This window comes from Xiphophorus maculatus, chromosome 21 (assembly GCF_002775205.1).
Source record: "Xiphophorus maculatus strain JP 163 A chromosome 21, X_maculatus-5.0-male, whole genome shotgun sequence".
Lineage (NCBI taxonomy): Eukaryota > Metazoa > Chordata > Actinopteri > Cyprinodontiformes > Poeciliidae > Xiphophorus > Xiphophorus maculatus.
Window position 1 is genome coordinate 9,798 of NC_036463.1, and position 144,179 is coordinate 153,976.

The following is a 144,179-nucleotide window of genomic DNA, read 5'->3' on the forward strand; positions in this document are numbered from 1 at the left end:
GGTTTTCATCCTATATCCTAACCCAAACCCAAAATTCTTGTAACCCAAACCCAAGTTTCTTCACTTACCTTAACCTCACCCAAGGTTCTTCACTTACCCTAACCAAACCCAAGATTCTTCACTTAACCTAACCTCACCCAAGGTTCTTCCCTTAACCTAACCTCACCAAAGGTTCTTCCCTTAACCTAACCAAGCCCAAAATTCTTCCCTTAACCTAACCAAACCCAAGATTCTTCACTTAACCTAACCTCACAGGGGTCAGAACGTCGCCCAAAATCCTCTCCCAGGACCACTCTCCAGGCACTCAGGACACTCCAAAACGCACTCTGGTAAGGTTCCCACAAGTACCCAAAAACACAACACTTAGAGCAATTTTTACCCTTTTTGCAAACTCCACCAACCGTGGCAAATGACATGTCTGCGGACTCAGGGGGATCGGCTGAGCACGGAAAACACAATCCCAGCTCGATCCGACGCTCCTAGCAAAAATTCAAAATCAATGGGAGTCTATGGCAGCTATGTCATAGGAAGGGGCCACAGCCACCAAACTCGGTGGAGACCTGGAGGGGGTCGACACATGTATACACACCACGTTTGGTCACATGTCATCCTATGGTTCGGAAGTTATGGAGCTTGATCACTTTTTTTTTTGTATGGGTGTCTATGGCAGCTATGTCAACGGAAGGACCCACAACCACCAAACTTACAGGCTACGTGGACATGTTCCCGAGGACTCTGGAGGCCAAGTATGGGCCCACTACCTCAAATACTTTTGGAGTTATTGAGCTTGATCACACTCATTTTCTGGTTTTCATCCTATATCCTAACCCTAACCCTAACCCTAACCCTAACCCTAACCCTAACCCTTACCCTAACCCTAACCCCTAACCCTAACCCTTACCCTAACCCTAACCCTACCCTAACCCTAACCCTTACCCTAACCCTAACCCTAACCCTAACCCTTACCCTAACCCTAACCCTTACCCTAACCCTAACCCTAACCCTCTAACCCTAACCCTAACCCTAACCCTAACCCTAACCCTTACCCTTACCCTAACCCTAACCCTTACCCTTACCCTAACCCCTAACCCTAACCCTAACCCTAACCCTACCCTAACCCTACCCTTACCCTACCCAAGTATGGGCCCACTACCTCAAATACTTTTGGAGTTATTGAGCTTGATCACACTCATTTTCTGGTTTTCATCCTATATCCTATCACAACTTGAAAATCAATGGGACTCTATGGCAGCTATGTCAACGGAAGGAGCCACGGCAACCAAACTTGCAGGGAAGGTAGGTGACCTCGAGGACTGTATACACCCCCAGTTTGGGAAGGATGGCACTTACGGCTCGGGAGCTAATGACGATGAGACGGTTCGTCAATTGAATGGGAGTCAATGGCAGCTATGTCAAGGGAATCACCCACACCCACCAAACTTTAACAGAATGTGGGCACCCTCCATAGGACTCTCGAGGCCAAGTATGGGCCCCATAAGTCTTTCACTTTTTACGCTATATACGATGAGACGACCACTTTTCTGGCTATCATCCTATATCCTAGTCTAGCCGATTTTCAAACGTTCACCAGGCATGGCATATCGTATGTTTTCTGACTCAGGGGAACGAGCTGAGCACGGGAAACCCACTCCCAGCTCGATCGGACGCTCCTATCAAAACTTGAAAAATGAATGGGAGTCTATGGCAGCTACAGGAAGAGGAGGGGCGAGGGACACCAAACTTGCAGGGAAGGTAGGTGGGGGCAAGGGCTGTATACACAACGAGTTTCAGCCCGAGAACCCTTACCGTCTGGGACTTACAGAGAGTGAACCGTTTTTTCAAATGTATGGGTGTCAATGGCAGCTATGCTTTAGGAATGAGCTACAGCGACCAAACTCACAGGGTACCTGGGGACCCTCCATGAGTGCCTGGAGGCCAACTTTGGGACCCATAAGTCTTTTACTTTTTCACTTACAGAGAGTGTACCACTGACTTTTCTGGTTTTCATCCTATATCCTAGTGTAACCCTAGCCCATTTTGCAAACTCCAACAAGCATGACATATCATAGCTTTTCTGACTCGGGGGGACCGGCTGAGCACGGGAAACACACTCCCAGCTCGATACCACCTTCCTGGCCAAACCTCAAAATGAATGGGAGTCTATGGCAGCTATAGGAAGGGAAGGGCCCAGGGACACCAAACTCGGTGGAGACCTGGACGGGGTCGTGACATGTTTACACACCAACTTTGGTTAGCTTGGGACTTACACTTTGGAAGTTATGGAGCTCGGGTCGTTTTTCTTTTGAATGGGTGTCAATGGCAGCTATGTGAAGGGAAGGGGCTACGGCCACCAAACTTTAATAGAATGTGGGTCCCTCCCATGGGTACCTGTGGGCCCAATATGGTCCCCCTCACTCTTATACTTTTTCACTTACAGAGCTCGGGTCGTCCACTTTTCTGGTTTTCATCCTATATCCTAACCCAAACCCAAAATTCTTGTAACCCAAACCCAAGTTTCTTCACTTACCTTAACCTCACCCAAGGTTCTTCACTTACCCTAACCAAACCCAAGATTCTTCACTTAACCTAACCTCACCCAAGGTTCTTCCCTTAACCTAACCTCACCAAAGGTTCTTCCCTTAACCTAACCAAGCCCAAAATTCTTCCCTTAACCTAACCAAACCCAAGATTCTTCACTTAACCTAACCTCACAGGGGTCAGAACGTCGCCCAAAATCCTCTCCCAGGACCACTCTCCAGGCACTCAGGACACTCCAAAACGCACTCTGGTAAGGTTCCCACAAGTACCCAAAAACACAACACTTAGAGCAATTTTTACCCTTTTTGCAAACTCCACCAACCGTGGCAAATGACATGTCTGCGGACTCAGGGGGATCGGCTGAGCACGGAAAACACAATCCCAGCTCGATCCGACGCTCCTAGCAAAAATTCAAAATCAATGGGAGTCTATGGCAGCTATGTCATAGGAAGGGGCCACAGCCACCAAACTCGGTGGAGACCTGGAGGGGGTCGACACATGTATACACACCACGTTTGGTCACATGTCATCCTATGGTTCGGAAGTTATGGAGCTTGATCACTTTTTTTTTTGTATGGGTGTCTATGGCAGCTATGTCAACGGAAGGACCCACAACCACCAAACTTACAGGCTACGTGGACATGTTCCCGAGGACTCTGGAGGCCAAGTATGGGCCCACTACCTCAAATACTTTTGGAGTTATTGAGCTTGATCACACTCATTTTCTGGTTTTCATCCTATATCCTAACCCTAACCCTAACCCCTAACCCTAACCCTTACCCTAACCCTAACCCTAACCCTAACCCTAACCCTACCCTTACCCTTACCCTTACCCTAACCCTTACCCTAACCCTAACCCTAACCCTTACCCTTACCCTAACCCTAACCCTAACCCTAACCCTTACCCTAACCCTACCCTAACCCTAACCCTAACCCTAACCCTAACCCTAACCCTACCCTAACCCTAACCCTACCCTAACCCTAACCCTAACCCTAACCCTTACCCTAACCCTTACCCTTACCCTAACCCTAACCCTAACCCTAACCCTACCCTAACCCTACCCTTACCCTACCCAAGTATGGGCCCACTACCTCAAATACTTTTGGAGTTATTGAGCTTGATCACACTCATTTTCTGGTTTTCATCCTATATCCTATCACAACTTGAAAATCAATGGGACTCTATGGCAGCTATGTCAACGGAAGGAGCCACGGCAACCAAACTTGCAGGGAAGGTAGGTGACCTCGAGGACTGTATACACCCCCAGTTTGGGAAGGATGGCACTTACGGCTCGGGAGCTAATGACGATGAGACGGTTCGTCAATTGAATGGGAGTCAATGGCAGCTATGTCAAGGGAATCACCCACACCCACCAAACTTTAACAGAATGTGGGCACCCTCCATAGGACTCTCGAGGCCAAGTATGGGCCCCATAAGTCTTTCACTTTTTACGCTATATACGATGAGACGACCACTTTTCTGGCTATCATCCTATATCCTAGTCTAGCCGATTTTCAAACGTTCACCAGGCATGGCATATCGTATGTTTTCTGACTCAGGGGAACGAGCTGAGCACGGGAAACCCACTCCCAGCTCGATCGGACGCTCCTATCAAAACTTGAAAAATGAATGGGAGTCTATGGCAGCTACAGGAAGAGGAGGGGCGAGGGACACCAAACTTGCAGGGAAGGTAGGTGGGGGCAAGGGCTGTATACACAACGAGTTTCAGCCCGAGAACCCTTACCGTCTGGGACTTACAGAGAGTGAACCGTTTTTTCAAATGTATGGGTGTCAATGGCAGCTATGCTTTAGGAATGAGCTACAGCGACCAAACTCACAGGGTACCTGGGGACCCTCCATGAGTGCCTGGAGGCCAACTTTGGGACCCATAAGTCTTTTACTTTTTCACTTACAGAGAGTGTACCACTGACTTTTCTGGTTTTCATCCTATATCCTAGTGTAACCCTAGCCCATTTTGCAAACTCCAACAAGCATGACATATCATAGCTTTTCTGACTCGGGGGGACCGGCTGAGCACGGGAAACACACTCCCAGCTCGATACCACCTTCCTGGCCAAACCTCAAAATGAATGGGAGTCTATGGCAGCTATAGGAAGGGAAGGGCCCAGGGACACCAAACTCGGTGGAGACCTGGACGGGGTCGTGACATGTTTACACACCAACTTTGGTTAGCTTGGGACTTACACTTTGGAAGTTATGGAGCTCGGGTCGTTTTTCTTTTGAATGGGTGTCAATGGCAGCTATGTGAAGGGAAGGGGCTACGGCCACCAAACTTTAATAGAATGTGGGTCCCTCCCATGGGTACCTGTGGGCCCAATATGGTCCCCCTCACTCTTATACTTTTTCACTTACAGAGCTCGGGTCGTCCACTTTTCTGGTTTTCATCCTATATCCTAACCCAAACCCAAAATTCTTGTAACCCAAACCCAAGTTTCTTCACTTACCTTAACCTCACCCAAGGTTCTTCACTTACCCTAACCAAACCCAAGATTCTTCACTTAACCTAACCTCACCCAAGGTTCTTCCCTTAACCTAACCTCACCAAAGGTTCTTCCCTTAACCTAACCAAGCCCAAAATTCTTCCCTTAACCTAACCAAACCCAAGATTCTTCACTTAACCTAACCTCACAGGGGTCAGAACGTCGCCCAAAATCCTCTCCCAGGACCACTCTCCAGGCACTCAGGACACTCCAAAACGCACTCTGGTAAGGTTCCCACAAGTACCCAAAAACACAACACTTAGAGCAATTTTTACCCTTTTTGCAAACTCCACCAACCGTGGCAAATGACATGTCTGCGGACTCAGGGGGATCGGCTGAGCACGGAAAACACAATCCCAGCTCGATCCGACGCTCCTAGCAAAAATTCAAAATCAATGGGAGTCTATGGCAGCTATGTCATAGGAAGGGGCCACAGCCACCAAACTCGGTGGAGACCTGGAGGGGGTCGACACATGTATACACACCACGTTTGGTCACATGTCATCCTATGGTTCGGAAGTTATGGAGCTTGATCACTTTTTTTTTTGTATGGGTGTCTATGGCAGCTATGTCAACGGAAGGACCCACAACCACCAAACTTACAGGCTACGTGGACATGTTCCCGAGGACTCTGGAGGCCAAGTATGGGCCCACTACCTCAAATACTTTTGGAGTTATTGAGCTTGATCACACTCATTTTCTGGTTTTCATCCTATATCCTAACCCTAACCCTACCCTAACCCCTAACCCTAACCCTAACCCTAACCCTAACCCTAACCCTAACCCCTAACCCTAACCCTAACCCTAACCCTTACCCTAACCCTTACCCTAACCCTTACCCTAACCCTAACCCCTAACCCTAACCCTAACCCTTACCCTAACCCTAACCCTAACCCTACCCTAACCCTAACCCTACCCTAACCCTTACCCTAACCCCTAACCCTAACCCTTACCCTAACCCTAACCCTAACCCTAACCCTAACCCTTACCCTTACCCTAACCCTAACCCTAACCCTTTTCTGGTTTTCATCCTATATCCTAACCCTAACCCTAACCCTCCTCTGCATGTGCCTCTTCTAGTGGTTTTCCAACTAGAATCAAGTCTAAATGTTGTTTCATGAGACTTGCAACTGAGAGGGCCAAAACGGCTTTATCGCAGCGAAAGATGCAAAGAATGGAGAACATTAAGTTTTGCAGCTCTGCATTCTAGTTTCAAACCACTAAAACTGTTCATCTTCATTATTCTCATGTGTTTAGAGAGTAAATAAGGTTGAACATAGAATACAGAGTAAAGAACCCTAAAATTCGCTCTTTTGCACGTATTTCACTGTCATTTTGGGCCTCTTGAATTTCCCACCACTGCACTTCCAGTGATAGTGAACGCTGCTGCATTGTTGCAAATGCTGCTCCCCGACTTGTTTTTAAGGTCTGTTAGTCATTTTATTGTTTTTGCAGACTTTGCCTTTATCTATGTACTGATTGTTAATTCAGTCCTCTTATTCAGTAAACTATATCCGTCCTTTGCTTTGTTTTAGTGAAGACCAGTGGGCTACCTGTTGCCTTGTATCCGGCAACTATTTGGAGCTGCTATGCACGGCTCATACTAACCTGGATTGTGCTGTTTTTGGTCCATCACCCAACGACATCACTGCTCCAGTACTCTGCCATGGAGCTTTTTAAGATCTGCTTACATATGCATGGGTCACCACCATCAGCTCAGCTTCTACATCACAATATTTTCCACCTGCACTTTCCAAAATACACCCATCAAGTCTCTCGCCAGATCTTTTGCTATGACAGACCTACCTCCATTAAATTTATCTGGTCTACTGAGGAACACCGCATTGAGCACAGTGTGTTTGCCCTCCTGGCTCGGTCAGCTAACTCAGTTGTCAATCACAATAAAACCATCAACTTTGGTCTCTTCAATATTTGCTCATTCACGAGTAAGGGCTATCTTGTGCAGGACATAATTTCTGACCGAACGTTAGATTTTCTATGCTTCATCTAACAGTTGGCAATGTATCGCGATAATCTACCCATGAGAAGTGGAGGGTGGCACCTGTAACTTTTCCTGTCTTTCATTTGTTTGAAGCAATTGTATGTCAGCTCTCTGGACCAACTACCACAAATATTGCCACCTTGCACCACCCCAGAAGTATAATAAGGATTTTATTATTGAGCTTGTATTGTTTGGTTATATTTATGCATATCAGAGTGCACTGTGTAAAATATAAAGTGAAATAAAAATAGAATAGATGGTTTACTTTCAGTGATGTGGAGAGGTCAAGGGTCAGACTGCTGGAATGTGTTGCTGGTGTTTTGGGTTATGCTGGACATTTGACCTTAGAATTAAATATTCTAATCTTCCTTGGGAAAGATTTGAATATTAGCACATCTGGAGAGAACATTCAAATACAAAACAACACATACAGTCCACAGAAGGTTTAAAGCAAGTAAAAAAAGATACACTAGATACATTAGCAAAGAGAAAACACAAGGAATTTTATTCCCCAACTAATTTCCCTCCTTTTTTTAAAGCAGACATACTAAGCATGAATATGAAATTTTACCACACAATGAAAAGTCTGAAATTTTTGTTAAATTATAAAATAAAAGCACAAAACAGTGGAAATAAATAACAGTTTTGTTGCCAGGCAACATTTTCACAGAGGCAGTTTAGCCAGGAGACCCACAATAAGTTGCAGCAGTACAATAGAATTAATACCAGTCAGTTTTTGTCTTAAGGAGCAGAAGTACATTAGGCAAGAATTGACTCTCACTGTTTATCTGAAGGGTAATGAGGAGACCTTCTCATGTCTGATTCTTATCCAACCAATAAAGTGCTTTCAAAAGATAGTCTTCCCTTTATTATAGTCCACCTTATCTATTTGTGGGCATAGAAGCCCACAAATCCCTCCAGGAAAGGTTATACATAGGAAAAAAAAGAATTATTAAAAAGGTTCTATGGAGGCATGAGCTCTTTCTCCATAACGTTGCTTCTCCTTTCTGGTTTGATTTTTATTTCTTGAAAGGCGTCAGTCTCCCAATGTTATGCCAGAAGGTGGTTTTGCGCTTGGGCTCGGCCATCATGAAGAGCTGCTGCTGGGGCAGAGCAGTGGGTAAGGATGGATGTTTCTGATGAAGGAGGAAGTCGCAGTATGGCCTGGTCACTGCTGACAAGGAAATCAACACATAACAATGTGTGGCTCTTATGTGGGACAAAAATGCTACTGATACTGACAGTAAACGTCAACTATAACTATATATATATATATATATATATATATATATATATATATATATATATATATATATATATATATAATATACCAAATAATAGATAAACAGTGAGTTTCACCTTCTCAAAGAACTTTAGATAAAAAACACTTCAAGTGTTATCCAATTTGCAATGACTTAGAGAAAGCAGACTCCCCCATTGACAACTGGATGTTAAGCTCTTGGGTTGTTTTGGTGTTTTGATTACTTGGTTCTAATTCCGTTAATATTATGTTCATTAGTTATAATTATTATTATTATTTTGGCTATATCAGTCTTGTTTTTTCTTCAATCCTTTCTTATTGTGTCTAGTTATCCTTAGTTATTCTAGTTTAATTACGTTTCCTATGTTAAGTTTTGGTTTACTGTTACATTCATTTCCTAGTTCCCTGGGTGAGCTCTCCTTGCCACTTTCTCTCTCTATCCTTCTCATCATTGTGTCTTCTGCTCTTTCCCCTCATGTCTGCAATCATTTTGCTAATCACCCCAGGTCATTTGTCCCAGGACATTCACACTATTTAAACCCTTCTCCTGATCATACTACTTGCTGGTTCCTCCTATTAAATCTTGTCTAATCCTGCTTTGTCCCCGTTTGCTTTTCGTTCCTTCTTCCTGTTTTTGTTTGCCTCTGGCTCCCTGCATTCCCAGTGACTTTTGTAAGCTATTAGTTTTATTCCTAAAACATTCAACATAATCCATGCTTCCAGCTCCTGTCTGCATTTTGGTCCATTCACAATCTCACCAGTGATGAGCCCTCAAGTGCCTGCTGATTCCAACATATGTTCCCTCGTACTGAGAAATTCTCTGATAGCAGATGGCGTGTCCGCCATCCACAGCTGAAGTTTTCAGTGATGTAAATCACAAGCAGATGAATGTCAATAAGATGTTCAGGAGGACTGTCCACATAGCTAAAATGATTCAAGGGGAGGAGTGCATGGACAACATCACATTCCTGGGCATTCACATCACGCCGGACCTGACCAGGTTGCTGAACACCTCTTTTCTGATGAGAAAGGCCCAAAAAAGACTATTCTTCCTCAGGAAAATGAAAAGAGATGGACTCCCTGCTCAGTTGCACAAGAATTTCTATTGAGAGCTCCCTTCGCCTCAGTATGATTGTGTGGTAAGGCAACTGGACAGTACAGGATAATAAAACTGAAGGAAGTGTTAGAGAACATTTAAACATAAGGAGCATTTTAAGATAGGGATAGGGTTAAGATAGAGCAGATCTGCACTTAAGACACACTTTACTAAGAGCCATTAAGACCAACCTAAACTGTTTTTGTATTATAAGATAATATGTATGTGGCAAAATTGCCCAGTTGTAACAGCATGCCATGATTTTGTCTTAATTCTTATACTCTGCCACTGTTGGGAGAAAAGCAGTTCAGTCTGTTTTAAAAGCTATGGTGCTATTGTACAAACAAGCATTTAAAATCTTGAAGTGGCACCACTGCAAAATACTGGAGAAAATGTATATATTTTTTTCTTTTTTAAAATTAACCAGCTTTGGTGGTTAATTTCTGAAAAGTTGTAGGAAGTTGGTGTTGGTGACTATAATGATTTAAAAAGCCATCTTTTTTATAAATGTCCAACACAAGGACTGGATTTGCAAATTAGCCTGTGGTTAGAAAACCTATCAACCAAACAACAGTTGTTTTGTATTTCACAAGTAGCACTATTTAATTTTCTGTTCTTGAGTAAATAAATTTGAACTGAACTAAACTGAATCAATGCTTGAGTCTCTCCTTTGTCATCTGGCCACCTACCTGTGCTTTATATGAAGCTTTTCCTTTTTTTCCTTTTTCAGAACTCTAGTTTTGGTTCTTTAGTGGCCCTCCAACCCAGCCAAAGTTTTGCTTCCTGAGTGACTGGCAGCAGCATGTGAGGCTTTGAAGCATATTCTCTTGCACAAGAACTATCAGCACTGGGCAGGTAACTTTCATCGGTCTAATGCTGAACAAAGATCAATTTGCATGCAGAAAGGAAGTGAATTGGCTGGTGGATCTACAATTTCACTACTGTGAACAGAATCTCCTTAGAACCTAATCACTTGAGACTGTAGAGATGACAGTGGAATTCTAAAAGATTCCCTCACATTCCCTCCCCTCATCATCCCCAAAACTGTCTACTGGGGATACAGTAGTTACAAGGAAACACCGTTTCTCAGGATCTGAGGCGGTACTCATCAAAGACACTGTTCAGAAGACAGCCCATTAGAGACTGTCCTTGCTTGGAAACTAATAAGTTTGTAATTATTACAACCTTCCATAGGAGCTGCTGGTCATCTTCTACATGGCCATTGTTCAGTCTGTCCCATGTTTGTCCATCACTGTGTGCTTTGTATAATCTACAAAACAGGACAGGGCCAAACTGCAATGAACAATGTATAATGGTGCAGTTTGTTTTAGTGTATGTATGTACAGTATGTGGATAAGCTACGTTGTATTGGGGAAGTAGTTTGAACGACTTAGCTTTCCTGATCCCTCTGTGTGTCGGGATCTGTTCCTTATCTGTGTTTATTTTGAGTTTCTGTCTCTCTGAGTCTCCGTGTTGTCCTGTCTCTCCTTGATTGTTTCCAGGTGTTTCTTGTCTCCTTGATTGCCCTCTGTGTATTTAACCCCACCAGTGTTCTTTGTTCCTTGCCGGGTCCTCGTCGTGTCTGTCTAGTTTCCAGTTGTCACCTGTTGTGATCATTGCTCTCTGCTTCTCTGTGTTCTGGACTTTTGGATTTTGGATTTGCATCTTATTAAATCATCTACTTTATCGCTACCTGGGTTTGCTGCCTCACCACCACTCACACCGCAAAACCTGACAGTAGGACCCGACCAAGAGTACTACGGTGAGGCATGCTGTTGATGGAGGCTTTTATCTCCAACATGTACCCAGCTCAATGGGATGATTTGTTATTTAACATCAGAGACTTTGTAGAGATTGTTGCAGAGCCATATTTTGACCCCAGACGCCTTGGGGTAGCCATCAGGCTACTCCTGGAACTGGAAGGATGGTCAGACCAACTCCAGTCCCTGGGGTTGATAAGGCTACAGCAGGAGGCAGAGTGGGAACGCCAGGCAGCTCTAGCCTTCATGGCTGGCGAACCCTCTGCCTCCAGAGCCGGACTTCCGCTCCACCAGCCCAGCCCCAGCGTCTCCAGGACCAGCACCACCTCCAGTTACAGTCTCCGCCGCAGAAGAATATCTGTCCCTCGCCGCTGTCTCTGCGCCTCCAGCAGCTCCAGAGTCCACTCCAGCCGCTGCTCCGGCCTCCGGCCTGGCAACCGTCCCCATGGTGATGGGGTTTCAGGCGGCCCGCCTGGCACCTGGCCGACAAGCAGCGCGGCTGGTGGCTTGGCCGGCCCCAGTTAGTGGGTTCTCGGCCCCGCCTAGTAGTGCTCCTTTTGAGTCCCCGCCTTGTAGTGTTCCCTCCTCAGAGGTGTCTAGTGTTCCCTCCTCAGAGCCTTCTAGTGTTCCTTCCGAGTCCCCGCCTCCTGTGGCTCGGCCCCTGCGCCGCCGTCGCCCGCCGGACCCGCCTCCTGTGGCTCGGTCCCTGCGCCGATGTTGCCCGACGGACCCTCCCCTTGGGTCCCGCCTTCTGCGCCGACGACATCCGACGGACCCTCCCCTTGGGTCCCGCCTCCTGCGCCGATGTCGCTCGACGGACCCTCCCCTTGGGTCCCGCCTCCTGCGCCGAGGACGTCCGCCGGACCTCCCCCTTGGCTTCCTCCTTCGGCGTCACAGACGCCCTCTGGACCTCCCACGACGGTCTGCCTCCTTTGCCTTCGCCCATTATGGATGGGTTGTTTTTTGTTTGTGTTGGACTGTTAGCCCTTCCTGTGCCTCCGCCCACTCTGTTGGGTTTTTTTTTTTTTTTTTTTCGGACTCTAGCCCCCCGTCCAGCGCCCCTCCGCCCGCCCTGGTGGTGTTTTTTGGACTTGGTTTTTCTTGTTTTTGTTTTTTTTTTAGGGCGTCTGGTAGCCGCCCTTGAGGGGGGGGAATGTTGGGATCTGTTCCTTATCTGTGTTTATTTTGAGTTTCTGTCTCTCTGAGTCTCCGTGTTGTCCTGTCTCCCCTTGATTGTTTCCAGGTGTTTCTTGTCTCCTTGATTGCCCTCTGTGTATTTAACCCCACCTGTGTTCTTTGTTCCTAAGGTCCTCGTCGTGTCTGTCTAGTTTCCCGTTGTCACCTGTTGTGATCATTGCTCTCTGCTTCTCTGTGTTCTGGACTTTTGGATTTTGGATTTGCATCTTATTAAATCATCTACTTTATCGCTACCTGGGTTTGCTGCCTCACCACCACTCACACCGCAAAACCTGACACTGTGACTGCTATTGAACTGTCATTTTGGGGTGCTGGGTGGCGGCTGGGGGGGAAGTGGACTTGGGTGGCCATGGTGTCAGCATAATGCATGGGAGTGTGAATGTCTATATGAGTATTGGTAAGTAGTTGGATGTGAATGTCTCTGGAAGTGAATTTTCAACTATTAAATTTAGTATTGGAACAATACTAGATTATTTTTGGTACTAACCAAAATCATAGTATATATATATGTTTATATGTACATATATATAAAAACACACATATATATATTTGCTTGTTGTATTTGGGAAGGGGTAAGATTAAATAAGTTGTTACTTCTTCCTACTCGTTTTCAGAAATGTTAAATGGGACTTTTGTGTTATCTGTTGTGACGGCCCTGCTGTGCGGTCCTGTGTTTGAGCTGTGTGGCAGGTAAACTGTTTGTCAATTAGGTCCTTGATTGTGGGAGGTGCTTCTAATTACATGGCCACCTGGACAGTATATAAGGAGCGCCGTTCCATTCATGAGTGTGGCTGGCTGACGCAAGAACCAGGCGCAGACGAGATCCGGACTCTGAGGCGGCGCCAACAGAGCTGAGACCTATGGGGCCAAACCGGATCCATGACTGGGGAAGGACCAGGCTGAGGGAGCGCTGAACTGTCACGTCTTGGGCTTCCGCCCATTGCACCGCTAGACAATTATTTTTTTTTAAATAAATGCCTCTGAAGGGCTTAAAAATGTTGCTGGTTGCCGTGTCCTCCCTATTTTTTGTTGCGGCCGTTCGAGCCGGGCCGTAACATCTATATTGTTGTGTGTATATACTTATTTTATAAATTTATTCTTGGGGGCATTCCATTAAAAAAGATGCACTGATTGGTATAAATTCTGTTACAAGAGTTCTGTTTATATATGTTCAATTGTGTGAGTATGCATATGTTTTTGTGTGTATGTATGTTTACATGTATGTATGCATAGATTCATCCAAGTGTTGATGTGTATTTGATCGACAATAGACAAAAATAGTTTTCAATAAAGATCATTTTTCCAAAATCAATTAAATTATTTTATTGATTTATTTCAGACATGAAATAAATCAATAAATAATATTGAAATAAATTACTTATTTCAATCAAATCAACAATCAGGTATACAAATGGATTATCAATGCTGACCCTCAGGACTTAGGATCAGGAAATTAGCAGTTTAAATCTCTGCTGACTGCACACATTCTGGACACAAACCTTGCAGACTTTAACACAAGTCAGTGGTCTAAAGCAGTATTTAGAAAAACCATCCGCTACAAAGGTACTTTCTTCCTCCAGCTTATCTTTCTGATATAAGTATTTACTGGTCCTCTGTCCTCTTTGCCACCTTCTCTCTCCCTCTCCTCAGTCTGCCTCCTGCTTCTTCCACTTGCACCTGCATTCAGTTTGCTCATGAGCCCAGTTTTGTTCAGCATTCAATCTCCTGAAGTTGAAAGCTTCACATTTTCAGTGACTACTCGTTGGATCCTTCATCTATTCTCATCACTTTGTCGTTCTGCCCCATGATCTCCTTGCGTCCCCCCTCGCTGTTTTTCTTTCCATGGATTTTTGGTTTTTGTTGTGGCTCCCTTTGATTTTTGTTTCTCCGTATTCTTTTATTAAATCTTCAAATTCACTGGCAACCTCTCTCTCATGCATTTAGGTCCTACAACAACCATCTACACATCATGGCAACTGAATTGTACATGAGAAATGTGGAGCAACTTATACCTGCTACAGCTGTGCTACAGATTGGTAACAGGGCTGGTCTGATCATAACTGTTTAGCTCAAGAAAGGGGAGTAGAAACATAAGTTAGCACCCCAAGTTTTAATAATGAGGGAGCAGCTGCTCCACGTGCTCTATTGTTCCTGTACTTGTATGAACACTCCACATGTTAGAATGTGTCAGAGTAGCAAAGCTTTTTCTCTTCACTCTCGGCTTTTTACTCAGTGCTACGGAAAAGGCAGCACTGTGTTACTACCAACACAATCGATCCAGTTGTAGTTTGAACATTCATACCCTCTGGGGGGGCCACCTAAACAGTGAAATGAAATGAAAACTAATAGTGTTAAAGCTCCTAAATACATACCTTTAGATTTCCCAGCTGGGTGGCTTTTGAATGCATTCAGCATAGCTTGTTTCTTCTGGATTTCAGTAAGAGAGAAGCCTTAAAAGAAAAAAAAGGTTCCTGTAAGAAAAAAAATGTCCACGCTGAAGAACATATTTCTCACAGCCGTCTACATCCTAATTATCCATGAAAAATAGTTTCACACATTGTTTTATTGTGTTGTTTTTAATCATATTAGATCAATCTGACAGAATCGCATCAGACAACTGGTCATCACTTTTTACAGCAGAAACTTAAAACAAGGATAAAAAGTGCCTAATTATTCTATAATAAATGCATTTAATTCAATAGCGACAATAATAAGAATAGTGAAGTAGAAGGAAAATGATGCCTGGTTTAAAAAACTTTGTCTCAGTATAAATGCACCTGCTCTGTTTCTCAGAGGTCTGTTACACAACATCCAGCATGAATAAACTCTGCAGAATTTTCAACCAGAAGATTCTGCAGAAGTTTAAAGCAGGGTTAAGTGCTACAACAATATTCCAAAGTGTGAACATCTGACAGAGCTGTGTTTTTTCTGTTTTCCTTCAACTTCACAATTCCACATTACTTTGTGTTGTTTTTTTACATGAACCTACAATTTGAAATTTCTTAGACAACATAAGCATTGACATAAACTATCAAACCTGTTTCACAGTCATTTTGGACCTGCTTCCTCTCATCAGCAAAAGCTCGAAGCCAACGTTGTTTCTGTTCTGGTTTTTTGGTACACAGGAGATGGACTTCATTACCACTTCTTGCGCAAAGCTTTAGTGCATTCTTTACGGTAATATTAAAATCTTTTTCCTTGCCATCTTCCAAATCTGTCACCTCCATTAAATCCATATTCATGCGCCCCTTGTAGTACAGTATGTCCCTGCGAAGAATATCCTAAAATGACAACAAAATGTTTAGCAAGCAATTGTTAGAAATGGGAATGTTATACAGCTCTGGAAAAAATTAAGAGATGACTTAAAATGATCAGTTTTTCTGATACTACTTTTCATAGATACATGTTTGAGTAAAATGAACAGTGTTCTTTTATTCTATGAACTACTGATATGTCTCCGAAATTCCAGGTAAAAATTTTATATTTATTTGCAGAAAATAAGAGACGGTCAAAATAATAAAAAAGATGCAGTGCTTTCAGACCCCAAATAATGCAAAGAAAACAATTTCATATTCATTTAGAAACAATAATGAAAGACTCCGCGTTAGTATAGTGGTGAGTATCCCCGCCTGTCACACGGGAGACCGGGGTTCGATTCCCTGACGGGGAGTGAAGTTTGTTTCAGGTCCCTCTTGAAAATGAGATCTAGATCTCAACGGGGTTTACCTGATTAAATAAAGGAATAAATTAAAAATAATTTAATAATACAAATGTTTTAAGAGTTCAGAAATCAATATTTGGTGGAATAACCATGAGATTTTCAATGGGGTTCAGTGCAGTGGTCTCTTCATTTCTTCCAGGGCTATATGTTTTTTCTCTTCATCAAAGCCACACAACTAGTTTGGCCTTCTGTTTAGCTGCGACACCTTCAAGGAGGGGGGGTATTGGAATTAGAAAGAGAACATGTAACTTCATATTCTCTTTCTATATACTTGGCCAGACTTTCAGTATTTAACTCTGTCTCCGTAGTAGACAAAGTAATTGAATGAAATATTGCTGTAAATAGGGTGGTAGATAACTGCTGTCTAACACCCTATTGACTTGAAAACTGCCTCAGAGCCTATCTGTTTAGCTATACTTGTCTCCTAAATAAACCACTAAAGAAGTTGCTCAAACCCCAGTTGGTTGTGGCACATGGTCACTCACACATAAATGAAACATAATTATAACAGAATATGTTGATTTGCAAATACCTTTCAACTTATATTCAATTGAATAAACTAGAAAGACAAGATATGTAATTATTATTGTAAAGATATGTTCAAATAGATAAACTTTATTGTTTTTTTTTTTGCAAATACTCTCGTATTTGGACTTAGATGCCTGCAGCACATACCAGAGAAGTTGGGACAGGGACTTGCTTATCATTGCTTAACACCATTTTCCTGGTGTTAAACAAGGAAAAACAACACTCAATAAGTGTTTGCGAAATGAGGACCCAAAGCTCTGTAGGTAGAATTCTTTCCCATTCTTACTTGATGTAAAACTTGAATTGCTCAACAGTCCAGGGTTTCTATTGTCATAATTTGCACTTCATAATGCACCACACAATTTCAATGAAAGACAGGCCTGGACTTTCATGAAGGCATTCTAGTATCTACACTCTTTCACTGTGAAACCAGGATGTTGTACTAGGGTACAATTAACCTATCCACCTGTGAAATATTCCAAACAAATATAATTATTTTTTAGGATTCTTAAAAAAATTTTGTTGCCCTGTTTTAACTTTTAGTTTACGTGTTTAAGGCATAGGCATTCACAAATGAGTGAATATTTGCAAAAGATAAAAAAAGAACTTTATCCACTTGAACATAAAATACTTTGTCTTTGTAGTAAATTTCAATTAAAATATAGGTTGAAAAGCATTGGCAAATCATCACATTTATGTTTTCCGCAATGTCTCAACTTCATTGGAATTGGAGTTGTAGTTACTCAGGCATGACAATTGATTAAATAAAGCTGTCTAATTTTAAGGCCACATGAAATTTGAAGGTTGCTACTGACTCTGCAGAAGGTTGGTGACCTCTGTGCATCGTTAACTTCTTACCCTACTTTGTGATTTAACGTGCCAGTAATGTAATGCAATGAGTGTTGTCCTACCTGGTTGCTTCTACTTTATTGTGATACCATACTTTTGACTCTAATAGTTGACTTCTCAAAAGTCATTGAGGACATTTTGCAACTGGTGGCATGGTACCATAGGAAAATAAATGTTGTTGAGCTCCTGGGAGCGAAAATTATATTTAGATGCTTTGATACTGGATTTTATACATACGAGGCCAAGAAAGCGATGTACCTAATTTATTAATCATATATTAAGAAAAAGTAAATTACAAAAGTACCTTCTTGCAATAAACCATCTGATGGTCGAAGAGAAAAAACATTCTCTGCTGGCTCTTAGTTTGTGGCTGGGATAGTTTAGTTATCTCCCCAGAAAAGATAAGTTCAGAGCTTCTGACCAGAACATCTTCACCCTGCATGGATCAGAACAGACTTACACTGCTGCTACTTGCTTCTCATACCTGTCAGAGGTACACTTTACAGTATCATACAACAGATTTCAGAACAATCCATCACTTCAAACCTCCCAGTCTTCTATGGAACTCTGCCACTGTGCAATTTTGTCAATGTTCTCAAGGCGCCGTTTCCTCTCATTGATCATGCTGGCGACATTTTTCATGGCATTTAAGGCTGCCTCCACATCCTTGTAGTCCCTAAAATTCCAAGAGGAAATGTGAGGTTCATGAAAAGTATGTTTAATATCTACTTAAAGGTCATTATTTTTGAAGACTCATCAGAAAAATATTGAATAATGAACATAGAGGATTTCCTCCAGAAAACTTGGTAAAACCATTGGTAGAGATGCGTAGACAGTCCACCATATACATTGAAAGCCGTGAATAGTTTAACAGTTCATTTTAAAATTTCAATAAGTTGGCAAGTTTACTTTGTGGGAGTGCAAACATAAGTCTTCATAGTTTGATTATTCATTCCTATGAGTTTAATCTTTGTGTTTGAGCTTGGTTTGTTCACAAATATGTCAGTAAAAGTAACAAATAATTATCAGTCATGTTGTACATTTGTTGAATGGACCCAATCACTGTATGCCAAGTTTGCATCACTGCTACAAGTTTGGCAGGGCAAGTACTGTAAAGCCAGGTGGCTCGCTATGGTTATTATACACTGTGGCAGTGGTCTCAAAGTGCAATCCTTGAGAACCAGTGTCCTTCAGCTTTTAGATGTGTCCCTTTACCTACACACTTGAATTATATGGTGAAATTGCCTCACTAGCATGCAGCCAAGCTCTACGGGGCTCTGCAAATGAGCTAAAATTGGAACCAGCTGTGTTGAAGCACAGAGACATCTAAAAGTTGCAGGAGATTGGTTCGTGAGGACAAAAGTTTGAAACCACTGCACTGGGGAGAAACCTTGCAGACTATATTTCATATTAACCCACTTCAATTTTATAGTTCCCCAGAAAGTGTCAGTATAATTATTCAGTTATTCTGGTTTTCAAAGAAAAATCAAAGTCAACTAAAATCTATGTTGGTAGGTGAGAGCTGTACAAAAGGCATATCAAATATCAGCCCAATATAGTGTGTCCCTAATAAATATCTCCCTCAAGCACAAACAAATATTCTTCCATCGTACTCAGGTCATTTGGAGCAAGGACATGTTTCCAAAGGCATCTATGAAGTACTGTGGAACAGGTCATGTAAATAATTACTGTAAATATCAAGTGTAGCTATAGTGTATTTTAGTACAACATTAAGAAAAAAACTCCAATCTAAACTTAACTACAGGGTTTTTAGATTTTTCTGTTGACACACATGAAAATTAATGTTGTGATGTAGAATATTGGCTCATTGTAAACAGCAATTAAAGCCAGTCACCTGTGCTGAGGATTGGTGTATTTGAGGAGCTCAGCCAGCTGTAATGGATACTTGCAGATCTTCTGCACTGGAGTGAGTAGGAAGCCGTCTAAAGAAATATCAATCATCTTCTGGAGCAATCGACAGGCCTCAAAGAAATACACATACTTGTTGACTTTCATCAGCTTGGAGAGTTGGTTGCAGGCGTTGGGGTGATGATTACAATACTCTGAATAAATCTGGAACTCTGTTTGCTGGACATCAGGACATAAAGACAAATGGTTCAAAGTGAGATAATCTTAAGTACATAAGATTGTGAAGTCAAAAGAAATTTCAACCTGCTTTAAAAGTAAATTAGAACATCTATCTTACATGTTCAAGAAAACAGCAGCCTATCTCACTAAGATGGGGCTGCTCCTTGTTGAATTCTTTCTCCAGGCTCTTCAGGAACTTTCTCTGAAATCTGTATATCTCTTCAATGTTTCCATAGATGGTTCTAATCTGCTCTTCAGTAAACATGTCTGTCCTCTTACGGCACTGTTTGATGTAACCCTGAGAAAAACAGAATAAGGATCAAAGATGGCTGGACTGGATTGAGCTTTTCTCTCCAAAAATACAAAGTAAAAATCATAATCTGAGAACAGGAAGAAATAATTATACTGCCTGCCATGACAGTGCTCTAAATTTAAAGCCTATTTGCTCTATTGCCAAAACATACACTTGGCTTGGACTCTACTGCTATGACCCAGGAAGTTATGTCTATCCAAAGGAAGTACCATTTTAAAAGCATTGGGTTTTATTTTATTCAGATTTTAACTTGTTAAATTATCTCTTTTCACTAATGACAGAGCTTTGTACTATAAAAATAAACTAAACAAAGCTCAGAAATAATGTATGTGGAACACATTTATATTACTTAATATGATTAATTCTCTTTTAAACCACGTAGAAAAAAATATTTGAAATCAATAAGCAACAATGTAATTTGCATAAATGTAGAATTGAGTTATTATATAAAAAATGCAACTAAATGAAATGAGTGCAAATCCAAAAGTAATTAAAATAGGTCTAGTTTCAGACCTCACAGATGTCTTTCAGGTGCTTGATGTAGTCTCGCTCTGTGATCATGATCTCATTGATGACGTTGGCTCTCATCTGTTCTTTGCAGGGTAACCCGGGGCCTAATAACAAACTCAAATCTGCTCCATCCTCATCTCCACATTGGGATTCCTCCAGATGGGTTGAAAGTTGCTCCATAGGTTCATCCTGGTTCACACGTAGCTTAAGAGAACACAGTTAAAATCCTTAGTGGGCAAAATATATAATTTACCTTATATGTTTTTACTTGTATCAAACATGTTGAAAAAACAATTGATATGTTGGTAATAAGAGACACCATATATGTTGGTATTAGCAATCACAATGAGATGGTACTGGGAGCAGAGATCCCCTCACCCGTACAAAGCTAGCAGGAAACCAGCCCTCACTGTCGATGATGCGGCCCCACCACCACTCCTTGTTTGTGGCATCAATCACTTCGATGGTATCACCAGCCTTGAAGCCAAGTTCTTGGACGTCCATGGTAACATGGTCCCAAAGACCTTCAGCATACACTACACTGCCATCACTGATCAGCTGCGGATTCACAGCAGAAACACTGTGATTATGTAGGAACTCATTCAATGAGACAAAACCACATGAAAACTGCTTGGTTCAATCAGACCAAGGATTAGGCCTAAAGCAAAACAGTCCTGCAGGATCTCTCTTCTGACCAGTGACTCTGAAACCAGCTAGCTGACAAAGTTAAGGGGTACTCCCCAGCTGTGAAATTATACCTTTGTGGAAACTTTCCTTGTCTTAGATATTACAGAATTATCATAACTATGAGGAATTTATACTTTAGATTCAATTAAAAGTATTAAGCATGGTACATTATGCGAGCAGGATATAAAGTTACACACTGTGTAACGTTTATAAAGAGAAAAAATTACATGTATTTGTTAAAACTGTCACTATGTTGTGACATAGTGGCAGGGATTGTTTGCATCCCTAGTAGCACACTAGGGATGCAAACAATTAAACAATTTACAATTAATTGTTGAATAATAGTTTGGTAGATTTAAACTAATTTCAATAGATTAATAACATGTCTTAGATCTTCTTTCAGTACTGTAGTTTTAATATCATCCAGAAGAGAGTTCTGCTGTTCATCTTTAAGTGGAGCCAGTAGTAAGAGAAACAGATAGTGAAGGATGCATCTCTCAACAGGAAAGAGAAACGTGTCAAATTCCAGTGTGGTATGCCAAATGCTTTTTATTAGGTTTTGTTAAGATATATACTTTATATATATATACAATACAGACCAAAAGTTTGGACACACTTTCTCATTGAATTCAATGAGAAAGTGTGTCTCCAGGAGTGGAGCCTGCGGCTTAATTTGACTCAACACGGGAAACTTTATCTCAATGAGAAATTGTGTCCAAACTTTTGGTCTGTACTGTATATCAGGACCAGAGGTCACACTACACTTTTTTTTGACTGACAGCATTAAAAAAAACCCATCACTTACCATTTTTACCTGTCAAACTGTAATCATATTAACATAGGCTATTCAGCTGCATTTTTTGTGCAGTTTAGTGAATATTCGCCTCGCTGAACTGTGAATTCAGATCCCATCACGCATAGGGCAGATGAACGAATCCAACTTTTTCTCCATACAAAAACCATTAACTGTGGCCCCAATAACTTAAATGAAATTAAGAGACTCCACGTAAATTACAAGCACTTCACCTGCTAGGGTCTGAATGCACAGTGCCTCAAAAATTCCTCTGAGATTTATACCTTGTGCGCGATCCGGATGTTGGCTTTTACGAGGATTGTTTTGTATGGTTTCGCTTCCCCGAAACAGACAGATGTTACATCTACTGAGTTCCTCCTGAGCGCCGCTCTCCTTCGGGGCACAGGAGGGTAATGTCTTACAGCTCCATTTGTTGAAACCACAGGGTGAGTTAAGTTTAATTTTTCGCAGCGATGGAACTGCATCCGCATTAGTTGTGCAGCGCACTGTGCATGTTACAGGCTAATTAACTTCTGAACCTTTATTTATTTTCTCAAGATAAACTGCCGGCTCCTAATTTATGTTTAGACTATAAATTGATTAACACAACATTGCATCCTCTTTAAATTTTTAAGTTCTGTATGTAATTTAAGGCGCCATTTCAACCAAAGATTTGGAATGTGTTTCTGAACCAGACACTCCAAACCGCCGCTGGACACGACTGACAGAACCCCGATTCGCACTTTTGGATCGAGGTTGGTGACTGTATGTTTCAGCGGACGTCAGTTTCAGTGGGACTTTGCAATAGCTTCTGTGTCTTTACCTATTTTGGATGCAGATTTTTTGTGTGCTTTTAGGTTATTGGTGCATGTTGCTAATAGCTGCTTAATAGATGCTGTGTTATTTGATACATATCCCATTGACCCCTCGCCAACATGCTTGCCACAGGTGATGAGTATCAGGGTCTGTTAGCAGAGTTCCATCTTTAATGGTACTCAAATTTTCTGCTACTGTGGCAAAGCATGTGGTTGAACATTGTATACCTACGGTCAGTCCAACGGTTTTTGCGTGAGCGCACCGCCTAGACACAGCAAAGTTAGCAATAGCAAAAGAAGAGTTTGCAAACATGGAGCAGATGCTCCATGTTTGCCCCTTCTCTACAATACCAGTCTTGGTATTGTAGAGAAGGTGAGGTGAGAAGACACAAACGGTTGTACTACATTCTATTTTTGGTTTTGATTGGAAGACATTGAGAATAAAACAAGACTCAAATTATTTTTACGTCTTTTTCTTCTGACTCCTGTCTCCTCTTTCTGCAGTTAAGTTGCACACAAAGCTGCTGTGTTTACAAATAAATAAACCCTCTATACATATTTCCCACAAGTTTGAACCAGAATGATTGTGTCATCTTACTATGGTAAGTCTGCCTTCTGTTCCCTCTACTCACACCTGGTAAGGATGCACGCTATGCATACACCCATGCGCAATGCATAGTGGACCCAGTAATATTAACTAAGCTTGTTTTGCTAGTTTGCAACTAAGAACTACAGTAAATATCATTGATATTTGTCACAGGTGTGTAGGGTACTCAAGCAGTTGTAATGCACTTATATTGTTTATATTAGGTTAAATAGGAACAAGGTGAGCTCTGGCTTGTCTATTGCCGTCATATAAACGAGCCTGTCAAGACGGCCGTGAACTTTGTCAGTTACAAAGTTCGGAAGTGTGACGTCACATGAGAACTCTGCATTGGATAAAATTCATATCAAATTAGAATTTGTTTGTCCAATTCTTTTTTTTATTTTATTTCATTGCAGTTTTAGAGAACTATTTAAATCCCATGCTTGGATAAGTGAATGTAAATCTCTGACCAGAATTGTGTACCTTACAATTGCATGTGCTGTGTCAGATCTTTAAAACCTAGATTTGATCTCATTATGGTGACAATACATGATGAAAAATCAATGGGTAATGGAAACAAAACTTTAGACAGGATAATATTGATGGGAGGAAGAAGTATGAATTAAAAATTAAGTAAATGGAAAAAGAAGATGATGTTGATGATGAAAGTCCTGCAGTCGCCAAATCTCAAATTGTCTATGCACACTTAACAGATTCATTGCAGGCTTAACAAACTGCTCTGTAATGCTGGCCAACCTTTCTTCCTGCAAATACACAGTTCCTAATGATGGTGCAGATCAGCTCTTTCAGGGCTGAAAAGACACCCTGTAAATGTCTCTCACACTACCAGACTTATTATTTTCCGTATGATCTAATTTTCAGCTACACTGGTGTAATCATTCATGCCAATGAGAAAAACAGGCCATGTGGCTGTTGCTAAGCAACATATAGCACTCTTTTCCCTCCTGCCCTCTGGGAGGCGTTACAGAAGCCTACGGACCAGAACCACCAGGCACCGGAACAGCTTCTTCCCCACAGCTGTCACGCTTTTGAACGCCTCCTGACATAAAACATAAACTATAAGGACTGTACTCCCCTATCCTCTCATACCACAATAACACATGGACTATCCTCACACACACACATCACGGACTGTTTTCTTCACACACACATACAACCTGTAAATTTTATCTGCCATTATTTATCTTGTATTATATTATATACATATATAATCCATTCCCTAACATTCTTGTATATTCTGTACAATCTGTGCATACAGCTCCCATATTTATATTTATACACAATATCTATATCTCTTTGCTATAACCCCTTATAGTCCATACATACATAGTCTTGTACATCTGTAAATAAATATTTATATCTCATAGAGCACTTCTGGATAGATGCTAACTACATCTCGTTGCTTGTACTTGTGACAGTGCAATGACAATAAAGTTGAATTCTTGTCAGGATCTGTGTTTTTCTGTGTTTATTTTGAGTTTTCTGTGTCCTTAAGTTTCTTCGTTGTCCTGTCCTCCCCTTGATTGTTCTCAGGTGTGTCTCGTCTCTGTGATTACCCTCCCGTGTATTTAACTCCACCTGTGTTCCTTGTTCCTCGTCGGGTCCTCGTCAATGTCTAGTCTAGTTGTCGTCAGTGTTTCCATGTGCCTGCTGTTCGTTGTTTGGACTGAGTTTTCTTCATTAAATGTCACTTTTCATCATACCTGGGTCCGCTGCGTCTGCCTCACCATCCCTCACCACACCGTTTCATGACAATTCTATTCTATTCTATTCTATTCTATTCTATTCTATTCTATTCTATTCTATTCTATTCTATACACACCATCTAGCCACTGAAGCCTTGTCAAAAAATTTCCTGTATCATTACATCACACCACAGTCTCTGTGGTAGACATTATGCTGCTATGCTAAACAGCTGCACACGGCTTGTGCAAAGAAAACACATTATGTCAGTGTTTATTGCATTAAAATACACACACACACACACACAACTGCTGCCCAGTCACCTACCCCCATTATCTGACATATGGAGCCAACAGAAGCAGCAATGGGTCTTTTCTAGCACACATAATTTGTGGCACACATAATTATAAAATATTCATTTCATTGAAAAAATAACAACAAAAACAAAAAAAAGCAAGAATCAAGATATTTTTGCAGCCTGATGCTCAGACATCCGTCTTTAGTTTATTCTGTATTATTTTCATAAGACGGTTATTGTATTCAATTATAGATGAACATTTGGAAAAGATAAATATTTGAAATATTTTATACTATTTTGCACATTCTGCTGTTCAGTATTTACTTGACTTGCACCTACTAGATGAGGGTCTCACACTCCAACTCCATGTTGAGAGACATTTCATGGACACAACATGGAGGGATGAGGCATAAGATGAACAACATTTGTTTAGGAAATGCATCCCTAAAAACTTCAGCTCTTTTAAACAGAGCAGTTAATGGACAGTGTGAAGCAACTGAGTTAGGGTTCAAGACTTCATACAAGAATAATTTCATGTTATGTACATTTAAGATATTTCTTAAATCAAATCTTCATATTTGAGCTATATATAACGTGTAATTTTGCCTTATTAATCAATATTGATGCACATTATGTAAAATGTATGTGTTTGTGCTTTAAATGTAAGCAAAGTTGTGCACTGTTATCAACAGTTGCTCAGACTTTTGTTGCTAAGCAATGTCCAGGTCTTATAAAGAAAAAAGCAGTTCATAAACATAAATTTAAAAATAGTCTGTACTTACATATCAATCTATTAAGTCATGGCTTTCTTTCAGTTTATTCACATTAAACTAACTTAGTTGGATCAAATCAGTTCATTAGGTGTTGTGTTGATCTGACCTTAACTGAGTTGACTGAATTCACTTTGTGAGGCCATTTAAAGTTAGCAGCAGTAAAATGCAAATAAAATGAAATCTCTGAACAACATGTATTCATCTTTTTATTTGGTGAAAGTCCTGGTGAGAAAATGGCAGAAGAGCTTGAAAAAGATCTCACTAAATACGTTAAAATTCACAAGCAATATAAACAGAGAATAAAATGATTTACCAGCCTGGAAAATAGAAACTGTATTGTTATAAATTTGCAAAAGTCCAATGAGAACAAAATTATTCATCTGTTCGGGCTGATTAAAGTAATTGTGTTTTATTACCTTAACTAGCCCTTTCAACATAACTGTAAATTTAGATACAATAACCTTGCTTGACTATGACTTCACCAAACCCAATTCGATGGACATCCGCTTATTCCATGACTCATCTGTTCACAGAAATTTCACTGGAAAGAAACTCCAGATTGTTCACGGAAAATCAGCATATGCGCAGATTTTTCTAAAGAAAATTCAGCTGGGGAAGGTGAAATACTTAGATGCAGAGCTACTTGACATGCTATAAGACTGGCATTTGCAAACCAGTTAATCCTGGAACAGCATTCCTTTTCCATGACACTGATTGACTGTACCCCCAATAGTGGAGGCAAGGAAGACTGTGAATGTTAGCTTTTGCAACAGTGCTATGACAGCTTCCACTGTGCAGTTGAATACATATGAAGGTATATTTAGAATTTTAACAATTAATATAGGCAGTTCTAAAGGGGGTCTCAAGTATTCATAGCTCTCATCTATTTGCAGGCAGCTGTGGTCTCTAACCCTCTCAGGTACTGGGTGTCCACTATATGGTGATTTTTTTCAAACCTGAACAAAGTCATGCAGTATGTAGCAATTGCAGTTTAAATTAAGTTAACATCATTCCCTCTTTGGTTCAGCTATTTTTACCAAAATACTTTTCAATACCATTTTTATTCAATCAAGCTCGAGTTTAAAAAAATATCTCCTGTTAAAATGTCAAAACATTGAGACATGACAGAGAGAGAAGCAGGAAAAAAACACAATCATAAGAGGCATTAAGAAGTAGGGCAGTTATTTCCACAAATAAGTCTCTTTAAAAGATAAGAAGCAAACAGTAGTATTTCCCTAAGAGCCAATGACCAGCAATAACTGATTCAACGGCACTCTGGTTCAACATATTTGAATGTAAAATATAAAATATGGAAGAAAACAGGGTGAAATTTCAATTTTCTTTCAAATTGTTAAACAAGCACAGGTTCAGATTTTTTCACAAAGGTTTCCTTCAGATTATTTTTGAGTTCCATGATCTACTGTACACATGTTCTTTACACCCTATCAGCTGAATAGTGGGTGAAGTCACTTCACCAGATCTGGTCTGGAAAATATAGGTGCTTTTCCAATGGCAAGTCAGACACTAACCGGTAAGTGTGTGCTTCGGTTCTACCCCAGAACCATTATAAGGTCTATTCCTCACTATTGTGGATGGACCATGAGCAGGCAACAGCTGTGCTCAAATCTCTGCTGATGTTAGCAATGGAGAACCTCGAGGTTGTGGTTCTGATGACCTGAAATAAACCCAGATTTCATTTTGTGTTATAGAAATACATTGTTGACCCAAACATAATGATGAAGACTCAGATCAGCTGATTATTTTGCAAAGCATAGAATTATAATTGTATTCTCGCATTTTATTTTTGTGCAACCTTCTGGATTTAGGTAATGAACTTAAAAGATGTAAACCAGTAGCTACACAGGAAATGTATTATTTTTTTTAATCCAGAGGGAAAGTAAAATTCACATCTCAAGGTAATATTATATAGTTCTGGTGTTTCACACTGTCAGAGCAAACCTGCAGCTCTGACAGAAAATGACCACAGCTGCATCATTTGTCTTTTTTAGTTTTTGCCCATTCTTCAGAGAAACAAGCAGCTTGCTGCGCTGCTAAACCACGGTCCTTCTGCTGCAAAATTTAACACGTTCCTGGTGCTGCTCATGATAATACTCCTAATTACACTCCTCCGTACTGAGCAGACAGTCTGTGTTCCACAGCTATACTATAATGTTGTTTAGAGTTTGCCATGAGGTAATCATGAGTCAATCCACGAATGCCGTCAGCTGTCAATCAAATCGCTTTGGTATCGCTTGGCATGGTTCTGCTACTACTATCTCTGAAGTAGGTACAAAAATCTGAGAACAGCCAGGCAGAACTGCGCTAGATCTGCTAATGGAAACGAATCTGATCAGGGCAGACCAGGACCATGTAAGTTAGAGGCGGTCTAGTGGAAAAGTGCCTTCAGTTGCTCAGCAACTAAGGTCTGAGCAACTGTTGATAACAGTGCACAACTTTGCTTATATTGTTTTTTTTTGGGGGGGGGGGCTACCAGTTATTTGTTATTTCTTATTTGTGTGTGAATTGTGAGACAGTTATTTTTTGTTTTTTGAGCATATGCACTGACTGATGGCACTTTTTAAATTTCGTTGTTCTTGTGACAATGACAATAAAGATTTATCTTATCTTATCTCTCTTATCTATCTTATTTAAAGCATAGCAATAAGGACAGGGAGCTCACAGTTCAGATAAATGCAAGTCAGGCCCCTTTGGTTCATCAACCAAAGCTGCATGATCTGAAAGCACAGCAATTGATCTCAGTGGATCCATGTATGTGATTTAAAAAGTATGCAGTAAAGTTGTATGCTTTTACAGCATTTAATGAGGAGCTATATTGTTGAATATCTATTTTCTGAAATGGTCTTTTGACCAGAAAAAAAATCCTGCTGATCTTCTATACAACAGTTCTTCAAAGCAAGATGAAATGACTTAATACTAACTATTGTTTTGAGAATTTCATTTCATTCATAAACTGAATATCTGCATTTAAACCAAATTTTGTAGAAACCTTAACTACATGCAAAATGTATGTTTTATAGATGATTGGTTCAGCATCTCAACCTCATCATATGGAGGTGTACGTTTTTGTACTGTTTTCAAGGGAGCTGTAAGACAGAATATAAAAATACAATAAGCTAATACAAAAACAGCTCAGCTGAGATGAAAACACACTGCATCATCATCACCATCATCATAATCACTGAGGATTTGAGACAGTACAATTCTGAGCAGCCAACCAACAGGCTGAGGTTTTTACCAGAATCTAGTTATTTTGGATAATACATATGAAGAAATATCATGCATTCTTACTCTACATGATCTTCCATTCCTCCAGTTGCACCTGTGTTTTGCTGGCATGGTGAACACCACAGGACACCCACATCGATCCAAGCAGTGTTCTCATAATACGGTGGTTCTTCTTGTGTCTCAGTTTATCTGCTCGCCTCCTCACCCATCTAGGTGTAACAGTCTATGTGTCTCTGTCTGAGCATGTGTTTCAGAGAGAGAAAGTGGATAGGTGTGTGTGTGTGCAGTCTACTGGAAGGCGAGTAGGAACATGAGCACTACATTAATGATAATAAGCAACATCATGATGACAAACACAACCACCTTTTGGGTATCTGGGGGTAGGTTACAGCGCAGAAGGGTGTTAAAGAATCCCATCTTCTGCCTGTTCCACCGCCCAGAGCCATTGCCGCGAGCCATCAGTCCCCTGGTTTCCTCCTCTTCCTCCTCCTCAGCACCTGTTCCCTGTCGCCTTTCTCTGAGCACTGAGCCTCCACACCACACCGCGTCAGCTTGTCCCACTCCTTGACTACCTCTGTCGTCTTCTAAAACAGATAGCCACCTCCGCTCGGCTCCGACAGTCACCTCCCCTGCTTCTCCTGCCACTTTGCCGATGCTCAGTGTTGCCCCGGCCTGCCGGTGGAGGCTATGTGCCTATCTATATCTGTGTGTGAATCCGCAAAGCTATTTATGTGTGTTCAGCACCATTCGTTCCTTTAATGATTCTTTCTTCTTTTAGGGCTCAGGAAACTCCCCTCTGTTTTCTTCGCTCTGCAGCCAGTTTAGGATTTCTTGTCCTTTGAGCTCCTCGTCTCAGTCTCCCTTTGGTCAGGATGTGAGGATGAAAACTGGGGGATGGGATACTCCTTCTCCTCGATACATGATCATGTCCCCTGGTTTCTGTTCTCTTCTTTTTCTTAGTCAGTGTCAGTCCGATGTTTTTCTAGCACATTCTTCTTTCACCATGTCCTACTAAAGCTCTAGACTGGCTGAACATTTTTTCTCTCTGAAGCTTTTTCCTATCTCTCAATCTTGGTACCTTCTATCTCTGTTATGAGCTCACTCTAAAATGGAGCTCAGTGCTGCGTGAATCTGTGCTACCTCAACCATCCATCTAACAACCAGAATCGGGAGTCTTTTTTTCCTCCTTTTTAACTGTGCCCACCCCTGCATCACTGGCAGCCAATCAGAATGTGCAGTGTGTCAGCACATCCTGGATACCGGACTGGTTGAGACAAGGGCATAACAACCCATGGGAGGGATTCAAGTAGTGTGGGGGTAGGGTAAGGAGCTGACAGGAAGAGGGGCAGGGTGTAGAGGAGGCCATGCAGGATAAAAAACTGATCTAAAACAAAAGTGTGTGCTGTTTTGTAACTGCATAGTTGCTGGGAATATAATATTCAGTGTTAGTAATTATCTGCTGTATAACATAATGAAAAGGTTAAGCTGTTAACGCATAAGTTCTTAGGTCTAAACCACATTTTTAAAATGGACTTGCCCATTTGAGGTGTGAATCTAAGTGTAAGGAAAAAACATAGCCTTCTTTTTGTAAGAAGAATTGAACTATCTGTGAAGTGACAGTAGTGACATTACACAATTTAGATAATGTGTGTGAGGGGGTGCATGTGCATGTGTGTATAGATGGATTTGAATGAGCGGTTAGTGGTATTAATCAGGGAGTTGTGATGTTGCAACCACAGCTATTAATGGAAATTCTGCACAAACCTGCAAGTTTCACCAGTAATCAAAAGTTTTCTGCAAATCGGACCAATTATATTAATGTTTTCTGTATTTTCTCCAGTTTTGGCTGAACATTCTTTGCAACTCAGCAATCACAGCAACTGAGCAGAATTTTGATCATCCTCTTAGGCCTCTTCTAATTTAACATCTTGTTTCACATCTCTTGAAAGCCAAGCCCACAAGATGAGGCATGAGTGACGCTAAACTTTAATACTTGCCATTTTTTCTGTTATGCTGTTATGGATTCTGAGTTTTCCTCTATCTCTTTTCTCCTCTTCTATCCCCTTACAAGCATACGCTGCAGCTTACAAAACCATATTTACATGTGACTGCCGCCAGTCATATGTAAACAGACTGAAACCGATTAGACTACTGTTGAAGGGTACAGATTGCAGAGAAGAATAAAAAGTCCTTGTCTCACTTGGTGTCACCCCTAAGGTGAGCCGAGTGTGGCCCAGCGCTGGATGGTGAATGTAACTCTGTATCTGTTCCATTTCTATGACATGTATGTGTCATGTTCCGTGTTTTTCTGTGTGTTTATTTTGAGTTTCCTGTGTCTCTGAGTCTCCCTGTTGTCCTGTCTCCCTTTGATTACTCCCAGGTGTTTCTCGTTCCCTAATTACCTCCTGTGTATTTAGTCTCACCTGCGTCTCTGTGTTTTGTCGGGTCCTCGTCGCGTCGTGTTTGTCGAGTCTGCCTGTGTCTCCAGTTGTGAGCATCTGCCCTGCGCTCTTTTGTGCTGCCTGGTCTTTTGGACTTTTATTTTCATTAAAAACTATCAATTCATCTCGTCCTGGGTCTGTTGCCTCTGCCTCACCACCTCACCTCATGACAGTATGACTTGTCACATTTGATCATTTTTCGGCATTAAAGCCTGTTTTTATATAACTAAATCTCATTATTTCTCAAGCTAATTTACACTGAGGGGTTCTGGTCGGGTCCTGAAACTGGTTAACGAATGTGTGTGGTCCACAGAGACAAAAATGAATGAACTTCAGCAGTGCTGTAGAATTTGTCATGGGTGTCACTAACACAAGTAATGGCTTGGGACATCTTCTGTGTAAAGCTGGGCTATATTATATCATTCAGCATAATATCGATAAAAAGAAAATTGCCTGGGAATGTTCTTTTTTATTGTCAGATGCTAATTTTATGGTGCAAATATGTCACCCCATCATTCTCAATACATGAGAATCCGTTCAAAATCATTATTAGACCAAGGGAAGGAAGATTAATTTATTTTACCAAACAGTTTTTTTTGGCTAAGAACTGCTGTTGAGGGCCACAAACATACGGAGCCCTACAGGAGACATGGGGAATTTTTTTTCTTTTGTGTTCCGTTGCAATAATGTACTAATCTGTTCATGAAGCATAACTGAACACTGTAAGCCTTTCTTACAGTGGCCACCATACTTTCTGCTTTAATACAAGGTTATATAAGGTCTTTCCATGAATGTTAATATCTCTTTGTGAAATATCTGAAATTTTATATCTTTTTCTTTAGTATAGAATGGCAAAAAACCCTGTGATATAAACAGAAACTTTCCGTAAGTAGGCCCGAAATAAAAATGCATCCTAATTAATAATAATTAAGTAATAATTAAGTTGCTACTCAGTGGTGGTTGTTGTGTGTCTTGTCTCTATGCTGCTGTAACTGCGAAATAATTTCCCTGCTGGGATGAATAAAGTAATTCTATTCTATAATAAGTCATCTGACAGTTTGATTGTGTCTCTGTTATGCTGGTTGTCTGAATGGTTAAAGGGCCGTTTTCATGTTCAGTTCCTGTCAGGATCTGTGTTTTTCTATGTATTTATTTTGAGTTTCCATGTTGTCCTGCCTTCACCTTGATTGTTCCCAGGTGTGTCTCGTTCCCTTATTACCTCCTGTGTATTTAATGTCACCTGTGTCTCTGCGTCTCTGTCGGGTCCTTGTCGTTTGTAGTATCAGTCTGTCTTTCTGTTCCTTCGGTTATCCTGTCGCTACCGACGTTGAGCCCAGGTTTCCGCTCAGTCGTGCTGCCAGGTTTTGTGGACTTTGTATTACTATGTTCATCATTAAAACCATCATTTTCACCTCAACCTGGGTCCACCGTGTCTGCCTCTCCACTCAACCACCGCTATTCTTGACAGTTCCATCTCAACCTTAGCAGACATAAACATGCAGTGAATAAATCGGCTTTCAATCAGTGTTTTCCACCAAAGACTTAATAATAATAGACACGTTTTATTATTATAAAACACGGCAAACTAACACGGTAACATTTTTTTCTGAATAAATACATTAAAGAGTAAATGTATCAAACTGTTTTGTAGAACAGTTGCTGTTTTTTCATTGTTAAAATTATTCCAAATTTTGACTGTTTAAAACTGATTTTGGGAAGCATCATGCTGGTTTTAGGTGTGGTTGAAATTAGTAAATAAAAAGGGGGCGTGTTGTGACGGTGCGGTGAGAGGTTGGAGAAGGAGTTAGCAATGGTGGTTAGCCACTCTAACCCAGAACAGCAGGACGCACTGTTGAAGTTTTCCACACTGTCGCTTTATTTTCACTTCGTCCATGTAAAGCCAGGTCTCCACGGTACTAACATTACAGTCTCATACATGAGAAAAGAAATGATAATTCACCGCTCTGCACCTCATCATCACCGATGATCTCCTCTACACCACATGGAAGACGAGTTCTTACTCTGTACAATAGTACAACAAAAGAAAAAGGGAATAGGCACCCCCTTGTGGTGATACCTACTCATGTCTAGGAACCAAGCAGTATAATGACTGTTACATATGCCCCCCTGGTAAACAAAGGCTGTCCTCAGCCGCACACGACTATAGACACCAGTACAGAATTTAACAAAGCAACACATAGCCGTAAAACCGCAGTTACACCCGGGGCAGGTATTAAATCACCCCTGTATACATATCCGTGGATAACTATAACACAAAGCCAGCTTAGGTTCCAAAAAGCAAACATAAAATCAGTGTGGAACTCTTCTTTGTTTTCTGAACACAAACCCTCTAAAGAACAGTTAAGGGACAATAAAATTCTTCCTATGTAACAATGGTTGACAACAAAACCAACATCATCCCAAATCATCAGAATTTCTTTTCTTATTATCTTTTGGTTTGTAACCACAAAAATTCCAACATAACACATCTAACTGAAAATTAGATGCATTCATTAACCTGAACAAATATAACCTTACACCCTGTCAAGCCTGTCAGTATGGTAGATATTTGTCCATTTATGATCTGACCAACCAGTCGTAATCCTGGGATGGCGTCGGGCTCTCAGATTGTAATGTCCATCACCTCCTGAAACTTGGCCAGACTCAGTCTCATCTGCGTGGGTCTCACTGACCCCGTGAGGCGTCCGTGAGTTGCAAATATCATTCGGCACATCACAAAACACATCACCTGGAGGGAGGTCAAGGACGGCGTCAGTCTGAGGGGAACCGTCTTCAAGGTCATCGTCCATGTGATCCACCTGTGCAGCTGCACCGGCAGTCTTTTTGCAGCTGGCAGAGTCCCAAGTATGGAAAGGTTGCATGTTCACAACATGGAAAACTCCAGCATCGGCTCCAGTTTCAACATCAATCAGTCTGTAGTTCACATCGCTGAGTTTCTGACTGACACGGAAGGGGCCTTTGAACAAAGGTGCCAGTTTAGCTGTAAAATTAGCCAAAGCATCCGATCTTGGGTGAGACTTCACTCGAACAAGATCACCAATCCCAAAAGCAGAATGGCGGCATTTCAAGTCATAGTAGTGTTTCTGTCTTTTGTGGCTGAGATCTAGCGCAGCCCTGGCGTGATGATGAGCATCCCTGAGGGTGGCTCTCAGAGTCTCTGGATATTGCACATCTGGGTCATCCAGTCCATCACAGCTTGGTTGAACGATTAGATCGAGAGGCGTGTCCAGCTCACAACCATACAACATCATGGATGGGCTAAGACCTGTGCTGTCATGCGGGGCTGTGCGAAGTGCAAAACATATTTGCGGTAGAAACCTGTCCCAAGCAGTGTGTTTGTCACTCACATAGGCACGGATAGCTGTTTTAAGCGTCCTGTTCACACGCTCTGTCGCATTTGTTTGTGGGTGATAGGCTGTAGTAAGCCTGTGTGTTGAGCCTAGAGCTGACACAGTGTGTTCAAACAGCTCACTAACAAAAGGAGAGCCTCTGTCTGAAATGAGGTAGTTGGGGCTACCATGCCTAGCAAATATTTCACTCAAGAACTTGCTAGCTGCGACCCGAGCTGTGGCCTCTCTAACTGCACATACCTCAATCCACTTCGAAAAATAGTCCACAGAGACCAGCAAATAAGCATTTCCTGATTAAGTACGGGGCAAGGGACCCACAAAGTCCACTCCTGTGTATTCCCAGGGTTTTTTGGGCACAATAGGGACCATGAGACCAGCTTGTTTCTGTTGACTTGGTTTTGTGAGTTGGCAGACCGAGCAAGAAGTGACATAACGTTTGACATCACCTGCCATGCCAGGCCAAAAGAACCTGTGTCGTAGTCTCATTAGTGTTTTGGAAACACCGAGATGGCCAGCAGTGGGGTGGTCATGGTAATAGCTCAGCAGGGTGCCACGAAGAGATGTTGGGGAAAAAAGTTTAAGTCCTTTTAATGGGTGTAAACCGCATACAGGCTTTCGGTCCCTGTAATACAGCAAACTATCATAGACAGTATATTGTTCTTGGCATTCACTGTCCATTTGAACCGATGAGTCTGATTCAATGTCTCTGAGGAGTTGACCCGTCACAGGGTCGTCCATTTGTAGCTGCCTCATGTGTGAACGATCCGACAATAACACTGGGGGCAGGGAACGGAGGTCCAAACTGCCTATAACAGCATGTTCTGGCAAGATATCAGTGGGCGTGTCACTTCGATTCGGCAGGGGATTCCTGGAAAGAGCATCAGGAACTGCATTGTGTTGTCCTGGCTTGTGGACAATTGAAAAGTCAAAGTCTTGCAGTCTCAAACAACTCAATAAAAGCATCAAAGATAAAAGGGGCATGGGTTCAAGCTCCCTCGGCTCACCCCTTCTGCCCTCCTCTGCACATGCCTGGCTGGGCATGTGCAGAGGAGGGACTCCAGGTAGATTCCAGCACAGAGATTGTATCATATTGTATCACATTGCGTCGCATCAGCTACGTCTTCATGCAGGGCCAGCCCAAGGTAACATGTGGCCTTAGGTAGAATTTAGATTTAGCTCTCCCTTTTAGGAAGAACCTCAGCATCACTAACGGTGTTTAAATATGGATTTAGTGAAGTCAGTGAGAGGGGGCCCAGGTTAATAGGCCAAGCTTAAAATCAATCACTGATTATTGGTTATTATTTACTCTAAATAATAGCTTGCTAAGCCTGGTGCTTCCCACCAGGCTTAGCAAGTTTTCTGGGGGAAACCTTGACCATATGGTAGCCATGGTAACACAACAATCAAACTATCAAGATGATTCTTTGCACTTTTAAAGTAAACTTCCTAATTAAGTCTTAAATTTACAATTAAGTTTTTTACTTTATTTTTGCTGAATGCATTAAATCAAATGTAATAGCTTTGTCATTGTCAATAAATGAATGCTACAGTTTTTGATCTATGGTCTGTGTTACAATTCAGTCATTTATAGGGGCCCTGGATGTCTGGAGGGCCCGACCAACGGCTACTAAGTTTTTTTTACTTAGATATTTCACAACCTTATAATTCTAGATCTCAGAGGTGTCAACATCAAAAAAATTGCTTTTCTGATCTCCAAAGCAGTTTACAGCCAAGTTGCTTTGGAGGTTAAACAGTCAGATTTAATTAGGGTTTACTTTGTAAAATAGCAACAAATTTGCTTACTTTATAACAAACTTCATAACCAGCGACCGTCTCTCCTATGGTCTGTTTAACAACTTCCGTCTCAGATCAACCACGAGAATCAACTTGTTTAAAGTTAAAATTCAGTTTCACACAAATACAAAGGTGCTAGCATAAATGTTTGGCTGTTGAACCGGACCGTTCACGGACGCTATCACGATAGGTTTCTCACAAATATCAGTTTAAAATTTAAAATACATACACAGTTAAAGAGCCTCAGTGAGAACATGTTTATATATTCTTATCTCCTTGGTGCAAAAAAATTGATTGAAAATCATTTAATTCACTGCATGTTTATGTCTGTTTGTGTCAAGTAAAGATGGACCTACACATGAAAACGGGTCTATATTAACCATTCAGAATACCAACATAAAAAAGTCACAATCAAAACTGTCAGATGACTTTATTACTTCTTGAAAATAACTCGGAAATCCAAATAGTTTGGATGTATTTTTTCTTTCTTTCATTCTTATGGGAAGTTTCTGTTTCTGAATGGTGGCAGCAATAACACCAGCCGCAGGTGGCGCGCCAAGGACACAGTCACAAAGAAGCATTGCCTCTGCGCTCATTTGGACGAAGGACAGAGGTCTCAGCAGCGGCGGCCTGGCTCTCCGGTTGAGGATGGTGTTGGAAGGTATATTAGTGATTAGTTTGACCTGATTAATATTAGATTCAATTATTTTCATTATCTGCATTACTTAGTTTGATTTAAAATGTGCAAAAGATGCAATTGAATCCTTTGTCTGTAAGACAGGTGAGTTAGTGCCATAACCAAAAGAGTCCACTAGGGGGACTAGTGCGCTCTTCTCCACACAATACAAGTGTACTGTAAGTGAAAGAGCAGTGATCTCATCTCGTGATCATTTTTTCTCTTACAATAGTCTCTTTTACAAGGACTACCACAGGCAGGAAGGAGCATCAGGGCGGGGCCCCCCTCTGAGCACCAGCACTGTTTGGAAGAGAGGGACGGCTCCCAGCTTCATAGGGAGTCACCCTGGTCCTGCCAACCTTTAAACACACAGGAACCTTTTAAATGTCCCACCTTTCTTTTTTTTAGTCTAATTTAACGGGAAAAATTTTATTTTATTCTGAAAGTTGGTGCTGTAAACCACTGTTTGAGTATTAATAAACATTTCCGAAGGAAAAAAAGTGCAACAACCACACCATATGTCAGGTAGAGACAGAGAGTGGAAGAGGGAGAGCAACGTCTCCACACTTTTTTCGTCTTTTCATGCTTAATTCCCTCCTTCGGTGGTTCAGCTGAATGGAGTTATCTCTGCTCACGGCAGAACTTTGTTTTAATTCACATGGCAGCTTTGTAGCTAATTACTTGTGAGGATATGAGATCATACTATTATGTGAAAACTGAGAGGAAGACAGACACAAGTCAGTTGAGTGTATTTCCTCAGTAAACAGATAGTGGTGAAGACGAGAGTGTGGTGCAAAACCCATAAATATAAACTGACACCTGTAAAAGAGAAGCAGCATCTGGGTGAAGATTAAAGATATTATAATAATAAGACATTATTATTATGAGTTTGTTTTGTGGATTTGCTTGAAGATGCAGTATATGAATTAACATGCCAAATAAATTAATCATTTGTTTTTGTTATAAATAAGTTTGATTAAAATATTATGCAAAAGTAAGAGTGTCTGCTTTCATAACAGAACAATACATAAAATTAAGGAAGTATAAGGCTTCTCATATAGGGGACATTGAAAACAAAAAGATGTATCATATAAAATGTTCCTATTTGAAAGTTATGTTAATATATGGAGCTAAGGGGATTATGGAATAATAAATTATGAGCCGTTTGGGAGCCAAGACACAAAAGCTTGGCTTTTTTCAATTCCTCAAAGAGCCATAAAGACACACTGTACAGCAGGGTCACCCACGGTTTTCAGATAGTTACTTATAAATGTTCAAGTCACAATGGTCTACAGTTCAATAGTGTCTAAAAACTCTGTTACAGAATAAAATTTGTGGGTAAGAGTTAGCATAACTCTCTAGCAATACTCTAAGTAGGAGATGCACATACATATCTTAAATTAGGCGTCTCTCGGAGGTGACTTCTCGGGGGGATTTTCACAGAGTAAGATGCAGAAGGGACTTAACTCAGCATAATGGCTATCTGACTTTCTGAAACCAAAAACTTGGGATATGCACATAGTTACCCAATAACTTACTCAAGACCAAGAATAGACCCTTGTGGAACTTATCATTTTTAAATTGGAGGAATTTTCCTGGCAACATGTTCTTTATTATGGAGATAAGATGTTAATGGCTATTGTGAGTTGCAGAGGGTTGGTCCCGATACTGGTGAAAACCCATAATTTACCAGTTAAGGAATTATCTCCAAAATAAGTACCTCATTAATGGCCAGCTGCTCTCCTCCACCTCCTCCGGGGTGTCCAAATCGATGTCCAGAAGAACAAAACTCTTTGTACAAGAAATCCTCCTCACTGCCGAATTCGTCTCCATGCCCGACCTTTTCAAATGGCCCATCAGGAACAACCAACCCTGTTCAGGGAAGGAAAGGAGTGATAAGTCAAATAAAAAAACAAAACAGGGAAAGTAAAAGTAGCGGTTTCAACATTAAAATGTTGAAACCGCTAAACAAGCCCAAACATAGTAGATCAACTTACAGTCACGAGCAAGACTATTGTTTTTTTAATGTAGAAATGTTCACCCACAAGCCTTTGTTGCCTCACACATCAAAGTATCCAAATAACTTTAGATAATTTATTTGAATAAATTATCCCAGTAACTACTAACATCATTGGAAATTATCCAAAGAAATTTCAGAATTTATAAATAAATGTGAAAATTATATAGATAAAAAAGTATTGAGCTTGTTGTTTTTACAATGCAAGTTATACTCTCATGTAAATTAATATAAATATAATTATCTCTATTTCAGGGTCCACACACATTTCTTGACAGAATTCCATACTATTCAAGGCTTTAAATAAATATTACTTTACATATATATTTGACCATTTTAGGTATCAAAATGTCCCAATACCAGCATTTAAAACAAATACATTTACATACATTTATCAAACTTATTTCAGCTTCTGGTAAAAAAAAAAAAAAAAAAAAAAAGACAAATGTACATGGTTCTTGTTTTATAAGCCACTTTATATTATAAAGAATCACCTTTATGAAAACAGTTGTGTCAAACAACCATTGATTTCACTTTCAATCAAACAAACAAAGGGAAAAGCTTTTGATTGTGTTATGAGTTTCTGTTGTATTATTAGGGAATGTGAGCGAACGGGCGACCAACTGAGGGTGTGGCTGTTTACCTGCTCCCAGTGGAGAAGGGAACCATGTTGTTTTTACTCCATTTTTCCATTATATGGGGTTCTGAGCCCACAGAAGCCCAGAGCAGGAAACCCTATTGTTTTTGGTCTTTATTATTATTATTAATTATTATTATTATTATTATTATTATTATTATTATTATTATTATCCACTGAAAAAAACTACTGCAGCCTACCAACTGTAACTCATTACAACTTTTATTTGGTATCCAGCTTCAATAATGACAGAATATTTATACTGCTGCTTAAGTATAAATATTCAGGTACATACACAAGTAGGTGGCACTGTGGTAGATAATATGTGCTCTTAATGTTTAATGCTGTTTTCTACATGTATACTTCAATAGAACAGCATAAAAAAATCCATTATAAAGGAGAAGCAAGTTTGGTTATTTGGTTTTATTTTGAGAATTTTAGCACAAACTGGGTTAGGGTTAGGGTTGACTTAAGAGAACCTTAAATTTTAGGCATCTTTTCTATTTTTGTACATGTAGAAAAAAACAGGAGAAACTAGAACTGCAATCAGTCATAATGGGCTCTTTGCCCCATTGCACCTTCCCCCCCCGTCAAATCTCACCACTCCTGCTCTTGCCTTGACCTTTGCTTCACCGGAGAACTATGCACATTGACTGAGTAGGCAATTCTTCAGGAATTTCTTCTGCTCCAAGAGCTTTCAAATGCAGGACAGTCCTGCACCAATGTATATTTGCATAGTGGGTGCAAATGCACCCAATGTGAACAAGGATCCAAATAGCTAAACTATGTCTTGCACCACTTTCTTCCGCTGCTGCAACTGAAGAGGATTTACTGCAAAAAAGTGTGAAAGTCAAACGACACAAAACATAAATAATATAATCAAATCATATTATGGAATACAAAGCAGTATAGAAATCATACTATGACCAAAAAACATTATTTTATATAGCTACAATTGATTACAAGGTTCATTAGGGTTCCGAGCCTGCGGGAGCGAGCAGACGGCCAATGAAAGGCATGGTCATTCTACTGCTACCAGCAAAACAGGGAACCCTATTGTTTTCTGTATATGTTTCCATTATTGTTATCATCAAGGTTCTGAGACAGCAGAAACATGAAAAATGAGCAACCCCCCCCCTCCTTTCTGTCTCTACTGTCTCACTCTCTGCTTCCTCTTCTGAGAGGGGAGATGTGCTACCAGCTCTCCATCTAACGGGTTAATTGAGTTTCCTAAATCTGCCGGGATTTACCCTGTCCAGAACTGAAGTAAACTCTGTTTAAGCTGGTTTCGAGAAACGATTCACCTGATTTTTAACGGCCTACATCCAGGTGTCTCACCCTTCTTCCCTCTGTGAATTAGCCAGACTGAGCAGCCTACAGCCAACTAGTTTCACAGAGCACACCTGTTAACGGTCGCTCGTTCTCTTATTTTACAACTTGCATTTGTTATTGAACCAGGTAGGTTTTAGTGACTCGGGCGAGTCCCAAGGATGACGTTTTAAATTTGGGCTACCAGCAACTTAAAAACATTTTAAACTTTTTCCTCTCCAGAATCAAACATCACAGCTATTTTACAACCATCAAAGAACTTTAAGGTGACTCATTAACTGAATGTCCACAACATCTTTTAGATTTTCTTTATGCTAAATATTTTATTAGTAAGGCATTTTTGCAAGGGTCAGTACAGCTTAATTCAGTAGCAGAAATAATCAAATAAGTAAAATCAATCATCTAGTCTATCTTTCCCTACTGCTGACACTGAAAACTAAAAAAGGAACCTTTGAGAGAGACGGACGGAGCCTGGCGCCTCGAACCCCAGACCTGGCACGACGACGAAGAAGGTGCTGCAGCAGGAGGAAGACGCCGATCGATGAAGGCCAGGATCTCCGCAGGTCTGATGATGAAGAAGGTGTTGCAGCAGGAGGAAGACGCCGATCGATGAAGGCCAGGATCTCCGCAGGTCTGATGATGAAGAAGGTGTTGCAGCAGGAGGAAGATGTTGATCAGCGAAGGCAGGAATCTCTGTAGGTCTGATGAGCCTCCTCTCCGCATGGATGGTGAGGTCACACAGGACTTGGTGCTGGCAGGAAGGAAGGCACCAGTTCTTCTTCTTTGTCTTTGCCTTTGTCTTCATCTTTGTCTTTGGGGTCTGAACCCAGCCGATGAGAGAAGTGCGATTTGAAGCCACAGGTTGTAGGGCTGACGGGTTGGTCCCCATGGCCGGACAGTCTTCGGCTCCGTGGCCCCGGCTCTTCTTCAGCTGCAGAGTTCTTTGTCCATCTCGATCTTGGCTCGAAGCTGCCCGGAGGATCCAACGAACGGTTCCTCTTTTGCACTCACCTTTTATAGGGTTTCTTTGGCTAGCACTGTTGCTGGGCTTGTTTCATTGGCTGACTGCTGATCTCATATCCATCACTGTCTTACAGACATTATGTCCTGATGTCTGTGCTAATGTCTCAGGGTTGCTCAACCTCCTATGTCCATTGCCTGCACAACCTTTTACCTAAATAAGGCGTTGATCATCTCTGCTCTCCTGTTAGTTCCCCTTTTTCCCTTCCTTTCACCTTTCACCTACCATCTACCTCCAACATATCAGTGATGTTTAATTGCAGTTACACCATTTCAAGTTCAATGTCAAAATCACATTTATATCACTTTTATTTTCTTTAGCTTCTCTGATTTTAGCATTCATTTATAATTTTATAACCATAACTTATATCACATTTATTTTCTTCAGCTTCCCTGATTTATCATTCATTTATGATTTTATAACCATAACTTATTAATTATACTTATTATAATCTTAATGTGAGTTATTACAGATGTTTTTCTGAAAAGAAACCAAAAGAATAATACATGATTCTAATTATTTACTACAATATTAATATAAGTATTTTACTTTGAATCTTATCAAATTACCAAAATGTTTAGATTTAATTCTTTAAACTTTCATGCTTTAAAATAAGAAATAGTCTCATCTATTTTTATGAATCTGCAGGCTGGAAACTTCCTCTTTTTCCAGGAAACCTGCTTTTCCTGTTTCATGACTCTCTCTGTCTGACTATGATTTCTTATGATTAAATAGAGAAAAGTAGAATTAAAGCAAAGTTTGCATGAGACAAAAACAACACACACAACCAGATTTATTTTATTGACACTTAAGTCTACTGTTGGGCCTAGATATCACTTGAGTGATTCATTTTAAAGATAACTTTATTTATTATTACTGTTAAACTAACTTTATTGACACTTAAGTCTACTGTTGGGCCTTGATGTCACTTGAGTGATTCATTTTAAAGATAACTTTATTTATTATTACTGTTAAACTAAAATCTCCAGCATGGGGAAGTGGGATGAGCTCGGATTTTCTTGACACCCCCTCCACGAGGTCAGACCTTTCACATGCTGGGAGTCCATCACCCTCCTGCAGTTCGCCGTCCTCATCCCCTGGAAAGAGAAGAGGTTCGTCTGGGATGTGAAGATGCAGATTCTTCATCCTCAGTTGTCACAGAGGGCTCAGTGTAGTCATCAAAACTCCACTTCTCTTGACAGTTATTATTAAGGAAGAATAATTTAAAATTAACTTTGGACAAAACGTTTAGCTCTCTCTTCCTTACTTCCGGGTCCTCTCAGCGGGCGGCGTGCAGCGAGCAGGGAAACAACAACAATGCGCGTTGACGTCACAAAATCACAGAGTTTAATCCCATACAAAGCTACAGAGAAACAGAGATATTCATTCATTACCTTGAGACAGGAAAAATAGAGAAAGAAAAAAACAAAGAAAAGGCAAAGGCGCGTCTTTGGGTTAGGGTTAGCTGATGCAAAAAAGCAAAATAGTGGCAGCTTTCTGAATTTTTACTCCTGACACTAAGTCTTATACTAAAGGTGTGTCTTGTCTTTTTAATATATGCAGTTAAGGCGTTCCTCTAGTTGACCAACTGGAAACTCCCTTAGGCACTCAGAGAAACTTAGGAACTCCCCCTAATTTACGGCAAAGATCAAAGGGCCATCTGGTCTCTGGTAAAACAAAAGAGCCCTGCGCCCTGACCCCCTGTGATTCTACGGTCATTCGAGCAAAGAAAAAAAACATGAGATAAGACTTCACACCATCCCAGATGCTGGCCTCCGGCAGGCCTCCGATCTGCTGTGAACAGAACAGGCCTCTCTCCCCCAAGCTCAATTTATTGCCCTGCAGGAAATGCTAAATTTATGGCCTCCTGTGCTCTGGGTGCTTGCCCATCTGGCTTAATTTGAAATCCTTAACACAAACCTGTTCAAAATAAAGAAATTTGTTCAAAATAAGAGTGTTGAGTATACCTTTTACACATGCCGTAAGATTAACTGTATTAAGCACTAAAAATAATAATTTTTCCTCAACATTACCCTTGACAACAACACTGCTCCTGCTTCTTTGTATGTGGTTCAAGTGATGTCAACAAAGGAGTTCCATATCCTCGAAAAAACCAAAGTCCTGGAAATATTTCCCCGTTGTAATCCAAAGTCCTGATCCAAAATGAAAATCCCAAACGTCAAAACCCCCCAAAAAAGGTAAGAAAAAAGAGTGGTACCACCAAAAATCCCCAAAAAGAAAAGTAATGTCCAGATCTCACCGAGAGAGTCTTTCTTTCCCCTCGGTGGCGTCTTCTCGCACTGGCGGCATCCTCTTGCACCGGGCGGCCTTTCCTGGGTGCAAACTCCGATCCAGTTCCTATTATACGATCTGCGCCACTGGGGCAAACTTTGATCGCTGTTTTATGTAGTTTCTTTGATTTTTACTAGTTTTAAACGATCAATAAAGACAAAATCCCGCTGTACAGATCTAGCGGTGAGCGTCTTCCTCTCTAGTTGAGCAGTGTCAGAAGTGATGTTATTCATCCTGACGATATGTGGTCTGTTGGTAAGGTAGCTGGAAATGCAGGTGACCAGGCAAGAGTCCACCCACCATTCTATTAAAACAGAAAGTAAAAAAATAAATGCATGCAAACCAGCCCCGTGCCACGGCAGGCCTCTGTAGACAGAAGTGTCAAAAGACCTTTTGCGTCTCTATGGGAATGCAGAAACATGGGGAAAGCGGACCACTTTCTAGAAGTTCTCCTGTGAAGACGTCAAAGCTTTTGAAACAAATGTTCTTCCTGGCCAGCAGGTTAAGAGAAATAAGTTTAGAGTTATTGTGTTTCTGTTGGAGGTTTACTCCCAAGACAGGGCTTTGGGATTCAGGTCTTGCTTTTGTAGTGGCGATTAATTCTAATCTATGCAGGGTGGGAACTTGGCAGTATTGTCTCCAACAGTGGTGTTTCCAGCACAAGGAATGCTTGAAGATGCACTTAGTAGTGTATAAATAGTCCTTGAACCAAAATGGAATCCAACACAAAGAATCCCTGCCTACAGAGAGAGAACATTCAAACTCCACTCAAAAAAAGACCCAAGGACAGGATTTTCAACCCAAAACCTTCTTGCTGGAAGGCAACAGTGCTACTGTGGCAAGAATGGTCTCAAACCCAGTTCTAGATACAAGGGGAAGCAAACAACTCAAATACCCAAGGAAATACCAAGCTAAAAATAGTTTTTAACTTGGTGTTTAACCTTCACCTTTATGATGAACTCAGTTTTTCCTTTCTTCAGATACTGGATTAGAATCCAGAATCTAACAATTGACTTTAAAGTCCCCAGTTGAGTGGCCACTTTTAGTAACAAGAGCCACAGATTGGGTCCCACTTGCTGTGCTGCGTCGCGTCTGGTGGAGGTGAACTATCTGCAGTGTACTCCTCTTTGCCAGCATACAGCTGACTCTAGAAAAGCTCCAGCACTGCTTCGCTCCTCTAGCATGCCATGCCCTTTTCAGCCCGATCCAGCTAGAAAAGACAGAGCGCTACTCACAGGCGCAGGCAGAGGTTTCCCTCTGCGCTAATCTTCTGTGCTGGGCTTTCTGTCCACCTTCCGGGACTCTACACCAGGCGTTCGTTCCTCACTCTGGAGCACATATGTCTCAGTAGCCCATCAAATCAGTACACCTCTTCCACCCCAGCTCCTTTTATTTGGCCTCAATCTGTCTCTGCCGACACCTATATTGGCAGTCAATTACTGAGCTCCGCCTCCTTTGACAACCACCATCAGTTCAGTGTGTTCGAGTTGTTAAAGGGGAAAATAAACAAAACCCATCACAATGTTTTGGGACTTCACAAAAAAGTCTCAACAAACAGACAGTTGTGAATTGGCGCTACATAAATAAACTGAACTGAATTGAAATACAGCTTACAGGCAGGACTTTTGGTGATAATAAAGAACCACTGTAGCTCCATGCATTAAATACAGTAAATTAAATGACAAGTGATATTAAAACAAATAGCACTAAGATGAGAGCCAATGCTTCCAGTACCTCTTTGATTTCTTAATTATGCGAGGGTTTCATTTTTTTTAAAGTTCGGTCTTCATTAGCAGAGTAACAGCTTACTCTGCAGTCAGTCACCATGACCCCAACTGCAGCTCTGGTAACGCCTTGCTTACCCATCAGGGGATCATAGTCCAATTTTAGGGCCATTATTGACCACATTTTACATGATCTAACAATGTTATTATTGACTCAAATATGAACACACCACACTCTTGCTGTTATTACCACTATTCCACATGTAGACAAATCTAACAGAATATGAAATATATTGCAGCAATGCCGTTTCTGGAAATATGGCCATCGATTCCAGAGATTTGAGGCATTTTCTTTCAAAACACACAAAAAAAATTATGTTGACACTACCAGCTACTCCCACAAAACCCATGCTTTAGGTTTCTTGTAATCTCAGAACAATCCTTTAATGTGTTTGCATCTACCTGCCTGATCAGCTAAAAATACTCCTGCTGCCAGACTTCAGAGGCATCACTGTCATCTGCCTTTCTCAACGGCTTTTTCCAAAAAGCAAGAACCTTTAGTGGTAAAGAGCACAGATGAACAAGACAAGACTTGAACTTAGTTCTACCTCTCTAAGAATGGACAGCATTAGGGTCCATTCCCTAATGGGGGAATGGCACAATAATATGCCGTATTGTAAATTGACACATTACAATAGAAGTGAATAGATAAATACAACACCACCTAATAATTTACAGTAATTCCACAATCACAGACATCATCAGGGCTAGAGATGTTACAGGAACTGCCCTCATGAGGGCAATATAACACCCTGAATGATGATTTGTGCTGATCTTCGAAGAGGGAGGAGTTTCATCCATGTGCATCTTCCAGCCCAGCTTACAACACAAATCACAGACTAAAAGAGAAAAACACTGCTGTTCACTGCTAACCCAGGGCTTCTGAGGACATCAAACACTGTTGCGGTGGGGTGGGAGGATGTGGGAATGTTTCATTATTTCTGTTACTTGCCATGAATGTGGGGCGCACATGTTCAATTGACATGATGACACCTGGATATCAATCCAGTGAGTTTGTCAGAAACTGACCAATTGGTGCTTGCAATTTGAACTGAAGTGAATGTGATGTGTGTGTTTCTTATGGCTTCTTTTAGTGTGGAAATAAATCCTAAGGAGCTACTCAGGCTGTGGCATCAGTTGTCTTTAGTTATGCATCTGCATTTTCACACAATGAGCACAGAGCTCAGTCTCTGGCAGGAAAAACAAGTACTTCTTCTTGTCAGTGATCCTCATGGCTTTTTAGGATTACAACTAAAATAGTAATAACCACAATAAAACAAAAGAAATCCACTATGTGATTACAGTGATCATGTAGTGATCATATATGCCCTGCCAGACTGTCTGTGAGTTATTTTGAGACAGTGGGTCCTTCATTTTTTATGTGAATTTCGCTTTTGCAGGCTTTCCTTAGATCCCTTCGTGCCCTGATGTAATTGGCTCTGTGTCCAGAATCTGAAGGCTGCATTTCTGGCTTTCAACAGATGTTTTACTTTCTTGGTCATCCATGGTTTACAGTTTGGGTAGATTTTGTTTTTGTATGCTGTCAGTGCAAGTTTTGATATAACACAGTATGGCATCTGTGTATTTTTCCAGGGACCAAGGTGCAAATGCGCATGCGAAATAGTTCTCCAGCTCAACCAGAGCCCCTTGTGGCCATGTTTGAATAGTTTTGGTACTGGCCCTGAATTTTTTCTGACAGGGGTGTATGCAGGGAAGAGAAACAGTGAAATGAGATCTGATTGGCCCTGGTCTGGAAAGGGAACTCCTCTGTATGCTTGCTTAATGTTGTAATAGACATGGTGTAATGTGTTGCTGCCTCTGGTGGCACAATGTACATACTGCACAAATTTTGGCAGCAGAGTTTTTAAGCAAGTGTAACAGACCAGGTTAAAGAACCGTAGGAACTTGAGGTTTGACAGAAGACAAGTTGGCTATGGTTTCTTCTAGGAATGCCAACTTCCTAGAAGAAGTTGGCATTCCTTCTAGGAAGGAATGCCTAGAAGGCATTCTATCATTTCAAATTTCTAGAAATGATAGAAATTTGGCCTGTGATAGAGATCTGGGGCCTCATGTATCAACCGTGCGTACACACAAAAAATGTGCAGCGATATATTTTACGCACAAGTCGACGTATAAAGAGGAACTTTGCGTCAAAGTTTGCGTAAATATACGCACACACTTTTTCCCTGGCGTGAAAATGTGCGGGAGTCACTCAAACATTTTCTGTGGACAATATCAAACTACAAATCATCAAAACTCACCTAAATACACTGAAATCTGACTACATTCAATTATTTAGACCAAGAAGCATCAAACCTGATGTTTTTTTCATGATTTTAATATTTTATTGTATAAACGTAAACTAGGAAAGTGAACTGCATTTATCCTCAGACAATAACCAAACACGCACACAAAATAAAGAAAATAAAAATAAAGGGATGTGAAAACTTCACTCTAATGTAAATAGTACTTTTCCTCAGTTTTTGTCTCATAAAGATGTAACACATTGGTCCGTGTGCCGAAGCGCATGAAATGCATCTCTATGCGGGATAATTTCATTCTCACTAAAAGAAGAAAACAGGGTTGGATCTGCAGATTAATTCAAACCTGCTGATTAAAAATAATCAACAGGTTTGATCAGGATGTGTAGACAATCACACGTATTCAAGTAGCTGCGCAACATCACCAATGGAAGGATTCAGAGGCAGCGATTGATCAGAGATCATATTGATCTACTGGGAAATGTTAATGATGGCTTATTAGCGTTTAGATTAATCCAGACTGATCATCCTGGAGCTCTGAGCAAAACTTAAAGAAGGAGCCGTGCGGTACTGTGCCGGTATCGGTACAGTACCAGGTCCGTTTTGTGAATGTGCCTTAATGGACAGAAAGGATCTTTATTCTGTAAATGTATAAGTCATGCACATGATTCCACTATTTAGAATAAATGTCCAAATTCCCAAAGGACTTTCTGACTCTCTGTCTGTCTATAAATCCAGGCTGAACGCGCTGCTGTTCAAACAGGCATTTGCAGGAACTCTTTATTTTTTACTTTTTTAATTTGGATTTTTTTTTTCTTTAAAATGTATTATTTTCATTTTTGTGAGCTGATACTATGCATCTTCAAAGCGCCTTTTAAATAAATATATATAATTATTATTATTATTATAAATACTTATACTGCTTCAAACAAGGACGTTGCCATGGTTACTGCTTAACCAGCCAGTTGTTCTCTGTGTGTCAATCCAGTCTTCAAGAAGGTTTTCAAGTTCGGGACATCTTTATATGATGACCTCTGAAAGCTTTGGTCATCTTTTTGCATTGACTCAGTTCATCACGCTGGCCTCTTCACCGTCTCACCATCAATTCATTTATGTCAAGATGACATGCAGTAGCTCGATTTTCTTCTTCAACTGCTATATTGATCACCTTTCCATTAAAAGCTCCATCATATGTTTTCAAGTGTTTTCCATGATGAGTGTGAATACAAATGATGGATTTACAATACCGGTCATTGAAATGTGAAAGTGTTCTTGATTCATTGCATAGTTTTATCGGACCTCTGTGAACTACTCATCAATTTGATTAGTCTCCTGTTGATGTTTTTGGGAACATGAAAAAAAGCATGCCGCCATGCCATAGCATAGGCTGCAGAGTTCAAAATGTGGGGAAAAATGCAGCAGGTTACAGTATATACATTCCACTCAGTGATCTTTATTTTTTATTGTAAGTTTTACACAAATCATATTGTTACTGCCACCCATCACAATATACAATATATTGTCATATGAATTTATGCCATAGTGCACATTCTTGTTTTCTTTATTTTTCTCTTTCTTCTGGTTTTATATGCACTTCTGGCAATGGCAATGTGTACCATGAGTGTTATTTTCACATTTCTTATTCAATAAATACATACACAAACATATACATGAAAACACAAATAAAAGTACAATAAGTTTTTAAATGACTGTATTGATCCCTGAAGGGGAGATTTGTTTAAAGGGACTTTGTGGACCACAAAAATCCTGACGCTCACTCAAGTGTGGACATGATTTGGGACTGTAGTCATGAATCGCCCAGTAAGTGAAAAAGACATGCCATCACAGAGATTTGTGTGTGTCTGGCCAATTCAAGCGTAATGGTTGCATTTTCTTTAGTGTAACATATCTGCTAGCAATGAGAAAGTGCTCTGAACCACTGAGCCTCCTCACCAGTATGAAAGAAAAGCCTTGTTTGTAGGTGTGTAATTTCGGTCAAAACCTTGTAGTAAAATTATGGAAACAAATGAACTAGTGGAATCTGCTGAAATCAGGATTTCCTGCATATCTCCCAATCAACAGTAGATGCAGCAGGTTCCTCAGAGCTGAAAGATGCCAACCCTTGAAGATAAGTAAGAGTTAAAAGTACTGATATGAATTGTCTGCACATTAACACAAAGGTATGCTTTAATGTGCAAAACCTGAAACAGACTCACATTTCAACACTGAGTTCTCGCCCACAGCAATACTCTAATATCAAGAGGATCTAAGATACACTTATAAACATCCTTTGCACCTCAGAGTGACAGATTCTTCATATTCCACAGTGATTCAACAGTGACAGTGAACTGATAAAATGAAAGTAAAAGGTAAAATCCATCCCTGGAATCCTTATGTTGTCACTTTTAGTCCTCTGTGCAACCCAGGATCTGCCGTCATTGTCATGGCAACCCAGACTTAAGGAAAATGGAACCCTCTTCAAGTTTATTTACAACAAACATAAAATACACATATTTGGATTTTCAATATATTGGGGTGAAAGAGATCCATATGAAATGCTAATACAAAAAGAAGTCAAAGTATTTTTAATGTACATAAATATAACAAATATAACCAGGTAACAAATTCTGTAAAACTATTGAGATTTTTTTTTACATCTCAGTCATATACAAAGGCTGTTAGGTGAGGCAATATCAGACAAGTCCCAGATCACACAAAGAAAAATCCATGGGATCATCAGGACAAACACCAATTTCTCTGTGAATATTGCAATATTCTGTTCTATATAATAGTAAGGTTATGGTTTAAGCTTCACTGGCTGTTTAACCAGAAGTTAAACTCTGTCACTTTAGACGGTGGTCCACTTGATGCCACCACCCAGTGTTGTAGGGAGCAGAGTTCCTATCCACTTTATATCTAGCCCCAAGGAAGCTTTGCATGAATTTTGGGTGTAACTTGGGTAAAAGACTTCCTCACAAACTAACCCCCGTGCAGCAAACTGGGACGCTAATTGTTTACATGCTAGCAATGCACTAACCAGCTTTCGTCAGAGGTTTTAGGCTATAAACTATGTGGAAACACAAGCTATCACAGCTTAAATGTGGCAATATTGTTTTACCACTACTTGCAGCTGTTGAGGATGACTTGAAGAAATGGTCATAAATCACTTGCATATTTAGCTACTTCATTGACTCAATTGCTTCGGATGCCAATGCAGGTTTTCATCTGTTGGCTTTTTGTCCGTAAAATGAAACAAGTACACATAAAGCATTTTGTGTTCTCTTTTCAAGTTTAGATTTTTTTCAGCCAAACCTTTTTTGTTTTTTCATCTATTGGAAGGTGATAAAAAGTGTACCGCTTATCACAGGAATACCCCCTTTTGTTTTGAAGAGCACATTCAAAACACACTTATTGCAGCCACAAATTCAACTTGGTCTGATTGTTAGAGTACAGCCATGAATTATGAGGGGACATTTAGGACAAAAACTATGTTTTGTCTCACACACACTACTAAAGATTCATACACACACAAAATATTAAAATTGCACACATATACACTATTAAAATGTCACACACATACAATTTTTCTTTCTCACACACACAAAAGACTAAGATTGCACATATACACTAATAAAATATCACACACATACACACAAAGCATACAGACATACTGTTCTGAACGATAGGTCGAAAATGTATGTGTGTGTGTGAATGTGTGTGTGTGTGTGTGTGTGGGTGTGTGTGTGTGTGTGTGAACCAACACTAGGCTTCACTAGGCTGAATGAATGAATGAATGGGGATGAGACTTGTATTTGTCTGTGTGAGAGTTGTCACGGAAAAGGCATGGCATAATTTGGAGATCAGATCACGCATGCTTTGATACCGCAGTGAAGTTATTTTCAAGTTGGATATTACACATTGGTGCTCCGCGGAGTAAGCAGCATTTAGCTCAAGGTTGATCCAATTTATGAACGCTAATTTTGGCCAGCCGTTCTCTACCGCTCCCTCCTCAAGTGCTCGGAGGTTCACTTAGGAAACAAGACTTGGAAAATTTTACCTAGTCCATAAATTATCTAAATGAGTTGCTGATCACTAATTTGCAGAAGTGGCCATAAATCACTTTCATTTGCAGGTGCTCCAACCCCAAACCAGATGCAGAGCTCAGATTGTGCCTCTGTGACAACTCAGTGATGCAAAATGAGGCCTGAGCGTAAATTCAAACTGGAAGACACTATTCATCTCACCTACTCAGCCAAACACGTCATCGTGCACCTCGATTGCAGCCTATCGGTGCCGGTTTTCTCCTCATCTCCTCCAATCATCAAGCACCGCTTTCTTGATTAAGGTCCAGTTTTCTGTCTTCACCCACTCCTCGGCCCTGAGCTTCAAGCAAGCTGCAGCTCAACCTCATTACTACCTTACGATTTGGTGTGTCCTTGCTCCTTTTCATGCAAATGCTTTTTCCTCCTTTTTATCTATGCTCAAAAAAGCTCCTGTTGTGCTGTTAGCATCGGTCCAGCATCTCCTCTATCTCTGCCATGAGAATCTCACCCAGCTAAATTTATTTATCCCAAATTGCAGTCGTTGCCCCTTTGAATCACAGAATCTCCTACAGCTGTCTTCAGCAGCATGCAGTTCACTTTTTTAGTCTGCATTAGAAATCAAATTTGCATTCACACTCCCAAAACGAATCGGACTTTCTAGATTAGCGTTTCTCAACGGGCGCGGTACTGCCCCCTAGGGGCCGTTCAGAGGATGGCAGGGGGCGCTGGCAGACATTTTTACAAAAGGGGGTGCTGATATTCCTTTGGGGGTGTTTGTTCGAAGGTAAACTTTACACCTTAAATGCACAAAATTACCAGTTTAGACTTTGAGCAACTTGCTAAAACTGTATTGTGTAACATTAAAACATGCTTAGCTGCAACTGTATCGATGGCAGCTCTTCTTCTCTTCAGTGTTTGTTAGCTTCTCCTGCTTCTGGTTTTTAAAAAATATACTGTGTATTTATGCTTTAACATGAGGTACAATGTAAAGGCAATGCAATAGTTATATAGTTAGCAGAGTACTTTTAACATACAAACATAATTGGGCTGGAACAAACCCAATTATACCCACATATATACACCTACACAAAATACATAAAATGGATCAAGTCAGAGTAAACATACTATGTTAGCAGACAGGAACAGATACATCAAAAGGTAAATAAATAAAACAAAAAGGATCACAGTACTAAATATATGTAAATCTCTTTTCCTCAACCCATACAAACACACAGTCAAAAACAAGGGAGAAAAAAAAAAGAATAAATCAGGTGCCAGGGGATATTTCTGTCAATATATCAGTCAAACTTAACTCAAGAAAGAAGGTGAAAGAAAAAGAGATATTGATAAGAAAAATAAACATCAGCTACATACATACCACCTTATCAGTCTGGAATATTAGGGAAATTAATGTTTCTAAGGGCTCTTAACTCAAACTCAAACTCAAAAATCTCGTAGAAGAGCCTCTTAAAGTAAAACGGATTTTCTCAAGTTTAATGAAATACAGTGTATCTCGAAGCCAATGAATATATGATGGAGGTTAAGGTGACTTCCATTTTATTCACTCTCCGTGCCAAAAAAGTCAAGAAAGCCAAGGAGGACAAGGTGGACTGTGGAGGTGCAACTCCAAACAAAGCAGTCAAGGGGTCAAGCTCCAATCTCTTGTCAAAAATGTCTGACAAAATAGCAAAACATTTGGACCAATTGTTAGAAAGCTGAGGACAAAACCAGATAGTGTGGATCAAATTTCCTGGAGAATGCTGGCATCTATCACAGGCAGGAGAAACGTTGGTGTAAAACTTGGTCAGACGTGCTTTAGTATAATAAGTGTGATACACAAGTTTGCATTGAATTAGATTATGTCTGGCACAAATAGAGGACTTATGCACCAATGACAAAATTAGTGTCCAAGATCCTCTGGAATGGCCTGTCCAAGGTCTTCCTCCCAAAGTTATCTAAAGGAATTCAGGGTTTGTGGGCGTAGAAGCATGATTTGATTGTAAATAAAAGATATGGCCCCTTTCATTATGACAGTAGGTTTTAGAAAAATGTCTAAAGGTAAACCCCTGGGAAAGTTGGGAAAATTTGAATAAGTAGAGTGGACAAAGCTGCGCACTTGCAAGTATCTAAAAAATTGATGGCGTGGGATATCAAACTTTTCAGAGATTTGTTGGAATGAGGCAAAAGTATTATGAATTGAGTATTATGAAAAGTATTATAATATATTGAAATTTCTATTGTCCACCATGACAGGAAGATACCATCAGTGAGAGACGGCGAAAAGGTATGATTTGAAGCTAAAGGAGCATAGACAGAAAGAGATTGCAAGCCAAGATGCTGTCTAAATTGCATCCACAACAACAAAGGATACATCAACTATTTTATTAGAAGTATAAGGTTTAGTTGAGGACTGTAATGGTGAATGTAGTAAGGCTGCCAAAGACACAGGTTTTACAGAGTTGGCCTCCATAACAAGCCAAGCGGGAGAAGAAGGGCTATCTGACTGGAGCCAATATCTAAAAAGTCTAATATTTGAAGCCCAATAATAATATCTAAAATTTGGCAAGGCCACCCCCCCACGCCTTTTAGGTCTTTGTAAGAATTGAGTGTGCATACGAGGGGCCTTCCCGTTCCAGAGAAATTTGGTAATTATACTATAGAGTTTGCTAAAAAAGGACCGTGAAAGAAAAATAGGGATGCACTGAAATGAGTAGGAAAAACGTGGAAGGATGTTCATTTTGATCGAGTTAACCCGAGCAACCAACGAGAGGCCAAGTATCAACCAATGATCAAAGTCCTCCTTAACATGCAATAATAAAGGGGAAAAGTTAGCTTTAAAAAGATCCTCGTATTTAGATGTAATCTCAGTTCCTAAATAGGTAAAGCTCTGGTCTATGACCTTAAATGGTAATGTATGCAGAGGGTAACTCTGTCTATGCTTAGAACAGGTAAATGTGTGGATGTGCCAAAACTTTCTCCATCTGAACAGAAACAAAACTGAAGTTATCATCTTTGGACCTAAAGAGGAACGATCTAGAGTCAATGCACAGCTTCAGTTATTACAACTAAAAACCAGCGATCAGCCCGAAACCTGGGAGTAGTTATGGACTCTAACCGGAACCTTCAGAGCCACATAAAGACAGTTACAGAGTCGGCCTTCTATCACCTGAAGAACATTTCCAGGATTAAAGGACTAATGTCTCAGCCAGATCTAGAGAAACTCATCCATGCGTTTATCTTCAGTCGCACTGATTATTGCAACAGCGTCTTCACAGGTCTGTCCAACAAATCAATTAAACAGCTGCAGCTGATCCAGAATGCTGCTGCTCGCGTTCTCACTAAAACCAGGAAGATAGAGCACATAACACCAGTTTTAAAGTCCCTCCATTGGCTCCCTGTAGCTCAAAGAATAGACTTTAAAATACTGTTGTTAGTTTATAAATCACTGAACGGCTTAGCACCACAATACATTCAAGATCTGCTGTTGTTGTATCAACCTTCCAGACCTCTCAGGTTCTGGTTCTGGTCTGCATCCCCAGAACCAGAACCAAATGAGGAGAAGCAGCTTTCAGCATCTATGCACCACACATTTGGAACAAACTTCCAGAAAACTGTACAACAGCTGAAACACTGACTTCTTTTAAATCTCAACTGAAAACCCACCTGTTTAGAATTGGATTTGAAATGTAATCAATTACAAATTTATTGATGGAACTTGACTTAATGATTGATTCTATATTGTATTGTGATTCTGTGTTTGTAATGATGTAAAGCACTTTGAAATGCCTTGCTGCTGAAATGTGCTATACAAATAAAATTTGATTGATTGATTGATTGAACTCTTAGCTAAAGCATTAACTGGGAATAACTCACCTTTGCTGAGGTTTAATTTATAGCCTGACAGCTGCCCAAATTTACCAAGTGTGGCAAGTACAGCAGGAATAGAAATATTCAAATTAGAAATGTACAAAAGAAGATCATCAGCATATAAAGAGACCTTTGTTTCCATATCACTCCTCTTAATACCTATAATACTTGTATTACATCTAAGCGCAATTGCGAGGGCTTCAACTGTCAAAGCAAATAATAAGGGACTCGGTGGACAGCCTTGGCGCATAGAGCGACTGAGGCGGAAATAGCCAGATTGAGTATTATTTGTCCTAATCGATGCATATGGGTCAGAATAAAGTAACTTAATCCAAGACAGAAAATTTTCCCCAAAGCCAAATTTTGTAATCAAGTAGAATAAATATGGCCATTCGACTCTGTCAAAGGCCTTTTCGACATCCAAAGATATCACAACTTCTTAAGTACTGACAGAGGGTGGGCTGTATATTACATTAAAGAGTCTTCTTATGTTGGAAAAGGAGTTCCTATTTTGTACAAAGCTGGTCTGACCTATCCCAACCACAGTGGGAAGCACTGTTTCCAGTCTTAGTGCTATTGTTTTTGCTAGCAATTTACAGTCTGATAGGTATTTTTCCTTTCGAACCTATATAAAATAAAGAACCACAGACAACGTATTATGAATTTTATAGCCAAGCTTTTGCAAAAGGAGAAAACACAGAGAACTGCTCCTCTGACCAGTTCACCATGTGTTCTGAAACTCTGCAGTAGAGCTTGTCTTTTTATTAACACAAAACAAAAGCAAAGGGGGCTGGTGCTGATAAGATTAGGAGCCCCCGAAACGAACACAATCAAACACAGTTTTACGACTAAGGAATTTCTACCTAGGGGACAGTCAGGAAAAACAACAAAGGTCGTAAAACTTCTGATACAATCAACTAGCAACCCAGTTCCTAGGTGTGATAACTAATCAAAGGTCTGAGAAACACATTGTTAACTGTTTCACATGAAGATAAACAGACAGTAGTGGCTTCCAGGTCAGTTCATACACACATAAGGAAGAGAATCACTTTAAAAGAAAATCACAATGTTCTTTAGACTGAATGTAATCTAAAGGAATAATAACATGATAATACCAAAAAATCTCTAACACAGTCAACATTAAGTAAACTTATCGGGCGATAGGAAGAACAGAGTTGAGGGTCTTTGCCTTTTTTAGCAAGTAAAGTAATAAGTGCCTGATTAAGGGTCTGAAGTAGACACCCAGAGGTCAAAGATTCATTGTATACCTCTAAAGGTAGTGGAGAAAGCTTGTCCCAAAATATTGTAGAAAACTCACAAGGGTACCCGTCAGGGCCTGGGCATTTACCCCCCTGCAGGTTTCTCCTGCTTCTGGTAGCTTCACCGCATCAGGCTGAAGTACTGCATCAGCGGTGGTAGCTTCACCGCTACTAAGTGAATCACAAGTGCTGTGATTCACTTGTCTGGTGCCTGATTTTAAAATATTTTATGTTTTATTGAGGATGTTTGTACATATGTTTTGGGAGTGCTGTGAGCACGTCAAAGCAGAAAAAAGTGTTTTATTGCTGCCCGCTTCCATGGAAGGACAACAGAATATCGCTCTTATAAACATGTGATTACTAAAATCACGATACACTCACGGTGTATCCCTCAGATAAATGAACTAAGTTAAATAAAGAAATTTGATTGAAATTAAAATTTTGATCAATAAATGTAAAAAATTTATACATTATAAATTTACAGTTGAATTACAATAAAGTCTATCTATCTCCATATCTTATTGCTGAGTTTATGCAGATATACCAGTGACAATTATCATTGCAATATCAATGAGTGCACTATTGCAACTGTAAATGACTGTTTGATTGCAATATTTGGCAGGCTATAACATTTCCAACACTATACTGAAACTGCCAATAATATATCGGATGGACTACCACTATCTACACCTGATGATGATGATAATTACATCATAATGATAGAAAGAGATGTTATGGAGGAAAATTTGAATTAATCACACACATATCATCGCACTACTAAAGCCTAAACCTACTAGTCTAATAACATCAAGCATAACATCTTAGAAGAATTTGAATTGATATTAGTTACAACAACATTTAATTTTGCATCAGGATTATTTTTTAATTAAATTGAACAGCTGTGCATTACTGTTATAAATGAAGTATTATTTATCTTTGAAACTGAGCTGATTAAAATTTATGTCAGTTTTTCTCCAATTTTAATTTAATTTTTTTAAAGTTATTTCCCAGCTCTAGTCACCTATATTTCACAGTCTCCAGGCAGGGGAGTGGGTTATGAGAGAGGAGGAAGACATGGGGCAAAGGTCATCGTGCTAGGACTCCCCCGTAACGGCTGCATGGAGAACTAAGGCCTCTGTAAATCATACCTCTCAAGCTTTGTATTTAAAAGTAAGTGAAATTTATTTTTAGATGTTAGATGGGTGGGAAAATGGGAGTGCGAGGGAGTGGAGTGGCGGGGGAGAGGGGGAGAAGTTGTGGAAGACTACTGACTCGAAGATATGGGTTGTTATTGTTATAATATGAGACATTTATGGAAAAATACTAATATGGGAGCACGGCGGCAAAGAGGGGTAAAATGTGGTCGTTTCTTTGCCAAACAAGAGATGTGACAGGTACAATGTACTGTATGTGTTAAATGCTTTACAGCTGCACCACCACAACATCCCACTTTTCCAAAATATTATCTAACATTTATGTAGAAGAATTCAATTGTTGTCTGCATATTTATGTTTTTATTAAATACAGTCTGATGGAACTTAGTGTAGCTTATGTATTTGTGGTCTGAGCTTCAACTCCAACTTAAGTAGGAAAACAGACGCCTCAGGCTTGGCATGCCATATAAAGGCGACCCATTTTCTGCAGAGCCCAGTGTGTAGTTTTTTTTTATGATAGATGCTTTTAGACACTTTTCCCTCTTCCCATCACTGCTTCCTGCCTCAGAGATGAGGACAGTTGGCTGTGTGCGAGGGTGTGTTTATACTCATTTATCTGTCCTATTTAGGACCTTTTCCTGCATTTCACTAGCATTTTGAAGCTTAATGAGCCTTATGGACATCGAAGGCCTGATGCATGGAAAATTAAGCTTTTGTTAAGGTTAGGTTAACCCTCCTGTTATGTTTGTTTGTGAGGTACAGCAATAATGTTTCTGGGTCAATTTGACCCGTGGAGTGTTTCATCATGCAATAGTGTCAGAAACCAAAAAATTCCTTACAAATATTTTTGTATCTGATTAACTCCAATGCTAACCATTTCAATAAATATTTGTGCAATGATGTTTTTTTTATTTCTGACAAATAAAGGATCAATGACGACAATGTATTTACTCATTTGGACATAGAAAATGGAATTTACATTTTTTATCTCCACTGAAAATAACCTACAAACAAAATAATTTCCTTGAAATTGATTTTTAGTCAATTCTTTTTATATTACATTTATTTTTTTTCCAATGGGTGATCTTTATAATTGAACTTGAGACACGTATACTGTTCAGTGTCAAATTGACACCCTGATTAAAATCAAGACTAATGAGTCATGCAGAGAGTATTTATGTTTTAAGTTCAACATATCTTTTGAACAGTTCAGGACACTGATTCAGAGCATATTTTACATCAACCTCTTTGATTTGTTGAATTAGGTTGTTCTGTTCATAGGTGGCCTGTTTTTTTATTTTGGCTGAATAGGCAATAATCTGCCCTCTGATGTAGGCCTTAAAGGCATCCCATACCACAAGGCTGGAGGTCTCTTGGAAAGAGTTAAAAAAGAAATGTATCTCATCTTAAATAAACTTTACAAAGTTTTCATTAGACAGCAGGGTTGAATTGAAACACCATGGTCCAGTTCGTAGGGGAGGTGAGGAAGGAACAGGGACAGAGTGAGTGGGGCGAGGTCTGAAATAACGATGCTTTGATAGTCACAGGAACGGATCTGCTGCAGCCATTTAGTATCTGTAATAAAATAATCAATTCTTGAATAAGTTTTGTGTACATGTGAGAAGTATGAGTACTCCCTCTTGTCAGGATTTAAAGTACGCCACACATCACACAGCCCGTACTCAGATAGAAAGGTTTGGATGACAGATGCAGACTTGGTTATGGCATAACTTTTAAGGGTTGAGCAGTCCAAAGCTGGGTCCAGGCAACAGTTGAAATCGCCCCCTAGGACCAGTGAGTATTTATTGAGGTCAAGTAGGGAAGAAAATAGTTGTTTAAAAAAATTCTCATCATCTGTATTAGGAGCATAAACATTGACCAGGGCGACCAGAGTGCCGTGCAGTTTCCCACTTACTATAATAAATCTGCCATGTTTATCAGCCACCACATTATCTGCCTCAAACGGATAATTGGCTGATCAGTATGGAGACCCCTTGTGCCTTAACCTGAAAATGGGAGTGAAAACATTGTAACCCCAACATGCCAGGAGACAACCCCCATCTGAACTCCTGATGCGAGTCTCCTGCAGAAACGCCACATCTGTATTAAATCGTTTAATATGGAAAAAACCTTTCTTCTCTTCACTCGGTGGTTTAAACCTTTGACAATCCAACTTAAAAAATTTAAATGCTGACATATGATTTCAGAGTTTGTGTGTTACCTTACTTTGATGGTGCGGTAGCAGTATAGCAGGCAGAGATTGAAACAAAAGAGGTGAAGAAAAATTACAGTACCCTGCGAGACCCCTGGCTGTGACCTTAGCCCCCCCAAACATAAACAGCTGCCAGACAAAAATCAACAATGTGGCAGCAAGCTCTTCAAAATTAACATTCTCAGAGATCCAATCTTCCAGTAACTAACAACCTCGGAATCAGAAAAACAGAACTACCTATAGCAAACTAACTACTGCTCCTAGTGGGCACAATGATATAGATTTTTGAGACACACTTTACTGGCCTCCATGAACACTATAGAAAAGTAGTAATGTAATAAAATTTAAAGCAACCACAAGAAATGGCATGGTAAGAGGCCCCAGACACTGTTGGGACAGAACAAACAGGTATTAATGGAGCTACCCTTCCATTCATAAAGTCCAATACCAACCAAAAGGATGGACAGAATAAGTCCATTGGAAATAAGGTAATATGACAATAGGCTATATTTACAGTACTTGCTGCGTCCTGAAAAAAAGCAGCCCTCCTGTGTTTCTGGAGTCAGCCCTCGGTAGAACGTTGCTCCTTTATTCCTGTGGTTTTGGAAGCCTCTTGATGAACTGCTGTTCCTCCTCTGCCGAACCGAGAAATTTTTTGGCACCCATGTATTGTGTAATGCGGAGATGGTATGGGAAGAGAAGAGCCGGCTTCCAGCCCCACTTGTAGAGCTCCGCCATGATCTCCTTATACTCTGCACATTGGGCCAGGACGTCTGGGCTGTAGTCCTCCACAATACGAAGAGACGCACCTCTGTAGTCGAGCTTCCCTCTCCTCCTGGCTTCCCGAGTGATGAGGTCTTTGGTCAGGTATCGATGCAGGATCACCGGACGAGGTGGACGTCCCGCGGGCCGTTTAGCTGCCAGAGAGCGGTGCGCCCTAGAGACGGGAGCTCATCTTTCTCAAATAGCTCACAGAGAAGGTTGGAGATAAAATGAGTTAGGTGTCCAATTTCAGTGTCTTCAGGCAGACCAAGGACGCAGATGTTCTGCCGTCTGCTGCGGCTCTCCAGGTCAGTCACTTTGTCTTTTAGCTTGGCGTTGTCTTCACGGAGAGCAGATCTTCTGTTGCGAGCTCTAAGAAGGAGACACTCTGCCTGTTCCTCCAGGGCCTGCCGCACCTGGTCGTGAGGTGGAATGAAATTTATTGGATATTTTACATTTTTTTAACAAATAATAAACTGCAAAGTGGGCCGTGCAATATTATTCAGCCCCTTTACTTTCAGTGCAGCAAACTCACTCCAGAGTTCAGTGAGGATCTCTGAATGATCCAATGTTGTCCTAAATGACTGATGATGATAAATGGAATCCACCTGTGTGTAAGCAAGTCCCCGTATAAACGCACCTGCTCTGTGATCATCTCAGGTTGTGTTTAAAGCTCAGAGAGCATCATGAAGACCAAGGAACACCAGGCAGGTCCCAGATACTGTTGTAGAGAAGTTTAAAGCTGGATTTGGATACAAAAAGATTTCCCAAGCTTTAAACATCTGAAGGAGCACTGAGCAAGCGATCATACTTGGTACAAGTATGAAGTGCTGCTGCTTTGTTTGTGTAACCTGCAAGGTTTAGGCTTTCCAGACATCACCAGCTTGAGAAAAAGGAGCCTGCATATTAGGAAAACTAGAGAATGGTGAGAGCTGCTGGGTGGCGCGCCCACAGCTTACTGACTGACTTCCTGAGGTTTGAACACACTGCGCTGAAGCTCGTCCCCAGAGAAAAGCTAGCCTCTGAGCTCGGCCGTGCCTGGAATGAACGAGGACATCAACGGGACAGAGTCACAGGAGTCCGAGAGCAGTGCGTCTTCTTGGGTCAAGCTGAGCACGGCGCTGGCCCCCCTGCACCTCCATTCCGCGGGGACACGGCATCTTCACACCGCTCCGGTCGGCCTCTGGTCTGGGAGACCTTACCGCCATCCACTCAAATCCTCCCATGGATCATCATTCTACCATGAACACGGAGAATACTCACCCAGCTTCACAACAGGACCACACCACATTCACTGGCTACATCTCCTTGGCGCACATTTCATGTGTCATGGGCTACATCATCGGAAGACGGCCAACACAAGAAACAATAAAGGAAATCAGTGGGGACAGGAAAAACGCAGGGTGGATTTTTGCCTACTCCGCACTTTCCCAAAGGTAAAGCCCAATTCCGAATTAAAAATAGAACTATTCAACACTCAATCACTTGGTAATAAGACCAGCTTTATTTTTGATCACATATGTGATAAAAACGTTGACATTTTGTGCCTCACTGAAACCTGGCACAAACCTAGTTCATATATGGCATTAAACGAAGCTTGTCCACCAGGCTATACATATCTGGAGAAAGCAAGGACCACTGGACGTGGTGGAGGGCTGGCTGTCTTCCATCACAAGGATCTACCTGTAACCCCACTTCCACTGCCAGACCTGATAACATTTGAGAGCCATCTTTTCAATTGCAAACTCCAAAAAGAAACAATTTTGATGCTCCTCATTTACTGCCCTCCAAAACTCAACACTGGATTTATTATGGAACTGCAAGATCTTCTGACATCACTTTGTGCTACATCCCAAAATACGCTTATCCTGGGGGACTTCAACATTCATATTCATTCATCTAATAACTGTTTTGCCGCAGAATTTCTTGAACTTCTGGACTGTTTACATCTCACACAACACGTTTCAGTACCTACACACACAAAAGGTCACACTCTGGATTTAGTAATCACGGACAATGCCCCCATCTCCAACCTGTTAGTTGAAGACTTGGGGGTGTCTGATCATAAATTAAATTCCATGACTCTGCCATTAACAAAGACATACATGAAAACAGAACGCCAAATCCAGTTCAGAAATTTAAAGGTAATAGATTCCACCCTCTTCAACCGGGATATCCAGGATATCTCACTAAGCACAAAATTTACTTCTATCAATGAATCTGTCAACCACTACAATTCCAGTCTTCGCAGTATTCTTGATATCCATGCACCAGTTAAAACTAGGTCAGTTACTTTCTCCAGATCAGCCCCATGGTATACACCTGAACTCCGTAAAATGAAAACTGCAGGTCGTGCCCTGGAACGGCAGTATACTGCCAGTGGCATGATGGTTCACAAACAAGCTTACCGCGAACACCAAAAGACATATTCCAGAGCACTCACAACAGCAAGATCCCGCTACTTCTCCCTAATAATTTCAAACAGTAGTGGGAATTCCAAACAGTTATTCTCTGAAATAAACTCTCTGGTCAAACCTTCAACACACACACAGACTGACACCAGTATAGATCACTGTAACAGATTCATGGGCTTTTTTATTAAAAAGGTGACATCAATCCAGTCTGCTTTCCCTGCAATAGCCTCATCTCAAGCTGGCAGCACTCTCCCCATACCACCCAGCACATTTTCAGTTTTCTCCGATGTCACCCAGTCTGAGGTGGAGAGGATCGTAAAAAGCATGAAAACCTCCACCAGTGTGCTAGATCCTCTCCCCACAACACTACTTAAATCAAGCATTTCAGTCATCAGTCCGTTAATCACAACCATCATTAATCAGTCATTGCAATCTAGTCAGGTTCCCCCAGCCCTAAAACTGCAGTAATTCATCCCCACTTGAAAAAACCCTCACTTGACCCCAATATCCTGGCCCACTATAGACCTGTTTCCAATTTACCGTTTATATCCAAAGTTCTGGAGAAAGTCGTTGCAGCCCAACTTCATCATCACATCCATAACCATAACTTCTATGAAAAGTTTCAGTCTGGTTTCCGCTCAGCTCACAGTACAGAGACAGGCCTGGTCTGCGTTATGAACGATTTGCTCATGACTGTGGATCAGGGCTCACCCTCTCTCCTCCTCCTTGACCTATCGGCTGCATTCGACACAGTGAACCACACCATCCTTCTCAACAGGTTACAGTCAGAAATTGGACTTTCGGGCACAACGCTCAAATGGTTACAATCATATCTCACCAATAGAACTGAATATGTTTCCCTGGATCACTGTAAATCTTCAACTCATACTGTGACTTGTGGAGTTCCGCAAGGGTCAGTCCTCGGGCCTACCCTTTTTACCATCTACATGCTCCCCCTTGGTCAAATAATCAATAAACACAAGGTTTCCTTCCACTGTTACGCCGATGACACACAACTGTACATGAAAATGGACTCCACTTCCCCCACAGTTCTCCCATCCTCACTTCAGCTTTGTCTGGAGGAGATAAAGGCTTGGATGATTGGCAACTCTCTTCAATTCAACAGCAATAAAACGGATGCAATCCTTTTTGGCACCCCTCATCAAACCCAGTCTTCACCTCTCCGCAGTATCTCAATATTTGGCCATAACATCCCCCTTTCCACCTCCATTACAAACCTTGGAGTTAGGCTTGATTCTAACTTCACCTTTAATACCCATATCCGTCACCTTTGTAAAGTTTCCTTTCTTCATCTTAAAAACATCGCCAGACTCCGCTCCTCCCTCTCCCAACCGGATGCTGAGAGGTTGATCCATGCCTTTATCTCCTCCAGGTTGGATTATTGTAATTCCCTCCTTGTCGGGATTCCTGAAAAAACCTAAAGAAGCTACAGCACATCCAGAACTGTGCTGCCCGGGTACTGGTGAGGAGGCATAAATATGACCATATCACTCCTGTCCTCAAAGCACTCCACTGGCTACAGATCAAACAAAGAATTCATTACAAACTCTGTTTGCTCACCTATCAATGCATCCACGGCACTGCCCCTGCTTACCTCAATGAACTCCTCATACCACATGCCACCTCTCGAAGCCTTCGTTCCACCTCCTCTCACCGCCTGCATCAACCAAAGACCAAGCTTGCCACCATGGGAGACAGGGCCTTTCAGGCAGTAGCTCCGCGGCTTTGGAATGTCCTCCCAGAGTCTCTGAGAGCCCCACAAGGTGTGGAGGCCTTCAAAAAAGGTCTTAAGACACACCTTTTCAAACAGGCTTTTTAGATGTGTTAGCTTTTTAAATTGTAAGGTTTAATTTGTTACTATTTGGTGTGAGATGTTTTATTGTAAGTTTTATAATCTATTTTCGTCTCTGTAGCACTTTGAGATTTCTTTGAAATGTAAGGTGCGTTACAAATAAAATGTATTATTATTATTATTATTATTATATTGAAATGGAAGGAGTATCAGACCACTGCAAATACACCAAGACCCCGACATCCATCTGGAACATGTCAAACGATATGTCATATCTGGAATTGGAATGTCCTTGAGTGAAACCTCACACTTTACGATCGAACCCGTTCTACCTACGATTTTTAATCGGCTAGTGCAGGGGTGGGCAACTCCAGGCTTCAAGGGCCGGTCTCCTGCAACTTTTAGATGTGTCTCTACTTCAACACACCCGAGTCAAATAATGAGGTCATTAGCAGGACTCTGGAGAACTTGACTGCACTTCGGAGGTGATTCAGCTGTTGGATTCAAGTGTGTTGGACCAGGGAGATATCTACGATTTGCAGGACCCTGGCCCTCGAGGACCAGGATTGCCCACCCCTGGTGTAAGCTATGCTCCACCATTAGCATTCATGTTTACTTCAGCAAACACTGAGCGCTTCTTCTTTTTATGCCAGTTGGCAGGCACGTGCAGAATGGGGGGAAAAGTGAGTGAAGGGTGCTTGAGCCCCTGCCCCTTTTATCCTTGATGCCCCTAGTGCCCTTTTTGAATTGTTTTTTTATTATTATTTTTATTTGTTTATTTTTTTATCTGTACATCAGAAGGCCTGCTTGTGCCCCTCAGCAATAATGATTAGTGAAATATCATAATTTAGTAAAATAAACTAGTCTGGCTGCCCTCAGTCTAATAATGACTCAGTTTCTCTTCCTCCACGTTGTTCAGACACCGGGTCCATGGTGAGGAGGAGGGGGGCGGATCTGTGCCAACTAACTATAAAATTATGGGCAAGAACATATATATATATATATATATATATATATATATGCATTTTTTTTACCTTGTTTTGTGAATAAAAACGTAGGTCTAATGTTGACGTTAGAAAAACTGTTTCTATTTATATTTTCATAATTGTCCTCGCAATAGCGGAAAAAACCCTCCTCGCCCCTAAACAGAAATGCTTCGGCTGCAGAGAAAACTTCTGACTTTCACTTAATCATTCTGCTAAATACCCGGTTCGCTACAGGCAGTCTGAGTCGGTCCCCCTGACAGATAGAAAGAATGTCTGTCTTCATATCAGACATCCTGATATAAGACACGGTACTGCGACTGTCATCACGAGTACTCAAAGCCCCGGTACCACCTGGTACCACCTGCTGACTGTTCGCTCTGCTTCTCCTTAACGTTTCTACCAGGCGGGTTAAAGCCGCTGCTGACGGGATCTGGGCTGGAGGTGAGTGGCTGTAAATAGAAGTTATTGCAGAACCTCAAGTGTTAAAGCAAGATTCGGCCCAGAGCATTAAGAGTTCACAAAATAAAGATCAGAGAAAATACTGGAGCAATAATTAGAACCGCAGCAAAAAGCCAAACATGCCACAATTAAATTAACCAAAATGTCCCCAAAGCATCGGTGGACTGGTATAGGAGCCACCAGGGAATTCCAGGTAGATTCCAGGTAGATTCCAGAGATGCGCATTGCAGCAGCTGTTCATGCAGGGCCGGCCCAAGGTAATATGGGGCCTTAGACAGACCCCACCCCCTGAAATCCGTCCTACTAAGAACGTCAGCATCACTAACATGTTTAGACCATTTCTAGGGCCCCTTGAATGTCTGGAGGCCCCTACCAGTAGCTACTGAGTTTTCTTTGCTTTGATATCTCCGTCTAATAATTCTAGATCTCAGAGGTGCAACATCCAAAAATTTTATAAAGTTCAGCTTTTTTTATCTATAACTCAGTCTGCAGCCAGGTTGTTCTAGAGGTTAAATAGATATTATTAGGGCTTAATTAGTAAAATGGCAGCAATTTTGCTTATTTCATAACTTCCGTTGACCTTCTCTCCTCTGGTCTGTTTAACAGCTAGTCTCAGATCGACTCAGACCTCCAGGACTGTCAGCAGCAGAAACAGAAACATTATACCTGTTGGGGAACCATAACCATAGCAACAGGGTGCGCCCAGGTCCCTCCTAAAAATGAGATCTAGATTTCAAGGGGTTTACCTGGTGAAATAAAACAATAAAAGGTAAGGTAATTTTATTTACATAGCACATTTTCAACAACAAAGCTTTATTTGAATTAAAAAGAAATACAAACAACAAACCAAAGGAAAGAGCAAAAGAAGAAAAGAAATCTAATAATGTTGATCTAAAGTATATAAAGTAGATACTCTTGATCTGGGTTGTTTGAAAAAAGTCCTGACTAGAACTCAGCAAGAGTACAAGGAATGCAGTGTTATGTGTTTTACGGAGACATGACTGCAGGATTCTATCCCCGACTCCAACATCTCTCTGCTTGGCTTCCTGACTATACGAGCAGACAGATATTTAAAGAGCAGCAAGAAAAGAAAGGGAAGTGGATTAACAGTGTTTGTGAACAACATTGTGTCATCCAGGACATGTTACTGTGGAATGGACAAGCTTAGTTTGTCTTTTATAACTCAGCTTTATTGACGGTTGAAAAAACTAATGGACGGCAGCTCTAATGTTATTTACCCAGAACCTGACACACAGCAATCGTGCATGTCATGATGTTGATTACTGAAGTGTAGACCCAAATTCACAAAGGAGGAGGCAGCAGCTGAGTTCTTTGATTTAATGAAGAATGGTTGAAATAATGATGGGCAGTTACAAAAAATATAAAATCCAAGGTAACAACAAAAGTAAATCAAAAAGATCAAACCAGGAGACACATGGAAAGACTGAGGTAAGTAGCAGTGATGGACAGATGAGACCTCACTGGGTCTGTGGCACATTTCCCAAACTGTGTCGACACTGTGTTGTGTTGCCTTGTCACTTACAGTGACATCTGCTGGATTTAGAAAATCATTGCAGGCAAATTCAATAAAGACAGGAGTGTTTACCGGTTCCTCCCCCTCAAGCCGGGCACCTTGATGCTTCAGCATAGTGGAAGTGCTCTGGTTACAGTAAGGCAATACTTGGGAGCAAATCCTACATTTTTCACCTACAATATAAATAAAAGTTAATCCATGTAAACTAACTCAAATATCCATGGAAAGGAATTTGAATAATCCGAAAGAAAAATGATCAAAAGTGGAAATGAGAATGGAATAATAATTATTTTCCGTGATAAGATCAAAATGATCCCACACGGGAGAGAACTTCCTCTTCCTCTGTTGATCCATGCCGGTATTCAAATACGAGCCAAAAACCAACACAAAGCAAAGAACACAAAGTATCTCATCCAACAAAACCCACAAACGTGTCGACACAGTTTCTCCCTCATCAATACAATTTGGCTCAGTCACATCCAAACGACACAGGAACTGTATCGGTCATGTGGTTTTCCTTAAAGTGATAGGCACATCGACACGGGGTTTCATCTTGTCTGCTCGGCGCATGTGCCGAGGTTTCTGTGTTGTGTGGCCATCACTAGTAAGTAGATATGAGGATCTGATAAGCAATCTGAGAGAATCAGAGGCTTAAATACTGGGAGGTAGAGAGTTAGAGAAAATCAGGAGCCAGACTGAGTGGTGGGGAGAAGGTGGCACAGGAAAACTACATAGATATACAGGGGAACACAAAAGAGTGAAGGAAAAATTTAGTAACAATGTTTAAATAAATTTGAATGTACACTTTATGATGTTTTTATTAAAAGGTTTGCACTCAGTTGCAGCTCAACAGGAGATATGCTCTTCTGACCCTCTTCAAATAAGTGAAGAACAGAGTGTTCAGCAGTTAGAAATGTGAGACATGGCTAAGGTGATAAGCCTAGTTTGTAGAAGTTCAGTTACTAGTATCTGTTTAGCCATCAGCAGAAAGGCTTTTTGGATAACGCCTAAAGTTGAATTGTGAATGTGTATGCAACCCTGCTCAACTGAAACTTACAGATAAGTAAGGTATAGATTTTTGCCTGACACTTGAGCCAGGGGGTGTGGCTATGTAATGTGTGATGTATCCTATGTAAATGAGGGGACGTTCAGCCCCAAGTCAGAACTCATCCAATTCTCACTGAGATGTGAGCTTTGTATGTTTTCTCCATTTGCAAATGTTAATTAAAGCTGTGTTTGTTCTCTTTTAAAGCTGAAGTTTGGTCTCGGATTTTGTGCAACTTAACAGAAGTAACATAAAGGAGCTGGAAATAATTCTAACACCAATAAAAAAACATGACAAACTGGAAAGAGACAAAGACATGAGGGGAAATTCAGGGGTGGAAATTAAAAATTTTCTCCACCTGCCACAATGGCTGTTGGAGAATTTTTTTTTACCGGCCACTCAGACATTTCACCATCCATCCATCCATCCATCCATCCATCCATCTTCTTCCGCTTATCCGAGGTCGGGTCGCGGGGGTAGCAGCTTCAGAAGGGAGGCCCAGACTTCCCTCTCCCCGGCCACTTCTTCTAGCTCTTCCGGGGGAATCCCGAGGCGTTCCCAGGCCAACTGAGAGACATAGTGCCTCCAGCGTGTCCTGGGTCTTCCCCGGGGCCTCCTCCCGGTGGGACGTGCCCGGAACACCTCACCAGGGAGGCGTCCAGGAGGCATCCTGACCAGATGCCCGAGCCACCTCAACTGGCTCCTCTCGATGTGAAGGAGCAGCGGCTCTACTCTGAGTCCCTCCCGGATGACTGAGTTTCTCACCCTATCTCTAAGGGAGAGCCCAGACACCCTACGGAGAAAACCCATTTCGGCCGCTTGTATCCGCGATCTCGTTCTTTCGGTCATGACCCAAAGCTCATGACCATAGATGAGGGTGGGAACGTAGATCGACCGGTAAATGGAGAGCTTCGCTTCACCAGCCACTGTTTTTTTTTCCTTCTTTCGATTACAAACCAAGTACAAGCAAATTATAGAAAATGTATGATTTATTCTTAACTCTATGAAAACCAATTTACTGACAATAAGTTTACCATACAGATGTACATATACAGAATAATTTAACATAAAGCATGGACACCTTAACAGGGTTGTAGTGCAATAAGTTAATTTGAAGTAATTACCAACGGCAAACTTTAACTACACAACCCTTACATTATTGCAATCATATGTTGAACATTTCCAAATTTTATCAACAACTGTCCCTGATAGTATTTATTAAATATGTGTCTAGTCACTTTTAAAATACTTTTAAATTGTATCAATAGCTGTTTTCTGTTTTATTTGTTTTCCCTTACTTATTACGTTTTCTATTGAAATGAACAATTATTACTAAAATATCTCAGAACGTGTTCATTATTAATTACACGGGCCATCATCATCATCATCATCATCATCATTCTTGTATCATGACTGAAGACTAGGATCCAAGGCGAACAAGAGACACAGGTGGGTTTAAATACACAGGGAAGATAATCAAGGGAAACAACGGACAGCTGGAGCAATCAAGGGGAAGACGGGACAACACAGGAAGATATAAGATATATCAGAGATAAAAGAACAACTGAACCTTGAGTCTCGAAATAACTAAGAAATAAACATAACTAGAAACACTATGAGGGACTGAAATAAGGAAAAAAAATAAATAATGAAACTAGAATGACCCTGAAAGGTAAAACTAAAGTGAACCAGAAATAAACAGATAAAAAGAGAAACATGCTAAAAACAAAATCCCAGAGTCCTGACAGTAAAAGTGAGATTTTGGCTTTCTTAGGACAATATCTATGTGTGCACAATTATTGGGCAACTACTAGTGTGCCGAATTATTATGCAACTGAATTCAAACTGAAGATTTTCCTATCTCACTTGTTTATTGTCATTTGATAAAGTGATGAAATGTTTGTCAATTCAAAATTGACAAACAATTCTGACATTTAAAAAACAAGTCAGCGCTTTCCAAACAAGCTGTACCCATTTGTAGAAGCAGCACATATGTATTGTTTTGGACCAAGCATGACACATTGATGTTTGATTTAACCATTAAGCATATGATATAATGATAACAAAACCTTCATGTGAACATGTTGTTTTAATGCTGTTGATCACTGTATTCAGCTGGTTTGTGAGGTTGGCTGCAGGCATTTATCAATTTTTTAATTTTTTCCAGACTCCAGTATTGAAAATGGAATAAAGTCAACACCACCCTCTAAATGCTGGGTAAAGCGTGTCTTGTGCATGTTCCCGCAGCGCATTTAATAGCAAGCAATCAGTAAATCAACAGCCAGACCGCAGCGCATGGCAGCCCGACAACTTTGTCCTTCAGGTAAGGGGTGTTTACTTTGGGACAAATTGAGACAAACTCACTGAATTGATTGACACGTGCCATCATGTCAATTGAACTTTCAAAGTGTGTAGCAGAGGTGACGAAACACCCACATGGCCCCCCCACCTCAAAAATGAATCCAGCTCTGCTGCCTTAGCCTGACCTAAGACAAGGTTCCAATGTTGTGGAAGACATCCTGTCTGGTTCCAGTACTGAAGAAAACTCATCAATCACTATAAACCTGTTGCCCTAACAAAATCCTGGAGAAACTCCTGTTGGCCCACCTGAATAAGCAGACAAGCACGTATCAGGACCCCCGACTGAAGGACTGTGTGTCTAACCAGGTGGTCAGCAACCCAGGAGCACAAGGGACTGTACTCACCATTCCTTTTCATTCGCTACACTTCAGACTTTCAACACAAGTCCGACTTCTGTCATCTACAGAAGTACTGAATTGACTCTGCAGGTGTCAGGTGTATCAGAGATTTACATGGAACCTCTTACATATACCCTAATGGTATATAATATCTTAATATCTTACTTAATATAAGTAATATCTTCCTTATGCTATCAAACCTCACACATATACAGTACCATCAAACTTTTATACATATGCCATAAAACTCTCCTGCATATACAAATTAACTCTTATGCACAGTACTACCAAACAAAAACGAAAAATTGCTGTTTGAAATAAACTTAAATATATCAATATTTACTTAAATATTTAATCTATATTTACAATAATAAAGCATAATGAAACTTCTTGTGAGGCAGAGATGTATTGATTTTATCCCTCACTAAATGTCTTTATGTTTCATTTTTGAATGTATTGTATTTCTAAATTAAATTGATTGTAGTTTAAATTTCTACAAAAAATTTACAACCATTATCTCCATTTATGTAGCTAATTTTTCTTTGACAATGTGATAGTAAATGTGAGAATGAATAACAGAATATGAGAATATCAGTAAATATAGGAGGGTTTGGTTGTGAATGTGAGATTGAATAGTGGTTTATGTGAATGCGTATAGTCTGTGTGAACGAGTATATTTGTATTTGTGAGAGAGTTTGATCAAAACGGAAATTATCTTGATCGAAGCGGATGTTATCTTGAATTCCCAGTTTCTGATAGGACGCCTGTAATAAAGAAGTCGGGTTGTCATGGACATTGACATGCCTGGGCTTAAGAGAAAATGGCTGAGGAGAAGCCCCTCAAAGAAGCAATGAGTCTTTTAAATAATATTGTACATCAGGGGTGCCCAAAGTTGGTCCTGGAGGGGCGGCACGCTTTAGTTCTGGTAGTACCAACAACCTTTTCAGGATGTCAGTGTTCTTCTTAGGCCATCTAACAAGCCATCATTAGATCCAGGTGCATTAACCAGGGAGAGAACTAAAACATGCAGGATGCTGTTTTAGTTCTCTCGGTCCTCCAGGACCGACTTTGGACACCCCTGTTGTAAATGCTTCTACAGTAGTATGAGCAGTATCTGAAATGTTAAATACGAGCCAGCATTGGACACTCCATCTGCTGCTGAAGTTAAACGGCTCTTCAGACATGAAGGTGAAGTTGGCTTTCGCTTGCTACTTCAGGTAAAGGCTAAAGGGCAATTCCACCTTTTTTCTCACTATCTTGCAGGTCTTTAATCTGCTCTAGTTTAAAAATTAAAAAATGTTGATTCTTCAAACATGGACTAGATTACTCCTCATTAATAGCATGACATTTAAAACATAGTTTGTGAACCATAAAACCTGTATTTAATTTGTGAAAGTTTATTAAGAGGTCATATTAGTTCTTTTTTGCACCTAGACCTCAGAGCTGTCAAACTTTACCATCAACCACAACAGCAGATGAGTCTGATGCTGGCTCAAAGTCACATTTTATTTATTCTTATTTGCACAAACCACCTTTCACTCACATTCAAGCACTGCTCTGCATTTTAAACCTGTCTGTGTCAAGAATAAGTCTGTTAGTGGAACAGCAGCAACACCTTGGTCAATGCTGTGGCCTAGTGGGGTGAGGGAGTCATTAATAACACATTGACCTTAAGTCTGGATGCCTGTACGACAGGGGTCATCACTTCCAGTTCTCTAGGGTCAGTGTCCTTCAATTTCTAGATGTGTCTCCACTTCAACCTGAGTCAACTATTACAACTTTTGAGAAAATAATTATTGATTCAGGGACACGTGTTTTTGGACACCTGAAGACAGGTGAAGACAGCGGAGAGTTTCATTGGAACTCCACTCCTCCCTATCCAGAACATTGCACAGTCGCTGCGTAGCCAGAGCAAACCAGATCCTCTCTGATTCCACCCATCCTCTCCATGGTCTGTTCATCTGGTTGCCGTCTGGCAGGAGAGTCTGTAGCATCCGCTGAGGAACAGCCAGGCTCAGAAATAGTTGTCTCCCACTGGCCATCAGATTGCTCAACAATCCCATCATGAAGACTGTCTGAGACTGTTTGAAAAATACTATGTTATATATATATTTAGCAAAACATTATTATTTGTTTATTATGTAATCATAGGCACACGTGTGTTTCTGTGTGTGCTCCAGTGGCCAAGCCATGACATTTCACTTAAGTTTTTTGTGCAATGACAATAATATGAATGTTATTGCACAAAAAACTTAAGTGAAATGTCATGGCTTGGCCACTGGAGCACACACAGAATGCAAATAGTAGAGACAATAATATGAATGTTTCTACTATTTGCATTGTGTTTACTAAAATCAACTTCAGTAGGAGCTGGCAAAAGGTGATTTTGCAGGCAATAACCAAAATGCGTCAAGAAAGATTTTTTTTAAATGAAGAGGTAAACTGCAAAGTCCTCAAGTGTTTGAGAAGTTTCTTCTCAAACACTTCTCATAATTTCACAACAGTTTTATCTAAGCACCTTTTCTGCAAGCAAATAAAAACTAAATGAAAAGTTTGTTTAGAAAATGTAATTAATAAAATTAATTTAAAAAATCATTTTAGTTGATTTTACATTTTAATCAACTATTTTATTTACAATATTTAACTTTTTTTAACAGTATAGACTTTCCTTCAGGGACAAACATATTTTAATGGAGTGTGAAAGGCTTATATTTGAGAACATATTGGAATATATAAGCTAATTTAATGATATACATGAGAGAGTTTGATGGTATATATAAGAGTGTTTGAATCCTTTTGGGATTTACCTTCAGGGAAACTGTAGTTCCCATCTCCCACCCAGCACCAATACATAAAACAGTACATCAAATACGTCAATTAATGGGATTTAGTTTTTATTTTTAGTACATTAACAGCCCAACCCTATAGTCCTTCTGTTTCTGTTGTACTCCTGTTAGCCCTCCTTCCAACCTCCAGTGAGGAGTTGAAGACTTTCATTGCATCCACATCCACCGACCAAGATATGTATAGTTCCTCAGTCTGTTGGTCCTGTACTTTGGAAGAAGCAATCTCCCACTGAACCTGCTTTCCTGGCTGGTGTTGTCTATAATACCCTTGGGTTTCTGTAGGGTTCTCCTCTGCCACTGCTGCCAGAGAGTCCAGCCTTGTACCAACCACTGAACCAGTCTGTCTGGCTTGTTTCTCCAGCTTGGAAAGGTCTGCCATAGAGATGCTTCCACGCCAGCACATTACAGGACGCTGGCAATAACAGACTGGTAAAACAACCCCAGCAGTTTTCCACAGATGTTAAAGGATCTCTACATCCTGATCTGAGCCTTCTTATAAAGCTGCTTGGTGTTGCTTGTCCAGTCCAGCTTGTCCAGCCACAGACCAAGATATTTAGTTATTTATTTATTATTTTATTTTATTATTTACTTATTTATTAAGTCTGCACAAGCTCCACCTCCTCCTCTCCTATCAGAACTGGTTGTAGACTGCAGTCAATAACTGAGAACTACAACCAGAGCTGAGCTGTGATCAGCTCTGATTTCCCTTTCTGATGTCAAAGATATTTTTAAGAGGAATAATGTTATTGAAAGTAAAAAGAAAAAAAACATATCAAAGTGAAAAAAGTGCTGTTGATTGGGGGGAAAATCTGAATGTATGAAAAAGATCTGTGTTAAATTGAAGAGAACTATATTAGGTATTGTGAGAAATCCTATTTTTATTAATCTAAAAATCTAATTGATGCTCATGTTTCTTATAGGTCTGTTGGACTGCACATTCTCCACAGTCTGTGTGTGAATCTTTGTCTTTGATGGTTGCTAAACTAGCAAAATAAAGTGAGCTAAGATGCAATAGAATGAAAAAAACTGACTGGGGGAGCCTCGCTGACAACACTCAGAGGAGAAATCTGCAGCCAGAGTTCAGCACTGTGTTTACAAGGGATGCTTGAGATACTTTCTGGCTCTTTCTATAGTCAGCACAGTCTAAACATGAGCACATTCCCTTCCCTTGCAGTGAGTAAAATGCATACAGGGTACCTCACACTCTATAAAATGATGAAGGCAACCTCACAGAAGGTCGTCATTCTAATACAGAGGTCAAATTAAGTGCAGAGCGTCCATCAGAGGAAAAATTTTATCTGCAAATTGCTTGTCTGCAGTAAAGGGACATTGTAACCGTGTCATGTACGCAAGACCCTTACCTGTGGTGGAGTGCAGACTCTCCGAGCTCCAATAGCGAGACAGGACCCCCCTCAAAGTGCTGCCCAAGCTGTCTCCTCCTCCTCTGCCTCCACCCATACATGCACCCACACCAAGACCTCCGTCCACCATGCCATCCATTACAGGGCTCACCGGGCTCCCTCTGTCAGACTGGGACCCCGGTGACAGTCCAGAGCTGCCGCTGCCGATGCTTCCACAGCTGTCCCCAGGCAGGGGCTCGCCCCCTTCCAAGCCCTGCTGTGTCCGCATCCCTGTGAGGATGGACAACAGAGAGGGGGGAACAGAAGTTCGCAATGAGAACTTAGGGGAAATAAAGAGATGCAGGAGGTTTCCCTTTCCCAAGAGAAAGAGATTGAAGCAGAGGAGGAGGAAGAGGATGGGGAGGTGGCTAGTCTGAGATCTGCTATACTATTTGTTGTGATAAGCCTCTGCGATCAACCTGCTGATGTCTCCTCCTATACAAAGAACAGGAGAGTCGTAGCAGCATACCTCTCCTCCCTGTCACTCCCTGCACTTTCAGCTGCGCCCTTTCCCTCCGTTGCTGCATCTCCTTTTCTCTGTGCAAATTGATCTGCATGCCTTCATTTCCTCACAAAGCTCTGTCTCGCATGCACGCTCCCTCTCTCACACAAGCTGAAATCATTAGGGGTCCCGTAGGGGGATTTGTGTTGCTCGACAGAACTGCTTGCCTGACAGAAAGACAGGCTCACAAACACAGGACATACAATGACCAGTGATGTGCGGTAGGGCTCATGACTGGTGAGGCATGACTGCTCTAGTGCAGGGGTGTCTAACTCCAGTCCTCAAGGGCCACTGCCCTGCAACTTTTAGATGTGCCTCTGATGCACCACCTGAATAGAATAATTAGGTCATTAAGGCTCTGGAAAACTGATCTACACAAGGAGGAGGTCATTAAGCCATTTCATTCCAGTGTTTTGTACCTGTGGCACATCTAAAAACTGCAGGACAGCGGCCCTTGAGGACTGGAGTTTGACACCTGTGCTCTAGAGTCAGATGTACAAATCTATAGTCCAACTTATATTTCAGTTTTGACTTTAACTAATTGAAGTTTTTAATTATGAATTTTTTTCTCTGCTGAATGCATTAAATAAAATTTAATAACATTGTCATTCTCAATAAATGAATGCTACAGGTTTAGATCTATGGTCTGTGTTGCAATTCAACCATATTAGGGGCCCCTGAATGTCTGGAGGGCCCGACCAGCAGCTACTGAGTTTTCTTTGCCTTGATATCTCAGTCTAATAATTCTAGATCTCAGAGGTGTCAACATAGAACAATAATGTAGAGTTAACCCCTCTGAGCCTTTTTGATCTTTAAAGCAGTCTGCAGCTAAGTTGTTGGAGATTAAACAGAAGTAGTAGGGCTTATTTAGTAAAATAGCAGCAAATTTGCTTGTTTCATAACATGCTTCATAACCAGCAAACTTTTCTCCTCTGGTTTGTTTAACACCTACAGTTTCACATCAACACAGCCCTCCAGCTCTGTCAGCAGCAGAAACAGCAACTTTATACCTATCAGGGAAACATAGACTATATTTGCTTTGCATCGTCCCCACATGATGACAATGATACAGTATGAGCTGATTAAATATTAGATTATTGGTTATTATGGGTTGTTGCTATGTTGTTCTACAGTGTTTTAAGATCTTGTTGAATATGGCCCTTTTTAACTTTGAGCCCCTGGCCCTCCAAAGATCTCTGCAACGGCCCTGAGCCAAGATAAATGATAGCAGAGCATAGGCGTAAAGTTCTGAAGGACTGGTGTGGACATGTCCCGACAAACTTTGGCCTGACAGGGACAGTCCACCCCCAATGTTTTGTACATCTTTTTTCCTTTATGTGCCTGAAACTATTTGAGGACAGTAATTGAGCAGCAGCAGCGCACTGTGTTCAAAGTATAAACAGCTGGTGCATGACTGCTTTTTAAAATTCTTTTGTAAAATTCTAAATGGCAAATCATCTCAGTGATATGGCAATAGCCACATGTGCTATTGCTTTGCATTGAATTGGGAATATCAGGGGTTGGGAAAGCAACAGTCAAGCAAACAATCTGAAAAAGAGACACAATGTTCTGCAAATAATTATCAACGCTACAACAGTATGATAATAAGGTCCAAGGGAATCACATTTTATAGGTTAGTAAAAAGTTTTAAAAAATATAGAAAGAAATATAGAAAGAAACTGCGTCAGACTGGTGACCTGTCCAGGGTGTACCTTGCCTCTTGCCCGAAACATTCGTTGGCAGGGGCACCAGTCCCCTGCCAAACTCATTAGGGACAAGGGTGTACAGAAAATGGATGGATGGATATAAAGAAACTGGGGAGTAAGTTAGTTCCCCTTAATACGTACCCGTGATGAGAAGTTAGGTGTGTTTCAGTTCAGTTAACACAAAACAAGGTGACCCACCACTAACAGATAATCAGATGTTTAACTTAGCTAATCAACCACCGCTAGTGTTCAGGCAATAACATCTTAGAGATTGTAATATGAAAATGAAAAAAACGCAACTGCAGCGGACTGAATGTTTTGGTGTTTTTATGTACTTTTTTTGTGTGGTAAATGTTTTTGTGTTTTTTATGCTCCTGGTACAATTGAACGTAATATTTGCTCTGTACTCTTGGAGCTGTTGTTTGTTGGTTGCCAATGCAAAGGGTCAGCATGTGATGTTAAAATAGAGAAGAATACAACTGGTTTTAGGTTGGTCTCCACCTGTTTTTCAGTTTTTTTCCCCTGGACTATTTGCATAATTTGTTTGTGGAAATATAGGATGAAATGTTTCATAAAGCATAGGAACCAAAGAATGTTAAATTTTAAGCCATGACTCCTTCAGCAGCAATTAGGTAACATTAAATCATTTGCCAATATAAAAGAGAACTCCGCTTAGTCTTTTGTACCTTGACAGAACTGACAGAAACTAAACCGTTCATAGATTTATATCGAGAGAGAATTTTACTTATCCAAACATTGGCACTTTTCACTGTGGGAACTGGAGTTTTGGCCTTGTGGGGGTTTGTTTAGCTGCTTTCTCTGAGTCATCCACCAGATAGAGCCCGGAGGCTGCTGTCACCTGGAGGGCGGTCCGGGTGTCTGGATTCCACACACCTGCAAGCAATTCTGCCTCATCAGCTTTGAGTATAGAGGCGCAGGTTGCCAGCACTTCAGTGCGTGAGTGTTTGCCTGTTATGGTACTCTGTGCCCCTCTGAGCTGTATTTCCAAGATTTTTCCAGTGATTTTTCAATCTGAGCTTGCTTTTGCCCTCCTTGCAGGTTTTTCCTCATGGAACCTTGGAAATCACCCATTGTGTTGCCCGAGTCCTTCATCTCCACAAACAAAGAAATGTCAAGACGAGTCTCCGGATTTCTCAATCCTTGACTGGCGAAGTGCCTCTCCTCTTCCCATGGTCTGCTCTGCTACCTGTCTGCCCTCCAACATTACATCCTCCTGCAGCCTTCAGCAACCTCTGGTTCTCTTCCGTTAATCGGTACTCAGACCGGACCCCTTCTTCCCCAATAAGCAACCCTGACTTCAGTGACCTAACCTCTCCCCCCTGGCGGACTACCCTTATCCCAATAAGTAAGCATCATCCAGTCAACTTCTCTGTCTTGTTACAAACTGTCATCTTATTTCTCATCTTCCCCGCCCTCAGACTTCTGTTGATCCAGATTTGTTGGTTCCAGGACAAGAATCACACACTTCACTCGATCCTTGTTCTGTTTAAAATAAACTTTATTTGTCTGGGTCAAGCAAGTTGCTCCCATTATGACAGTCTCAGCTAGCTTTAACTTAAGCCACATTCTATAGAAATTAGATTTTTTTTTGTGGCAGATTCCTGCTCATCCTGCATTGCATAAGAACGATTTTGTGGACATGACTCAATAGTAATGGCTAACAGGCGACGTCCAATCCAGTAACAAACTATTTTGCCAAAAGTATTTGTTCACCAATACAAATTATTGGAATCAGGTGTTCCAATCACTTCCATTTCCATAGGTGTATAAAATTAAGCACCTAGACATGCTGACTGTTTTTCCAAACATTTGTGAAAGAATGGGTCGCTCTCAGGATCTCAGTAAATTCCAGCGTGAAAGTGTGATAGGATGAACTGTGCAACAAATCCAGTTGTGAAATTTAGTCTATCCGTAACATTCACTTGTCTGACTGCATTGTGCCAAGTGTAAAGTTTGGTGGAGGGGGGATTATGGTGTGGCTTGTTTTTCAGGAGCTGGGCTTGGCCCCTTAGTTCCAGTGAAAGGAACTCTAAATGCTTCAGCATCCACAACATTGTGGACATTTCCATGCTCCCAACTTTGTGGGAATAGTTTGGAGCTGGCCCTTTCCTCTTCCAACATGACTGTGCACCAGAGCACAACGCAATGTCCATGAAGACATGGTTGGAGTCTGGCATAGGTGTAGGATCCAGGGGGGGGATGTGTGTCCCCCACTATTGGAGACAGGTGCATTTATCCCACCCAAGTATTTCACAGCAATTGCAAAATATACTTGATTTTGAAATCTTCTTCTTGCATGCTTTTATTTTGAAGGTACAACACAGCGCCTTCAACACAGCGCTTTCTTACCCGCTCAATCCCCCTAGTAATGGCGCAGAGTGTTTAAGAGGCAGGAGGCAGCAGCGGAGTGAGGTGAAACAGTCTGTTGGGATTGTTGCCATGGATATTGACTGTGGATAACATCTTATTGTCATTTACTTTCATATATAGGAGCCAAATCTTTTTGGTTAAGTTGTTTTAGCTCTGGAATAGTCACATGTCCAATATTTTACTGCTGACTTTGTCTAAAAATTAGCTACTCTAGCCTCAATGTTTTATTTAATCACAATGAGTCTGAAACAGCTGCAAAATGAGGGTCAGGGAGGAAATAAAATGAAATGAAAATGGGGAAAAAAAGAGAAGTCTCTTGTAGTGGTGATCCAATATGCTGCAAACATGCTGGACTTCCTTTCTCGGCAGTATCTAACCTCTGTTATCTTCTGGGATTGAGGTTGCAGAAGGTTCCTCCAAACTCACGTGGTCCTCGTCCTTTGTTGTTAAAGAAGGTACTGAAATATTTGTATGGTCCAAGGTCCATACAAAGCATGCCGAAGCATCAGATTGGGTGTCTTTGTATGGTGACCCGTGGGATAACCTCTGACCCTGCAGATGATCTCTGCAGGATTGTATTCTCTCTGCTTGATGGATACTGGGTTCCAGCATTGAAACCTCCAGCAGGAAATCTTTTAGTGGTTGTTTCATTTAAATTTCCACAATGGGATTTATAACAGGTTTTTATTAAATATCTGACTTTTCCAGGAACACAAGTGGACATTCTAGTGGATCTCAAACTTTAAACTTCCTGTTCTCTACAACAAAAGTAGTGCCATACCACTAGAAAAGAAAAACTATCTTAGATTTTAACTAAACTTTTTCAAAACACTGAGTTTGTGAATTTTCTATTTTCAGAGCATATTGCTCAAAATTCGTTCCTGAGAAAAATGTACAGAATTTGTAATCAGTCAGTTCAAGAGGACTTATATCTACTACCGTACAGGGGCGCCTGCAGGATATTAGTGGAGGGTACGCACAAAACTATCATTGCACCTGATCCACACAAACACAGCCACATCCTCAACATGCATAAACCGCACAAACCTAACCCACACTGATATGTCACACAAACTCAATGCATTTCAGATCTGATCCACACAAGGCCCAACTGTCACACTCAATGCAGCACACACACAAACTTATACTATGCCTACATAACTTGTTTTCTTTTTCTTTTTTAACAAGTTTTAACAAATTATACTAAATAATAAAGACAGGAAAGCAAAGCCTACCCATGTGAGGAGGAGGACGCTGATTCCAAGGCTCAGGTGTTTTATCTAATATTTCCAGAGGATGACTTGAAGCGACATTTGCTTCATTTCAATTCTTTATGACAAACGTTTTGACTAGATTTAACTGCTTAACTCTCCCAGTCATGCATGATGCTGAGGAAGAGCATCATAACAATAACTATCATACTTTTTTTACTCTGAGGAAAATCTCAGTTTGTACTGCCATACAGCTGCAGGCGCTCCTGCAAGCATTAATAAGTAAGTGCTGCACTGATGGTAACATGATTCTGTAGCAAAGTGCTAAGAACCGGACACACCCTTTGGGTGGTGCCACTCCTTGACATCTTGAAACCTTCACCACAAACAACAACTAATATGAGAAGCTCATATTAGAAGATCTTGATTCAACTGATATGAACCAAGCTCATATTGGTTCATATTAGTTGAACCAATATGAGTTCAACTAACTCATATTAATTACCCTGTAAGATGATTTCCCCCATTCACAAATGGAAGTAGAGGAAAGTCCCATTGATGCCAGTACTCAACATCAAGGTGTTCTGTTCTATCAGGTCTCTGTGCACTACATGTACTTTTTAAAGCAGTGACCTATAAGAAGCCAGGGTTTCTTTCACTGTTTGTAGTCGCATGCAAGAAACCCGGGGACACAGCTATAAAGGCTAAGTTCTAGTCACGCTTTTGAAAGTTATCAATAATGTTGAGCGCTTGCCAACCAAGACAGCAGTACGGCATTCATAGTTAACGTGTACGTTGCAGCCGAGTCCTTATAGACAGTATGTATAAATGCCACGGTGGCGAGTTATAAAAATTCACAGGTGCACGACCAGGAGCTACGAAAGCCTGGTTCAACTATACACCTATATTAAGCTGCTCCTCATGTAGGTGAATATATGCTAATGTTTCAAAACTGTAAGATGATTTTTACAGGGAAATCTTTTTATTGATTTCAAATACAAATAGAAGGAATCTTTTAGAAAAAGAAATAGCTAAAGTTGAAACATAAAGCGTTAAATACATCAAAACATGCCAAGAAGAAAACCTTGAAGTAACTAACAGTGCTTCTCCCATAGAAACAAGCATTTCTTCTCATTCAGAGAAACATAATATTAGGAGAAAAGGCAAAAACGTTGTCAGTTGTTTTGTATGCTGTGGAGATCCTCCATAGTAATGTGCACCACCTGAAAAATAAAAAACAAAACATAAGCATTTTGTAACTTACAGTTGTTCAAACCAATAAAATACTCAGCCTGGGAGAGTTTCAATCCAGAGGGCTGTTCCACAAAAATAGGATTACAAAATCAAGGATAACAGACATAGACCTTTGGTTCATCCTGGCTTATCCCGCAGCTTGTCGAGCAAGGTTTAAGTAATTTAGGTGAATGCGCATCAAAAGATTTCTTCAGGAGACCAATGAGATAGATCACAGACTCACTGATGCTATGCTAGATAAATTGCGTACACCATACCTCAGAACATTTTTCGATTGAGCATTATGAGGAATTGAAGCACACCATGCAAAAAAAACCAACAAAACTGCTGCTACGATAGCAATCAGTAGCGGATTGATTGAGTGCGTAATTAGTAAAAGATCTTTCTGACAAACTACTGTAGAACAGCAGTCTTCAGAATACAATCGAACTAATACCACTATTTGACTGAATACCACTGTGATGGACTGGCAACCTGTCCAGGGTGACCCCGCCTCTCGCCCGTTAATTGTTGGAGACAGACACCAGCACCCTTTGCAACCCCACTAGGGATGAGAGTGTATGATGACAGACCGACAGTTGGAATACCAAAATGAGCTAGTGATACTTTCATGCAAGGTAATTAAAAAAGACCAAAACGGACAAATAAGAAAAAAGAATCACAAGTAAAACTCATTGGTTTCTGATCTGTCAGCCCTTTACTAAGCCTGGCTGTTAGACTGGTCTGTAGCAGGCTAGCTTCACAGAATAAATAGCCATGGTAACTTATGTGTTACCTCTTCTGTAAAACTGAGTTGAGGCTTAATTAAGCTTGGATATCCAGAAAATCCAAGCTTAATCTGTTGGGATTAAAACTTAAAACATTTTTAAAACTTCAAAAAAGTTTTAAGTTTTTGCAAACTTAAAACTTTACGAATTAAGTTTTGTAAAACAAAATGGCTGTGAATTTCTGCTTTGTACATGTGCAGATGGAAAAGTGCATATAGAAAGTTCATGGTGTGTCAAAGTTGTGCTTGTAAATTTGAATGTGTAATTCTGAGTAATGTTGCCTGAGGGCAACAGAGAGAAGAAACCATAGAGAGACTGCAAATGTAACCCACAAGGAAGGTCACTTGTATACCCTTGATAGTTAGCAGATAGCAGGTAAGATAAGTTTTAAATGTGTTTGTCAAATATTCATTGAATGTGTCATTTAGTCAGATCCTGGTCTTAGCCCTGTCAATCACAATATTGTGTGGCAATGCTGGATTTTCTGCTCATAGGCACGTTTTGCTATACAAATGGTGGCGTTTAGGTTGACTCTGGTTGGCTTGAGCATCTCTGCACTTAATTGCAACATTTTGTCTCTTTAGCATGTCTTATAGATATTTGCCTTTATTAGCTGATGGTAAGGGCATCAAATGCTAAGATGCTAAGAAATCCAGGTATCTGGTTTGTCCCTGTGGTGTGGCGATGGGGATCCTACGCTGTACATGTGGTCTTCATGACCTCAGATAAGCGAAAACATTAATAGATGTATCTAAAACAATAAAAAAACTCACATGATTGTGCTTAGGGTTGGGGTAGTCACAGATGTCTTTTGGAAAAACAGAGCGCATTAAAACTTTCACTTCTTCTGGGTAAACATAGGTGGGCTGGAAGTGGTTCTCCTGTTTCACACCAACACCATGAAAGATCTGAAGCAGAAAAAGATGACGGAAAGCACAAAAGCAAAAATTAAAAAAACATTTTGATTTCACCAACTATTTATTGAGGAGTAAACATTTTTATTTCTATTTATATATGTTATGTTTACTGCTTATAGTTCATGATTTGATAAGAAATTATTGTATTTTTATCTTACCCTTTCTACAACCTTTATTTAAACAGAATAAAACTTCTTGACATCAAAGATCTCTTTTACGAGTGTCCTGACAAATGAATGAAACCCTCTCACGAGTTCTTGTGAAACAATATAGTGACCTGCGGTACAATCACCCGTAAGGGGGAGTGGTAGGAGGCCCTCGAATCCTCCTTTTACCAAACTTATGGGGGGATTTTACTGCCGTAAGTTGAGAGCGCACAACTTGAGTCTGAAAGCAGGACTTCATGTCTTTGTTCTCAAAACTTGTATTGCTTGTACTCAAAACTTCTGCTCTCTTTCAAATATTAACCGTTTTCTCTCGTACCTTTATCCTCGCGCCCAAAACTTCTCTCTGCTCAAATCAAACTTCCACTTGCAAATTATTTTCTGCTCTCTCTCTAAACAAAAAAGTACCATTATCTGGCAACCGTCTCAGCCAATAGAATGAAAGTGTTATACGGGTTGTGTTTGTTTCCTTCTAGTGGGTGTGCCTGTGGAACCCATATGGTAGCACCTGCTTTTCTGCGCCACCCACTGGATGCAGGGAGAAACAATGTCAACTTTCCATGGCGCTAAAAAAGTCTCATAATTCACAAATGCTCAGGACGAGATGACAGTAATTAAATAATTGTGGTTTCAAGATAAAACTTTATTTTCAATACAGTATGGGGATTGTATTTAAGATTTCCTAAACATAAAAAGAAACAACACTTGCAGATTTGAAATCCCGGGAATCTGACTTTTATAAATGATTAAATTTAGCTTTCATAATGAAACTTTGAAACTAAATTTTAATGGCAATTTAAAAAAAACAGGGATTATGTACTGTAAGCACACAAAAAATACATTTTTTTTTTTTCCATTTTTTTTCTCCGAAGAGTTTTTGCAGCACTAGTGGCTCGTATTTTTTCGACAGTAGGCAGACAGGAAGGAGGGTGAGGAGAGGGGGGAAGACATGCGGCAAAGGTCGTCGGGACCAAGAGTCAAACCCGCGACGTCCGCATCGAGGACTAAGGCTTTCAAACGTGGGGCGTGCTAACCCCCTGCACCACCACAGCACGCCCCACAAAAAATACATTTTAAATCAAGAAGGAATATTTTAAGACCAGCTACAGTTATTTAAAACTCATAAAAAGTTGGGAAATAATGCTAAATTTTACAACTGTGGCTTGTTTTACCATCAGATCTACTTAAGATTAGGACATCTAAGTCAGACAGATCAAGATTAACTGTTTGAAAAAAGTCAAAAATCTTGCAAAAATTTTAGCAAACAAGTAAACCCTAAAAATGATATATCAAGATAATTTTTTTAATTCAAGCCTGTTTAGAAAAAGGGGGAAAATTTGTTACGATATGACATGTCAACTCTGCTATTTACAGCATAGACAATATGTGAGAAAAAATTCCAACAAGCTAAATTATTTTTATGTCATTACATAAACTGTCTTAAACAATTCTGTTAATTTGTGTCTCTCACTTTGTATGTATTTTTAAGTGAAATATTTCATTTTGAAGTTTTCGGGTATTGAGTAGAAGCAAACCTTTCTTAATAAAAGCCATTAAAAACAATCATTCTTTTAGGTATAACATGGCCAATAGAGTTATTCAGTGTAAAGTAAAAATTTAGGTTTTATTGAATACTATTTAGTCTTATATTTAGTCAATAAATATTTTTGAAATGTATTGATTTATGCTTTATCAGTAAGGTGAAGTGACACCCTTCCATGCTGTGGGAGGTCATTCCACAAATTTAAGAACCACAAAGAAATAACCATATGGTAACAGATGACAAAGATTCTCTGATTTTTAATCAAAAAAAGTTACAAATTCTAAATATACTTAATACAATATTGTTATTAAACTGGCTATTTAGGCAGGTTAGAAAAACAGTAACAATGAGTTACCAAAATAAGGAAAAATATGATTTTACATCATAATCCATGTTGGTGGAATAAAACAGTAACCGTAACAGTACAGCACAGTCCAGTAACACTAAAAGCAGAAAACAAGAAGTCATTTTTTTGTCAACACCGCAAAATCAGATGGCAGAGGATGGGCTGGACCTGGCTGGTGATGAGGTCTTAATTCAGCCCCCTAAAACACACACATTTACATACACACTGAATTCAGATGGAAATCTTAAAGAAGGGACAGTTTTACACCGTTAAGTCTGAATTTTGTCCACATTTGTATTTCAATTGTAAATTACAATATAGACTTACGGTATTTATATTCATGCTGGCAACACAGGGCACAAGCAGGAGTTCAGTCTGCTGGTCAAACTGGGAGCAGTCCAGTGACTTCTGAGATGTGCTGGTAGACAGGCTAAAGCCAAGGATAAAAGACAAGTTATCTAATAGTATAATCAAAAATACATCCCTGATTTATTCACATTCAGAACAAACATATTTTTAGTACACTAGGGGATTGGCTTGTAGCATCTTTATAGCATAGTTAAACCCTGAACTTGTGAAGCCAAGCCATGAAACAGCTGAAGAAAGAAATCCTCTGGTATTCTCTTTTAACAGCGGTTTCTCATTAGCTCTCTCACATTAGAAATCTGCACAGTATGAAAAAAGTTAGCTAAGCTAAAATTATTATAATCAGAGTTGTTACTCCGGCATAATTTAGTTACATAGGAAATATTTCTTGGTTGTTTAGAAGCTGTTTCTGGCTGCAAAGTCAAATAATTCTGCTTGCAAAATTATGTTATTTTCTTTCCTTCTTACCTGTGAAATGTAATTCCAATGGATCCAGTTTGTACTGTAAAATGGTGAAACATGCCCACTCAGCACATGAATTATGGACCTCCGATCACTCCACTGCCACATTCAAGATGGTGGCGATGTCATCTTGAATGTTGCTGCCATATTCAATGAGGCGTTCAATGAAACATCTACGTATTCATGTCTATGGTTGCAACACTGAGGGCTACAGGAGACATGGCGATCTGTATGGGGCACCACAGAGCTACATGACAGCAGGAAAGAATGGTCTGCCACATTTTAGCTTAGGATCCATATACACCTCCCTTAGTGATTAGGGTGGAGTGGTCTTTTAACCACCCTATCAAATCAAAACCAAATAAAATCCAATTTTATTTGTATAGCACCGTTCAGCAACAAAGCACTTCAAGGTGCTTTACATCATAAAAACACAAAGTCATAGAACACAGTCAACAATTGAAACATTGCATTTTGCATCAGATTGTTGATTAATATTTCATTGATTATGTTTTAAATCATAAAACTCTAAACAGCTGGGTTTTTAGTCTAGATTTAAAGGCACTCAGTGCTTCAGCTGTTTTACAGATTTGTGGTGCATAGAAGCTGAAAGCTGCTTCTCCTCGTTTGGTTCTGTTCTGCTCTGCATCTCCAGAACCAGAAGACCTGAAACGTTGTCAGAACAGCAGCAGCTCTTTAATGTGTTGTGGTGCTGAGCCGTTCAGTGATTTATAAATTAACAACAGTATATTAAAGTCTATTTTCTGAGCCACAGGGAATTTATAGGGACTGGTGTGATGTGCTCCATCTTCCTGGTTTTAGTCAGAACGCGAGCAGCAGCGTTTTGGATCAGCTGCAGCTGTTTGATTTATTTTGTTGGACAGACCTGTGAAGACACTGTTGCAGTAATCAATGCAACTAAAGATAAACACATGGATGCGTTTCTCTGGATCTTGCTAAGACATTAGTCCTCTGATCCTGGAAATGTTCTTCAGGTGATCAAAGGCTGACTTTGTAACATTCTTTATGTGGCTACAAAGTTTGTAAGAGCCCAGGTGAGAGTCCATCATTACACCCTCATGCGGTAGGTGCGGCCATTTTTCAACTGGTGCTGAGTGGAAGTATGTCCAAATAGAAAAAAAGACTGTTGCGATCATTTTTGGAGTCAAGAAATTCCACAAATGTCTGAATGGGAAGAAATTCAAGGTCATAGCAGTATGTTGGCTGTACTTAGACCAAAGTCAGCTGTCCCAACACTTGCGGCCCTGATGATGCAATGCTGGATTCTTATTCTAATGGCATATAATTATGACATTGAATACAGAAGAACAGCTGAACATGCGAATGCGGATGTGTTGTCATGGTTACAGTGAAAGTCACTGGACAATACTGCAGAGGAAGCAAGTATCTTCTAGTTCTCACATGTGGAACATCCAAGTATCAGCAAAGTGTGGAGCTACACACAGCTGTACAGCTGTATAAAGTTATCAGTGGTCACACCACTTCACCCATGGAAATGACCTGAAAGAGTGTGGCAACAGATTCAGATTAATTTCCTGAAAAAGTCAAGCACTATTTCTTAGTGACTAAGGTTGGAAGTTCTCCTGATGTCATCCATCACATCACAACATATCAATGACATTTTTTAGAAGCTTATTTTCTTCATATGGACTGACAGAAGAACTCATTTCAGACAATGGACCTCAACTAGTGTCAAAAGAATTTAGTCAGTTCTTGGGAGTTAAATGGAATCCGGCTCACAGCTGTTCCTGCACATCACCGTGCATCAAACGGAGCAGCAAAGAAGTCAGTAAAAATCCTGAAATGATCCCTGATGAAAAATGTGCTAGAAGCAGATGCAAAGGCCACATTGGCACTCAGTCATCGACTGGGCAACTATCTTATCATGTATCGTAGTACACCTCACACTGTGACAGGTTGTCCACCAGCAGTTATTCCTGAAATGCCAAGACCCTCGTATATAAAGCGTGCTTGTGCGCAAAAAATGCACAAGTTGGCATATGTATTATTACAAATGTAATTATGGAACTTTACTTAATGTCATGTTTTGATTGTTGATTCTATGTTGCATTGTGTTTCTGTGTTTGATATGATGTAAAGCACTTTGAAATGCCTTGCTGCTGAAATTTGCTATACAAATAAAATTTGATTTGATGTATCAAAAATTAACGTTGTATGAAAGTTTGCGTAAACTTTTTACCTGCTTTGAAAAGGTGCAGCAGCCACGCAACATTTTTGTGGACAATAACAAACTACAAAGCGCCAAAACTCACCTAAATACTCTGAAATCTGAATCTGTTCAATGTTATTTTGATCAAGAATCATCAAACCTATTCCAATGTTTGTTTTTATGATTTTAATCTCTTATTATTTAAACTTAAACAATGAAACTGGACCGTATTTATCCTCAGACAATAATTTAACACACACATAAAGGAACATAAAGGAACACCTCACTCGAATATAAATAGTAAATTTGATCATTTCTAAGGTGATCAAGGTGTGTAGACAATCACACAGGTATAAGTAGCTGCTCCATGGTGTGCAGCGTAATTGTTGGAACGATTTAGCTCTGATTAAAACATTGCACATTTTAAATAAAAAATTCAATTATATATTTTATTTGGATGCCTCCCAAGGCGTCATGGTTATTGGGACACATAGTTGCAGTCTTCCAGGTATTCACACCAACTTATGTATCTATGGGTGGCGACAGGTGCGGACCAACAGCTACACTGTATTTTCTGCAAATTGGTATGTATAAAGGAAAGGTGAGCAGGCATGAGCATCTGAAGTTTTATACATCTGAATTTTCTTTGTGCGCTGCACTGTCATTTCAAACAGGAATATTTCCAAAAAAATTGAAAATTGCAAAAGTAATCCCACTATATAAATCGGGGAATAGACATGATTTCACAAATTATAGGCCTGTTTCATTACTTCCACAATTTTCTAAAATTGTGGAAAAAACATTTGTTGTCAGACTAGAAAGTTTTCTTAGTAAACATCATCTACTGACTGAAAGTCAGTATGGATTTAGGTCACAAAGATCCACAGCAATGGCAGTTATGCATTTAATGGAAGAGGTGACCAGTGCTTTAGATAAAAAGAAACATGCTGTTGGGGTATTTATTGATTTGAAAAAAGCATTTGACACAATTGATCATGATATACTACTCAGAAAACTTGAGTGTTATGGTCTAAGACAGGGGTGGGCACTCCTGGTCCTCGAGGGCCGGTGTCCTGCAACTCTTAGATGTCTCCCTGGTCCAACACACCTGAATCCAACAGCTGAATCTCCTCCTAAGTGCAGTCAAGTTCTCCAGAGTCCTGTTAACGACCTCATTATTTGACTCAGGTGTGTTGAAGTAGAGATGCATCTAAAAGTTGCAGGACACCGGCCCTCGAGGACCAGGAGTGCCCACCCCTGGTCTAAGAGGAGTAGTGTTGCACTGGATGAAAAATTATCTCAGCAATAGGCAACAATTTGTGCAGTTGGGTAATTTCCAATCCTCATGCTTGGATATTGTTTGTGGTGTCCCTCAGGGCTCGGTATTGGGGCCAAAATTGTTTATTTTGTATATAAATGACATATGTAAGGTATCTAAGAGATTTAACTTTGTACTATTTGCTGATGACTCAACCATCTTTGGCACGGGTGAAGATTTAAGAAAGATGTTGTTTGAAATGAATCAAGACTTATGTAAACTGAAGGAGTGGTTTAATATTAACAAATTGTCACTAAATTTAGATAAAACAAAGTTTATGTTGTTCGGTAAGTGTAAAGAGAAGAGTGATTTAATAATACAAATTGATAATATGATTGTGGAGAGAGTGACTGAAATTAGGTTTTTGGGAGTACTGATCCAAAACAAGATCTGTTGGAAACCTCATATAAGATATGTCCAATCTAAATTGGTAAGAAGTATTGCAGTCCTTGCTAATGCTAGAAAATATTTAAACTCCTCTGCCCTATACATTCTGTACTGCTCACTTATTTTACCTTACCTAAGTTACGGTGTGGAAATTTGGGGCAACACTTACAGAACGTTACTACAACCATTATGCACATTACAAAAAAGAGCCATTCGCTTAGTTCATAAGGTTGATTTTTACTGTCATACCCACAATCTATTTATAGATTCTTATTTATTGAAATTCACTGATTTAGTAGAGTTTCAAACTGCACAGATTATGTTTAAAGTCAGAAATAAAATATTGCCAGAAAAGATTCAACAATTATTTTCCGATAGAGTGGGGGGATATGACTATAGAGAAAACCTTAACTTCAGAACTTTGAAGGCTCGTACAACAATGAAAACATTGTGCATTTTGGGGGTTGGTGTGAGGATCTGGAATAAACTCTCTAAAGAGCTGAAGCAAAGTCCAAGTATGAGACATTTTAAGAAAGGTCTCAAGGCAGCTATTATTCAAAGTTATAAGGAAGAACAAGGGGGATAATCCTGGTTGGGAACCAAAACTTTAGGTAGGATGTCATCAAGTAGGTGGCATGTCGGCGCAGGTGTGGGTAAATATATAAAGGTATGAAAATAACAGTGTATTTTGTCTATAAGCAGATGGGTGTGTATATGGGTGTATGTACGTATATATGTTTGTATATGTAAATATACATATATGCATGTGTACAGATGTGTATGCACTATTTTCATCTAGCTGAGGAAATCTTATTAGACTTATTATTTCCTTTGTCAGAAAGGATATCGGACATTGAAAATACTGTGATAAATTACAGCTGGAAAAGGGGTATGACTACATAAGTTATACTTCAGCATACTCCTTTTCAGACTCATAATCACCGATGTGATGTGTTTTTTTATTGTTTTTTGCTTTTTTCTTTTTTCAAAAGAAATATATTATGTACTTTGTGTCGTTTACACTGTCGGTGAAAGGTTGGTCTGAAATAAACTAAACTAAACTAAAACTAAACTAAACTTTTCTAAATTAATCCTTACGGCAATTTTTAGTGGAAGCTGCCTACATTTTTATATATGAGGCCTCAGATCTGAACTTGTTCAAGATCAATGCATTCTCAAGCCTGAACTCACCCAACTCTTTGAACAAAAACAGTCTGAGCAGAAGCATCATCATGATCACAGAGTCGCACCTGTGATCGTGTATGTGTTTTTTCGTGAGGAGGGACTGTACATATCCAACATTTCAGAGGAGGACTGAAGAAGCAGACTCATGAAAAAGTTCTGAAGAAACTGGGAAGTGTTACTTTTCTGATACAAGGACAGAGTACACACACAATGCATGTTGACCACATGTTATCATGGAGACAAACTGTGGAGGAACCTTGAGTTATATCTTCACCGGTTCCAGAGGAGATACCAGAAGCGATCATGGACTGTGTTGTTCCAGAGATAACATCAAGTCCAATGGGAAACCTAACATCACAACCACTACCTGATGAATCACCTGGGCAGACAACAGAAGAACCACCAGTATCAACGTCCGAAACAACCCAGAGCCCATCTGTGAAACACATACAGCCTGATAGGCGTGAGGCACTTCCAAAGAGACTGAATCTTTTAAAATGTACAGAATATGACTTAGTTTACTATCAGCTGATTTTGGAGGTGATACAACACTGAGTGATGTCTCCATTTGCTAAATTATTTAGTACTGGCAGTAGAACGTTTTTTTTTATTTTCAAAATGATTACTTATTTGAGATCTAAAAGAAATGGAATGTAATACAGTGGTGTGTTGTCCCCTAGTGGTAAGAAATACAGATGTACCTGTTCCATGGATAGCTCATGGTAGTCCAACTTATTAATGTAATATCTCTAGGACTGGCATTAAAACAAAGGAATTGGAGTTGTCATGTTCTGCTGTTCACAATTAAAGCACACATCCATGTTTTCCCTGTTTGATTATTTCTAAGACACTAGCCAAGAATATCACGATATATATTTCTTAATTTAAACATAGCTCAATTAATTTAATTCAACACTGAGTTCACTGTGTAGAGTGTATAGGCGGGTGTATAGCAGCCAATCCAGGGCTGCCATTCATTATCCTTTGTGCTGTAATTAATTGTAATTGTGATTAGCTGTAAAAGGTTCTACTATAAAAAAATACTAATAATAGATCCAGGTAAGAAGGGCCCCAATAATAATAAAAAAGCTCATCCACTGACTAGTTTCCTCTGCAGGAGACGGTAGACCTTCTTGCGTCGAGCACGGTCACTTCTGAGGCGTTCAGCAGTGTGCAGAAGAGATGCTAGCCACACAGGAAGTCTGAAAAAAGAGATATCATTTTACAATTTAAATGCATTAAGGGTAATTGTTGGTTTATGATGAATAACTGTCATGAATCTTGTTGAATATATCAACTACACAATTTTGCTAATCTTGAAAAAAATTAATCCTTTACATTCATTTATCTAAAATTCTTACAATGCTAATCAAGTATGCCAGCATTGAAATAGCAATGACCTGTTTGCAGAGTTTTGGTCAGGTTTCAGAACTCATCCATAGTACTGAAAGAGCACTGCTCCAAGTCACAAATGATATTCTCTTGGCCTCAGATAATGTATTTGTATCTGTTCTGGTTTTGTTAGATCTCATAGTCAATCACAATATTCTCTTAGAAAGACTAACATGTTGTAGGTATCAAAGGAACTGCACTAACCTGGTTTAAATCTTATATGACCAACAGATTCCAGTTTGTTCCAGGGTTACTTGTGGAGAACCAGTGCTTGGGCCAGTTCTTTTATACATATGCTTCCAATTGGTAAAATTATCAAACAACATGGGATAATTTCTGAAAATGTGATGCTGATGTAAACACTGAAAGATCTGCATCATTAACATGAAGAGTTAAAGAGCTAAATATGATTTATATATTTTTTACCTTTGACAAAAGCAAGTTTATGTCTATCAAAGCAATGTAGCCAGTTTTGCTAGTTTTGATTTACAAGGCATAATGAGGCAGTTTATTATGATTCATACAAAGTAACAAAAACTAGAAAACTGTGGTCTTATATTTATTGTTAATGTGTTTCTTCTTATTGAGCACTGAAAGTAAGTAAAATGTGTTACATGTCTTTTGCTTTAAATATGTACTTCCTGGAGAGTTTTTGTTAATGCTGGAGAGCCACAGATAGCTCCTCACTCAGAGCCACTGTGCTGTTACTTCAGATTGGATTAAACCATTGTTCTAATAATTGCGGAGGGGGGGCTAAACATTTATCCTTTTATTTTTCTTAGATGAATGGCAAATTTATTTCATCCTTTGTTTCCTTTGCCTTTTCATATTGATATTGTTTAAATACAAAGGTTTCTTTTATGACATTTGTTTTAGGGGGCAAATCCAAGACTGAGGGGTACGGCCCCTCTGATTACCCTGGGATGTCCGCCCTTGCCTGCAGGTGCATTTCACTAGCGATAGCAACTACTGTAATAGGGACTGTCCTGACATTAATGGTGCTCACCATGCTTGCATGACTTGTTGCTATGGTCATTAGTTAACAATGACAAGTGTATGCCGTCTGGCACACATGGGTGCTCAGGAATCTCTGTAGATACTCCAACCCCGAAGCACCCATGGAGTCAGCGCCTATGGATGTGATTGTTCTATTACTGGTGGTTTCTAGTATTCAAAAAGTAGAATGCTATCAGATTTCTCCTGTGGAAATAGCTCCCAGTTTTAGTCCAAGAGGCACTATATAGATATCTATCTATCTATATATATATAGATCTATCTATATAGATAGATCTACATAGATATATAGATAGATCTATATACACTGCTCAAAAAAATAAAGGGAACACTCAAATAACACATCCTAGATCTGAATGAAAGAAATATTCTTATTGAATACTTTGTTCTGTACAAAGTTGAATGTGCTGACAACAAAATCACACAAAAATCATCAATGGAAATCAAATTTATTAACCAATGGAGGCCTGGATTTGGAGCCACACACAAAATTAAAGTGAAATAACACTACACGCTGATCCAACTTTAATGTAATGTCCTTAAAACAAGTCAAAATGAGGCTCAGTATTGTGTGTGGCCTCCATGTGCCTGTATGACCTCCCTACAACGCCTGGGCATGCTCCTGATGAGGTGGCGGATGGTCTCCTGAGGGATCTCCTCCCAGACCTGGACTAAAGCATCCGCCAACTCCTGGACAGTCTGTGGTGCAACGTGATGTTGGTGGATGGAGTGAGACATGATGTCCCAGATGTGCTCAATCGGATTCAGGTCTGGGGAACGGGCTGGCCAGTCCATAGCTTCAATGCCTTCATCTTGCAGGAACTGCTGACACACTCCAGCCACATGAGGTCTAGCATTGTCCTGCATTAGGAGGAACCCAGGGCCAACCGCACCAGCATATGGTCTCACAAGGGGTCTGAGGATCTCATCTCGGTACCTAATGGCAGTCAGGCTACCTCTGGTGAGCACATGGAGGGCTGTGCAGCCCTCCAAAGAAATGCCACCCCACACCATTACTGACCCACCGCCAAACCGATCATCCTGAAGGATGTTGCAGGCAGCAGACCGCTCTCCACGGCGTCTCCAGACTCTGTCACGTCTGTCACATGTGCTCAGTGTGAACCTGCTTTCATCTGTGAAGAGCACAAGGCGCCAGTGGCGAATTTGCCAATCCTGGTGTTCTCTGGCAAATGCCAAGCGTCCTGCACGGTGTTGGGCTGTGAGCACAACCCCCATCTGTGGACGTCGGGCCCTCATACCATTCTCATGGAGTCGGTTTCTAACCGTTTGTGCAGACACATGCACATTTGTGGCCTGCTGGAGGTCATTTTGCAGGGCTCTGGCAGTGCTCCTCCTGTTCCTTCTTGCACAAAGGCGGAGGTAGCGGTCCTGCTGCTGGGTTGTTGCCCTCCTACGGCCTCCTCCACGTCTCCTGGTGTACTGGCCTATCTCCTGGTAGCGCCTCCAGCCTCTGGACACTACGCTGACAGACACAGCAAACCTTCTTGCCACAGCTCGCATTGATGTGCCATCCTGGATGAGCTGCACTACCTGAGCCACTTGTGTGGGTTGTGGAGTCCGTCTCATGCTACCACGAGTGTGAAAGCACCACCAACATTCAAAACTGACCAAAACATCAGCCAGACAGCATAGGTACTGAGAAGTGGTCTGTGGTCCCAACTGCAGAACCACTCCTTTATTGAGTGTGTCTTGCTAATTGCCAATAATTTCCACCTGTTGTCTATTCCATTTGCACAACAGCAGGTGAAATTGATTGTCAGTGTTGCTTCCTAAGTGGACAGTTTGATTTCACAGAAGTTTGATTTACTTGGAGTTATATTGTGTTGTTCAAGTGTTCCCTTTATTTTTTTGAGCAGTGTTTATATAGGTCTATATATATATATAGCCAAAGTATTCGCTCACCTGCCTTGACTTGATATGAGCTTAAGTGACATTCCATTCCTAATACATGGAGTTCAATATGACGTTGGTCCACCCTTTGCAGCTAGAATAGCTTCAACTCTTCTAGGAAAGCTGTCCACAAGGTTTAGGAGTGATTATGGGGATTTTTGACAATTCTCCCAGAAGCACATTTATGAGGTCACATACGTGAAGGCCTGGCTCTCAGTCGCCGCTCTAAGTCATGCCAAAGGTTTTCCAGTGGGTTGAGGTCAGAACTCTGTGCAGACCAGTCAACCAGACTCTCCACAATTTCACAACTGGATTTGTTGCACAGTTCATCCTATCACAGTTCCACTCTGGAATTCACTGAGATTCTGAGAGCGACCCATTCTTTCACAAATGTTTGGAAAAACAGTCAGCATGTCTAAGTGCTTAATTTTATACACCTGTGGCCATGAAAGTGATTGGTACACCTGATTCCAAGAATTTGGATGGGTGAGCAAATACTTTCAATATAGTGTATATGTGTTGCCCTGCGGTGGACTAGCCACATGTCCAGGACAACAACAACAGAGGCGGACGGAGCAGGAATGGAGCCGGCAACCTACCGATTGCAGGACAAACTACTTCAATAAGTTTAAGTAGTTGTCTAACAGTTTCTGACATTAAATGTTTCTTTTGATGCGATGTGAAATCTTAGTTGAAAAATCAAAGACCAACAATGCTGAACACTCAAAATAACTAGAAATTCGGACAGACTCTGACAGGACTTATTCTGGATAGCAGGTTAAAAGGGATAGATTTACAATAAATCATACACTTACCCAAATGAAAGGCAGAGATCAACATAATCATCCATCAGAAGGTCAATGAATAGCAACAACACTGCAAAAACAAAAAATCTTACCAAGTATTTTTGCTGTAGTTTCTAGTAAAAATATCTTAGTACATTTGAGTGAGGCAGATTAGTTTGCTCATAACATGGGAAAAACATCTTGTTATAAGTGAGATAATCTGCCAATGGAACAAGAGATTAGACAGACAGACAGACCACTCCCATTCATACAAACAATAAAATGAAAGACCCATTGTATTAAGAAGAAGTATTAAAATTAAATAAATAAGGCAACACTAAAAGAGGAGACTAAAGAAACAACTGTTTCAGGGGACATAATCAGCTAGTTTTCTTTATCCCCGATGGGAATGGCCGTATTATAAATCAAATCAAATCAAATTTTATTTGTATAGCACATTTCAGCAGCAAGGCATTTCAAAGTGCTTTATATCATTACAAACCCAGAAACACAATGCAATATAGAATCAACAATCAAAACACAGCATTAAGTCAAGTTCCATCAATAAATTTGTAATTGATTATGTTTCAAATACAATCCTAAACAGGTGGGTTTTTAGTCGAGTTTTAAAAGAAGTCAGTGTTTCAGCTGTTGTACAGTTTTCTGGAAGTTTGTTCCAAATTTGTGGTACATAGATGCTGAAAGCTGTTTCTCCTCGTTTGGTTCTGGTTCTGGGGATGCAGAGCAGACCAGAACCGGAAGACCTGAGAGGTCTGGAAGGTTGATACAACAGCAGATCTTTAAGCGAGGAGCCCCAGCGCGCCGTGGATTACCATCGCAGCAGGGAGGAAGCGTCGGCGGCGTAGAGAGGGAAGGCAGAAGCGGGGCTGCAGGGCCGGCGTGCTAGCTAGGCTACGGAGGCAACCACACAAACCACCGCTCCCCAGCCTGTTTCTCTTGAATGCCAGATCCCTTGCAAACAAGATGGATGAACTGAGACTACAGGCTGCATCTCACAGCGCAGTGAACAGCTGTATTCTTCTGATCACGGAGACCTGGCTGCATCCAGACGTAGCGGACTCTGCCATCGAGCTAGCAGGCTACACAGTACAGCGCCGCGACAGAACGAAAGACTATGGTAAGAGCAGAGGTGGAGGGCTCTGTGTGTACGTGAACAACACCTGGTGTACTAACACAGCGACTGTCATCAGCTATTGCTCCCCAGACCTGGACTATGTGACTGTTAGACGCAGACCAATATACCTCCGTAGTTCACCGTAGTCATGGTAACCACTGTTTACATACCACCGGATGCTAATGCTAAAACAGCTATTGGACTTTTGCATGGCAGCATTAGCCATCTGCAGAGCATCTATCCAGATGCTGTGCACATCATAACGGGGGACTTCAACCATGCAGACTTGAAGACGGCGCTCCCCAAATTCCACCAGCATGTAAAGTGTGCTACAAGAGAGGCTAACACTCTGGACAAAGTCTACTCCAACATCAAGCTAGGCTACAGGGCTAGACCACTTCCTCACCTGGGTCAGTCGGATCACCTGTCCCAGGAAGCCAACAGAGGCAGCCACACTACACCAAGCGACCAACAACACCACACTCCTCGTTGTAGAGGAGCACGAGGTGAGGCGCACACTGCGGGCTGTCAACCCAAGGAAGGCTGCTGGACCTGATGGTGTCCCTGGACGTGTCCTGAAAGACTGCACCGATCAGCTGGCTGGAGTCTTCACCAGGATCTTCAACCAGTCCCTAGCCCTGTCTACAGTCCCATCCTGCCTGAAATCTTCCACCATAGTCCCCATACCCAAGAAACCTCACATCTCCGGCCGACTACCGGCCAGTGGCACTAACCCCTGTGGTGACGAAGTGTTTTGAAAAACTCGTCCGGGGTCACATCACAACACTTCTCAATCCTGGCTTTGACCAGCACCAGTTCGCCTAAAGAGCCAACAGATCCACAGAGGACGCTGTGATCACGGCCCTCCATGCTGCTCTGTCACATCTGGAGCAGCAGGGGAGCTACAGTATGTGCGGATGCTCTTTGTAGACTACAGCTCTGCTTTTAATGCCATCCTCCCTCACAGACTGGTGGACAAATTGGGGGACCTGGGCCTCCCTCACTCCACCTGCATGTTGATTCTGAGCTTCCTGACCAAACGACAGCAGAGAGTTAGGGTGGGAAAACATACATCCACTGCCCTCAGCCACAGGGCTGTGTGCTGAGCCCCCTGCTCTATTGTCTGTACACATACGACTGCACCTCTGCCCACCACAGCAACACCATCATCAAGTTTGCTGATGACACCACAGTGGTGGGGCTCATCTCAGGAGGCAATGAGTCCGCCTACAGGGGTGAGGTGGAGCGGCTGTTGCAGTGGTGCAGGGAGAACAATCTGCTCCTCAACAACTCAACGACAAAAGAACTTATAATAGATTACAGGAGGAATAAAACGGACATTACACCACTAACCATTGGGGGAAAATGTGTGGAGAGGGTAGCTGATTTCCGTTTCCTGGGGGTCCACATTGAGCAGGGCCTCACATGGAACATGAACACCTTCGAGCTGATAAAAAAGGCCCAGCAAAGACTACTTCCTGAGGGTTCTCAGGAGGAACAACATCAAGGAGAAGCTGCTGGTGTCCTTCTACAAGTGCTCCATAGAGAGCATACTGACCTACTGTATCTGCGTATGGTATAACAGCAGCACTACGGCTCAAAGGAAAGCTCTCCAAAGGGTTGTGAATACAGCCCAAAAAATCATTGGCTGCCCTCTCCCCTCACTGGAGGACCTGCACAGCGACCGCTGACTAAGAAAAGCACAACACATCACAAAGGACACTTCTCACCCCGGACATTCTCTGTTCACACTGCTACCTTCAGGCAGAAGATACAGAGCAACCAGAACCAGAACCAACCGTCTCAGAGACAGTTTTTACCCGATAGCAATAACAAAACTAAATGCAATCAAAAACAACCATTAATCATCATAAATGATGTCTGTGAGAATGTGGCTATTCTTAGAATTTGCCAAGCCACAAAGCTTCTGGGAAAATGTCCTATGGACAGATGAGATACAAATGTTACTTTCAGGTAAGGCACATCAGCTCTATGTTCTAACACGGAAAAATAAAGCATATCAAGAAGAGATCACAGTCCCTACTGTGAAACATGGAGATATTCTGTTATGCTTTGTTGCATCTGGCACACGATGTCTTGACTCTGTGCAGGGTATAATGAGATCTCAAGAGATTCTAGAGAGAAATGTGTTGCCCAGTGTCAGAGACCTTTGTCTCAGTCACAGGCCATGGGTCATGCCACAGGATAATGACTCAAAACGCACAACTAAAAACACCCAAGCATGGCTAAGAGGAAAACATTGGACTATTCTGAAGTGGCCTTCTATGAGCCTTGACCAAAATCCTATTGAGCATCTTTGGAAGGAGCTGAAACATGCCATCTGGAAAAGGAAACCTTCAAACCTGAGACAACTGAAGCAGTTTGCTCATGAGGAGTGGGCCAAAACAGCTGCTGAGAGGTGTAAAATGTTAATAAACAGTTATAGAAATCGTTTCATTGCCATGATTTCCTTAAAAGTTGTGTAAGAAAATATTAAGTTAAGGGTACCATCATTTGTGTCCAGGCCTGTTTCACGAGTTTATTTTTAAAAAATAATTCTGTTGAAGCATGTTTGAAAAGCAATGTCTGATTTTTCTTTTGTTCATTTTCATAGAATTTTTATTCATCATTACCTTTTTCAGATTCAAGTTATTTCTGTGACCATTGTGGGGTTTTCTTTCATTAACCGAGGGGTTTTGTGTACAAAATTCTGAAATTAATGTCTGAAATTTGGAATAGAAAGCTGGTTCTTATTTTCTTTAGGCATCTAATCATATTTTTTAAACATAAGTTTTCTTCTCAGGGTAGAGGGGAAGAAAACTGACGTCAGAGTGTTCCTTCTAAATTTCTTGTAACATTTTTGGTCTATAAAGTCACAACATTCATAGTCTATTTTAAAATGGACATTTCAGTTCCATTAGTCTGTTTACTTTTCACAATCAAGCATCAGGCATTTTCTGTTTTTTATATTTGCCATATGTTTGTCCTTAACTTGATCTGTTAGCACATTAGCTCCACTAACTTTTAGCCATAGTAGACATGTTTTTTTAGTAACAGCTGAATGTAATCATGTTTCTAATTAGTCAAATGACAGACTGTTAAATTGAACATTAAAACATATTTTAACGTGTTTTTTTTTTTTTTTTGCTATCTAGTAAATATCCCAATGTTCACTGAGCAAGCTGTCTGTCGCAAAGGAAAAAAAAGTCCGTTTTCAAAGTATTGAAATATTTTTTGTTTCACTCTACTGAACATGATTACATCAAGTTTTGCTCCATATTCAATAAATCAACATAAGACACATTTGAACAGTCAAATATATTCAGCAATGACTTTGGAAAGCAAAAATACCTATACTGTACATTTAAAATAATTTTTTTGTTGTAGTTGTACTTTTCAGCAGCAAAAATGCCTTGTAACATTTTAGGTCTACAAAGTCAGAATATTTATTTCCCGTTATTTATGGATGTTGAAGTTACAACAGGGCATACCGTTAACATTTTTACACGCTTGTAACCTGCGCACTCGAATTATGTGCACTTCTATTGAGTCCACACTTCATACAGTACTGTAGAGTGGCGTAGGGTGCAGCCTGAGTATTGGGTCAGGGCCTATTAGTCAAATGCATAAATGAGCCATTTGACTAATAAGTGATAACCAGAAAGTTCATTTTGAGTCAGCTGCAGACCATTTACCTGCTTCACTAGATGAAATGTAGCTAGCTTAGCTTCATCAATTCATACAAAGATTCCTCAAGGCAACCATCCATGCCATCTCGCACGGACGCTCAGAGCACCAGAGTATTATCACCAAGTATGTTCAATCAATAGAAAAACCGCAAAAATGTTGTAATGGTGAGACAATATAATTAGTGAGTTTTAAAGTCATAGCCTACCTTGGATTCGGTTGCAGAGCCTGAAATGACCTAACTTCTGTATAAAAACACTAGAGGCCAGTGTTTCACCAGGTATGACTGACCGGATAATGAATGGTACATTTTTAATAAAAAAAATTATTACAGCTTCTTCTCTTTTCACGAATGTCTTTTTTAAAACAGTTTTCTCATTTTCTGAAAAACTGAATTTTAGGGTTTCATTATCATTATCAGCCATAACCATCAAAATTACAAAACTTACCACTCCATGAGTTTCACTTTTTGAAATGACAGAACTGCCTGGACTAGAGACTCAACAGTGAAGAAAGGACAGAGTAGTAGACTGTACTTCTTCAGAAAGCAATGGTCATTCACAGTTTGCAGCAAGATGCAAACTGTGAATATAACTGAGGTCTGAATATAAGGAAAATATTCAGACCTCTTTAAATTTTTACTGTTTCATTGCAGCCATTTGCTAAGTTCAAAAAGTTAATATTTCTTATCACTGTACACTTACAGAAAAAAATTAGACATTGTTTTTACAAATTTATTAAAAAAGAAAAACTGAAATATCATATGGTCATATGTATTCAGACCCTTTGCTGTGACACAATTCACATGCTTTGCTACTTGACAGGGTTAGAATTAACACCAAAAGTTTCAATCTCCATCTCATCAGGCCAGAGAATCTTATTTATCATAGTCTGGGAGTCTTTCATGTGGTTTTTTGGTAAACTCTATGAGGGCTTTCATATGTCTTGCACTGAGAAGAGATTTCCGTCGGGCCACTCTGTCATAAAGCTCCGACTGGTGGAGGGCTGCAGTGATAGTTGACTTTGTGAAACTTTCTCCCATTTCCCTACTGCATCTCTGGAGCTCAGCCACAGTCATCTTTGGGTTCTTCTTTACCTCTCTCACCAAGGTTCTTCTCTCTCGATTGCTCAGTTAGGCTGGATGGCCAGGTCTAAGAAGAGCTCTGGTCGTCCCAAACGTCTTCCATTTAAGGATTATGGAGGCCACTGTGCTCTTAGGAACCTTGAATGATGCAGAAATGTTTTGGCCTAATCTGTAACCTTGCCACAATTCTGTCTCTGAGCTCCTTGGGCAGTTCCTTCCACCTTAAAATTCTCATTTGCTCTGGCCTGCACTGTGAGCTGTGAGGTCATATGTAGAAAGGTGTGTGCCATTCCTAATCAAGTCCAGTCAGTTTAATTAAACACAGCTGGGCTCCAATGAAGGCGTAGAACCATTTCAAAGAGGATCAGATTCAGGGGTCTCAAACTCCAGTCCTCGAGGGCCACAGTCCTGCAACTTTTAGATGTGCCTCTGCTGCACCACACCTGAATAGAATAATTAGGTCATTAGCAAGGCTCTGGAGAACTGATCTAGACAAGGAGGAGGTAATTAAGCCATTTCATTCCAATGTTTTGTACCTGTGGCACATCTAAAAACTGCAGGACTGCGGCCCTCGAGGACTGGAGTTTGAGACGTCCAACAGCATGTGTCTGAAACATGAGTGTCACAGCAAAAGGTCTGGATACTTAAGACCATGTGATGTTTCAGTTTTTCCTTTTTAATAAATTTGCAAAAATTTCTACATATTTCTTTTTTCTGTCAAGATGGGATGCACAGTGTACATTCATGAGAAATAATATGAACTTTATCGATTTTAGGAAATGGCTGCAATTCAGGCTCACTGTTGGTTTCATTGCAGCCATTCATCCATCCATCTTCTCCTGGCTCCAGATAAGAGGAAGATGGATGGATGAATAGCTGCAAAGAGTGAAGCATTTAAAGTGGCCTGAATATTTTCTGTACCCAATGTGTATCCACACAAGTTTAACTTAAATTAGCATGATGACTTGAGGGAGAGAAAAATAAACATGGTAAAACTTGAAGGGGACATATCATGCAAAATCCACATTTTTAATCCTCAATTTTTTTTGTGTACTTTGAGTGGTGAAAATTTTTTTATTTATTCTCTCCTTTTGCTGCATACATATCTTTGTATTCTTTTTAGGTTATATTTTTCACTGTTCATCTATTTTCTATTGTCTACAATGTTTTCTTGGCTATGACACATTGGCTGTGGAACTGCTAAACAACTCTTTGTGAGGCAGTTTGGTCATAAATAATTAGTTTCATATTGAGAACACATAAATGAGAGTTTAGATTTTTTTAACTCTATCAATTATTATTGCTACTCTCTCTTTGAGAAGAACATTTCTTATGACAGACCCAACACATGTAAGAATCTTTTTCACAAATGCTTTCATTGGCTGCTGAATCAAAAATAAACCAATAGACAGTTTCATATAACAAATTTAATGTCTTCTCTGAGCATAACAGACATTTATTCCATTTTCCTCTTCAAAGTGTAGCTGTTCCTCACAGTCACTGCAGTGCTCCAGCAACCTCTCAGTGCAGACCTGGAGTCCTTAGCATCTTTGTGACTATTGACAGTCAGTAGGGTTTTCCTCCAACGGCACTGAGCATCTCCAGTCTCTCCGCAGCTGTGGGCATTTCAGGTTTAATACCATCTCTTCTTCTCTGCACCATTATATTATGCTGCAACGAAAACAACACACATAAGAACTGTACTGATCACATGCAACCACTGCTTCATCTTATTAATTAAAATTGTTCTCAAACCAATTCTACACAAACTGAAAACAAGTGCATATTTTCACATCCTACCCTAAACTGGATTCTACTAGTACCTTCCTCCTAAAAGGAACATTTTCCCTTCTTGTTATGAAGTGATGGCTGCTCTTGGGTGCCAAGTGCTCACCATTGTAACATCTTTGCAATTTCAGGTGACAAATTAACACATGCACCTACTGCACAAATGCACACCCACGCAAACAATCCAAAAGTTAGCAGGTTGTACAAACGGGTTCATATTCATCATTGCAACCTTTCCCCACATAGTCATGTCTGGGCTAGATCTGGCATCAGGATGGCACTGTTGGCTAACTGCTGGCACAGCAACTGCTATTTCAACCGGAACTAGCCCTATAGTGGTCTGGCGTACATGGGCTGAATTTGTATACAGGTCTGATGCTAGCCATTCTGATACCACAAAGCACAGATCCACAGTCAAACATTCCCTGTACCAACATGTTTTTTTCCCCACAACAGCCACTCAGCAAGGAAGAAGTCATTACTTCAAGACAAACATAAAAAGTCAGATTGTTGTTTGCAGATGCACAAAGGGGTAAAGATCGTCATTTTTGGAGACATATCTTGTGGTCTGATGAGACTAAAGAGGAACTGTTTGACAATGATGACAATCGTTACATTTGGAGGAAAAACGACAATCCTGTTACTATCCTACCTGTGAATTATAGTAGTGAAGGAATCATGGTACGGTTTTGCTGAACTGGAGTATTTATTAAAATAGATAAAGTCCTGCCTGTTATTGCTACTGATCTGATTCAAATAGTAAACTTATCGCTCTCATCAGGCGTTTTTCCCCAGGCTTTGAAAACAGCAGTAATCAAACCACTGATAAAAAAGAACAATCTGGACAAATCACTACTGCAGAACTACAGGCCGATCTCCAACCTCCCATTCATCAGCAAAGTTATTGAAAAAGCTGTGTGTAAACAATTAAATAGTTTCCTAACAATAACCAACCGCTTTGACTCCTTTCAGTCTGGTTTCTGATCTCACCACAGCACGGAGACTGGCCTAGTCAAAGTGTTCAATGACATCCATATAAATACAGACTGTGGGAGAACCACAGTGCTGGTTCTGCTGGACCTCAGTGCAGCTTTTGACACTGTTGACCATGACATATTACTGAATCGACTGGAGAGTTGGGTCAGACTCTCTGGTCCAGTGCTTAACTGGTTTGAATCTTACATAAAGAACAGGGATTTCTTTGTTTCAATTGGAAACTTCTCATCAAAGAGGTCAGAGGTCACATGTGGGGTACCCCAAGGTTCAATCCTAGGACCCCTCTTATTCAATATTTATATGCTCCCACTAGCTCAGGTTATAACAGAAAATAATATTAGCTACCATAACTATGCAGATGATTCACTGCTCTACATTACGATGTCACCAGGTGACTCTGAACTCATCCAATCACTGAACAGATGCTTAGAACAGATAAATGTGTGGATGTGCCAAAACCTTCTCCAGCTGAACAGAAACAAAACTGAAGTTATCATCTTTGGACCTAAAGAGGAACGATCTAGAGTCAATGCACAGCTTCAGTTATTACAACTAAAAACCAGCGATCAGCCCGAAACCTGGGAGTAGTTATGGACTCTAACCGGAACCTCCAGAGCCACATAAAGACAGTTACAAAGTCGGCCTTCTATCACCTGAAGAACATCAGGTGATAGATGTTCTATTGTAGATTTTTGGACATATGCTTTAGCAGTGCTGTGGTCAGGATCAGAGGACGAATGTCTCAGCGAGATCTAGAGAAACTCCTCCATGTGTTTATCTTTAGTCGCATTGATTATTGCAACAGTGTCTTTACAGGTCTGTCTAAAAAACAAAACCATCCTCCAGCTGCAGCTGATCCAGAATGCTGCTGCTCGCGTTCTCACTAAAACCAGGAAGATAGAGCACATAACACCAGTTTTAAAGTCCCTCCACTGGCTCCCTGTAGCTCAGAGAATAGACTTTAAAATACTGTTGTTAGTTTATAAATCACTGAACGGCTTAGCACCACAATACATTCAAGATCTGCTGTTGTTGTATCAACCTTCCAGACTTCTCAGGTCTTCTGGTTCTGGTCTGCATCCCAAGAACCGAACATGGAGAAGCAGCATTCAGCTTCTATGCACCACAAATCTGGAACAAACTTCCAGAAAACTGTAAAACAGCTGAAACACTGACTTCCTTTAAATCTCGACTGAAAACCCAGCCGTTCAGAGTTGGTTTTGAAACGTAATCAATTAAGAATTTAATGATGGAACTTGACTTAATGTCATGTTTTGATCTATGTTGCATGGCTTTGTGTTTGTTATGATGTAAAGCACTTTGAAATGCCTTGTTGCTGAAATGTGCTATACAAATCAAATTTGATTGATTGATTGATTGACAACACCTGAATCTCCATCCTCCTGCCCTATGGATCACATGGGTAGGTTTTGCTTTCCTGTCTTTAGTACTTAGCATAATTTGTAAAAACAAAAAAAAAGCAAAAGTGGAATAGATCCTCTGTATAAGTGGGCCCTGCACATAGCAGGCATGCAACCTGTATTTGTGTGGTTTAGGTTTGTGCGACACGCGATGGAATTGATTGTGGGGAATTAAGTGAATGGCTAAAATGGTGTTTTTACAGTGGAAGCTGATAGGGGTTCTTGCCATTTTTTTTCTAAATAGTTTTTTTTACTCTTTTGGATAGCCAGGGAGTTCAGAATTTGTAGATTTTAAGTTCACTTCTAGAAAGTGGCATTTTACTTTAGAATTAAAAGGAGGTATAGAATAGAATAGAATAGAATAGAATTACTTTATTCATCCCAGCAGGGAAATTATTTCGCAGTTACAGCAGCATAGAGACAAGACACACAACAACCACCACTGAGTAGCAATTGTAGACAAGATAAAATAAAAATAAAATATAACATGCTGTCAATATGTTTTGTTTGCCGTTTTGGCCTGGGGGATCCTGAAGCTTAAAGCTTTTATTTTGTCTTAATTGTAAAATAAACTGTCTTTTGCTACTGATATCAACTGTTTAGTGATTGTAGCTTTTGCGTTACATCAGGGGTCTCAAACTCCAGTCCTCGAGGGCCGCAGTCCTGCAACTTTTAGATGTGCCTCTGCTGCACCACCTGAACAGAATAATTAGGTCATTAAGGCTCTGGAAAACTGATCTACACAAGCAGGAGGTCATTAAGCCATTTCATTCCAGTGTTTTGTACCTGTGGCACATCTAAAAACTGCAGGACTGCGGCCCTCAAGGACTGGAGTTTGAGACCCCTGCGGTTACACCCAGTGTCAGAATTTATTTATTCTTTGTCTTGGGGAGGGGTTGTAACATTTCCACAAGCACAATATGAAGGGAACTGGGATTGGGACTGAACAGATGTATGGCCTTAAGAAAACCAGTAATGAGTGAGGCTAACCATAAAAAATAGGCTTCAATTTGCCGGAGAGCTTAAAGAGTAGACTCTGGAGCAATGGAAGAAGGTCATGCAGTTTGAGTCCAGGTTTACCCAGAGTTCCAGAGTGATGGGCACATCAGGGTAAGAAGAGAAGCAGGTGAAGAGATGCACTCACCATGCCTATTGCCTACTGTAGCAGCCTGTAGGATAGAGTTTCTCAACGGGGGCAGAAACACTCCTGGGGGGCGTTCAGGGGTCGACAGGGGGCCTTGGCAGAAATATTTACAAAAGGGGGTTGCTGCGATTCTTTTGGGGGTGTTTTACTCAAAGGTAAATTTTACACCTTAAATACACAACATCAATAATTTAGACTTTGACCAACTGTGATGTATAACATTAAAACATGCATGGACATGCAATTGTATTGATGGTAGCGTTTCTTCTCTTCTGTTAGCTTCTTGGTGCAACTACTCGCTCCTGCCACTGTCAGTTCGGCGTTACACCGGCCACTGGCCTTGCTGTGATTGCTCTGATTCAGCTCTTTGGTGTTTGCTTTTCAAATATTTTATGTTCTATTGTAGATTTTTGGACATATGCTTTAGCAGTCCTGTGGTCATGTGAAAGCAGCAATGTATATTGAAAAGGGTTTTTAATGTCTGTCTTGATGTTGCATGCTTCCAGGGAAAGCCGACAATGGAATATCGCTATTTTAAACATGTAATGATTAAAATCACAACATCCCTCTGAAAAATTAACCAAAATAAATAAAGAAATCCTTCCATGATATAGAGAGCAAGTGGTCTTGTGTGCAACGATAGCACCAGCACTTTGAATTATTTTCATCAGCGTACTGGGATTTTTTCCATTGTTGTAAAAGGTTTATGTGGGTCTGCCTTTCCCCATTGATACATTCTCCAATAGTTCCGCAGAATAGGGGGTAAAAGAAAAACTTAACAAAACAAAAAAGCAGATGTGCACATTGGATATAAAAACAGAGAGTCCGATGCTGAATAGTGAAAGATCAAGAGCTTATGAGTGGCAGATCAGGTGAAACACATGACGATTAGGCGGCGCAGCCAAATGAATGGAGTGTTGAGTGAAGATTACTGATTACTGAACGGCAACAAAAACAGGAAACAAACTAATAACAAGAAACTAAAGGGGACACAACAATAAACCAAGCGAGGATAATACTAATCAAAGGAAACTGGAGAGGAGAAGTGCAGACGGTTCTCTGCACCTGCATCATGGCAGTTGCACTGTTGCTGAGCGGATGGCTCTGCAGAGGGTGGTTAATGCTGCACAGATGTCTGTGGGGAGCAGCCTTCTCTCCACCATGGAACTACATACTGAAATGCCGGAGGAGGGCACTCCACATCCTGAAGGACTCCACCCATGCAGCACAGTCTGTTCCAGCCCCCGGCCTCAGGCAGGAGACTGAGGAGCATCCAGGGAAGACCACCAGACTGAGAAACAATTTCTTCTCTGCAGTCGTCAGACTGCTGAACTCAAGCTGCACTTAATTCAGATATAGCTCACTCGCTCATTCATTCATTCAGTCATAAGGTACTCCATTATTTATTTATTAGACTTCTTGATCTGGGACCTGAGTCAGAATTTCATACCACAAGCAAGCAATTGCGGAATGGTATGGCTTCTTATCAGTGGTTTACATGCATGGTCTGAGTATGGAAACAGACGCTGAACAGATCACGATCACAGAGACAAACGACTGCTGGCTCTAAATCAAAGTTTTGCCAGACCCAAGGCCTGCCCCTACCCTAATTGACTAGTAAGGCTGTGTACTGTGGTTGGGAATTAAAGCTGCAGCTCTGTGCAGCTTTCACAGAGATGTACCCTGTGCAATATAATTGGATATATCGCATTTATAGCCATGCGATATAAATATATTGCATGGATCTGATATATTTATCAGATCCAAGCATCTGATAAATATATGGGCAAACCAGGCTTTACTGTTCTTTAAGGTACCATACACCAGAGATCTGGCATGGCGCCAAATTGCTATCGACCTGTATCCAAGACAGCTGGATATCCTGGCTTTATTAACTGTTATAGCCGTTATAATAATATTCAATATTTCCATTAAAGTAGCTCAAATCTTGATTTTTTAAATGGAAAATTAGGTAACACTTTATTTGACAGGGTATGCATAGGACTGACATGATTCTGTCATAAACATGACAGAACATCTATCATGGACATGAAGGAGTCTTTATGAATGTCTGAGTGTTGTCATGAAGTGTCATTCGGTAAATCATGACACTTTTACTGCAAAGTTGCTTTAAAAGTTTGCATTATTTTGTAAATAATGACACTTTAATGCAAAGTTGGCACTTTTAATGGACTTTCAATGAAACTTTCAAAGTAACTTTGCATTAAAAGTGTCATTTACTGAATGACTCTTCATGACAACAGTCATAGACATTCATAAAGACTCCTTCATGTTCTTGACAGGTGCTTTGTCATTATGACAGTGTCATGTCAATCGTATGAACACCTTGTCAAACTGTTCCCGAAGATGATAGATATTTGTTTTCCACAAGAAAATGACACAAAGTACCATTTTGTGTTATGTCAGTTTAGCCAGAAAGTCTGGCTTCTTTTAGCCAGGATATCTGGAAAATCCTGACGTAATCTGCTACCTGTTAATCTGTTGAGAAACAGCCCTGAACAGGAAAGGAGCTGGAATTTTCTACATACACCTGACACATGTAACCGGTCCGAGCATGTGATCTACACTCAATATCTGATCTGCCAAATCCACCATCATGTAGCCCATTTTTCTGTTTTAGCCCCAGAAGCAATTCTGTTCCAGGACCTGACTGACCATGTACCAACTCCACTCTGGCATACAGCACTACAGAAACCTGATGTGAATTCAGACTTCTAAATGGTTTGTTGTGTGTTGTTTATGCATATGTTCCTTTACTTTCGTTCTAATGTTGAAATAAATAAACTCACCCAATATTTTCTGCAGTTCTTATATCTCTGGAAGTAAGCTGAGCACTTGCTCCTATCATAGTTGTAGGTGTCCAAACACTTGTGAGAGGCATCACTTTCCTGAAAGAGTAGGATCAGTTCCAATCATAGAGCAGCACTCGCCATCGTCAACACTGTCCAGCATGGGGAGGATCAGTAACTTACTTCTAAACAGGGGTTTATGTCCTGGTTCGAAATTTTTTGGGACGTTTTATCCATTTAGATCTGTGAAGAGAAACACAAGAAAGGTTCTAGTTTTGAAATTATTTGTTCTTGGAAAACTTTCAGCAAGCAAGTAATCATCGTTTCAGTTTAACTAGGACAACTTCCTGGAGGGGCTGAGCTGCTACTGCCATTACCTCTCTACTTTTTCTGTGAATTAAAAAAAAAAATGTCCACTTTACAATCGGCCGGAATTCCTTACATAGAAAACATTTTAACCAATTTGAAAAAACTGACCTTGACTATATTGTTGATAACGAGCATCAACTGGAACAGATGTAGCTGACTTAGAGATATATCTGTACAATTGAATTGTTTAGATATTTCTGTACATAAACTGGTTTTGTTGTTTTGTAAAGTACCTTGAGATGATATTTGCTGTAAACTGACATCATTTAGTAAAATCAATAAGTCAATTGAAATTTAATTTGAATAACATGGTCTTAGTTGTGTTTTAAAGGGATTACATTGGAACCTGATTGTGATGAAAGAGAAATAGTGTAGATTGGTTTAAATTAGAGGTGTGCCGATCGATCGGTCACCAATCATAATTGGCCGATTTCCGTGAAAAAGTGTATGATCAGTGATCGCCAATCACGGTCTCTTGTTGCCGATTGTTACAACTGGGATCGTTAAATCTGATTATGCAAACGAGTGTGCAGGTGCATGCTTTTGTGTGGTGCCTGGAGGACGACGGGGGACGTCTGATTGGTGGCTTCCTTGATGTGACGAGTATAAAAGCTGCTGACGTGAACTTCCTGAGAGATACCTTCTCGGCTCATCTCAACCGGCCACACTGTGTGTTTTGTTTGTTAAACATCTTGGTTTGGAGTTTGTAGGAGTGAGCTGCCATTTATGTTACCTTAGTTCTTTCCTGTGTTTTTAGTTAGGGAGGTAAGTTTTGTCCTTTGTTTTATTTATTTTCAGTTAGATAAGTTAACTATTACTCAGATAGTTTCTTTTGTTTGTTGTTTTGGCACTAGCTCATTCTGAGGTTATATACTCCATTTTTGTCATATCTAAATCAAAGACATATAAACACTAGGGGCCATAGGGAGCTCAGGAGGAGAACTAGGGAGCTCAGGAGGAACACTAGGTGACTCAGAAGGGGCACTAAAGGACTCAGAGGGGGGACTAGGAAGCTCTGAGGGACTAGGAAGTTCAGAAGGAGCAGATATCCCACTAACTGGGGCCAAGAACTCACTAACTGGGGCCAGAGACCCTCTTACTGGGGCAGAATGCGCAGACACAACAGCAGCTGGAGGTGCAGGGACAGCAGCTGCAGGAGGTGCGGAGACAGGAGCGGCGGCGAGAGTGAAGGCAGGATTGGAGGCTGCAGCAAGCTCCGGACGAGGAGGGGCTGGTGCGGGCTTGGACACTGGGACTCTGGTGGTGCTGGAGAAGGCGCTGGTCCCGGAGACGCTGGAGCTGCCGGAGCTGCAGGGAGCGCTGGCTCCGGGGACGCGGGAGCTGCAGGTGTGGCACCTGTCTCTGAACTGCAGCGGTGTCGAGGTGAGAAAAATCTGCTGCGGATGTGACTGGAAGTGTGGAGGACGCGGGGGCTGGAGCTGATGGTGGTGCTGGTCCCAGAGTTGACGGAGCTGAGGTGGTGGAACGGAAGGACGGGATCTCTGGTTTTGGAGGCAGAGGGTCATCATTCATAACAGCCAGAGCTGTCAAGCATTCCCACTCTGCCTCCTACCATAACTCCACCAGCCCCAGGTGCAGAAGGCGTGGAACCCAGTATTCCAGAACAAGAACCAAACGAGTGGCGAAACCCAGCCATTTGCAGGCAGAGTAGGGTTTCACCACCGCCTCCACATAATCCTCGATGGTTTGTGTTAGGTCCTTTAAACCATCTGGGTCCATGATGTTATAATGGTAGTTCTGCCTCACCAAACGGTCTGGTCGGGTTCTTCTGTCATGAAGTGCGGTGTAGAGGTGGTGAGGCAGAACGCTGTAGACCCAGGATGCGATAAATAAATGATTTTAACGCAAAATGTCCAGAATAACACAGTCCAACATGGTTCAGAACAACGGGCAGCACGGCCGAGCGGAAGCCAGGCCTCGACGCCGGTAGCAATCGTTTACACGATGGACTGGGTACACAGACGACAGAAACTAGAAGCCAAATGAGACGAGGACCCGATGAGGAAGAAGGAACACAGGTGGGATTAAATACACAGGGAGTAATCAAGGAAACGAGACACACCAGGGAGCAATCAAAGGGTAAGACAGGACAACAGGGCGACTCAGACAGAAACTTGAAGTAAATACATAGAAAAACACAGAACATAACACAATCCTGACTTACTAAATCCAAACTTCCTGAGAGCATAGCTAGCTGAGTAATGCTGGCTCTGATTTGCTGAGCTGACTGAGCTGAATAATTCTGCGAAATGCCAGGAGGAGGCAGAGATGGATTTTTTTTTTTTAAGATTATCTATTTCATGTTAGAACATAGCAAAAGTTTTATTATATATGTAAAATATTTTTTATTGTTGTTTGTTTTAGTTGAATGCTGTTTGGTGTGAGAGTTCACTGCCAGGTGGAGATTGAGAGCCGCTTCATCTGTGAAATATTACTACCAGTAGAACGTAGCAGCAGTCCAACAGCAAGATCACAACCAGCGTCTTACACCACTAGCTCGTTGACTTGAATTATTTTGCAGGTTATTTCTTTAGCTTTCTGACCATCGTGCTCTTCTGGGTGAGTGTTGGTTAGTTGTGTGCTGCTTAACCTGCTGTCTGGCCGCTCCGGATATCTTTTTTTTTTTACCTGTATTGAGCCTCGATATAGCCAAACTCCGTCAAGTGTTTGTTTTTTAAATGCCATATCAGCTTTGTTATGTTGATGCATTTTGACTTCAACCCCGAGGTAATTTTCCGTCGCAACACACAAACTCCTCCATTCACTGTTGTGTTAAAGTTCCTCACCACATTGCTTAGCATTTATTGCTGCGCTCTTGAGCAGTGCGAAGGAAAGCGGAGATCAGATGCACATGCAGGCTGCAAAGTGAGATACAGGTGATCGGGTTTGATGATCAGCAACACAAGAGTGATCGGCGATCACCGATCAGACACTTTTTCACTGAAATCAACCAATTATGATCAGTGGCCAATCGATCGGCACACAGCTAAGGTTATCTCTGAATAGAGAACTTTAGGGTCTATAGCTGAAACAGGTCACACATATACATTTTGAAACGTAATCAATTAAGAATTTAATGATGGAATTTGACTTAATGTCATGTTTTGATTGTTGATTCTCTGTTGCATGACTTTGTGTTTTTGTGTTTGTTATGATGTAAAGCACTTTGAAATGCCTTGATACTGAAATGTGCTATACAGATAAAATTTGATTGACTGATATTTACAAGTAGATCCAAGCACACAGAAATAGCATGGGTTAGCTTGTTGTTTGCATTAGCATTGTTATCATAGGCCAATTACTTAAAATAGCACAACTCACTACTCACCCAGACAGAAACAATTGACAGCCATTTACTACTCCAGAGAGAGGTATATAGGACACCCATGTTCTTGCTTCATTTTGCTCCTGCAGATGGCTGTGTCCAAAAATATTTCCTAAAGATTAATAAATTGTTGGAGCAGATGACTGGTTCCCTCCTTGGTCATATGGACCCAACAGTTTTACAGGTCTCTTTCTGTCCTGATAACTAGTCACAGCCTTGCTCTCAGTAAAAACAACTATCTTCTTTGTGTTTTGCTTTCTAAATCCTCTTTTAACCCTGTTTATTGTCCAGTAGCAGAAACACTTACATTAAGAAACCACAGGTGTTGAACTGAAATCCTCCTTTAGTCCAGAAAATGTAAAATCCCTGAATTGCATTATTACAAAACTTCTATAACCGCCGGATTGAATAATTATGGAATTGTACGTATTTATTCATATTTTAAAGATATGTACTTTTAGGACTGCCATCTAGTAAAAACAAGCTGCATGAGCCAGCTAGTACTGTCTAAAACTCAGTCACCATATCTTCTAAAACAGCCATCAGGCAGATCAACAGTTTGACAAACAGTTTGCTTTGTGAAGCACCGCCTCGCTGGGAGGGAATCAAAAAGCTAACATGCCAATCAGGTGCAAGTTGGACAGGTTAAAGTAAGAGAAACCAGATACTCCATTCAGAGCACGATGAAGACCAGCAAGCAAAACATTCACAGAGTGGATATAGTAGAATATCAGAGTTCAGGAGATACAGGGTAGACAATTTGACTGAATCAAGACATTGCCCAGAAGTTCAGACTGGGAAGCTAACTGGCAAATTGCTAGCTAAGTATGTGGAGCAGGAAAATAGGTCATATTTACTTTAATTTATACAAACCAATTGCCTCAAAAAGATTCAATTACTGCAACATATAAAAGACAAGTGTAGTTACACCGTGTGATTTTGGCAAACAATATTCTTAAACTCATCCAAAATATTATTCTCCGTAAAACTTATTTTATTTTCTGCTTACAGCAGCAGCAGCAATATATTTGCTACATAGATTAAAGATACATGGTGTCATTATTTGACAGGGTTGTTCTGTTCAAAACCTTTTGGTTTGCTTGAGCAGAAATGGTGTAGTGTCTGGGTATGTTAAAATGTTCAACTTTTACCACCCTAAATCCTCACTACTTTCCTATAGTTCACTTTTTATTTTATTTTACTTGTTGCATGGACTCAACTTAAATAGATTAACTTATAAAGCATTTTTTTTTATATCCAAACGTTCCTGCCACTTGTTTAAGATGAGTACAAACAAGTTGATGATAATTAAGTGATGTTCACTTGAACTTTTTTTTAAGTCTAATGTTTTATTTTACAGTGAGGAAGGCCGGGGTCTAGCTTTAGCAGATGGCTGAAGGCGTCTGATCCGCTTCAAACTCAGTACCCGTTTGCTTTACGGCAAAATTTTGGTAAGGTTAAATTTAGTGGGCTAAAGAAAGTCAGACGGTTCGTTCTCCAATGTGAGAAAATCACTTGAGGTAGTCAAGTTTCTTGTTTGATCAGATCTTGTTAGTCAGTATGATTACTAATTAACGGTTGATTCTTTTGTATCTAGATGCAATGTAATCATTCAATTCATAATTGAAGTTTTATTATCAGGATGCAGCAGATTAAATATTTCATAGTATATTTCACTGATTCCTTTCATACAGTCTAAGTTCCCTGACAAGGAGAAATGACCTTTCAGAGAAATATAATTTTGATTGCTTTGAGTATAATGATATTTTACTTAATCTGACTGATATGATCTTCTTTAGTGCATACTGAAGCTTCGCATTGATCATTTATAAGCTTATCAATTACAAGAGGTGTTGTATTGTCTGTTAGAGAACATTAGTGAACAGACAGCATCATTAGGACCAAGGAACAAAAGCTGCAGATCATTTTTAAGGTAACAAAACAATTCACCATGTTGTGAGCAACTCTTGGAGCATGATTGTGTAGTGAGTATGTTTAATTTTTATTTTTAGGTAAAGTGTACCAATAACAAACTTAGTCAATGTTATTATAAGTGGGGCTAGTTGTCAGAAGATGTAAGTAAGTCTCGGTGAGAGGGAGTATTTAAGAAAAAACACAAATTCACTGATTGAATTTTTGGCTGATAGCCAGCATATATTTGAATTTGTGCAACAAACACCAAAAGAAAAAAAAAACTATATAAAACTGAATGGCCATTCAGTTTGATAAATATTTACACATTCAATAAATCAATAGAAATCCAAGGGCACACATTAAAACATCAAATCTAAATAAATAATATGAATTACATTAACTATTTTAATACAGACTGATGGTTCACATTGATCATTTAAAAGCTTTAGTAATGAAAAAATTTCAACTGTAGGGAAAGCTGAAAGATACATATAAGTATCCTCATCGAGGCCTGTTTAGTCCCTGTCAGATATTCTTCAGAAATAAATTTACAGATGAGGAACTTTTACTAACATGTTTCACACTAGCAAGTGTTACAGAAAAAAGAGTTTCAAATGTATTTAAACCAAGATTTACTATTTTGGAGAAAATATGAAGCAGTGGGAAGATCAGCGTTGATTCAACAGCGAGAAAAAAAAACTGAACAAAATCATTCACAATGACGCCAGGACAAATTCTGGAAAAGTCTGGACAAATTCTTTAACTGCGGAAAGATAAGAGTTAAATTTGAGCAGCCTCACTTAGGCCTATTTACTGTCTGTCAAATGTTCTTCAGAAGTACGTATACAAATGAACATTTACTGAAATGTTTCACACTAGCTAGTGTTACAGAAAAAAAAATCTATAAGAGTTTAAAATTTAAGTGATGAAGGAAATCACAAACTCATAGTCAGCACTGACTAATTGTGCTACCATAAAATAAAGCAGTAAAACAGTTAAAACTCTAGGTTTACTGTAGAGGTATGTGTTTACTATTGCGCCTGGACGCACACACCCCATACGCCTTTTGAATTATGCAAGTAGAAAACAAAAATACTATCGTTTGTTTTTTTTTATTTCAGGTGCTTTTTCAAACATGTAGAAGAAGGTGCTCTGGTCAGATGAGACCAAAGCTTAGTTTTTGAAAAAATAAAAGGGTGGCTGTTGTCACATGGAGAAATCACACAAACACACACACACGCATATACACACGCACGCATCCAGAGTAAGAGGGCAGGGGAGGGGGTCACTGCTGACCCTCAGTCCTTATGTCCTACACACACACAAACACACGCACACACAGATGGCATGGATAAATCTAAACATATCTAGGAAAGGTGACAATCTATGTATTAATCTTGATATTGATGATCACTTATTGTTTTTTGTGCTCTAATTGTACTGTACTTTAATTTGCTCACAAGTGGTCACATGTGCCACTGGCACACAGATGGAGTGCTGCAGATCCTGAGAGCTGATAGCTGATAATCAATAAGCATGGTGACCAAAGCCCAGACGGTTGAGGTCTGTGAGCTGATGTTTTAAGTTGTACTGAAAATTTGTTTTCCGAAATTATTCTCAATCATCTAACACTTATTGTATTTCTCTTAAAACTCATAATGTTTATTCATTCTTTAATTGTATTATTTTAAAACACAGAGTTCAGAAGGTGAAGGAATATCGGATATCGTAACAGACGGGGTTGGGGGGGCGGGGGGGGGGGGGTCGTTGCTGGATGGGGGGAGGGGCATCATGTGACCGGAAATTAAAATCAATTAATGATTAGGGTCATAAATCACTCATCAATCAAACTCCGATTAAAATTTGACAGAAGGGGTCCTATATACCTCTCTATTGATCCTAAATGATTGACCCAACCTGAAACTAAATAATTGTATGCTTCCAAGCTTTTGAAATCTTCCATCTGGCTCGTTATATAATATGTGTGCAGCACCAGAAAGTTAGTTATGTTATCGCCTTGACAATGAGTAAATCCTCAAGATTATATGACAAGTCTTTTTTACAGAGACTTTAAGGGTCATTTCCTAAATAAACACGTACTTTTTCGAGATACCTCATCTGCCAGCACATTTAGGGCATTAGGGTACTTGCTGTGATCCCTTTTGCTCTGTTTTGAACCGGAGAAATCCTGATCCACATCTGACTCATGTGTCTGCAACCCAGCAAGAGAAGCAGTAAGACTTGTTTCTGTCCTGGTGAGTAGTGAGTTGTGCTATTTTAAGTAATTAGCCTATGCTAACAATACTATAGAACAACAAGCTAACCCGTGTTATTTTTATGTGATTGGATCTATTTGTAAATAATTTATTCTGCAAATCCAAATTCTATAGAGCCTCCCTAGAGGATATGGGGATTTTTTTTTCTTTTGTGTTACATGTCTGTAGTCCAGCTTTTTTTATGTATTAATCTTCAGTCAATTTAATAGATGAACTCTCACCTTGCTCAGACATTTATAGCTTTATGTTCATGTTAGTGATGGGATTTGACACCTTTGTTTGTCACACACAGAAACTCATCTACCAGCTACGTGCCACCACGATGAGCTCCGCCACCCGTTTGTTGAGACTGGGATGATATGAAATTTATTTTCCGGTTTGTCGTAAAGCTACACTTACATTAATTATCTAATGCGCAGCCGCCCACAGTGTTCAGTCTATCCGCTCATCTGTATAAATACCTGCAGCGCTCTTCCCCGCTGTTCGCTCTGAACCAGCAGCTCCGGGAGGAGAAAGGCTGCCGTACCCCAGGCATCGCGCCAATCATTTTAAGGATGCCCCCAAAAAACGACAAAGACCCAGACATTATCATGAATCAATAAAATCCTCTCAGGCCAAATTTGAAAACTTTACGTTATGCTGCTAACAGTTAGCTTTCGTCAACAACCCAGTCGGAACACGATGCGCAAAAATAATAAAACATAATTTAACGAAACTTTGAGGCAGATGAATTTTCCTTGAGGAATTTTAATAATTGAGGTACTCGAATCACTCGAGGAATCGTTTCAGTCATACTCGCAATAATGTACTAATCAGTTCATGTGGCATAATTGAGTACTGTAAGCCTTTCTTATGGGGCCATTGTACTTTCTGCTATAATATAAAGCTTTTATGAGGTTTTTCCACGTATGTTAACATCTTGTTGTGAAATATCTGAAGTTTTATATCTTTTTCTTTAGGATGTGAATATATTTAAAATTTTAAACTGACATTTGTGACTGTATACAAAATAGACCATCAAATATTGCAGTAAGCATATTGCAAGGGAGCGCAAAATTGTTGCAAGGGAATGCAGAAGAAAAATTTTTCCTCATGTCCCCTACTGTATATTACCTTACATATGAATGCTTGTATTTCTAAGTAAATGTCCAATTAAATATCTGAACATATAATTTAAATGATGTGATCTTTACCTGTTAGACAGTGATCCCTCCAAACTCTGGCATTGTTAGTTTCGGCTCCTGTTTTTAGCTGTAGATTGTTGATCCACTTTTCTCCTCTTTTTCCCGTAAGATTTTTAACATTAACTCCCTTGTGGCCAACAACCTTTGGTATACAAAAATAACGTTTATCTTTCTCTCTATTAAAACAGTTGGAACAACCATCCAAGACACAAACTTTGGGCAACAGACGTAAACAGGCTGCATTTACTTCCTGACCCCCCATTTACATTGCGTGATGTCGGTCCCACATCATCTGCAAACCAGCAATATGTGGGCAAGGCCTGAGAAGTAGTCTTTTCACTTTCTTAAAAAGACAGAGGCACAATTTCACATTCAATTTAGAACTGTAACGATTCCTTAAATGATTCAAGTACCTCAATTATTAAATTCCTCTAGAAAAATGAATCTGCCTCAAAGCTTAGTTAAATAATGTTTTATTATTTAGCCCATTGTGTCCCCCCCGGGGGGTTATTTGTGTTGGGCTGCGCTCTCACTTCCACCTGAGTTGTAAGTAAGTGCTAATTGTTAGCTGCATAAAATCCAATTTTCAAGTTTGTTCTGGGATCATTTTTTTGATTGATAATAATGTCTGGACTTTTATTGTTTTCGGGGGACCAATAAGCGTCCTTAAATTGGGTGGTGCGATGCTTGGAGTAGGACAGCCTTTCTTTAACCGGAGCTGCTGCCTGATGGCGGTGAAGAATGTGGAAGGTGTATTTATGTGAAGCTTTACTGATGAACCAGAAAATCTTTTTTTGATCATCCCGGCCTCATCAAATTTGTGGCGGTGTGCATCGTGGCAGAACATAGCTGGTAGATGTGCCTCTGTGTGTGACGAACGAAGGTGTCGAATCCCATCGCTAACATGGACAGAGAAGCTATAATGGCTGGGAAAGGAGAGAGTTCATCTATTAAACTGACTGAAGATGAATACATAAACTAAAACTGGAGTATAGAGATTTTTTTATAAGCGTATTTGTGAGCCTGGCTCTTTATTATTAAGTTGAATAATTTCAGATTTTTGTATAACTTTTCTGCATGTTAACTTGGAAAGTGAGATATTATTGTTGCAGGTTAATTTTCTAAACTACAGAAAAGTTATTGTTAGAGATGCTCAAATATGAAAAAATTGGACCGATGTTGATATCTGATAGTAATACTGCTGTTATGTTAGATTTACCAATATTTATGTTTTATCTGATTACTCAATTAATCGTAAGAGTAATTGATAGAATACTCAATTACTAAAATATTTGTTTACAGCAGCCCTAGTTAAATTGTAAAGTCAAATTTCTTTTAGGTCATATATATGTGGCATTTTTATAACTGAAGGTATCAGTTACTTGATTGTGCCATTTTACGGCATGATCTTGGAAATTGAATAGTACTTCCTCTTTAAAAACGTGCGCATGCTTAAAGAGGCAAAAAAGTAAATGAATTCAGAGGAAGATGTGTTTATGACCTGATAAATATGCACCATTTAACGGACAGTAGCTGTGAATGTTTGGACCTGAGGGAAGGAGTGAAGCAGTTTGAGTGACAACACCGTCACAATATCAGATGTCACTAGAGAGTAATGAATGAAGAACTGATTAATGAACCTTTCAATAAAAGCAATGGGTTTGAAAGTGTCATTGGTTCACGAGGCTTCATCAACACCGGCTGGTTAAAGCTCCGCTGCCTGTTCAGGTGCTGTCATGGAGAAAGTCCACCTACCTTTACCAAGGACACCTACAATACGACGCTGGGAAGACTATAGGAACCGCTGTGGACCCACACGGCTGAAGATCATGGCTCAGTTATGAAACAAACCGGAGTGACGCTGGTATCACACTGCTGTAGCCCTACTATCTGCTAAATCCTCTCCAAATTAAATCATATGACGTCCTGCTCCAGAAAGCTACAAACAACTAGCAAACTCGTGCTTCCAAATGCACTGACGCCTGCTACAGCGTATCAGGAAACTCCGCCAAAGTCGTCGTCACCTGAACGTAACATAAAGCCAATGAAAATGCCGGAAAGCGCTAACCCTGTCGCATGACAGCCCGGCGGTCCAATGGGATTCCTCCTGCGATCCGTTCTTCCTCCTATCGTTGTGAAACAGAGCAAAGCACTAATAACGATTGACAGGATAACTAGCAAGTCCAAAAAAAAGCCGTTTATTGAAAGGCCTCTACTAGAGATGGACGTGAGAATGGCAGCGCCATCAACAAATCACATGAAGCAGGGCACCGGAGTGGGCGTGGCCACTGTATAGTGCGGTTGCATCGCAGCGCATACACAATGGCTGCCCGAAAGAGGAGAGAGCAAACAATTTTCAGGCCCGCCGCGTCTGGCAAAAAATATGAGAAAAAAATTATAAAAAATTCGGAAAATAGTTGAAAGTCAAGAAAAAGTCCACAGAAAGGATGTGGAAGCTCCCAGGGTAAGTTTGGTGTAAATGAAACAAACGGGCACTCCGCTGATGCCGTCAAATATCGGGGTTATTTAAATGAGGAGAGGTGGGGGTGAGTTGGAGGAAAAAAGTTTCTGTTAATCAGTCCTCCGTTACGGAGCAAAGAAAAAAGTAGCGAAGTATTTTGCTCCTGAAAACCCGTGAAGAAGTTCAGTCAGTGCTGATAGGAATGCGTGTCATAGTGCGCCTCCACCAACCTTAAAGAAGTGACAGAAAGTTGGAGTTGACGGCTTTTTTTTTTTTTTTCATTTAATGACAACGACAGTGCGCTGGGCTTTGCAAGAAATCTAACCTCAGAAATAACACCCATTCTATCTGCTGTGTTCAGATACACTTGTTTATCTTTTACCCACATGCTGGTTACCGTGAGCATGGTCAATACGTTGCTTTAAGCATTTCTTTGTGAAAAATGAAGACAACCCCAGTGGCGTCAGGCTATAGTGAGGGGAGATTCATAGTGCATGTAGAAACTGATGGCAGACTGGCATCGCTGCAACCTGGAGGAAAGCAAACCAGTCTAGAGTCGTTAAAGGTGGAGAGGGAAGGTTGGTTTGCCTGGAAGTTGAGGGTTTCTGGAAGATGGTAAAGTTGTGGCGTTTGTCTGCAGGACGGTTCACTGCTGCTCCCACATGCTGACGCGGGTAATTGAAGAGATGATGTGCTGTACTAATCTGTGCTGCTGTATGCCTGGCTGGAACCCTCACTCTGAATGCTTTTACTCTTCTTATTTGCTGGTGTTCATGCTGACGGTGAACATTGATAGTCCTGCATTGAGTTGAAATTTACACAAGACAACTGGGCCACTAAAAAGAAAAAATACATATATACAGTATAGACCAAAAGTTTGGACACACCTTTTAATTCAATGAGTTTCCTTTATTTTCATGACTATTGACATTGTAGATTCACACTGAAGGCATCAAAACTATGAATAACACATGTGGAAATGTACTAAACAAAAAAGTGTAAAACAACTGAAAATACCCCTTATATTCTAGTTTCTTCAAAGTAGCAACCTTTTGCTGTGATTACTGCTTTGACACACTCTGCATTTTCTTGATGAGCTTCAAGAGGTAGTCACCTGAAATGGTTTTCTCTTCATAGGTGTGCCCTGTCAGGTTAATAAGTGGGATTTCTTGCCTTATAAATAGTCATGGAAATAAAGAAAACCCATTGAATTAGAAGGTGTGTCCAAACTTTTGGTCTGTACTGTATATACACTGTATATATACAACTTATTACGGATTAATTTTATTGTTGAACATCTACAGCGCTCTCTGTCAATCCAAAATGTGAAGAACCTCTCAAACCTGAATATTTAAGAAAGTAAAAGTGAGATTTTGGTTTTTTTAAGACAATATCTTTGTGTGCAGGATTAATGCTGCACACTAAAGCTCTTAGCGTGCAGCATTATTATGCAACTGAATTCAAACTGAACATTTTCCCACCTTGTTTATTGTCATCTGTTAACATGAGAATAATAGACATTTATGACATAAAAAAATCAGTGACCAGTATAGTCACCCTTCTTTTCAATAACAGTTACAGGCTGTTTCTAGAGTCTGTCAGTTTCTTGATTCAAGGATACATGGCCTTCAGAACAGATACAAGATTTTTTTTATTGCCATATCACCTTTGCTTGTTTGTGGTACAAATTTCTAACTCAGGACCTAGATAAATAAATTTAATGTACAAACAATAAATAAATAATAAAGTAATTTATGTGAAATACAGATATGCATATTAAAAAATGTGTGTGTGTAAATAATTTATGAGATGAAGTTGAATTAGGTGCAGCTTGAGTTCAGTAGTCTGACAGCTGAAGGGAAGAATCTGTTTCTCAGTTTAGCAGACTTGCTCTGGATACTTCTCAGCCTCCTGCCTGAGGGGGGCGGCTGGAACGGGCTGTGTGCACGATGGGTGCAGTGCTTGATATGGAGAGGACTCCTCACAGACCTCTGTGCCCACATTAATCACGCTCTGTAGAGCTGTCCTCTCATCTGCCGTGCTACTCGGCGATGCAGGTGCAGAGAACGCTCTCCACCACACAGCAATAGAAGCTCCTCAGGACTGAGTTCACAAGTCCAGCTGTCTTCAGTTTCCTGAGGAAGTAGAGATGCTGGTGAGCCTTCCTGACCAGACAGGAGGTGTTGGCACTCCAGGTGAGGTCACTGGATATATCCACACCCACTTTGTTTTCCAATGAGCAGATACTGGCCAGAAAGAGAATTGTAATGGGTGGCTTCCTAGCCTTCAGCTGGGCCAACATGCCTGCCCACTTCCCCCTCTTCTGTTTTTGGGCACATTTCCTTTTGACCATTGCTCCTCACACTATGCTGCACCAGTTCGTTGTCCTCAAGAGCCACTGTCTCCCAAGTGTGGATTTCAGCCTCTGTGATCTATTAACAGCCGAACTGACTCCAATGCTCATCAACTCAGCCGAGCAGTACATCAGTCATGGGGTTGGCACTGAACTCGTGCCTAAAGCAGCCTCATAGATATTAAAATGGGACTTATTCTTGGGAGCTCAAGAAGCTGCTGCACCTCTTTGCAACCTTTGCTACCTTAGCAACTACTTTTTAGACTTCTATTCTCCCAAACCAGAAAAGGAATTAGACCAGAGATTACTTACTTATACTTATCTAGCAACCCAGAAGTCCAGAGTATACTTACTCTTATTTAGCAACCCAGAAAAGGGATTAGAACATGGAACCCAGAAAAACTACCTTAGCAACTACTTTTTATACTTCTATTCTCCCAAACCAGAAAAGGTATTAGACCACAGGATACTTACTTATACTTATCTAGCAACCCTGAACAGGAGTATGTAGTTTATTTACTTTGGATCAACATTATTAGCTTTTTCTTCTTTTTCTCTTTCCTTTGGTTTGTTATTTTGTTTGTATTTCCTTTTAATTCCTGTAAAGCACTTCGTATTGCCTTGTTGCTGAAAATGTGCTACATAAATAAAATTACCTTTACCTTCTTTTCAATAACAGTTATAAGTCCTCCACTAATGTAGTCTGTCAGTTTCTTGATCTGTTGACGATCAACCTTTAGTGCAGCAGCAACCACAGCCTCCCAGACACTGATCAGAGATGTGAACTGTTTAAGAAGGGCCCACAAGTTCTCAATGGGGTTTAGTTCTGGTGAGGAACGGGGCCACTTCATTGTTCTTTCATCTTTAAGACCTTTACTGGCCAGACACATAGTGGAGTAGTTTGATGCATGTTATGGAGCATTGTCCTGCATAAAAACAATGGTCTTCTTGAAAGATGCAGACATTTTTCTGTATCACTGCTTGAAGAAAGTGTCTTCTAAAAACTGGCAGCAGGTTTGGGAGTTGATTTTGAATCCATCTTCAACCTGAAAAGGTCCAACTATTTCATCTTTAATTATGCCAGCCCATAGGACTACCACACCTTCACCTTGCTGCCGTCTGATGTGAGGTGGAGCTCTGTGCCCATTACTGATCCAGCCACAGGTCCATCCATGTGGTCCGTCAAGAGTCACTCATCTCATCAATCCATAAAGCTTTGAAAAATCTGTCTTCAGATGTCTTGGCACAGTCTTGATGTTTCAACTTATGTGTATTGTTCAGTGTTGGTCAAAGTAAGGAATTTCAGCCTTCCTTACCTTGGCCATATCTCTGGAATACACTGTTAGCCTTTGCTGTATTTTCTACAGTTAAATACCACAAAATGCCCAGTAAAACTACCATAAGACATCTTTACAAGTAGTTACTGTAATTTGCATTGCATTATGGGTATAGTACATAGTATTACAGTAACTTACTGTATGTTTTGAATTTGCAGTAATTTACTGTTTACACATTACAGTAGTGGTTCTGTACTTATAATATACAGTAAGAATTCTATTTGATTTCCAACGGTCATCATAGCTGCTTCATCGTGGTTCCCTGTTTCTGTATTTTTACTTTACTGGTTAACATATTTTTAAGGCAGAAAGAGAGCATGTACTTTTGTTTTTTTCAGATCCTAGCTAACATTAATATGCAGTTTATCTAGCTACGTCATCAAGCGTGGCTTCGCTTCCAACTTTTTTCTGATGACGTTTGTTTTAAACTTCGAAGCTTTTTCTCTCCAAGTGCAAGTGCAGCTCTGTCTCCGTGCTGTGGGCTCACACTGCTTCAGCTCTTCAAGACAGGTAAAAAAACCACTTCTTAGAAAACTGTTTGAAGCCAAAACCTAGTCTGGAAATGTACATTTTAGATGGAGTTAACGTAGCTTATAGCATCATGCTATAATGCTACAACTTAGCATTATAGCATAGCTGGTTTGTGCTGGTTAGCCTGGTAAAATAGTTACCTTTACGTTACTAACTCTGGTGTATTATATAACTGGCATATTGCAACGTTATAAGTTACGTGTCTGTAAATGAGGTGAAAGATAGGAAAATATGATGTTATTTTTGGAGCTGGTTCGGAATTAACGTTAGCTAATGTGCTAATTTGAAGGTTTTAGCTTGACCTTTGCTGCTTAATCTTCCTCGGGCGGCTTTGGGTTGAGATGAGCTCAGTGCCTGAGTGTCTGTTAGCATTGTTGTTACATCCTTTGTCGAACAATATAACCTTAACTGATAATTGATCCCCCCCCCTTTTTTTTACATCTAATGACTGTTCATTTGTTTAAACCATGATCTTGCAAATGTTAAAAGTGCAGATTAGCTACGTAGGTCAGTAAGGATGAATTCTAACTTTGTTCTTTTTTTTCCTTTTCTTCAGATGACCTTTTTTTTAACTCCCAAGCTTTTTCCCTCCAAGTGGCTGTGCAGTTCTGTCCTGCTGACTGCTAACATAGCTTCATCTCTTCAAAAGACAAGACAACAGGTAAAAAGACAGCTCTTCAAACATATTTGAAGCCACAAAATAGTCTGGAAATGTAGAGGAGCAGCTAACCTAATCTATAACTTTGAGCTTGCTACAGCTGGTTAGCCTGCTAAAGTACCATTACATCTCCAACATAGTGTATAAGAGTCTGTAAATGAGGACAAAGGTGAAAAACATTAAAGTAGTTTCTGTTATTTTTTGAGTTTGTTCAGCCACAGTGGCAGGTGGACAAAAAAGTTAATTTCCAACCCTGGTTACATATAAGGACTGTTCACATGTTTAAACCATGCTCCTGTAAATTTAAAGTTAAGTCAGTACTAACAGGTGCAACTATGTACAGGTGTAAATTCTGCAGCATTTGTACTTCAGAATTTACAGAATTTTGTAGTCATGTGAAGAAACATCAACACACAGCTAATTATCGGTTTGCATGTGGAATAGAGCAATGTCCTGCTTCCTTCAGAACATTTTCTGCATTCAGGTCCCACATGCACAGGAGTCACCGCCATAGCAGAAGTCAGACTGAACACTTGTGGAATGTAATGCTTTAAAAAATGCATTTAGCCCCACAAACTGTCATTCACATCCGCTGTTTCAGAGTGGTAGCAGGATGTAGGGGTAAAATCTAGTCTAGTCTCCGGGATGAGGTTCTCAAAAACCTGTTGTAATCTGGGTGAACTGGCCCTTTAAATATAAATTACTACCAGTAATTCATATTTAAGAGAGTTTTCCTTTTATGTTTTAAAGGTATCTTCCACCAAGATGTCTGTTGAAATGGAAATGAATTACCCACTACACCAAGGGTAATCATGCTTGGTAAGAGGAATATTTTCTATGACTATAATTTTTTTGTAGCAATGTATGTAATTGTTATGGTAGTGTGTACTTTTACTCACTAGCGTTAGCCTGACAAGGGTTTGTCTATTTTAGGAAATAGCTTGATGTCTGCAACCTGGTGGATGGTCAGTATGGAGGAGAAGGTATTTTTCCAGCCTGAGCAACTACATGACTTTGCCAGCGTCCTTGCTGTCTTTCTTGGGTCATATTCTGTCTTCAATCTGGAGTATCAGGAGTCAGCATCCACCACGCTGGAGATGATACAATGGCAAGTACTCTACACCAAACCATTTATGAATTAAATTTAATGACAGTTTGACTGATGATGAAGAACCATAGCTGATTGCTGTATTGTACGTCTTCATTAAAAAATACAATTAATATATTTTATTTCTGTTAAAAGATTCTTTGTGAGGATCAATCCAGATGTTGGTACCAAATGCACAGCCAAAGTCGGTACAAGCCGCAAGACGGGAAGTCTTGTCAAGAGGAAAGTAGTCGGTGTCAACTCCCAGATCACCACCTTCTTCCAACGACTTGCTGAATTTGAATGGAGGACTTCCAACTAGGTAAGTATTTTACCAAATGTTTATTATTTTGTTGTCTTTCCTCCTATCTTGCATGCTCTGACTTTACTTTAGCCTTTTTAATCTGATTTTAATGATTATTTATAAATGCCATGTGATTCCTACACAATAGCCCTTTAGAGTAGCCTGCATCTTTTCTGTGTCCGTGGTAAAAAGTGGATGTCGCTGCATCTCTTAATAAATCACAGAAATGTATAAGTGTGTAGTCGTTTAAGTGTGGTGTATTTTTATACTATGCAGTTTTCAGTTTATTAGGCACACCTTTGCAGTAATCCGTCAGCACCAACAAAATGACTAAAAAGATTGTTGTACTTCATCGTCCCCTTGGGGACATTTGTAGTACGCAATCTTTTGAATTACTGAAGACTGACTGACTGCTTTTGCCATAAACAATCCAAAAACCTGAAGTGAAGCCAGTCCTGCTCATTCTTTATGCAGCTTCTATTATCACTTCAGTCCAATTGATTTTTTTTTTTAAAACAAATTATCAACTTAATGCTGCTTTATGACAAAGATTTTATGCATGTGAACATTGTCACTTCATCTTAATTTGTCAACTTCCTGTCGATTTGAAAATGTAGATAACTTCCTGACCATCTCATGACCTCCCACATTGTCTGTCTTATTCTTTACAGTTCACCTTCCACAAGATGGATCCCACTGATTTTGTTTGACGAGTGGAATAAAAGTTCTTCTGTTGTAGGAAATGTGTTCTATGGTTTTATTGTTTTACAGCACATTATATTGTATTGTGACATTGTTTTTTATGACATTGCGAATATGTAAATGGATTTTATTTCTACAAATCTGCTGAAAATAAATACCTGTTATTCACAGTACTTGGACTAAAATTTCTTTTATGAAATTTTTCGGTTTATGGTAAAATATTCTTATGTTAAAGAAATGTAAACTTTAATTTACAGTAAAACTCTGACATTATGTTGTGAAACAAGTTTACAGTAGACCAGCTTTACTATAAAATACAATTACTGTATTATACTATAAACTACATTTACAGTAATGCAGTTATAACTGTAAAGCACACTCACAGTAAAAATTAACTGTGAAATATCATAACAGTAAAGGTACTGTAGAATGGTAATTACAGTCACTTGCTGGCAACAGTGTTGCCAGTAAGTTACTGTAAAATTACAATAAAAGGTCTAACAGTGTACCCCATAGATTCTCAATGGTATTTAGGTCCAGCAAGTTGGCCGGCCAGTCAAGCACTGGACATCAAACCAGACTTTGATACCCATGCTTCTGGCAGCATGGGCAGGGGGCAGGCTCTGTTGGAAAATGAAATCTAAAGCTCCATACAGATCTTCAGCAGAAGGAGTCATGTAGTGGTGACCTTGGATTTAAGAAAGCAGAGTTTACCAACGCCTGCAGCAGATATTGAGCCCCAAATCATGACTGACTGGATATTTCAATCTGGAGAGACTCAGACGGAGAAAGGGGAAACAATTAGAAAAGTTTATTAACAGCATGAGTTAAATCTTTGGCGCTCGGGTCCCGGCTGAGGACATTGATTATCGCAAACTTTGCGATGGGCTCGGATGAGCATTCCATATGCTGATAGGAACGTCATCCCCCGGGACCCGGCACTGGTGGTGGAGGCGATGAAGGATGCGGCCGGATAGCTGAGCGAGTGGAGGTGAAGGGGTGGAGGTGGGTTGAGCTCTGCTGGAAAGCACAAGACGCCATGGATGGTGGTCCTTATCAGCTGGGGCTTGGACGCTGATTGGACGTGACGAGTCTTGGACCGGCGTGATCAATCAACGGTGATGAGCCGGAAGCTCTGGTTGGATGATGCAAGTGGGGCTAAAAGAATCTTCCAGTTTGAATTTGCGCCTAGGCTTCATTTCACACTGGACCTCAAGCAGGGTTCAGTTATTCAGTTTGGGTTCAGTTCTTCACCTGACGTCCACCAAACCCTTGGACCTTGACTACCAAATGAAAGGCACACTTTGTTTTCACAGGAAAAGAGGACATTGGACCACTGGCCAGTAGTTCAGCCCTTCCACTACACTGTGTTCCAAATTATTATGCAAGTGATATTTTCTCAGATTTTCTTAAATGGTCAATGCAAATGATGGTCAGTATAATTTTCAAGTTATGAACTATTACAGTTTAAATCAAATTTTACTGAACAAAGCTCCCCATGAGAACAGTATAAAAAACTCAAAATGCACTGTTCCAAATTATTATGTGCTGAAGATTTTCTAAACAATTTATGGATTATAAAGAACTGCAAACAGTCATTCTTTCAGTGTGCAGCATTAAATGGTCACATGTACTAAAATCAAAAGCTATTTTAATCAAAAACATCTTAACAGACCAAGTTCCATGTTAACATTGGACCTTCTTTGGTATCACAGCACAATTCTTGATCCATTGAACTTGTGAGTTTGTGGAAAGTTTCTGCTGAATTTCTTTACAGGATGTCAGAAAACCTTCCCAGAGCTGCTGTTTTGATATGAACTGCATTCCACCCTCAGATCTTCTGCTTGAGGAAACTCCAAAGGTTCTCAATAGGGTTGAGGTCAGAGGTCAGAGGAGGATGGTGACCACACCATGAGTTTCTCCCCTTTCATGCCCATAGCAGCCAATGACACAGGGGTATTCCTTGCAGCATGAGATGGTGCATTGTCATGCATGAAGTTGATTTTGCTACTGAAGGTCCGGCTCTTCTTTTAGAACCATGACAGAAAGTGATCAGTCAGAAAGTCCAGATACTTTGCCGAGGTCATTTTCACACCTTCAGGGACTCTGAGGGGGCCGACCAGCTCTCTCTCTCCCCATGATTTCGGCCCACAGCATGACTCCACCACCTCCTTGCTGAAGTCACAGCCGTGTTGGGACGTGGTGGCCATCCACCACCAATCCACTACTACGTCCATCTGGACCATCCAGGGTTGTACAGCAGTCATCAGTGAACAAGTCTGTTTGAAAATGAATCTTCGTGTACGGCTGGGCCCACTGAGACCGGTTCTGCTTGTGAGCTCTGGTTAGAGGCCCAATAGTAGGTTCAAGGACCGCAAGCCTCTGGAAGATCCTCCACCTTGAGGCTCCAGAGGCACCAGCAGCTTCAAATAACTGTTTGCTGCTTTGTAAGGACATTTTAACAGCTGCTCTCTTATTCCGATCAATTTGTCTAACAGAAACCTTCCTCATTCTGCCTTTATCTGTACAAACCCATCTTTGTTCTGAATCAGCCACAAATCTCTTCACAGTACGATAACGCTTCGGTTTTTGTTAAATATCTAATGTTTTCATACCTTGTCATACGGCACTACACTGATTTTCGTCAGCAGAGAGATCCTTTCTCTTTCTTGAAACCTGTGGCCTGCTTAATAATGTGGAACATCCTTCTGAAGTAGATTTCCTTTAATTGAGCTCACCAGACAAACTAATCAACCAGATCTCTTAAATTAATTATAGTGATTCAAAGAGCCCTGAGACACAATACCATCTATAAATTTAATAGCACAACAAATTTTTTTTTCTTTATGACTCTTAAATCCAATTTGCATAATAATTTGGAACACAGTGTAGACTTTCCATTGATAGGCTTGGACACAGCACTCTGTGAACAGCCAACCTCCTTAGCTCTAACCTTTAGTGGCTTACCCATCCTATGGAGAGTAACAATGATGGTCTTCTGACCAGTTGTTAGGTCTGCAGTCTTCCCCATATTGAAACGCACTGAGACAATTGAACCAAACTGGACCAATTTAATGACACCTAGTGGTGCTTTGAGTTTAGTAGATGTTTAGTGTGACACACTCAAATTACAACATTCATGGTTTGATTTCTTCACAATATACATCAAAATAAGCAATCCTGAGCTACTAAATCAAAACTTCCTGACAGCATGGCTAATTATTTTGTGCTGGTTCTGATTGGCTATTTCTGACTGAACTGTGTAATTCTGCAGAACACATGGAGGAGATTGATAAAAAAAATTTCAGAGATTATCTGTCTTATGTTAGAACATAGCTAAACTTTGAATACATATGAAAAATCTTTTTTTGTTTATTTTGGTTACATGCTACAGCTTTAAGCAGACGTTCGGTGTGAGAGTTCACTGCTGGGTGGAGGTTGAGCAGTGCTACGTCTGTGAGATATTACTACCAGTAATGCATAGTGGCGGTCCAACAGCGAGAGCAGAACCAGCATCTTCCACTGCTAGCTTGAAGAGTTATTATTTTTTTGGCTGTTTGTTTAGCTTTCTGACCATCGTCTCTTCCGGGTGAGTGTTGGTAGTTGTGTGCTGCTATCTGGCCGCTCTGGATGTCTTTTTTTTCTGCAGTGAGCCTCGATATAGCCAAACTCCGTCAAGTGTTTGTTTTGTCATATTAGGTTGGTTGTGTTGATGCATTTTGACATGCTTAACCCCCAAGGTAATTATGAGTCGCAACACACAAACTTCCCCATTCACTCTGAGTGCTGAAGTTCCTCACCACATTGCTTAGCATTTATTGCCGCGCGTAGTGTGAAGGAAAGAGGTGATGAGCAGCACACGCAGGCTGCAAAGTGAGATACAGGTTTTGATGGTCGCCGACTGGCAATCACCGATCAGACACTTTTTCACGGCAATTGGCTGATTGTGATCGGTGGCTGATCAATAGGCACACCTCTAATATATATATATATATATATATATTACACAGTTTATAAACTCTGTAAGACCTGTACTATTTTGACTGCATTTAGTTGGTGGAAAATGGCAGTTCTGGTGGCACCTGACACTAGGTACCACCAAGTGTCAGGTGCTGCAAGCTGAGTCTGGTGGCCCACCAGGCTGTTTAAACACTGGGGGAAACCCTGATTATGTAACAAATAAAACTCTGCAAAACTTTGAGCTCCATTTTTACCAACTTCTGTTTATCAGTGCTTGTGTTTAACACCATTGTAGTTGCTACGTGACACAACGTATGCCGAATAATGGTGGGAGTAAATCTGAAGGTCAGTTCATCCAATTTCACAGCCTTTCACTGCCAGACTTCATGGTCAATGTAGGCCGTGTTCTTTGATGACTCTCTGAGAATGCAGCCCCTGAGATTAGACACACCCACTATTCTCTTAAGTGTAGCATTGAATTATTCACATAATGCTTTTCTCTTCTTTTCTTTATGTGCCAGGCACCTTGGTCCAGGCTGGGATGACAACCTAAAGCTGGACGTTGGAGTTACATCAGCATTATTCGGGCACCCTGCTCTTCATGTAGCTGGTCTGCTTTAGGGTGCCATGGCCACTGGAACAGAGAACCGCCATGACCATATTCTGGAGAAAGCCAAGCTTTCACCAACATCAGGGAAACGCAGGAGAGCAGAAGGGAAACCCAAGAAGAATTTTCCTTGTCAGGAGTGTCAGAAGGCATTCAACAGCCTGGAGAAGTTGAGGGTGCACTCGTACTCTCACACAGGGGAAAGGCCGTATCGCTGCTCCCATCTGGACTGCACCAAGGCTTTCGTCTCCAAATACAAGCTGCTACGGTACAGCAGGGTGCAGCATGTTGATTTGTTTTCTTTAGGCTTATTGAAATCTAGCATTATGATATACTAATGAGTAGCTTTACTTACAGTTCTATGTAACGCATGCTAACTTTGAATATAATTTCAGCCATTCTGAATTCTCATAGATTGTGTCTGTGTTCCAAGGCATATGGCAACTCACTCACCAGAAAAAAGCCACAAGTGTTCATACTGTGAAAAAATGTTTCACCGCAAGGATCACTTAAAAAATCACCTGCACACTCATGATCCACACAAGGAGGCCTTCACCTGTCAGGAGTGCGGAAAGAGCTACAACACCAAGCTGGGCTTTAAGCGCCACCTGGCCCTCCATGCTGCACACAGCGGAGACCTGACCTGCCAAGTGTGCCTGCAGCTGTTCCCCAGCACTGTGGTTCTCCTGGAACACCTCAAAACACATGCTGGCAAGCCATCTGGAGGGACCAAAGAGAAGAAGCATTGTTGTGAACATTGTGAGCGTCAGTTTTACACCCGCAAAGATGTGCGACGCCACATGGTGGTGCACACTGGACGCAAGGATTTCCTCTGTCAATTCTGTGCTCAGCGCTTTGGTAGGAAGGATCATCTGACACGCCACATGAAGAAGAGCCACACCAGGGAGCTGCTGAGGGTAAAAAGTGAACCAGCTGATTCGCTGGAGACAGATGTTTATGATTTGGCTACTGGAAGCATCAAGGATGAGCTTCCAGCAACATTGACAGCAAGATCACTCCAGGTTAACATGTTCACAAGCTCTGACCTGGACACACAGCCCTTTTCTTCCCCCAGTAATCCCTTTTCTTTAAAGTACCCACTGAGCTCCAACTTTACCTCATACACCATCACCTCACATGAGAGGGAGCAGAATCTAAAGGGAGAACTGGAGACCTATCTAATGGAGTTGCAGAACACCTTGCCATCCTCATCCTCTGCATCCGTAGAGCCTCAAGTCCCGTCCTCCAAACTCGACTTGTTACCTCATGTAGGTATGCTGGAGGAAGCAAGCGAGGAGTCATCCCTCTCCAAAATTTCCACGCCAGCAGCAGGTCCTGCAGCAGACTCTATGGCCTCATCTTCTTCACTTATGGATTTTTCCCAACTGTTCAACTTCTTGCCACACAACGGGCCTCCATACAATCATGTAGGAAGTGGCGGGGGCAGCATAGGACCAGCCGTCACCTTTCCTTCCACTGAAGAATCAGTTCCTCTACTTCAGCTGCCCCCCCAGATACCTGTGGGTGAAGAACCTGCAGAGAGTCCTCTCCAAGGACTCCCCTCCTCCTTCATATGTAGCCTGAGCACACCCACAACACTACCCCGGTTTCACCAAGCATTTCAGTGATGGAGTCTGTCCTGCCAAATGCAGAGCCCCCATAGCTGAAACAGCCAAACATGATTCCAATAATTCTAGATAGTCAGGTCATTTGTTAAAAAGTGAAGAGACAATTACAAAGCAGTAGGTGCATGATGACCAGGGCCAGCAGTTACAAACACACACAGCTTTATATGTATCTGGCTTATTCAACCTTAGCAGATCTTCACCTTTATTCCAGATAAATTACCCTGTTCTTTATTTCTGGAAATATTCTCCCAAAGTCTTTTTCTTTCATATTTCCTAAGCTGCTCCAAAGACAGAAATTACTTAAACATCTATGAGCTTCAATGTTCCTCTTTAATAGCATGATAGAAAGTGTCACTCAGCTTCATGCTGATTTAATGATTGTTGCAATAAATCAGCAATAAGGAACTTATTGTGATATGGATATAATGATATAGGCAGCTCATCTTTAACCAACACTGCCACACCATTGAAAAGTTTTTATCTGGGACATTTTCTCTAACTGCAGTAGTTCAGATGAGTCACACACAGTTTACTTAGAACTTAATAATCATTCCTAACTCTTTATGGCAACATAGACCCCTACTTTAGCTTTATACATTGCCATAATGTAGAGTGCTACTTTAGATTTTAGTGTTGCCATATTTTTAAAGCACAGTTCTGTAGTTTTGCAAGAATTCAAACTCTAATCATTTTAACTGGGAAAACATCTCCTAATATATGAACTGTTTTGTTCATGAAATAGGTTGTAGACATGACAGAATGTAATAAAAGGACACACTTTACTCAATCTGAATCACTGAAAGCAAATTACCATGCTAGAACTACTGAGTATCTATTTAACTTTCCGACAATAAGTAAATCCACAAAACAATATACCGTAATTGAAACTCCTAAAATATTGAGCTAAAAGTGATCCAGCAACAAGGTTTGTGAGAGTCAGCATTCAATGATTAGCAGTGATAGGCTTCTTTCTTCAATCCCAGTTAATCACCCAACAAGAGAACCAAACTATCTGTGGGCAAGGTACTGCATCCCTCATATGCCTATGGATATGTAAATGGAAACTGACTTACTTAAAATGATTTTTTGGCCAAATATCAAAACTACGAGCTGTTTCTCATAAATCAAGTTGAAACGATTTAAATAACTCAACAAAACGAATGGTTTCTCCACATAAAATGCCACTTTTGTTGTAAGTGACCCTTACATTCACAGGGGTCAGGAAGTGACTAAAATCCGCAAATACTTGAGACCCTCTCTAAAAATGCTTATAACTGCCTTACAACTTTTAATAGTTTAAATACCAGATATGCCTTAATATATAGTGATAAATACAATGGAAACTGTCTTAGCACTACTGCAGAACTAGCATCCTCTGTCTTTCTTGTTTCGACTCTTTGGGGTACAGCCCGTCAGCATCAAGGAAAATGAATGGTGCCCCTTGATTGGCTCCTTTGCAAATGCCAGTATGTCTTGTCGTATTGCACATAGGTATTTCAGATTCACAAGCTGTATTTTCTTTCAAATCAATCTGAAGCCTGTATACTTGATTGCATTGCTAAAATCTGTGATAATGACATTAATTATGACTAAGTCCAAATTTTCTGGCTTCTATTTTTTGTTTGTTTCTTTGCCATTTCATATTCCCAACAGTTCTCAGTGAGCTTTGAATCAACTACTCAAAATCTAGAACCTCCATGGACATTAAGGACAGAGTTTATCCTTCAGCTCAAATATAATATAGAATCTACATGCAAAGAGTGAGTATATGATATCTACAATTGAGAGATGCTTGATGTAAGCAGACTTTTGCAATATTGCTCACAGAGGACCCCTGTTGATTCAATGTTCAGTTTATGGAGATTCACCTATTCACAGATTTTTCTGTGAACCATGTTACTCCAAATGATTTGCAAATATTTTTGGACAGCACATCTAAATTTCTAAAGGAAATATGGCTTGACAAGCAAAAATTTGTAAGTGCAGTTTTACTTCACATGCTATTGGCTGGTGGTTGCAAAGCAGCCAATTCAGTAGTTTCATCAATTTTCCGTGGCAATGATTGGCTGTAACCCCAAGAGTAGAGGTAGGGAAAACTGGGGACAGCAGCTGCTGAGGTAATGCTAAGACAGTTTTCATTGCGTGTATTAATGTATATTAAGGTATAATTATTGTCTGAATGAGTAAAGTAGGCAGATATGGGGTTTTAGGAGGGTTCTTAATTATTTGTGGATTTTAGCTATTCACAGTTGGTTACAATCCCTAACCGTGGTGTATGCTGGGGGTCCACTGCACATTGATGTTCCAACAAAGATTGCAATTCCATGTATTGTATTGGTATATAAAGAACTTTTTATGCCAATTAAAACTAAAGTTATAAAGTTGACATAAGTTTGGAGCACTTCCCATTTAATACAGAGGCTTCAGTTCTATAAATAAGGGCTCCTCCAAGAGTTTCTTTAATAGAAGAAAACACTAAAACATGGTTATAGCTGAGATGTTCATCTGCTGCCCTGCAAATGAACATCTCATGTGTGACATGTGTGATTCACATGTCACTCAAAACCACCTTGTGATCCACCTAACCCCAAAATTGACCCTTTACCAACACTGATCAGGCATAACTTTATGATCACCTGTCTAATATTTAAATATCTGACTAAACATCCCATCAGAGCTGATTTTTATGTAATTATTATAACATTAGTATATTAATATATAATGATGTTTGAAATATAATTAAAATATTTATAGTGATGAAGTTTCCTCTACAATAAACAATAGTTCTATCTCTTGCCTTCTTTTAATGTAAAATCTGCTGTCTGTGTAGACTTTGTTCAGGTCTTAGTAATATGAATGTTGTTGTGAGCTTCCAGAAAGTCTTTACCCAGTGAATCAGTTCCCATTCTCTTGAACTTATCTGCTGTGGCCCCCGAAAGTCTAAAACACTCGATTTTATGCAGGAATGAAGGGATAAGTTCCAACTACTGACGAAGCATGTGAACAGAGACGTAAAATGTCAAAGCACCACCACAAGCCAGGGCAATGGGGAAAATTGTCTTGGCAGGGTTTGGCAACGCCTCCCTCACCCAGTCAGTTGAACAATAACTAATACTAACACACAGCATAACAAAAGTTCCATGCAGATATTCATTATCATTATATTCAGTAAGCATTTTTAGGAAAACACAGAAGGGACATAAAAAGAGGGCCGTTGAGTTGAGACATCCATCATAATTCCTGTATTTTTAATTTAAGTCTGTCTTCTACATCTTTATATGGAAATCATGTTCTCTTATTTACTGACAGATTGTAAATCACATTTAACACTGATTCTTCATTTCAACATGCCATTAGCAACTCTCATTCATCATTGTGTTAATCAATGAATGTCTGTATTGTCATTGGGCCAAAGCAGTACAACACAATTCAGAAATGCAACTCAATGTGACATTCATGCTACAATAAAAATCGAAGTTAATAAAAGTAGGTTTAAATATAAATACTGTCCTTACATCTAGTGTTGCTGTTTATGTGGAGTTGGGTTCTGCTCACCTGGGATCCCAGCCTTCTGGGACACGCTTTGGTTCTGTCCTGATTCTTCTAGAGTCAAGATAATTGATATGGGAAAAAATGTCTTTGAAGATGAAAACCTCTTTAGAAAACTGAACAGAGCATGGAAGGAGATTTTAATGTTCAGATTCAATCTTTAACAAGTCAAAGTAAGACCCAACCTGTTGAGGTTAAACATCTGTCAGCTCCTGTTTCTTTTTCTGAGACTAGGAATAACTTTAGATGTGTGAAGTCCACATTTATTTGCATGGGGTCAAGTGCTAAGTATAGAAAACAGAATAATATAAAATGTATAGTTTTGATAATATGCAATTCAAGTCTCAAGATGAGCCTTTCACAACCAGTCCTAGTTCCAATCCTTCAATTTCTTGAAGTGGAACCAATAATTGCCTTGCATTCAAATGTATCATCTGCCAAAGTCACAGATTTGGGAGTAGAAAATACCAGGCGTTCTTTACCCAGACAGCAGTTAGATTTTTTTGACCCATATAAATATGGAGAGACTGTGGATTAATCAGGAGAGTATTTGTCTTTTATTGTGAAGGCTGAAAGTTACACTCCAATTCATGTTGATGTATTCTTGAGCTAGGCAATTAACCAAAAGTCACCTACCAATCTGTGTATTGGTGTAAGAACATCACTGTTTGAGAGCAGCTTTGACAGGTCAAAAAAGTGATATAAAAGTTCAGTCCATTTAAAGTTTCTCATGGCATAGATCTCCCCTCTAAGGATCCTGATCTTGGTAACTGTTTCATTTTCTGACGTTTTCTATCTGTTCTGCTTTCCCATATTGTTTTGTCATTAGAAACTATGTGTTGTTAAAATCCATCAGCATATACGTTGGTTGCCAGGAGCTGCTGCTTTCACTGTCAGGTTACAGGTGAAGAACTCTCTCTTTTCCACTAGCTGTGGAGTCATCCAAAAGTTCAAAAAATAAGCAGACATGATTTGTGTGAGAGTGGTGAAAAAGACAGTTGTTCTTGTATTGATGCATGAATGACCTTATCTGATAAATATCTGGGGTAGCTGAGACTCTCTGTTGGAAATAGAACCATCTGAACAGGGAATGGAGATCAGGGTTCCCTCAATGAACTGTTGTGTGGTTGATCTGTAAAAACACCTGGTTTGGGTGATGTGTGCTTTCTGTTGAAATGCACAGAACTGACATTTCATTAGTGTCCATCATAGTGTTCTTTACCTCACAGCTTCAGTATTCAAATCATGAACTCCAGTTTCTGTTTAACATTAAGTTCCCTTGTACTCCTTCCTGAATAAGGTTTTTGTAGACCATGTAAAATGTAGAGTTGAATGTTATTGTGTCAAAGCATTTATCAGTGTGTGCTACCTGTAACTTGTGAAGATTTTATGAAAAATGTTTTTGATAATTGCAGCACTTTGTGTTCATGAAATGCTTTTAATCTTCTAGTGCTTTTGGTTTAAATGCTTAATACAAATGTATAAATGATATATTTACCTCTTTTAGAGAACAGTAAAATGTAAATACATTATAAATGTTTTATTTTTACAGTTTAACGTTTTGACAGTGTTTTTCCGATAAGTGTACTTTTTGCTTTACTTGCACACAGTCTGTATGCAGTTTGAAACGCATACATGTTAGTTGAAGTTAATTATTCATACGCTCTTATAGGCGAAGCCATGACAAACAAGATTTAGTGAACATTTTAACACCTAGATATATCTTGCTCCAGCATGTTTTAATTCAAACTAATGATGCTTAAAAGAAGGTCTATACAACCTGAGATAAACAATACATTCAATTTTGAATTGTCCTCATTCATCCAACATTAAACTAAGCTAAAATGCAGAAGCAGATTTTAGACCTTAAGCCCAGTCTTTGATTCAATAACTTCAAATAATCATCTCCTGTATGACCTTATCAGAGTTCTGTGTTATTATTAGAGAAGTATTTTCACAGAACTATTTAAGTTTAATTGGTGCTCATAAGAGATTTCATCAGACTGGGATCTGGACAGGGGATTGGCTACTTCAACAGCCTCATTTTATCCTTTATCTGTTATTCTGTTGTAGATATGAATTGTCTTTTTGGATGAGCTACTTGGGCCAAGCTTCAACTGGAGGACAGATGGCCTTAACTCTGTCTTGAGAATACATTGTGAATGGTACAGAGCAGGGCTTCGCAGTGGAGCAGCTGGTAGCACTGTTGCCTTGCAGCAAGAAGATCCTGGCTTTCCCCTGTGCATCCATCAGTTTTCTCTGGGTATCTTGGCTTCCTTCCATAGTCTTAAAACATGACCACATTGTTAATTAGTCTCTGTAAAATTGCCCTTAGAGATGAGTGTGTGTGCATGGTTGTTTGCCCTGTGATGGCCTCCCATTACCTCCCCACAGTGTACTCTGCCTCCCACCCAATAACTGAAGACAAGTAGCCTATCTGTTGGGTATAGACCATGGCTGGATGGTGCCGAGCTGTTCAGGGTAAACTTAAATGAGCTCAATGTATCCAGAACCTCTGGCTGTAAAATCAGGATAAACCATCGCTTCCATGCTCAACAGTGTATACAAGGAGTTAATGCAAAACATTTTAGCCAAATAGCTGTAGTAGCATCCAACAGAAATTTCTCAAACTGGTTTGTTTGGAATCTAAATT

The 144,179-nt window shown here is 40.4% G+C and overlaps 3 protein-coding genes across 9 annotated transcripts in view; 1 reads left to right on the forward strand and 2 right to left on the reverse strand.

The window, feature by feature from the left end:
• Positions 1–7,524: 7,524 nt before the first annotated feature.
• Positions 7,525–99,300, reverse strand: arhgef4 (Rho guanine nucleotide exchange factor 4). 7 transcript variants are annotated; one of them, XM_023326315.1, is made up of 13 exons: positions 99,226–99,300; positions 95,196–95,295; positions 77,345–77,614; positions 39,270–39,421; positions 20,744–20,923; positions 20,369–20,569; positions 19,661–19,840; positions 19,310–19,542; positions 18,001–18,130; positions 17,759–17,890; positions 15,394–15,637; positions 14,729–14,806; positions 7,525–8,216 (listed from the first exon to the last, which is right to left on the reverse strand). In XM_023326315.1, the coding sequence occupies exons 3-13, from the start codon at positions 77,610–77,612 to the stop codon at positions 8,062–8,064; spliced, it is 1,953 nt and encodes a 650-aa protein (XP_023182083.1). In that variant the 5' UTR covers positions 77,613–77,614; positions 95,196–95,295; positions 99,226–99,300; the 3' UTR covers positions 7,525–8,061. The 7 variants fall into 7 exon arrangements, with proteins under 7 accessions (XP_023182083.1, XP_023182084.1, XP_023182082.1 ...); XM_023326316.1 differs by lacking the exons at positions 95,196–95,295; positions 99,226–99,300 and adding an exon at positions 77,853–78,001 and having other exon boundaries at positions 15,394–15,462; positions 15,559–15,637; XM_023326314.1 differs by lacking the exons at positions 95,196–95,295; positions 99,226–99,300 and adding an exon at positions 77,853–78,000 and having other exon boundaries at positions 7,525–8,213.
• Positions 99,301–106,508: 7,208 nt separating this feature from the next.
• On the reverse strand, positions 106,509–124,356 carry chchd7 (coiled-coil-helix-coiled-coil-helix domain containing 7). The gene is made up of 4 exons (XM_023326319.1): positions 124,105–124,356; positions 113,444–113,503; positions 113,261–113,359; positions 106,509–106,772 (listed from the first exon to the last, which is right to left on the reverse strand). The coding sequence occupies exons 2-4, from the start codon at positions 113,495–113,497 to the stop codon at positions 106,668–106,670; spliced, it is 258 nt and encodes an 85-aa protein (XP_023182087.1). The 5' UTR covers positions 113,498–113,503; positions 124,105–124,356; the 3' UTR covers positions 106,509–106,667.
• Positions 124,357–124,683: 327 nt separating this feature from the next.
• Positions 124,684–144,179, forward strand: part of plag1 (PLAG1 zinc finger) — a 20,957-nt gene continuing 1,461 nt past the window's right edge. Inside the window, exons 1-3 of the mRNA XM_005814877.3 lie at positions 124,684–124,813; positions 136,264–136,617; positions 136,783–144,179. The exon at positions 136,783–144,179 is cut by the window's right edge and continues 1,461 nt beyond it. Coding sequence (XP_005814934.2) covers positions 136,370–136,617; positions 136,783–137,977 — 1,443 coding nt within the window. The 5' untranslated portion in view covers positions 124,684–124,813; positions 136,264–136,369 and the 3' untranslated portion in view covers positions 137,978–144,179. The remainder of the gene's footprint in view (positions 124,814–136,263; positions 136,618–136,782) is intronic.

Bases quoted from the DNA above. Each gene is read 5' to 3' on its own strand.
- arhgef4 (XM_023326313.1), bottom strand. From the start codon at position 77,940: ATGCAGATCAATTTGCACAGAGAAAAGGAGATGCAGCAACGGAGGGAA. The intron at 20,570-20,743 runs GTGAGGGGATCT...TGTTCTCTTAAG, and splicing joins TTCCTGCTAGCTTTGTACGG to CTACGTGTGAACCAGGATGA. The intron at 19,841-20,368 runs GTCTGAAACTAG...TGTTTTTCTCAG, and splicing joins ACCTGAAAGACATCTGTGAG to GGTTACATCAAACAGTGCCG.
- chchd7 (XM_023326319.1), bottom strand. From the start codon at position 113,497: ATGGATAAAACGTCCCAAAAAATTTCGAACCAGGACATAAACCCCTGT. The intron at 113,360-113,443 runs GTAAGTTACTGA...CTACTCTTTCAG, and splicing joins ACATAAACCCCTGTTTAGAA to GAAAGTGATGCCTCTCACAA. The intron at 106,773-113,260 runs GTGAGTTTATTT...TTTTCGTTGCAG, and splicing joins AGAACTGCAGAAAATATTGG to CATAATATAATGGTGCAGAG.